At 51.9% G+C, this 140472-nt stretch overlaps 4 protein-coding genes across 8 annotated transcripts; 2 read left to right on the forward strand and 2 right to left on the reverse strand.

The window, feature by feature from the left end:
- Window positions 1–5125: 5125 nt before the first annotated feature.
- Window positions 5126–56573, reverse strand: PRRX2 (paired related homeobox 2). Its single transcript, XM_003407623.4, has 4 exons — window positions 56072–56573; window positions 8011–8198; window positions 7206–7384; window positions 5126–5585 (listed from the first exon to the last, which is right to left on the reverse strand). The coding sequence occupies exons 1-4, from the start codon at window positions 56331–56333 to the stop codon at window positions 5450–5452; spliced, it is 765 nt and encodes a 254-aa protein (XP_003407671.2). The 5' UTR covers window positions 56334–56573; the 3' UTR covers window positions 5126–5449.
- Window positions 56574–76643: 20070 nt separating this feature from the next.
- On the forward strand, window positions 76644–83490 carry ASB6 (ankyrin repeat and SOCS box containing 6). 3 transcript variants are annotated; one of them, XM_003407628.4, is made up of 6 exons: window positions 76660–77024; window positions 79211–79392; window positions 80406–80512; window positions 80622–80730; window positions 81275–81361; window positions 81472–83490. In XM_003407628.4, the coding sequence occupies exons 1-6, from the start codon at window positions 76912–76914 to the stop codon at window positions 82137–82139; spliced, it is 1266 nt and encodes a 421-aa protein (XP_003407676.1). In that variant the 5' UTR covers window positions 76660–76911; the 3' UTR covers window positions 82140–83490. The 3 variants fall into 3 exon arrangements, with proteins under 3 accessions (XP_023400611.1, XP_003407676.1, XP_064147405.1); XM_064291335.1 differs by having other exon boundaries at window positions 76912–77024; window positions 77414–79392; XM_023544843.2 differs by lacking the exon at window positions 80622–80730 and having other exon boundaries at window positions 76644–77024; window positions 81472–81725.
- A 187-nt stretch (window positions 83491–83677) lies between these two features.
- NTMT1 (N-terminal Xaa-Pro-Lys N-methyltransferase 1) lies at window positions 83678–93814 on the reverse strand. Of its 3 annotated transcripts, XM_010587570.3 has the most exons (5): window positions 93662–93814; window positions 92195–92278; window positions 86654–86864; window positions 85565–85817; window positions 83678–84622 (listed from the first exon to the last, which is right to left on the reverse strand). In XM_010587570.3, exons 3-5 carry the CDS (start codon window positions 86813–86815, stop codon window positions 84366–84368), a joined length of 672 nt encoding a protein of 223 aa, XP_010585872.1. In that variant the 5' UTR covers window positions 86816–86864; window positions 92195–92278; window positions 93662–93814; the 3' UTR covers window positions 83678–84365. The 3 variants fall into 3 exon arrangements, with proteins under 3 accessions (XP_010585872.1, XP_003407684.1, XP_010585875.1); XM_003407636.4 differs by lacking the exon at window positions 92195–92278; XM_010587573.3 differs by lacking the exons at window positions 92195–92278; window positions 93662–93814 and having other exon boundaries at window positions 86718–86830.
- Window positions 93815–97427: 3613 nt separating this feature from the next.
- On the forward strand, window positions 97428–104904 carry C9H9orf50 (chromosome 9 C9orf50 homolog). Its single transcript, XM_064290834.1, has 9 exons — window positions 97428–97956; window positions 98281–98368; window positions 98472–98603; window positions 101412–101575; window positions 101718–101769; window positions 102006–102144; window positions 103108–103304; window positions 103392–103782; window positions 103952–104904. The coding sequence occupies exons 1-9, from the start codon at window positions 97428–97430 to the stop codon at window positions 104057–104059; spliced, it is 1800 nt and encodes a 599-aa protein (XP_064146904.1). The 3' UTR covers window positions 104060–104904.
- The last annotated feature ends 35568 nt before the right edge of the window (window positions 104905–140472 follow it).

Raw genomic sequence — 140472 nt, forward strand, 5'->3', positions numbered from 1 at the left:
CCAATGCTCTGTTGAGTTCCCCTTTTAATTTCAAGGTGCCTGGTGTTGACCCCCTCATATCCCAAGCTCAATCCATGTCCCATTTCTCCTAAGGTATGAAGTTCTCCAACACTCTTTCCAGCATTCACAATTTATTATAAAAGGTAACTATTAATGACCACAAAGCTTCAAGACCTGAAAGGCTGATGGCGGAATAATAGGTAGTGGGGTAGAGAGCTTTGGATAAGGATTTGGTAGGCATATATAGGTAGGCTACTGACCAATAGGCATCAAAATACATGTTCAGCCCTGTCCTAGGCACCAAAAACCTGTTGCCGTCGAGTGGATTCCAACTCATAGGGGCCCTGTAGGACAGAGTAGAACCGCCCCATAGGGTTTTCAAGGAGCAGCTGGTGGATTCGAACAGCCGACATTTTGGTTAGCAGCTGAGCTCTTAACCACTGCACCACCACCATTCCCAAAGGGGATGTAAAAGACAGAGAAGAAAATGTACTTTTTGCCTTCAAAGAGCTCATTTTGTGTTTGAGACTATTATACTATCCTGCTTGGATTTTTAAAATATTGTTTTGTTTTTCTGTAGTTATTAACCACATTATAAAAAACACAGAAGCTAGTGTGTTGTGAGCCACCATAAAATTTACGTTATTTACATTTTGGTTTGTGTCTTCCCCGGTTTTTTACATTGCACGTATAAAATATGTGCTAAACATCTTTGCAAGCACTGCTTTTCCCCCCATTTTGGATTATTTTTCAAAGTAGGAAAAGCAAACAAACGTTTTCATGGAACACTTGTGGTGATTTTTAGGCTGTGACCCCTGGGGGTGGTTTGGGCTTTGCTTCTTTCTTTGTTTTTGAAGAGGAGGCTGGGTCGGGAGCCCACAGCCAGCCCGGGTGATGAGCTGGTTGGTGGTTGTGGGAATCCAGCCCTGTGCCTGACACCAACTCCACAGAGCCCTCCAGGGGAGGGCAGCAAAGGTGCGGGAGTCAGGAAGGCCATTTTGAGTTTGGCCCCAATTGGCCTTCACAAGGAGTTAGGCACTGAGGGAGAGGGTGGGGGAAGAATCCCTGAACCACCAGTGCCAGGTTCTCCTGGGCAGGGAAAATGTCATCTCGCCCCCACCAAAAACAAAACAAAACTTGCCATCAAGTCCATTGCCAGGTCTTTCTTCCCGAGGGGCTTCTGGATAGACCTAAACCTCCGACCTTTCTTAGCAGCCAAACGCGTTAACCATTTACAGCACCTGGGGACACCCCAGATGGAGAGTATTTTGGTTTCCTCAAACTCCGCCCCTCAAACTGTGTGTTCCTCCACAATAAACACTAAAGTGTCCATTTATGGAGAGTTTAATCTGTGCCACCAACCCTGTGAGGTGGGCTTTATCATTGCCCTCCATTTTACAGAGGAGGAAACTAGAGCCCAGAGAAGTGCCTTGCCCAAAGCCACAAAGCCAGAACTCTGATCTTTATTTCTCAAGTCTTTTTTTGTTTTTTATTTTTGCAAGAGTCAGTCTACTTTTCTCTTTCTTTCTCAGCTCAAATTTATTTTATTTCAAATAAAAGCAGACACGCACAGTACCCTTTCCCAAGCCCAACTGGCCAAATGGGCAAAAGCAGGCAGAGAGGAGGATTCCAAGTCCCCCGCCCTGAGGCTGGGACGGAAGGGTTATATCCTGGAATGGCTGCCCACTCAGCTGCACTCACAGCCCTGCAATTCGTGCTACAGTCGCGACAGCAACGTTTGGATATTTTTTCTTTTACAGGGAGGGCCGGCGTGCCTCCTCCCTTTCAGCTTCCCAGAGCAGCATGTGTAAACCATTAAGCCAGTTTGTTTTCTCTAGTGTGCTCAGAGGACGTGACATTGACATCCTTGTGGTCCAACGGCAGGGCCAGCGCCTCCGTGGGAATGGGGCCCCGGGCTTTTTCTGAGGCTGGCGTTCTGGGGAACTGCTTCCCAGTGTGACCCCAGCTCGACAGCAGGCAGCCCCAACCTGGCGACTCTTCATGCATTCTCCCTTTGGATTGAAAAACAAAGAGTATGTCGCCTGTACCTTCATCCGAGCTCTGGAGGACTGGCGGGCACCCAGGCAGGCTTAGTCTACTCACTTGCTCCGAGTTTAGGGCTTCTGGAGAGGAAGCAAGTTGCCCTTCTCAGCTGCCCATGTGAACACTGCTCTGGGCCCCCATGGACTGGTCCTTTGCAGGAGCAAATCCCCTGGGGATGGAGGGCGCAAGCTCTATGCCAGGGAGGACCCTACTTAAACCAGGATGGACCCAGTGCTTGCCTGGTACAGGGACAGGCCACCATCTTCCAGAGACTCCCACTGGGCAGGTCCTGCATCCAGGGAGCTTTTCCTCCTGGCCACACCTTCATGCCTAAACCAAAACCCAGCCCTGCGGGCTCTCCCCATTTCCCCCAGCCCATCATCCAGTCAGTCACTAACTCTTACTGCCTCCCAGACATCCTTCAGGTCCACCCACTTCTGTCCCATCTAGTCTAGGTGTTGCACCCTTCCGCCTGGCCATCTGTCCTGGCCTGGCCTCCCCATGGGTCTCTCTGCTTCCTCTCTTAGCCCCACAGTGCCTTCTCCACACAGAGGCCAGGAGTCGCGTGGCTCCACTAAGCACCTCTCTTTCATGGCTCCCCACAGCCCTTGGGATGATGTCCAAACTTCTAGACCTGGCCGACAGCTCTGCTTGAGCCAGGCCCTGCTTCTTTTCACCTTCGTCCTGCACCAAGAGATCCAGCCCGGTAATGCTCCCATCACCCCAATGACACAGGCTCTGTCTTGCCTTCACATATGCTGTTCCCTTAGCTAGAAACACTGTTCTTCCTCCCCTGCCCCTTGTTTGGCTAACTCACCATTTTTCCAGGTGCACACCTCCTCCAGGAAGCCTACCCAGATGCCTTAGACTAAGGCCACTACCCCTGGTGGCCTTAGTCATGTGGTATCTTTAATTACTCATTTAGTTTTGCTTACCTGTAAGATTGTCAGCCATGGACCCTGTGTCTCTTCTCTGCTGTCTCCCCAAGGGCCCAGGCCCATGGCAAGTGTTTCACAATATTTGTTCAATGAACGAGTGGCAAACGGAGGCCCAGAAGGCGTTTACCCAAGGCAGAGGCCAAACACAGCTCTGGCTGCCCATCCAGTCCAGACTGCAAGGCTCTGCCTAGCTCTGGCCTGGTCCGCATCATCAGGTCAGCGTGAGGGAGCCCAAGACATCAGCACACTGTTCTCCCCTCCTGCCTGCTGACTAAGTCTGTGCCTTCTGGTCCTACCACTGTTGCTCCCTGCCCCCCTGCTGACCAGTGTCCCTGTTGCCAGGAGGAAACCTGAGGCTCCAGGCACCTCAGAAAGTCACTCACAACTCATTGGCCACCCTTTCCCAGGTATGTGCACATTTCTGAAGAGGGCAATGCTCGACCCACAAGGAAGTTGCTTTAATGGTGGGATTTCAGGTGGAGTACTAAAAAAAAAAAAAATTTTTTTTTTTTACTCTGGAAGAATATTTAGGGATGTATTGGGGAATGGAAAGAGGTGCTCCTTTCACATAGGTATTGTTACCATCCTTCTCTTTTGGATAAATTGTGTCCCCCAAAATATATGTTGAAGTCCTAACCCTCGCTACTTGTGAATGTGACCTCGTTTGGAAATATGGTCCTTAAAGACGTTATTAGTTAACGTGAGATCACACTGGAATAGAGTGGGCCCTAATCCACTATGACCAGTGCCCTTATAAAAAGAGGGAAGGAGACACAGGGACACACAGGGAAGATAGTCACGTGAAGAGGGAGGCAGAAATTGGAGTTACGATGCCACAAACCAAGGAATGCCTGGGGCTACCAGAAGCTGGGGAAGGCAAGAAAGGACTGTCCCCTAGAGCCTTTGGAGAGACCATGGCCCTGCTGATACCCTTAATTCAGACCTCTAGCCTTCAGAACTGTGACAATAAACTTCCGTTGTTTTAAGGCACCCAGTTTCTGTGTTTTGTTACTGCAGCCACAGGAAACTCATACACCTTCTAAAACAAAAACTGGGAGTATTTCTCACGTAAGAATTTTCATGTGTTGGCTCTGACCTATTTGATGCCACCTAGATGCTGTGGTTGGAAATTCTAGCATTCCTGGGGTTTTTCATGTGGTTTGGGCAGGGCAGAATATGGGAAAACGGGTCCATCCCATTGACTCCATCGAGGTATGACTGTTATGCCACCTGTCCTGCCTCCCCTCAGCACCAGGGCCCAGGTTTTAAACCCTACTCCGAGGGGGCTGATCATCTTTGTGACCTCTGGTTTGGGGGATCGCTGCTAACTTTCCTGGTGGGTGTGCCTATCAGAAGGGGTGGCATGGGGCCAGGTGGAGGGCACTGGCTTCAGACCACTCCCCATCTACCTCCGCCGCCCCTCCCCAGCTTTCTGCAGACCACTGGTAGTGATATCAGTGATGTCATTTGCTGATGGCACCACCCTCTTGCAGCCCATGTGTCCTCTGTCACTCTCAGTGACTGGGTGCAAACGGGTGGGTTGGGGAACTTGGGAGAAGACCTTCCTGGTGGCCTCAGCTATCAGGGACTACTCCTCTTTCCTATGAGCCCAGCTGGGCCCTCCACTCCAAATCTCCATTTTCTGGGCCATTTGCCCAGGCCCCTCCATGGTCAAATGCCCAGAGGAGTCCTACACCTTCTGTGTGCCCAGAAGCAAGGGATTTCATTCCAGCATCTCCCCACACACAGTTTGAGAATCCCTGGCCACCCATCCTGCCTCCTCACGGGGAAGAGAGGACACCCCCTTCCCAGAGAGTCATCCAGCAGGGCAGAAGCAGGGCAGAGCCAGAGTCTAGCTCTCAGGACCGAGGCAGATTGCTCTCCTCCTACCTCACTCCCCATCCCCTGGGGCTCTACAGAGTTTTCATTCAGAACTGCAGGGAGAGAAGTAGGTCTGAGCCAGGCCTAGTGAAGCCCCACTGCGGGCCAGAGAGAGGCTCCTGGAAGGCCATGCACCCCCTCTTCCCCCCTCCCCTTACCGCCCCCAGCTCCCTGGCTCCATCTCAGCAGTGGTCTGGTTTGCAAACCTGCCCCCTCTTGGCCCTTGCCTGCCCTCCCACAACCTTTTAGGATTTAAAAAATCATTTTATTTTTTAAAGACAAAAGCTTTTTGGTTTTAATACACAAAGTAAATGAGGTCCTTGGCGAGCTCCTGCTCCGCCTTCGGCCCAAACCCTCCAACGGTCATGGGGCCGCAGTTGGGGCTGGTCGTGGATAAAGGAGCTGAGCCGGGCTCCAGGCGCCTCAGCAGCCTCTCGGGGTCAGGAGTCCAGGCTGGAGAGAGAGGCCAAGACAGCCCAACCAGCCTGTCCCAGGGACAGGGGACAGGAGAAGGTCACATTCCTGTGTGTCTGCCCTCCCTTCTGTTGTTGGACAAAAGAAGCAGCTGGGTCCCTGCAGGCCGGCTGTCAGTTCACCGTGGGCACCTGGCTGTGATGCAGGCTGAACTCCTTGGCCTTGAGACGGAGGCTGGCGATGCTGTTGGCCATGTTGACCCCTGGGGTTGCGGGGCCAGAGCCTCCAGGGCTGTAGGGTGGCACCGTGCTGGGGGTGACAGGGGACACAAGGATATGTTGGTGTGGCTCATGTGCCAACCAGAGCTGACCCTGGCCTCTGGTCCTCCTGCCTCCCCTCCTCAGTTTGCTCTCCTGGAAAGCCTTGGCCTGGGGGGAGGGAGGGGGCTGGGGCTGCAGGGTTTGGACAGGATCAGAAGCACCCAGGGTAGGTACTGGGACAACACTGCCTTCTCTGTTTATTTGGTGTCATTCCTCACTGGACCATGAACTTCCAGAGAGGGGACTAGGCCCTGCTGGCCCTGTTTACCCTCCACCTGCATTGGGCTTACACACCGTGGGATGGACGTGACCTGATCACACACCTGCATTTCATGTCTCTTGGTCATTCTTCTGCCCCCAGATGAGGACTGGGCAGGGAAGGAAGTCAGGAGAGCTGCAAGGCTAATGTGGGCATTGCCTAGGGTTCAGAATCCATGAGACAACCCACTGATTCCCTGCCTCCCACAAGACCACAGCTCTAGCGGTGCCATTCTTACAAACTAAGGGTGAATGGCGCCCCCTGGAATAATGGGGTGTGGTGGTGGAGACTTGACTTCCCAAGTACTTCCTTCCTTTTCCTGCCCTGCCACTTTGAAGCCTATTTCCAGCCTTGACCTGGTCAGGAACAGCCCCAAAATTTGGCTCTGGGCCCCGCACCCTAGCCAGGCTGACGGGAAGGAGAGGCTATTCCCTCAGACTTTCCAGTCACAGTTTCTCACCTGAAAGGGCTACACAAGTTGCTAGGGCTCCTGTGCCAGCCTGGAAATCTTCCTAAAGGTTTTCAACTTCCTCAGGGTGACACCTGTGCTTCACTTTCCCTCCACAGGGGAAGACAGGTCTTATCTTCTCTCCCCTTCACACATTTATGCACACACTCACACATGCATGCACACTTATGTGAACACGCAGGGGTGCTTTGTCCAATAAGCAAGGTAAGCACGGGCTTACCTGTGTCTACCTACTAATCTGCAGTGAAGAATTTCACATGGGTTTCACCACGCTACATCAGATCGAAACCCATGTGAAACTGTTCATTACAGATTAGTAAGTAAGCACAAATAAGTCCATGCTTACCTTGCTTACTGAGTCATCCGCTTCTGTCCAAAACCCACTGCTGTCGAGTTGATTTCGATTCATAGCAACCCTATAGCCCCTGTCAGGGACTGTAAATTTGAAAAGAGGCTTTGATTCTGTAGGAAGGTGTTGTGGGGTTGGGAGAGAGACAGATGCCAGCCATCTTTGATGTGGTGAAAAAATGTGAAATTGTTCACTACAGATTAGTAAGCACAAGTAACCCGTGCTTACCTTGCTTACTGGCTAATCCGCTCCTGTATACGCATTCACACTCTCACAACACTCACACACACACACTTGCCTGAGCATGCACACACATTTGTGTACATCCATTCACACACATACATGCACACGCAAAACACACACACTCACAGGCACACGCTTGTGCACTTACACACACACCACCCAGTGGATCCCAGGTCCAAGGGGCACATGGATACAGCTCCTCTAGGATTCTCAAAGGGGTCTAGACCCCAAATGCCCCATGGGGTCCCCTGGCTGCCCCCTCCTGACCTGATGGGGCTCCCACTCTCACCTGTAAGGAGATGAGGCTGTCCAGGAGAGATAATCTGGACTCAGGGCGGTGGGCCGGGGAGCCACGGGCTGCTCGATGGCAGCCTCCTGGCTGTAGGACTTGAGGAGTGAGGCGGAGCGGCTGGCCAGCATGGCTCGCTCATTCCGGCGGAATTTGGCACGACGGTTCTGGAACCAGACCTGGGATGGGAGGGTGTGGTGAGCTGGGCAAAGTGGGCTGAGGAGGGGACCACCTCACCAGGGGTCTCAGGGCTCTAAAGTCCTTCTGCACCCGGGTGTGTGGCTGCCCTGCCACCATCTCTAGGTCTCTGAACCTGTTTTCTCATCTGTAAAATGGACATAATATATGGGACTGGCTGCTGGGTAAATATAGGCTAAAGAAGGAACAAATGAGTGAATGAATGAACATTCTGCCCTTGTGAGGCTGTAAGGAGAGTCTGGATGCTGGACACTAGCTCAGGGCTGGCACAGAGAAAGCACTCAGCACTTTAAAACAACGTTTATTTATCAAAAGTCTTTGTGCTAGGCACTATTCTAAGCACTTTACAAAAACGTTAACTCCTTTAATTTTCGTAAGAGCCCTATAAAATAGACCCACATGATCCTTATTTTATGGAGTGGGGTGGGCTAAGGCACAGAGAGGTTAAGTAACTTGCTCAAGATCACACAGCGGCAGGGCCGGGATTTGAACCCAGCCCGTCCTGGCCTCAGAAGCTCTTAAACACTCCATCACAGCAACTCCTTAACTCCCTCGGGTGGCCCACGGATAGGTAGAGCCCACTGTGCGGCACCCAGGCCGCGCTCACCTGGACGCGCGCCTCACTGAGGTTGACTCGCCGGGCCAGCTCCTCCCGCACGAAGGCGTCGGGGTAGTGCGTGCGCTCGAACACGCGCTCCAGCGCCTGCAGCTGGCTGCTGTTGAACGTGGTGCGATTTCGCCGCTGCTTCTTCTTCCGCTTGGCGGCGCCGCCGCGTCCCGGGCTGGGGCACTCACCTGCAGAGGGGCGGGGGGGCGGTTAGCCGGGCGGTGGGCAGGACACCGTGCCTGCAGCGCCCCCAGCGGCCAGGCCGCCCCTGCGTCCTGAATTGCCGACGCAATTCACTTCTATCTCCCTCTGAAGACGGTCTGGGCCCAAGGGCAGGATCATGTCCCTTTAATTCACTCCGTCATTCATCCCTTCGTTCACTCATTCTTCAACACGTATTTACTGATCACCTACTATGTGGTAGGGACAGTGCTAGGCCCGAGGAGGGGGGATACACCCACCTACTGCCCTGGAATCGATTCCGACTCGTAGCAACCCTAAACGACAGATTAGAACTGCCCCTTAGGGTTTCCAAGGCTGTAAGTCTTTACCGAAGCAGACTGCCGCATCTTTCTCACACTGAGCCTCTGGTGGGGTCGAACTGCCAACTTTCTGGTTAGCAGCCAAGCGCTTTAACCACTGTGCTACCAGGGCACTTTTGGGGATACGACGGTGAACAAAAGTAGTTAGACCTCCGCCCTAGGGAGCCCACAGTCTGACCAAAGTAAGACGGTGTCTACACAAGAGCCCAGGGGACAGACATCTGCTGTCACGGGGGACAAGTGCCCAGGGAGGGCCCAGGAGACAACTGAGTGTCCCCAGCACCTGGCCCAGGGCAATGTTGTTGGGTTATAATAATATATAAATAAAGAGCAGTAAGAACCACGGTTCTGAGGGCCCACTGTGCACAGGTTCTTTAATACCCACAGACCACTGGATGGTCACAGGAACCCTAAAGACAGGTGCTATTATCCTCACCACTCCCAATTTACAGAGAGGCCAATGTCTCCGGTCCAAGTTAAAGCACCTAATATGCAATGGGTGGAGGTGGGACTTGAACCCACCAGCCTGGCAGCAGAGGCCTGGTTCTATTCATCATACCAAACTGAGAGCAGCTTTCCAGAGGGCCCCTACCCTGCTAAACAGGCTTCTTTCAGCATTCTGAACATCTACTACGTGCCAGGGGCTGTGCCGGGTGCTGGGGAGGGATGAATCCTACAGCGTTCTCGCCTAGCAGGTACCACAGGCCCCAGAATAAGACGTCACAGTGCCATGGGGTAGGGCTATGTCAGGGCGTGGGCCAGGGCGCATAAGGGGCTCACCTCCCGTAAGCAACAGGGAAATGGTCAGAGGAGGCCCCTTAGGAGAAGCAGAGCTTGAGCCGGGTTTTGAAGGATGTACAAGGGTTCTCCAATCAGACCAGAGGGAGGGAGGGAAGGCATCCAGGTAGGCGGAAGGATGTACGTAAAGCCCAAGAGGGTGAGGTGGGAACTACCGGGGGTGAATCCCACAGTGGAGCTGATCAAGGGTCCATGTCGCCTGTGATGCAGATCCGGCAGCTTGGGTAACAGTGACCCAGTGTGATGCTGGAGAAGGCATGGGAGTCAGTGACTTGTTGGAAACCGTCACCGTCCAGGCCCTGCCCTGTCCCTCGGCGGTACAGGTAAGGGGTGTTCAGCTGCTGTTTCCCACATTTAAATCTTATGCATGACCACTGACCCTTCATCCCCCAGGGCCCAGTTCATTGTCTACTCCTCCAGGAAGCCCCCCTCCGACTGCCTGAGTCCACATGGAACCCCCTTCTCTCCAAGGCACTTAGGACCAACACCCTCCAATTCAGTACTTCCTTGTACCTCTGATTTTTTTTCTTTAAAAAATAGTAACGTAATATCACTGCTGGTCACACTAACTGATTCAAACAACACAAAAGAGTGTAAGCAAAGTGCCTCCCACCCCAGCCCCAGAGGAGACAGGCAGTTCATAGCCTGCAGCGTGGCCCTCTACAGCCTTTACAAGATTACAAACACACATTTAAAAAAATTTACAAGTATGCTATACACACTGGGGCTTCGACTTGCCTATTTTTATTTAATAATATTTTGAACAGCTTTCTATTTCAGTACTGAGAAACTTAACCCTTTTTATTGGCTGTCTAGATGAACAATTAAAAAAAAATCTATCCAATTGACAGATATTTGGATTTTTTTTTCCCATAATATACTTTCCCTCTTGCCCCTCCCTTTGTCTGTAGGACCCAATTTTTAAAATCAATATTTGCTTTATCCTTCCAGTATTTCCTTTTGCAAATATAAAATATAAATAATACTTTTTTCCCCACCTCTGTCAAAAGGTGGGGGAGAAAGTATTCTGCACCTCATTTTTCCCCACTTAACAATACATCCCAGGGATTCCTTCGTAACAGTGCATAGAAATTGTTCACATCCTTTTCACAACTGCATAGTACTTCGTTGTGTGATTGACCCATGGTTTATTCATCCAGAGCCATATTGATGGGCCTGTGGCATTTTTCCAATCTTTTGCAATTAAGAATGCTGCAGTGAATGACCTCCTGCAGACGTGATTTGCTATTTTTGCCATTGCATCTTTGGGACAGATTCCTAGAAGCGAGTGGCCAAATTCCCCCACGGGCTTGTCCCATGTTGTATCCCTACCAGTAGCAGATGGGAGGGCCTGTTTTGCCCACAGTTTGGCCGACAGGGCAGACTGAGCATATTGTCAGACTTTTGTCCATTCCATGTATTTTTATTTCCCCCTTACATGTTTCCTGTATATACCCTACATATTCTTTGCACAGCACTGGGCATTGGTTCAGCTACTTACCGAGCATCTAGAACATTCCAGGCCCAGCGATACGTAACACTCAAACCCTGCTTTTAAGCAGCTCCCAGGTTAATCGGATTTACTGATCCTTAAGCAACCAACTTTAAGGCTATATCGGTCCATGAGACTGAAAATGATTGCATGTGTGTTAAGGGGGAGGGGGTCAGGCAGGAATCAGGAAGGTTCCCCAGAAAAGATGACCTTGAAGCTGGGTTTAGACCAGTGTTTCTCAGTGGAGGGCAGTTTTGCCCCTAGGGGACATTTGGCTGTCTGGAAACATTTTGATGCCGGCATCTAGTGCGTAGAGGCTACGGATGCCGCTCAACATCCCACAATGCCCAGGACAGCCCCCCCCATCTAAGAATTTTTTGTCCAAAATGTTAATAGTGCCAAGGTTGAGAAACCCTAGTTTAAAGGGATGACTAGGAGTTTATGTCCAGTATTTCTCCCTTTTGGGAAATACTTGCAAACGCTTGAGGCATATGCCGGGGAGGGGAGGGCAGTGGGGAAGGGACACGGTGTGGCCCCATGTGAGCTGGTCTTGGTACCTGGACCAGCTTCACTCTTCACTCTTCACCCTGTTCCTCCAAGAAAAGGCGAAGATGGATGAGAATGTCTCTGTGCCTAGGAATGTCTCTCCACCCACCCCCAAGCCCCATGAGTGAGAAGAAACCTTAAACCGAAACAACAAGGGCCCGCGTGCTGAAAGCCGGGTGGTGATCAATATCCCAGAAAGCGGGGACGGAGGCCTCTGGAAGGCCAGCCATCACAGAGCCAACCTCCTCCCTGCAGGCAGCACTGCTTGGGCACACACCCAAGGCAGGAGGCATTTTAGCCAAAAAAGGAGAATTTTTCGGGAATTTTCTGAGCAATTCGAAACTGCGGGGTGTCTAAATGAAAACCATTTTGAAGCCTGCGTGCTGGTGAGCAAGCGTCGGAAGAAACAATTCCACTCTTGCACCAGTTAAGCTGCGTGGTGACTTGGCTCCGAGGTCCTCATGCAAAGGCGTTTACCACGTCACCCCATCAGCGCCAGCCCCCCTACCCCCAACTGACACCAGACAGGCTCCACAGCGGGTCTTGAGTCAGCCCTCTCCTGGGATAACCATGAGGCAGCTAGGAAGGGAAACAGTCCACAAATACTGGTTTGTGCCAGGCATGGTTCCAAGTGCGCCACACATTTCCATTAACTGAATTCCTGTGCCCACCCTATGAGGTGTTACCCCATTTTACACACAGGGAAACTGAGTCTCCAAGAATCCAAACCAAAACCAAACCCGTTGCCTTCGAGTTGATTCTGACTCATAGCGTCCCTATAGGACAGAATAGAACTGTCCCATAGTGTTTCCAGGAGCAGCTGGTGGATTTGAACTGCTGGCCTTTTGGTTAGCAGTCATGCAGTGGGAATCTGAATCCATGTAGGCTGGAAGGCTCAGCCAGCCAAGACGAGGAGACCCTCATCCTCTCTCATCCACCTTGTTCCTAGGGGCAGTGACACTGGGGGTTGGCCACACTCTCAGCACCAGCTCTGAGATGCTACGGGGAGGGAGCGCCAGCCCGAAGTCATTTCACCGGTGCAGAAATGCCACTGAGTCTCCATGCCAGGCTGTTGGAAGTACACCCCTGGCACCTCTTTGTTCTAAAGGAAGACCTCACCGCTGGAAGCTGTGAGTGACAGTGGCTTACCCCAGGTCACAGCTGGTCAGTAAAGGAAAGAGCGGAGAGAAGCCCCAGTCAGTAAAGAGCTGAGAGAAGCCCCGGTCTCCTGCCTCCCAGGCCATCACGGCTCTGGGCAGCAGTGTAGCTGGTCTTGGTCGATGTTTCCTCCTCATTCTTGGATTTGGCTGGCCCACTTTTGCTGCTACTGTTGGGGGTGGGAGGCAAGCATCTGCCCACGCTTTAGCTCCTGGGTGGGGTTTACAATCCTTACAAACAGGCCTTTCCACACCAGGCCACCCAAACTTCGGTCCCTCCTGCCATGTCTCCCACCCACCACAAGTATCTTCCCCCTCTTCTTTCCCCTCCCCCTTCCCCAGTTGACTTCCATTGTAGACTAAAGCTGTATACTGACCAGAGGATTTGGAGTCTTTCAGATTGGGGTCCACACTGGTTTTGCCATTTACTCCCTGTGTAGCTGTAACAAGGGCCTCAACCACCCTGAGAATCAGCTTCCTCATCTGTAAATGAGGTTAACGACAATGCCCACCACATTAGGCTGTTGTGTGGAGCTGAGTTCAGCTCAGTGCCAAGAGCACAGTCACTGCTCTATAAATGTTCACTCTGCTCAGAGTTGATTCAGCTGCAACTAACAACAACAACTAATAATGACAACTCCTTAGAATTATTGCTTTTTTGCAACCAGCCTCGAGCCTGAACACAAGCATCTTTTCCCAGACCTTTGGTCCCCTCCCCTCAGCCCACAGTGGAAAGATAGGTCAGCAGTCCCAGCTGAGGGTAAAAAGGATTCAGGCAACATCTTCAAGCCAGCCCAGCACTTGAACCCACAGCTTTGGACTCAGACGGGGCCCTTGCACTGGTCGCTGCTTCAGAGCGCATTTGCATAATATTTATTACTGGAGTTGCCAGATCACCTCCTGAGAAATGGATTGTGGTGGGTGTGGATTCCTCCACTCTTGGGCTTAAAGCGTTTAGAAAATAAATAAATACTCTCTAAGCTCCAGGCCCTTGATGTTCATTCTCTCCCTTTTCACAGCACCCTTCTCATCAGCTCAGGGAGCGCTGGAGCTTCCTCTGGCCAAGGACGGTATGCCCAAAGTTTTCCTTTTGTACAATAAAAATTCTGCTTTTCTTGAAAGCAGCGACACGAATAGACACATGTACACCAGTGTTCACTGCAGCACTGTTTACAATAGCCGGAAGGTGGAAACAACCGAAATGGCCATCAACAGAACAGATAAACACAACATGGTATATACACACCATGGGATACTTCTCAGCCATAAAGAGAAACCAAGTCCTGATGCATGCCACGACGTGGATGAGCCTTGAAGATATTATGCTGAGTGAAATTAGTCAGCTGCAAAAGGATAGATACTGTGTTATCTCACTTATGTGAAATAAGCAAATACATAGAAACCAAAGATTGTTAGTGTTACCAGGGTAGGAGGGAGGCGGAAAGGGGCAGTTTTTGCTTAGGGGGCGGTGAGTTTATGTTAATGGTGGTAGACTAATTTGGAAAAGGATAGTGAGAATGGTTGTACAACTTGAAGAATATAATCAGTGTCACTGAATTATACACATAGAAATTGTTGAATTGGGGTATGTTTTGTTGTGTATGCTTTCACCACGGTTAAAAAAAATTTTTTTTTTAAACCACAACAAAAACATTCTGCTTTCTTTTAAGATTAAAAACGAAGTATTAAACTGCCTCCATTTGAACTGGCTATTGTGAGGGACTGGATCAGGCCAGAGATAAGCATATTCAGATGGGGGAGGCCTGCCCGCACATCTGTCTGTCTCTCGCTTTCTCTCTCTCAAAACCAAAATCACATCGCCCTCGATTACATTACAATGAAAAAATGACTGGTGCACAGTTTTCTGCCATTAAATTATTTCACACATACCATTGATTTGCCTGACTGCGGGCCAAAGACATTTTAAAACTGCTCTCAGCCAAGTGATCAAGTGTTCCCAGCTCCCCTCCCCTGCGCCCAAGGTTTTTCTTATTCCATGTAATTTAAGGGTCTAAATAGTCTGGAGGGAATTAACTGCAAATTCTTCCTAAGACAAATAAACCCAGCCTCTTCGTTTCTGCCTTTCTCAAGCTGTTGAGAGACACTCTCTGTTTGTTTTTGCTTGAAATAGTCAGTTTGCGCCTGACCCCGGGGCTGCAGCGAGTTCCAACCCAAATAAATAACTTTTATTAATTAGCATTTATTCTGACCAAATAAGCAGGTCCTCCTCCCCAGTGCGATCTCTGCCAACACGTTCACAAAAATAAACAATGGATCCCCAGGACCTTGATGTGGATTTAACAAATTAACACTGGGCCCTCATCAGAGGAGCCTCGACGGCGCTGCAGAAATATTTACAGCCAGGAAAATCTTAGGAAGGAAGTGGAGGTGGGGTGGGGGTGGGGAGGCCAGGAAAGGCTTCAGCTTCCCCCAAAGATTTCTTGGTAGAGATTTGGATTCCTTTGAAGGACCCCTGGGAGAAGGGCTCAGACAGGAATTCTGGAAACCAAATCTTTAGCCTGGATAGCATCTATGAGACATGAGTACCCTATATTTCTCTCCCTGATGTCACTAAAAGCAAAACCAAACCTGTTGCCAGTGAGTAGTACACGGTGACCCTATGTGGTTTTTTGGCTGTCACCAGGCTTTTCTTTAATGGTTCTGCTGGGTGGGTTCAAACCACCAACGTTTTGGTTGGTACCTGAGCGAAAACTGTTTGAACCACATAGGGGATACTTGAGAGAGAATTTCTTACCTCCTCAGGTAAGAAGGGGTGAGAGATAGCAGCTGTTATTCACAACAGCCAAGAGGTGGGTACAACCCAAGTTTCCATCAACAGATGAACAAAACAAACAGATAAAATGTGGTGTATTCATTCATGGAATATTATGCAGCCATAAAAAATGAAGCTCTGATAGACCTTGAAAACACTATGCTGAGTGAAGTAAGCCACACACAAAAGGGCAAATATTGCATGATCTCCTTATATGAAGTATGTAGAACAGGTAACCCTGGTAGCGTAGTGGTTAAGAGCTATAGCTGCTAACCAAAAGGTCGGCAGTTGGAATCTACCAGGCGCTCCTTGGAAACCCTATGGGCAGTTCTAATCTGTCCTATAGGGTCACGATGAGTCAGAATCAACTTGATGGCAATGGGTTTGGTTTTAGAACAGGTAAATTTACAGAGACAGAAAGTAGATTCGAAGTTACAAAGGCTGGGGGAGGGGAGAATGGGGAGTTACTGCTTAATGGGTGCAGAGTTTATGTTTGGGGTGAGGCAAAAGTTCTGGAAATAGTGATGACTTGCACAACATTGTGAATGTAATTAACACCATTGAACTGTACTCTTAAAAATGATAAATTTCATGTTATGTATATTTTACCACACACGCACACAAAAAGGCAGAAGAGGTATGAGGCAGTACAGCCTCACGGTTATGGAAATACAAGGACCCAGATTAGATTTCAGGTAGGCCAGGCTCATCAGCAGGGTGACTGGGGACAAACCTTTTAACTGCTCTCAGCCTCAGGAATCTCACCTGAGATATGGGAGTAGCAGGAAGCTAACTCATTTAACCCTCATAACAACCCTATGCTGGTAGCTCTTAGCCTGATTTCACAGATGAGGGCACTGAGGCACACAGGGTTAAGCAACATACCCAAAGCCACATGGCTAGTAAAAGCTGGAGCTGGGATTTGAACCTGCAGTTCAGCACCAGGGTCTAGGCTCTTGACCACCTCCGCATGATGCTACATGAACCCACTTTGACACAGGGGCTGGGCCCAAGAGTAGCCCTCCAGGTCCTTGCATGGAGGGATTCTGAGAATCTCTCCAAGGGTTATGGGTGTATGGAACAGCCAAGAAGAAGGAATGCTGGAGACTAGAGAAATATTTTAGAGCTGGGATATGTGATGGAGTTCACAGCCACGAAGGCCATGGATGGTGGGGGCCCAGTGGAAGAAGCTGTGAGTACCAGGGCCAGGGTCTGGCCAGGTCAGGCCTGGCACAGTGTTGGGTCAATAACATTTGGAAGAAGAAAGGGAGGAAGGAAAGAAGGGAGGAGAAAGGAGAAGAAACTGGGTTTCCAGGGTGTTATGGATTGAATTGTGTCCCCCCCCCCCGCCCCCCAAAATATGTGCTGTAAATCCTAGCCTCTATGCTTGTGGTTTGGAAAGCCCGGTGGTGTAGTGGTTAAGTGCTATAGCTGTTAACCAAGAGGTTGGCAGTTCGAATCCGCCAGGCGCTCTTTGGAAACTTTACGGGGCAGTTCTACTCTGTCCTAGAGGGTCGCTATAGAGTCTCTATGAGTAGGAATCGACTTGATGGCAGTGGGTTGGGTGGGTATGCCTGTGGTTATAATCCCATCTGGGAATGGGCTGTCTTTGTTATGTTAACGAGGCAGGATTAGTGTAGGGTGTACCTTGAATCAAATTCTTTTGGGATATAAATAAGAGATTAAAGAAGCAAAGCAGAGGAGAGATGGAGAAGACACGTGCCAAGCCACATGAAGATCACCAAAGAGCCAAGGAATAAGGACCCTCCCCCAGAGCCAACAGAGAAAGAAAGCCTCCCCCTAAAGCCAGCACCCTGAATTTGGACTCCTGGCCTCTAAACTGTGAGAAAATAAATTTCTGTTTGTTAAAGCCACCCACTTGCCGTATTTCTGTTAAAGAAGCACCAGATAACTAAGACATGGGGCTTCCCCAGCAGTCTGCCTCTACCTCAGCCAACAATCCAAGCAAGAGTCCCAAGAGCTGGTTTCCATCTCAGGCCAAGCTGGCCTCAGCCTCAGACACTTGAGGACCAGGGACAAGGCACGGGAGGGTCTTGATTCCTCTAATGAGATTTAGAGACAGATTTCTCAGCATCACCTCCCCAGAGCCCTCCAAAAGCCTCAAGAGGGGGAGGGTAGGGCAGCTCTGCCTTACAGAGGAGAAAGAGGAAGCCCAGAGAGGGAATAAGACCTGCTCAAGGTCACACAGCTAGTGAGAACCGCCTCCTCCTCCCACACTCTGCAGACTCTATAGCCCATGCTTTTCCCACCATACCCCTGGTGGCCTCTTGCTGGGAATGCTGGAGGGAGGAGGGAAGGATGGGCCTTTCTGGCTCTGTCTGTGGGATGAGACCACCCAGGCTGCCACAGCCAGTGGAGCCAAGGCTGGTGGTCTCGGATGGTCTTGGGGCTGCTCAGTTGCTTCACAGGTCCTGTGAAGGCATCCTCGGGGTCAGTGCTCACATCCGGACATGCCACATTCTCTCACTTGTGGACCCTGACCGTGCCGTCCCTGGGTTTACAACCTCTTCTCTCCCCTCTTGGGTTCACCTTCAGGTCTCAGCACAAGTGCCACCTCCTCCAGGAAGACATCCTAGGTTCCCCAGATTTAAGCTCCCACAGAACTCTGGGCTTCCCCATTGTATCTCTGCTACATGGTAGGCTAAGTGTGAGGTCATTTGTCTGACTGTCACACTGGACGTGAGGTTCCTGAGGGCAGGGACTAGAACTTCCTGTTTCCCGACTCCCTGGGACACATGGAGCACAGTCCTACTCTGACACACGTGGAGTCACCATGAGTCAGAATCAATCTGACAGTAACCGATTTTTTTTGGCCGGGGGTGGGCGGGGGGGGACCCATCACAGGGTCTGGTACAAAGTAGACTCCCATAAATACTTTCTGAATATTGAATGAATGAATGATTAAACAAATGGACAAGGAGGTGTTGCAATGGCCTAGGAAGACTTCAGAGGCTGCCCACCCTATCCTGGGCTGTCTCCAGGGCTGAGGGGTCTAGATGGCTCCTTATGGAGCCACAGAGGCCTGAATCACTGCCGAGTCATGTGAGGGCTAGTGAAGGGTTAGGGAGTGTAGGGGGTACTGGGCCCAGCTACCACTATCCACTGCCCCGTCACCTTCCAAGGATGTTTCACCTCATTAATTTTGGATAAAAACCCAAGATGCTGACACATTTTTTAGCTACCAGTCTGGAGAGGGAGAAAAACATCTCAAGAAGGAAGGCAAGGAGGGGAGACATGGTGGAGCCGAGGAGCTGGAGAGTTCTCCCGGGGCCCCCATCCATGCCTCAGTGGACTCACAGGCCTCAGCACATCATGTAAGAACCTGTGGGCATGGCCCACCGCAGCCCGGGCCTGCCTTGCCTCCGCCCCTCCCAGCCCCAGCCAGTGAGCATTGTGGCTAGGAGGAGGCCTCAGCAGGCTTTGGCTGCCCAGAGCTTGAAGGAGACTGGGGGAGGCTCCTCTATAATATCTGGAAACCTCGGCAGAGTCCTAGAAGCAGCTGCAATGTATCTGGGTTCTCTCTGGGGTCTGGAACTCTCCCCTAAAATGCACAGAGGGCATGAAGTGCTGTACACACTTCCCTGGAGCCACTGGACCCCTAAGATAACTCAGTGGGGGGGCCAGCACTCCAAGGGGAGCTACCCTTATTAGGGAGCACTAGCTTCTTCCCACCTCAGGGCCTTTGCACATGCTGCTCCCTCTGCCTGGAACACTCTTTCCCTACTCCACTGTGTCCCTTTTGCCTGACTAATGCTTACCTGGCCTTCAGTCTCAGTTCTGAAGAAGCTTCCCCAGCTCCCAGAGGAGGACAGGTCTCCCTGGTGTAAACTCCTAGACCCTCTCTTTCACATCTGTAGTTAAGCCATTTTGGTTATCTGCCTCATGCCTGTCTCTCCCTTTGGACTCTATGCTCCAGAAGGGGAGTGGTAAGAAGTTTGATTTCAAAAATATTTATGAATGAATGCTGTAGACATGAAGGAATGCCTCATTCCAGAAAACGGTGGGAAGTAGGGCACAGAGCTTCTAAAGACAGGACCCTTTATCTGGATTTCTATCCTCAAAATGACTGGGCAATGGCTTCTTAGATGTGACTCCCAAAACACAAGCACCAAACAGAAAAAAGATAAATTACACTTCATCAAAATTGAAGACTCTTGTGAACACCACTAAGAAAGTGAAAAGACAACCCACAGGATAGGGAAAAAATATTTATAGAGCATGTACCTGATAGGGGGCTTGTATCTAGACTATATAAAGAACCCTTACAATTGATCTGAATAGATATTTCTCCAGAGAAATTGTATGAATGACCAACAAGCACATGAAAAGATACTCAATATCATTAGTCATCAGGGAAATGTAGAGCAAAGCCACAGTGAGATACCATTTCTCGCCCATCAGGACGGCCATTATCAAAATGACAGGTATTGTTTTCATACTTGTGTTGGTGAGGATGTAGAGAAATTAGAACCCTCACACATTGTTGGTGTAAATGCGAAATGGGGCAACTGCTTTGAAAAATAGTCTAGAAGTTCCTCAAAATGTCAAATACAGAGTTATGATGTTGTTTTTGTTGGATGCACTCAAGTCGATTCTCAACTCATAGCAACCCCAAGTGACAAAGTAGAACTGTCCGGTAGAGTTTTCTTGGCTGTAATCTTTACGGAAACGGATCACCAGATCTTTCTCCCTTGGAACCACTGGGAGCGGGGGGCGGGGGTTTCAAACCACCAACCTTTCAGTTGGCAGCCAAGTGTTTAAACATTACCCCACCAGGGCACCTTAAAAACCAACCAAACCCTATGCCGTCGAGTCTATTTCGACTCATAGCTACCCTATAGGACAGAGTAGAACTGCCCCATTAGGTTTCCAAAGAGCGGCTGGTGGATTCAAACTGCTGACCTTTTGGTTAGCAGCCAAGCTCTTAACCACTGGGCCACCAGGGCCCAGCAATTCCACTCCTAGGTATATACCCAAGAAAAATTAAAACATGTATCCACACAGAAGCTTGCACGTGAATGTTCATAGAAGCATTATTCACAATAACCAAAAGGTGGAAACAACCCAAACGTCCATCAACTGGTGAATGGATAAGCAAAATGTGGTATATCCGTACAAGGGGGTACTATTTGGCCGTAAAAAGGCATGAAGTACTGATACCTGGATGAACCTTGAAAACATTGTGCTATGTAAAAGAAACCAGTCACAAAAGGTCACATATTGGATGATTCCATTTCTATGAAATGTCCAGAATAGGCAAATCCAGAGACAGAAAGTAGATTAGTGGTTGCCCTGGACTGGGGAGGGGGGCCATATGGGAGGGGTGCAGGGTTCCTTTTTGGGGTGATAAAAGGCTCTAAAATAGATTGTGGCGATGGTTTGCACAGCTCTGAATATACTAAAAACCACCAAACTGTACACTTTAAATGGGTGAATTGAATGGTATGTGAATTACACTGTAATAAAGTTGTTATAAAAAAGAACACAGAAAAAAAGGGAAGAGGGGGAGGTAGCAGAAACAATGGAATTAGCAGAGAATATCAATCAAAGAGAACCTCTGACCCACCAGTGCTTGAGGTGGCACTAGGAGGGGAGTGGCAGGGAGCACTAAGGCCCGGTGCCCCACTTCTGCCTGGGATCTCTGGGAAAACCCTCAGTAAGAGAGCAGCACCAAGGTGTGGTTCTCAGGATAAACGTCTCCATGTGGGTGCTGTCTCAAGGGGCTTACTCAGTGAAGCCAGGGGGAAGGATACCAAAAAAGACCCAAACTAGTTGCTGTCGAGTTGATCATGACTCGTGGTGACTCCATGTGGGTCAGAGTAGAACTGTGCTCCACGGGGTTTTCAAGGCTGTGACCTTTCAGGAGCAGATCACGAGGACTTTCTTCTGAGCTACCTCTGGGTAAGTCTGAACTGCCAATTCTTTGGTTAGTAGCTCAGTGCTTAACCGTTTGTGCCATCCAAGGGGTGAAGATAGTTGAGGCCAAAACTCCATCAAGGCTCAGACAAAGACCCTTGACAAATGGGGTCAGCAGACCCAAGGAGGAACAGAAACGAAGTTACTGGGCAGAGAACATTTGTGGCCTATTCTCAGGCACAGAAAGGGCCAGGAGGTCAAAGGCCAGATGCAGGTGACTGCTTCAAAGCTTCTGGGCTCCCTAGCTGGAAGTAGTGGGACCCTCCCTCTTGCCCCCAGGCCTCTGGGTTCTGGGGCCTGGCCATCCCAGGGCTCAGGCCTCTAGGAGCCAGGCTTCAAAGTTCTGGCCTGTTCTGGTCACAGTTGTGGTCAGCCCACTCCCCTCAGCTCCTGAGACCCCAAAACTAAGCTGTAGAGAGTGGTGGCACTTGGCGGGAGTGGGGGCACCAGGGTGGGTGGGAGATGGAGACTCATTTGGAGGAAGAAAGGGGCAGTCCTCTGCTCAAAATCTGGTCCAAGAAGAGGGCTGGCATCTGTCCTGTCTGGTTTTAATCTAGGGTTGATGGCCATATGCCAAATTTATTGTAAAACCTACATTTTAATAAGTGGCTGGTATCTGGAAGAAAGCTGTCCTTGTTAACCATTTTCAGACCAGGGAGAAGTTTGCTACAAAGGACCCAGTGTGGTTTTTTCTCTCCCATTTAAGAGCTTCTGGGCCTCTCAAACCCTGCAGCCAGCACCTGCTTAGAAGTCAGGGTGAGCACTCGTGGTTGGCAGAGACACTGTTTCAATTTTGTGTGACTTTTTCCCCCCCCATTTTTAGAATTTTTAATTGAGATATAACTTATATAAAGTAAGGTACCAACTGTCTGTTTGTGTGAAAGTAAATATAGAAAATAAAAAACATTTTGAATTCCAGAAAAAAAGAAAAAGGATACACCCAGTGGTGTGTTGGAGATGCTTCATACCAGCTTGAGAGAGTCCATGGTTCAATTTTCATGAATTTTGCAAGTCGTGCAGCTTGGTTTTGAAATAAATCTGCAGACAGCCCTGAGGTCTTAAGCCTATTATTCTTGTCTTCTCCAGGGCTCTCAAGAAGAGACCCAACAGAGGTTTGTCAAAGCCCCTTGCTTTGCAGATGGGGAAACCGAGACTTGGAGAGGGCCAGAGACTTGGCTAAGGGCTCCCGCAAGGCAGTGGGACCCCAGGTTGGACTGAGGTCTGGTGCCTGAGGACGTGCATTTTCCTCCTTCCTGCTCCCATCTCTGTTCCTGAGCTTCCTGGGACGATACAGGACCGTATGCCTGGCCCAGCAATACAGCACGGGGTCGGGCCAACCAGCAGCCTCCCAGAGAGCAAATGGCTGCCTCTCGTGGGCATCTGAGGGTGAGAAAAACTTCCCCTGTGTGTCCTTAGTCAAGAGATTTCACTTCTTGGGTCCTTGGTTTCACTATCTGCAACTGAGAACGAGACAGTATCTTACCCCGTCACAGGATGGCTCAGAAGATGCTTTCCTAAGACGTGCTAAAGATGGTGGTGCTGAATGGATGACCACTCTCCCCACTATTATTTTCCCCGAATAAGATACAGGCCCTTGCTTATTGGTTCTTCCCCTATTTTGATTATGACCTGTTTGAGAAATCTGAACCTAACCCAGAAAAACACTGGTGCACACAAAGGTTTGCATGTGACTTTGGAAGGGGCGTGGGTCATAGGCTGTCTAAATTCCATACTGAAGAATTCTTTCAACAGAAAGTCAGGGTTGGTTTTTTTTTGCCTCAGAAGAAGCTGCCCCCTCCACCCCTCCCCACCTGGGTCCACTGGCCAGCCCTCCACGGACAGCAGCCCAGATAAAGGCAGTGCCCACAGCCCCTCTTCCATGGCTGGCGGGACCTCCCATGACCCCGGCTATGGGGCAACGCTGCTCTCCCAGAGAGGCTGACCTTTAGAGCATCGCTGGAGGTTTTTATGACCCATCTGTGAGTTCTAGGCAGGCTGGAAAATGTGAGTTTGAGGCTCAACTCGGAGAAACTCCAAGTGCTGCCTTGAGTGTTTCTGCCGCTCTCCTTACCACAGCTTGGGCCTGTGGTGGGGAGAGAAGGACTTCTTCTCTCCACCCCCTTTTTTTTTTTTTGGCTCTCACTTAGTAAACTTTTATTATGTCCCTGGCACCAGGTTAAAAGCTCTGCCTTCTAAAAATGTGGAAGGCACTGTTATTAAGGTTTGTTCACAGTTGGGGACAGTGAAGTTCAGAGAGGTAAAGTAACTGGCCCAGGTCACACAGCCAGACAATGATTAAGCGGGAACCTAAGTCCAGTCTGTCTATCCTCAAAGGGGCTGGTATCTGGAGGAAAGCTGTCCTTGTTAACCATTTCCCGACCAGGGTGAAGTTTGTTGTGAAGGGCCCACCCACTGTGGTTTTTTCTCTCCCATTTAAGACCTCTTGGGCCTCTTGAACTCTGTAGTCAGCACCTATTGGTGGCCAGGTGTGAAGACAACTACCCCAACTGCTGCAGCATAGTTGGCCACCCCTCTCTACGTGAACAAATCCGAACACTGCCCATGCCTACCCACCTGTCTCATGGGTCCTGGTGCCCTTAAAGCTGATGACGGACCCTCTGCTACGTGTCAGCAAGTGGGCACCTGCTCTGTGGCCCTGACTTCCCAGGGTACCCATCCTGGCTGCTTGCCCAGGGCGGCTTTACCAAGCCTGGGCTGTAGGCTCAGAGCCTGGGCAATTAGCCTTCTATAGTACCTCTAATATGTTCTCAGTTATATCCTCATGTGACAGCCAACTTTGACTCTAGAACATTCTAGAACAGTGAGCCAAAATCTACCTTCTTGTGCCGCCCCCCCCCCAACCAAATGGTCCTGAGTTTGTGCTTTGAGGGGCAGGCCACAGGGACTCTCTTCCATAGGCCACCTTGCTAACATTTGAACACAGCTTCCCCGATGCCGTCAGCTGTGACTCTGGGAAGCTGCCCCTGCCTCTCTTGCTACCCCGGTGGAGGAGTTGGTACCAGCTCTTCCGGGTTTCTCCAAGGGGCATCCACTAACAATTTGCTTCAAAACTTCCTGGACAGCTTGTTAAAAAGGGATATTTCCTTCTGGTCCCACAGGATATGATCCAGTGCACCGAGACCAGCTGGGAACTTGCAGGATAGTCTTCCTCACTGTAAGTCTGGGAGCCATGGGCTTCAGTCAGCAAACTGGGATTGAGATGGTTCAAAATGAAAGAAACTGGTCCCCTCTCGATCTGCACTGTCCAATACAGCAGTCACTACCTATATGCAGCTATCTAAATTTAAATTTACATTTGATTAAAGTAAAAATACAAAGTCAGTTCCTCAGTCACACTAGCCACATTTCAAGGGCTCAAGAGCCACATGTTGCTAGTGGTTGCCACACTGGACAGTGCAGATATGGAGCACGTCCATCATTGCAGAATGTTCTATTGGACAGAGCTGCTCTAGGCAGTCCCGATTTTATTTCTTCCCCTTCCTCCTCCTTCTTTTTTAAGGAGAGAGAACTACAACAAAGACCAGCATTGAAGGACATTTTGAAATGAGAAAAATCACCCTAAACTCCATCACATCCAGTCATCTGTTAAATTTTATGCATACATTTTAGACCTGTGTCCACATGTACCCAGCTCTCACATGTCTCCACTTATGGTGTGCATGAATATCACTTTCTTTTTCTGGAAGGGGTACTGATGAAGAGTCCAATGATTAAGATCAGATATACCCAGGGGCACCATGTAAGGCTGCACAGGTTGTGCACTGTACAACTCCAGGGTGCTATTCCCATAGGCTACAGCTGACTGGTATCTCCAGTGGTTACACAGTGGACAACTTGCGCAACCATACCAGCTATGCTGGAAATAGCTGCATTCAAGTCCTGGCTTCACCATGTACCAACTATATAAGCTTTATGGACAAGCAGCTTCACCCCTCTGAGCCTCGGTTTCTACATTGTAAATGGGCATGGCAGTATGTACAGTGCTTTGATGACACTTGGCACCCAGTAAGCACTCACTCAAGTAACATTAGCTATTATGTTGGTGATGTTTGTTATTACCTCACCATTTTATGGAGCTGATTCAATGTGACAGTGCAGGTGAAACGCTTCTCACTGCCAGTGACACAGGGCATGGCTGAGCAAACAGTGGCTAATATTTACTTAATCTCTAGCCTAACCTCTTCTCCATGTTTCCCATCTTCTTCGTCATGATTATCATGAGTGGCTGCATCATTTTGCCTAGTGGGATGCCAAAATTGCTCAACCAGTCATTTCCCTTTTGTTGGACTTTCAGGTTCGTTCCAAGTTTTCTCTACTGTAAACACTATGAAAAATGTCTCACTTCTTTGTCCTCCAGCTGGATTTCAAAACCCACCTGCTTCAGCAGGAGATCTGACAACAGCATCCTTCTCTGTGCCAGGACCTTCTGGTTCTTTCTTGCCACCAAGTTAGTCAGGACAGGCTCCCCCACAAAAGCATAAGAGGTGATTCATTCAGCAAAATGGTAAACAGCTGGACTGTGGAGTTAGCCTGCCTGGGTTCAAATCCCAGCTTCATTGCTTATGACCTGTGTGACCCTGCATAAGTCACAACCTCTCTGTGCCTGTTTTCCCATCTAGAAATCACAGTATTTCTCTCATATGGTGGTTGTGAGCATTACATGAATTAATATATGTTAAGTACTTAGGATGGCTCCTGAGACATTGTAAGCTCTAAATCATGCTAGTCATAAGGATATGTAATAGGAGTCAGATGGGTTTGCATTCAAATCCCAGGCTTGCTGTAAAATTGGCTATGTAACCTTTTGGCAGGTTACTTAACCCCTCTAGACCTCAGTGTTTGTATCTGTTGAGTGGAGATTTTGGCTGTGGAGAGGATGCAGGGCAACCGTGCACCTGGAACACTAAAGTTTCACTGGTAAACGAGAGTTGTTAGTGCTTCACAGATGAACGTCAGGTTCTTTACTTCTCAGCACACCTCCTCCCCAGAGCTGGCGCTGACACACAGACAGCAGAGGCTGCACTGAGCAAGCCTGAGAAGCTTCCAGAGAAGCTGAACTGGACCAAGCGGACTCGCTCCGCCTCTATATTCTCAGCACCTGGCACGGTGCCTGGCACATAGTAAGTAGGCACTTGGTAAATACTGAATGAATGAAATTGGGGTCCCAGTGGGGAGGTAATCCCAATTCTCTGCCCTCCCAAGCATGTTAGGACTTTCTGCGCTATAGATTGAGGTAACTGTTACAGGCCTTCCCATTTTCCTGATCCTCCTTCCCTGCAGAAACTAGGCTTTTTTTTTTTAGGGGCAAGAGCATGAGCCAGAGAAAACCCTTCCAAAGAGAAAGCCGTCCTGCCTGTTTTTGTTGGTATCCCAGACATATGGGAGCATCAGCTGTTGCATGGGGATGGGGGGGTGGGAAGGTGCTGAGCTTGTCCTGAAAGGGAAGGGACAGTGGACTGGACTGGAGGGGCAGGCAGCTGGCCAGCCTAATCCATCCCCAACTTGGTCCAGCACCCTCCCTCCACTTAAAATTTAGGAGCAAATCATCTTGTTCCTTGAGTCTGCAAACCCCAAGGGGATCTGATCCCAAGCCCAAAGTTTGGTTTCTGGAGTCCTACAGTCTGGTTAGAATCTCACCTCAGACACTTTCCAGCTCTGTGACCTTGAACACATGACTTCTTTCTGGGCCTCAGTTTCCTTGTGAAGTGAGATAGGTTTGGATAGGATGACAGTGACGTGAGAGGGAGTGTCATGTCCACCACAACACTGAGGAATGGCCAGTGCATTAGCTGCCCAGGCCTCTGTCCTCTCCACCTCCGTCTTGAGCCCCTGGAGAAGGGTTCAGGCTTCCCCATCCCACACTGACCTAAGGGAGGATTGGTCTTTCTCTGTTGGTGTTTATGGGGCTGACACCCCATTCCCAACCCAGCATCCAGCGTCCCAAATGCATATCCAGAACAGGGAAGGCTGGCAGGCTGGGAGGACCTGTTGTTTCCACATCTGTTTTCCCAGATTTTCTATGAAAGACTCTTCTCTCAAGCACCAGAAAGGGCTGCAAACCAAGGGGTCCTCCCTAAGCCCAAAGGCCCAGGCCTGGGTGGGGCCATCTCCTCTGCAGCCAGACTGTCAACCTCCTCTCTGCTTTCAACGTTGCCTCATTTCGAATTAGACCAAGGTGTCCCCTCCCTATCCAACCCCAGGGGCCCAAGCCATCTTCTTAGCCTCGCCTGCTGGGGAAGTTGCTGCCAGGATATGAGAGCCAACAATGGTCAGACCTGGGAGCCCCGGCACTCCCCTGCTCACTTTACAAACTCAGAGAGGCCGCCCAGAGAGGGAAGCAGCTTGTCCTGAAGCACAGTGCACCTGGAGGCTGCACCTGGCCTGGGGGAGAGAGGGCGGTGGAGGACAGTGACCCCAAGGTGCTCACCTGGGGCCAGAGCAGGAGGCGGTCCTGAGGGTGGCACAGACCTGTGTGAAGCAGGGACTGGCCTTCTGTGAAATCCTTGTACTTCCCCCGGTGGGCGGAAAGCCCCTGCCCCAAGCCATGAGTTTAAAAACTGCCAGCCCCCACATTTCCCGCTCCCCTCTCCCCCCATTTTGGTAAGTCTCAGTGTAGCCCAAACTCCTCATCTTCGGGGAAGCTCTGACTCAGAACTTTTAAAAATCTCACAAACTTAAGAAAACAAACTTTGGGGGGTGGGGAAGAGTCCCTAGCTCTTTCGGGACGTGGGTGCGTCGGCAAGGGGTCTGGACTTCCTGAGGGGCACGGGCTGGGGCGGGGGGGGCGGGGCGCGGTGGAGATCAGAGTCCCGGGGGAGAAGGAGATCAGCGTCCAGGGTGTGGGATACGGACTGCTTTGTCATCTGGGCGGGGCGCTGTTGGCACCCGGCTGGCCGGAGTGGGGGCGGTGTCTCTTTTACTTACAGGCCCGTCTGGGGTTCAACCCGAAGTCCAGGGGGTGCCCAGCCCGGGTGCGCCAGCAGCCGCCGGGCCCCGCCCGGCCATATGCGAGCCAGCCCGTGCGTGCGAGCGCGCCGCGCCGGTGGCGGCCAGAGCGGCGCCGCGGCACATCTGGTTCCAGGCGAGCCCCTGGCGCCTGCCTCGCCGCAGACCCGCGGCCCAGACACACAGACGTTAATAGATCGGCGCGCCCAGCCCCGCGCGGCCCGCGCCCGCTGCCGCCAAGCCGCTCATTGTGACTGCGAGGCGGCTGCCCGGGCGGGAGGGCGGGCGCGGGGAGGGGTGGCGGAGCGCAGTGCCCACCCGCCAGGGCCCTCACTTTTCTGGTCTTCCTTACAGCTGAGACACCCCAATCCCCATTTCGGTAGAGCCAGGGTTGCTAAACCCGGCGCAGGTCCAACCCCCAATTAGTAACAGGGTCTGTGCCCACATGCCCAGCGCTTAGTGTGTGCCACAGGCTGAACTGGGAGCTGCCCGGGGGGTTCATGGCACACAAGAACCCTGTGAGGCAGATACTGTTACCACTGCTATCATTCTCACTCTGCAGTTGGGTAAACTGAGGGTGGAGAGGGAAGTCACTTGCCCAAGAGCTGGAATTTGGACTCCAGCTCTCAGGCAGATCCTTGCACAGCTGTGCCCCCTCCTCACCTCCAAATCGCACACACCTAGAACCCAAGGGCATCCAGGGTTGGAAGCAATGCACACCTTCACCTGCTTCCAGGCTTGGGCCACCCCTCCTGTCACTGCCCTGCTTCACCACCCCTCCCCTCTGCTGCAGCCCAGACCCCTGAGCTGAGATCCTCTGGACATCCTTCTGGTCGAGGCACCTGGGGTAAGTTAGACCTCACTCTGATTCTCCAGGAATTTGGGTGACTCGTTTCTCTTGGAAAGGTTCCAAGATAGCTGTTTATTAGGAATTCTACCCCATATCAAACCCCAGAACCGAAAGGTTACCCTCCATGTCCACTCTTGTTCCTGAAAGAAATGGTCTTCTTTAGAAGCTTGTTTTTATTATTCAAGGGTATATGGCTTGTTTTGTTTTGAAAAGGGGCTATGATCTTTAGGAACTGCCCCCTTATACCAGATTAAGTGACAATAAAGCTTAGTCTGCTAAAGAGATCGAGACAACTAAAGTGGGCTGGTGATAAGGGGTAGGATCTCTCTCTCAATTTACATTCGTTAAAATGAGGTAAAAATACAAATTCTGTTTTTCAGTCACACTAGCCACATTTCAAGGACTCAGCTGTCACCTGTGACTAGTGGTTGCCGTATTGGACAGTGCAGATATGGAACTCGTCCATCATTGTAGAATGCTCTATTGGATAGAACTGCTCTAGATAGTCCCAAATTTTCTTCTTCTTCTTTTCCTTCCCCTTTCTCTGTCTTTTAAGGGAGGGAGGGGCAACAAGAAAGACCAGCTCCCCTCAATCCCACTATGCCAGCTTATCTGTTTAATTTTTTGTGTACTTTTTTTTAGCCCATGTCCTTTTCCTCTCTCTCTCTCTCCCTCTTTCGCTTTCTTCTTTTTCCTCTCTCTCTCTCTCTCTCCATCTCTCTTCCTCTTTCTCTCTCTTTACTGTGGCTTTTAGCCCCTATGGGCTAAGCATGTGTGCTTGCAAATTGCAAGTAATTTGGAGGCTCCAGGTTAAATTTTAGCTTTCCCCTCCTTAAAGGAGACTTTATGAGGCAATGGGGGCCCTCTGAGGCCCACATCAAAGTGCTACACTCGCCCTTAAATTGGGAGAAGATAATTTTTTTCTGAGCTGCTTACGTGGTGGCAGAGCTGGAGTTCTGTTTAGAACTTTCACATTAATACCCTCTGAATTCACTTGGGGGGCTTGTTAACTCCGGCTGTCAGAAATTCTGGATTTTAGAACAAAACCACACTTCAAAAAAAAAATTCCCAACCTGAAGGTAATAAGCTCCGTAATGACCGTGGTGAGCATGCCCAAGCATTCCGAAACCGGTGGGGAAAGAGTCATTTTTACTTTCCTGCCGAGTCCCACGTTAAAGGTTCTGGGATAGTGGGGCCCTTGCTCCCTCCCCAAAGATGTGAGGGTCTGGGGGGCAGCGTGGTGCAGGAAGGGGGTGCTCAAGCAAACTAGGGGCTCTTGATCCAGCTCTCAGCCCTGTGTCACCATAAGACTCAGCCCCTTCCCCAGCAGGCCCAGGAAGGGGCAAAGGCCAGGCCTCTGGCCACAACTAAACAAAACTGAGGCTCTGGAGCGTGTAAAAACCAAACCAAACAAGCAAACAGAAAGAACCGTCGCCTGTCCCCCTGACCCACCTAGTCAAGTGGAGCTTGGAGCGAGTGACAGGGGATCTGGAGAAAGCCGCCGGACAGCGTTTGCCACTTCTGTCTCTCGTCTCCTCCCAAAGGCAATTTCTTTGGTACTGGAGAGAGCTGGTGGTGATTTCCGGTCACAGAACTCTGTCCCCTTGCCTTTCCTTCTATCCCATGGCCTCTCTTTTCTTCCTCACTCAGCCTGAAACCTCTGGAGGGGTTGCTGAATGCAGGCATCCTGTCGATACTGGAGGGCTTGGGGTCAGGGTCAGGGTCAGGGTCCCTTCCAGAATGGACCTGGATCATCATGAGGCCTTGGCCTCAGCCAGGCCCAGTCACCTGACTGTTGGATATTGAGCTTCTCCCTGGACTGCTGAGTGACCCCAAAAGATCAACCCTTGGGTGCCATACCTTGCCTATGACCCCTAGACCTTCCTCAGCTGGCCTGTAGCATGACCATTCCTCCTCCATAATAAGTCCCTTTCATCTGGAAGCTTCAGTTCGGCATAAGGTGGGCTGGGGGCCTGGTGAGGGGGAGGCCTGCCAAGCCATGAGGCCTTTGCTTGACTGTCTGGGACATGTGCAGATACCTCAGTGGTTATAATGATTCTGAAAGGGGCTCCCCCAGCTCCCCTCCGTGGGGCCCTTCTATGTTCTAGGCACACTACCCACATGACTTCCCAGAATCTTCACACCTGTAATCCCTGAAAGCAGGTACCATCATGAACCCCAACATATGGACAAAGAAGCAGGATCTGAGAGGTCAAGTAACTTTTCTAAGGTCACAGGGCCAATTAGTAGAAGAACTCTGACACACCTACATTCTGGTCCACTTGACTCCAACACCTACACCCCTAACCACTGAGCTACACGGCCTCCCAGTGTGCCGGGGTGAATGTTTTTGCTGAGCATGGGTATTCTGCGCTCACCTGCTTCCCAGGAAGCAGCCTGTACAGAGAGAGTCAGGAGTGGTTTAGTGAGCACTAAGACCAGGGCTGGCTCACAGCATCATACTCCTGCCACTTCTGATCACCTGGTAGTGGCTGCTTAGGACATTGTATTCAGGAGGATTCTGAGGATCTCTAGTTGATTAGCTTTGTCCTCCATTGGATCCGAACTGCATTCTGATAAAAGAGGCAGATAGGTACCAATGCTGAACCTGGTCTCAACGTCCTTATTCTAAAGACAAGGAAGATGGAGCCCAGAGAGGGGTGTGACTTATCTAAAGGCACAGGGAGAATTCAGGACAGAGCCAGAGTGGGAACATGGCCTTCACTCCCTACTCAGGGCTCTTCTACCTCAAGGGACACAGCAAATAACGTGGCATATGCCACCATCTCATCACCCCTCCATCCCCTGATACGTTGATTTTGGGAAGTTCCACTTAGGTTACAGGAGTATATTTGAAGAGAAGTGTGTTCAGTTCTGCCTCTTAAAGGAAATAAATGAATAGCAATCTAGTGTTGCCAGGAGGCAAATACTTGTTTGAGGCCTAAGTGGTGGCAGGAAAAATTATTCAACCTCCTTGGTGTATTCAAAATACGGACAATATCTATCTCCTCTACATAAAAACAGTTGATTCTTGTTATTCAAGGGAGCAGTAGTTATGCTCTACAAAGTCACCATGAACACTGAATTAGCAGATACTGAATCATGGCTCCAAGGGGAAATACAGGTTAGGTGTCTGCAACCCTCTGGTTACAATACTTGCGTCAACCTATCAATATGCAACTTTGTCTTACGTGTGCTTTTCTGTTTAATGACATCTTATTTAATATATATTGTTAATTCATTATCACTGAACTCATGGCCAACAGCACTATAACTCATGCCTGAAGGAAGCTTATCTAACACGTGTGTTTTCTTCATAAGGCACATCACAGCCTTCATGCAGTACTCTAGCGCTATGCTTAGGCCATTTTAAGTAGCGAAATCACAAAAATACAAGAAAAAAACTGGCACTAAACAGACCAAGAGAAAGACACTTGTTTACAATATGAGACCCTCAGCTGGGAACACGGGTATTGGGCGACTCCAATTTTTTGCTGCTCTGCACATGTCCCTGAATGACCGTGACAGCACAGCGAGTATTGATTTGGGCATTAACAAATACATTTTAACGAGTAGATGAATTTGCACATGGAATCCCCCAATAATGAGGATTAAAAACTGGTTGCCATCGAGCCTGACTCATAGCAATTCTGTAAGTCAGAGTAGAACTGCTCTATAGGGTTTCCAAGGCTGCAATCTTTATGGGAGCCGACTACTACATCTTTCTCCCACAGAGGGCTGGTGGGTTCTAACTGCTGTCCTTTTGGTTAGCAGCACTTAATCACTACACCACCAGGGCTCCTTTAATGAGGCTTAACTGTACATATTACTAGGTAATGTTGGCGAGGCAAATTTAGCCCCGAGAGAACAACTTACTTATTTTCAAGAAGACTATCTACCATGAGAAATTTTTTTTTTTTTTACAAAATTAAATTATAGCCAGTGGCATGCTAGTAAATATTAACAACCAGTTCTTGGAGGGGTGGAAGAAGCCCTAATTTATAGCATTTGCCAATTTCTGGACGTGTAGATGTTTCCACCATGGTCAATTTTAAGCTACAACGTGCCGACGTCAGTGAAGGTAGAGCCGGGGTGTGCAGAGGCACGCTGTTATATAATATTTCTACCATCCAGTCACAGTAGACAAGTAATCTCAAGAGCATAGATATTAGTCAAATCTAAGAGCATAGCTAATTAGTAAAAATTTTTTACTAATAGCAAAAAATTATTAGGGAAAGATGAGTGTTGAGTATATATTGCCTTTGTTTAAATATAATCTAATTATAAATTTATATAATTTTTAATAACACCTGTGTTTCACAACTGGCTTCCAAAATTCCTGAAAATTTAACAATTGGCTCTCATGAGCTAGTACGAGCTAGCTCCAGCATGCCATTACAATTCACAGCCCATCTAAAGGAAGGAGTCTTATTTTTGCCTATTTCCACCCGTCGTTATTCACATACAGGCGTATGTATTTTGTTGGAGCCAGCATCAAGAATCCATTTTGGATTTGAGAGCCGGGTATTGTAGCTATGGTGATCATCAAGTCTGTTGGGGGCGGCTAATAGCCCACTCCACAGAACTGCTGCTCTTGGGAGCCCTGTCAAGCCCCCAGAGGCTGCTGACCTTGATCAGGGTTTGCACCCTGATGCCACGTGTAGGTCTAAATATATCACCTGCTCTGGGCATCTGGGGCCTTTTTTTCCCCAAGGCTGTAATCTCTTTTTTTAATTTTTATTGTGCTTTAAGTGAAAGTTTACAAATCAAGTCAGTCTCTCATACAAAAATTTATATATACCTTGCCATATACTCCTAGTTGCTCTCCCCCTAACGAGACAGCCCACTCCTTCCCTCCACTGTCTATTTTCGTGTCCATTCATCCAGCTTCTCACCCCCTCTGCCCTCTCGTCTCCCCTCCAGGCAGGAGCTGCCCACATAGTCTCATGTGTCTACTTGATCCAAGAAGCTTACTCCTCACCAGTAACATTTTCTATCTTATAGTCCAGTCCAATCCCTGTCTGAAGAGTTGGCTTTGGGAATGGTTCCTGTCTTGGGCTAACAGAAGGTCTGGGGACCATGACCTCTGGGGTCCTTCTAGTCTCAGTCAGACCATTAAGTCTGGCCTTTTAATGAGAATTTGGGATCTGCATCCCACTGCTCTCCTGCTCCCACAGGGGTCCTCTGTTGTGTTCCCCGTCAGGGCAGTCATTGGTTGTAGCCAGGCACCATCTAGTTCTTCTGGTCTCAGGCTAATGTAGTCTCTGGTTTATGTGGCCCTTTCTGTCTCTCGGGCTCATAATTACCTTCTGTCCTTAGTGTTCTTCATTCTCCTTTGTTCCAGGTGGGTTGAGATTCATTGATGCATCTTAGATGGCTGCTTGCTAGCGTTTAAGACCACCTGGAGCCTTTTTAAAGGGAGTTATTACCTTCAAAGCTGTGTCCATTGTAGTTGTTGTGTGCTGTTGAGTCGATTTTTACCTCATAGTGATCCCATGTGACAGAGTAGATCTGCCCCCATAGGGTTTTCTAGGCTGTAAGCTTTACAAGAACAGATTGCCAGGTCTTATCCCACAGAGCTTCTGGGTGGGCTTGAACCACCAACTTTTTGGTTAACAGACCAGCACTTGAACATTGTACCACCAGGACCCTTTTAAAGTCCTGCCAGAGAAAGCGCAACATCAGCAGCTTTTATGTCAATTGTCAAAGAGAGTGATGGACCCCCAAAACAGAGGACCTGGGTAGGCGGATGGGCGAAGCAAGGTGGGAGGGATGGGGGCAGCAGAGCAGAGCTGGGGTCTTCAGCCCTGGCTACACAGTGCAATCGCTGATGGGGGTATAGGGGTAAAGCTTTTAAAATCAGGACACCCAGACTTACTCCCCTGAGAGTCTATTTTACAAGCTGGGGTAAAAACCCTCCAGGTAACACTAATGTGCAGCCAGGGTTGAGGACCACTCACCAACAATGCCAAATGCATGATCTTTGGGCATCAGACCGACCTCTATGGTCAAGTCCCAGCTCTCTGGTCACAGACCATTTATCCAAAATGAGCCTCAGTTTCTTCATCTACAAATTGGAAACTACTACAGGATTGTTATAGGTGACAACTTAAATAACTAAACACAGTGCAGTACAAGGAGGAAGAACAGGAAATGATGCTGAGTTCCAACAACACATGTGGAGTAATTACTGTGTTCAGGCACCCTGCTAAACGCACCATCTCTGAAGTCTCCCACCACCTTGGGAGATGCGCACTATCACTTATTTCCCTTTACAAATGAGAAAGCCAAGGCTTAAAGAGGATAAGGGACTTGCTCAAGGCCATCCACCCAGCTAGCCAGTGGCAGGGTCGGGATGCAAACCCAAACAGGCTGGCTTACTACTGAATCCACAAGAGCTTTGGGAGCTCAGAGAAGAGCTGGGAGTAGAGGAGGCCGGAAAGTTTGATAGAGGAAAGGTTTCGAGAGGGGATTGGTGCCTGCTAAGAGGAACAGGAGTATCTCCCTGTCCCATGGGACTGGCACCACTAAGTCACAGTTCTGTCTTAAAGCAACAGCGTGGAAAGTTCTCTGCATCATGCACACTTCATCTCCTTCCTGTGAGACCCTCATAACTTTCAGAGATTCTCCAAGCAAAGCAGGCACTTTCCATTTCCATTCTACAAAGGAGGAATTTACAGCCACAGAGGGGGGATGCCAGGCCCAAAGCCACACAGCCAGAGGATGGCATGACACAAATTGGTGAAGAAGGCAAAAAACTGGCTCCTACTCATCCTACAAGACCCCACTGGAAAAGACCTTCCCTGGTATCTAGGACTCCTGTGCACATGTCTGCTCCAGCCTCCTCACAATGACTCCTAGGTTTGGTCCCCTGTTCAGGAACCACTAGACTGTGAGTTCCCAGGTTTCAGGTGCCTCTTTAGGCCCTGTACGTTGACAGAGCAACAGAAACACAGAGACAGTAAGCCTTCCTGGCCTTTCTCCTTGTCTTGACATTGATGGTGCTGCTTGGGAAAAACATGAGATTGGCATGATATCGTGTGTGCTGGCAGGGAGGGAGGGTGGCTGAAGGGACTGAGGAAGCAGCTTATGGTCAGTGCCCACACCTGGAGCCAGGGCTCAGGGTGGCTCTTCAAACAAACCCTTCCATGTCGTGGGGCTCTTCCCAGTCGCCAAAGCCCTTTCCCATTCACCCTTAATAAACGTGCAAGGCGGGTACTGACATTAATTGGCTTTACAAGTGAAGAAACTGAGGCTCAGGGAGTTGATGTGGCCTGACCAAGGTCACCCAGCTGGGATTTGAGCCAGAATCTATCTGCCTTTATCCCCTGGGCCATGCTACCTCCCTGTTCCCCAAACCTTAGGTGGCTATAATACGAACACCCCACCCTACCACATTGTTATAATGGGTCAAGCACACTGACCCAAAAGGGCTTCCCAAGGCAGGCTGCTGGCTCTGCCTCTTGCTGGCTCTGTGACCTTGGGCAAGTTGCTTCATCCGCCTGTGCCTTAGTTCCCTCATTTGGATAGAAAGTCCCTCAGCCAATTGCTGTGAGGATTCTGTGAAATGATGCTGGAAAGGTGACCAGAAGACATGACATCACTGTGGCTGACAGGCACACCATCCACACAGCTCACCTGCCTGGAGAGAGTAGACTATATGAGCTAACCTCCCTGCCAGGACTTGGGGTCCACTTTTGCCCCTTTCCTTCCACAGATCCCTGAATGCCAAAGGCAGCCCGCACCACGCAGGCTTTGAAGAGGTCAGCTGAAAAAGCAGCCCTGACCACTCCTATGGTGTCCCCCCACCCCTCTCTGCAAGGGACCTTCACTGTGGGTGGCCATCCCTTAGCAAGTGCCAATCTAATATGGAAAACCACCTGCAACAGGTCAGGCCTGTTTGCTTAATTCACCCGTAACCTGGGCCTGGCACCCACCTGGCCACTCCTGATTTCTTTAGCATTCTGCCAAGCCGCCCCCACCCACTGGACCTACCAAGTCCCCTCACTCAAAAATTAGGATGTTAGAGTCTTTCCAGAGTGGTGGGGAGGGGGCACTAGGAGGAGGGGCAGTTGACTGTGAGGGTAAATTCTGAGGTTCCTAAGGGGCAGGGACATCAGTTCTGAGCAGGCCCTGACCTAGAGTCAGGTGAGTGAGGTGCCTAGGATGCAGAGTTAAGGAGGCACTGATCTCAAGCCCTGACCAGGACAGTGCATGCCTTCTTAAATTTGGCATCCTAGGAAAATCTAGTGCCTCATGCCCCTCACCCTAGTCCAGACCCTGGTTCTGAACAAAATCCAGAGAAGAGCACAACATACTAGACCAGAGTCCAGTTCCCAGCATCAGGACCTACTCCCCTCCAGCCTCATCTCATGCTCCCTGCACCCCACAAGGCTCCCGCCAGCCACACTGGCCTTCCTTTTGCTCCTTAGATACTATGTACTCTCTTATCACTTCCTGTCTTTGCACATGCTGTTCCCTCTGGCTGGAATACTTTTCCTACTCCTTCACTAAGCCCAACCACTTCACTAGGTCTTTACCTCTCACCCTAGACACCACTTCCTATAGGAACCCTCTCCTCAATGTCCCAGAAAGGACTGGGGGCTGTCCACCTCTTCTGGTCACTTCACTATCACTGATTGAACTTGATTGTACTGTACCATCTACTTCCCTCTGTCCCCCTTCAGGGCATGCTTGCCTCAATAGTAGTGACTGGCACATTGTAGGTGCTCAGTAAACATTGGATGGATGGATGGACGGGTGGATGGGTGGGTGGATGGATGGGTGGATGAGTGGATGGGTGGATGGGTGGATGGGAGGATGGGTGGATGGGTGGATGACTCACAGCAAGGGCCATTTAGCCTTTAGATATACAATGCCTAAGGCCCAGGAGCTTTTCATGAAACACAGTTTTTTTTATTGGTTCCAAAATGCAAAGGCTGTAGAAGAGTAAATTTAATAAACAGTTAATGAATTGTTGACCACAAGTGATGGCATGTCAAGTGGACAACCACAGACTGCTCTTAACTGTGGGTAAAGTATATTTGCCACTGAGTGTCTGATGTAATGTGACAGGGATACTACCACTGGAAGGGGCCCTGGGCTCAGTAAAACCCCACATGGCTCAGCTCTCCCAGCCTGGGGAGCTTTTCCTGGGCCTGTGTTCACAGTCAGACGGGGTGATGATGGCCCCCTTCTAAAGCTACCTTTACAGCTTCTGGCTGCCACCCTTCTGGGCATCCCTCATCCTAAGGCAGGGACTGCTCAGATTCCAGAGGAGCTGGACAGACCCACAGGCCCATCCCTGGGCAGACGGGAGTCCTCAACTCAGGAAGAAAGGGGGGGCCTCAGTGACTCAGTTGCTGGACCTGGTGGATGAGGGCCAAGAAGGATGTTCTCAGGCCCAGCTGCCCAGGCCTCCTGGTTGCTTTGAGGGTCACAATTGACACAGAAGGCCCTGGGGTGAGTCCCCACTCCCCACCCACTAGCTGGATGACCTTGGGAAAGTTACTTGACCTCTCTGAGCCTTGGTTACCTCATCTAGAAAGGTCCCCCAAGAGGATTAGGTGAGATAATACACATGAAGTGCTTGAAGCAGGGCCTGGGCTATTTATGGAACTCTTTATAACTGAGCTGTATTATGTCCAGGAGCAATCCTTGGGAGAACAGCTCCCTCCATTCCTGGTCCAAAGGGTCTGAGTGAAGCCCCACCCCCCATGGCCCTCAGCCAATCATCATGTACCTTCCCTTCGGCTACTGTGATTGGTTCAGTGGTGGACAGGGACCAGTCATGGCACAGTGAGACTTTTCCTGGGACTTCTGGGAAAGAGACTCTGGCTTCTTTTCTGCAGGGTGTGTGTAAGGGGGGCAAGGGGATGTGCAAAGCCCCAGGCCACTAAGGGTTGTACAGGAGTGTGAGGGGTGAGCCTTTTGGAAAAGGAGCCTAGGGGAAGGAGGGTCGAGCCAATAGACAAAAGTTAGAGAGAGAGGAAGACAGAGAGAGAACCCAGATGCCATTGTTTTAAGCCCTGGACCAAGTCATACCTGAAGTCCCCCTCTGGATGTTTCAGTTATGCATCAACATATCTTGGTTTTGCTTAAGCTTGTTGGGGCCACTTTTCTATCCTTTGCAGGTGACAATCCTGACTGGTGCACCACTCAGCACCAGCTATACCTGGACCCTGGCCCTTGCCCTGGCAGAAGTAGAGAGATGTGTCTCCCCACTCTGGACTCCCTCCCTCACCCCAGTCTGCCATGAGCACAGTGCAACACAGAACTGTGGGCCCACCTTCGGAATCCTCCCTCCTCTGCTCCCAGCCACACCCCTGCCATGTGGGTGGGTCATAGGTCCCTCTCCCAAGTAATGTTGGATCCTGTTAACCACAGCCTTGCACAATGAGGGGAGTAGGGGTAGGACTGCTGCAGAGTTCAGCCTAGGTCTGAATCCCCCTCAGTCAGGTGCTGGCTGTATACCTGGGCTGGTGACTTCTTCCTCTGAGCCCTGGAGGCCCCTGGGCTTCTCCTTGGTGGCACTTACCAACACTGTAATTAATTACTTGTCTGTGTCATTATCGGTTAATTGCCTGTATCCCTTATTACCTGCAAGCTCCCTAAGGGCTGAGGGGTGGATGTCTGCCCAGTGCCAGCACAGAGTAGGATTTTAAGGAATGTATGTTGAATGAATGGAGGGGCCGCAATTTATCGTCTGTAAAGGCAATTCCAGTACCTTTCTGTGAAGTTGGGAGAAGACCATGTGTAACATGTGGTTAGTCTATAGTGGGGGCCTCCGAAGTGGGAGATTTTTTTACTGTTATGAGGGGAGTCCCTGTGGACAGTCACTCCACCCAAAGATGTCACTTTAATGGGGGGAGGGCAGGCACAAGCACAGCCAGTGGAGGAAAGAGAGATGGGGGCTATGGTCTCAAGTCTCCCTGGCAGAGCTGGAAGCCTTGAAGACAGAGCTCTTCCCTTGGGGCTGTTCCTGCCCCTGCTCTGGGGGCCCAAGCTTTTGTCTGCTCTGCCAAAGGCTGGGAGGGGCAGATGATACCCAGGAGCAGATCCCCAGGGTGGGGCACAGCCACTGCTGAGAGAGGGGTGGAGACACTGCATGCGCCCCCACCCCTCTCTGAGCAGCACCGACAGACAGTGGAAAAGAACGGCTCCTATTCGCGCTGCCCCACCCCGGGGTGGGGCTCGGGGGTGGAGGGACGAGTTTTTGCCTTAATATGGAGCTAGTTTGGGTTGTGACAGTTCCCCACTGCCATTCTGGGGAGAAGAGGGTCCCTGGAGGCCAGTAGCTCTGCCTCTCTCTGGGGACCCATACATGAATTACTAATAATAGCAACGGCAGTAATAATAACAATACTTATCCCAGCAAGAGCTGGTTCAATGTGCTATGGGAAGTGCTACCTGTCTCACGGCATCCTCACAACTCACATCTGTGAAGTAGGTGTTGTCATTATCCCCACTTTACAGATGAATTAATAGGCTCAAAGAGGGGAAGGCCCTTTGCCTGAGCTGACGTGACACCATCAGTCCGGACAGAGCCAGGGCGCCAACAGGGGTCAATCTGACTCCTTGGCCCTAATCTGGAGCCCCCCTCCCAGGAGCCCTTTGGGCACCCCAGGAGATCACTGGCACCAGTTCTTCTTGGCTAACAACTCCCTGGAGCTGCCACCCTCCCGACCAGGACCCTTGCCTTCTCCTCAGGGACCAGTCTGCACCCATGGGAAGGCAGAAAGAGGAAAATTTGTGGCACTGAGGACAGCCCCCTCTCCAATCACTGCTATTGTTCCATATTTCAAAGAAGGCAGCAAACATCTGCCCCCAATCCCCAGAAAGGCCAGGAAGCAGCCAGCAGGGCCTATGGAGCCCTAAGGGTCCTCTGTAGTGGCTCTGAGCTGGCCTCTGGGGGCCAGAGGGGACACATTCCACCTTTGGCCTCTGGATGGGGCTTACCTAGTTCTCCTTCTTTCCTCCCTCCCTTACTGGCGCTCCCGCCCTGTGCCACCTGCTCTGTCTTCAGACCTATTATTCACCTAGACTTCTATCTGGTTCTGGTTTTGGGGGGTAGAAGGAGGGGAGGGTTTAGGGTGGAGCCTTGGGAGCTGGCACCCGATGGAGGTAAACCCGATATATTCACTTCTGTTCTTTAAGCCCCAAGTTCCGTGCATTCGCCTCTGCCATCTGCCTCCACAAACCCCAAGGCTACTTTATCATTGCAGAACCTGCCTCTGATGGCTGCTTGGACACCAGGTCCTAGGCAGAGAAGGGAGCCAGCATCAAGATCAGCATTCCCACGAATGCAAACACCATGTCTAAATCAGCTTTGCCGGAATCCAGGCACTACTCGTTGAGTGTGCACGTGTGTGTGTGTGTGTGTGTGAGTGTGTGTGTGTGTATCCTAGACATGCAGTGAGAACCCATCTATAATCTCTGTGGGAGCATATCTGAGTATCTCGGTCTTCATTCTCAAGCCCTTTTATCTACAGACGTTCTAGAAGTTGCAATTAATCTCTAATTTGAATTTCTTAACCTCAAGTGCCACATTATAAAAATAGTTGTGTTGTGTTTTATAGATGATATTTGTCAAGAGATTATACATGGTTGCAATTTGTGCCATGTAAAATAAAGCAAGACGCTGCAGTCTGAACAGGAGCAGCAAGCAGGCCCAGCTGGCAAGCAGACCAGGGCTGCAGCAAACCAACGCTGTCCTTCCAGAGGGGAGACCCTAGGTCACCGGGCAGGGCTGGGCTGTGTGGTCAGGGCAGAGGGGTTTGGGACCTGTAGGGGGACTTAGGGGGCTGGATAGCCTGTCTCAATTCCGGACAGCATAGTTGGGTACCAGCAACGGCCACTGGGGCAAACTCCTGGGACTCAGAACTCTGTTCCTAATCTCAGCTCCTCTTCCTGTGGGGCCTTAGGAAACAGTTCCCTTGGTTTTTCCATCTGTGAAAGGGGCTCGACAGTCCTGAGCCATGCATCTGCCCTAGGATCCCCTCCGCCTGCGTGGGTCAGGGAGAAGCTTAGGTTTCTGTTCAGCAACCCCTTCTCGAGAGGTGTTGGGTCTCCTTGCCCTCCTCCCAAGTATCAGGGAGAGTGAGAGAAAAAATGAACTGGTGTTTATTGAGCACCTACTAGGGGCCACCCACTTGATCTCATCAACTCCTCTGAACAACCCCAAGCCCCAGGGACTATTATGATGCCCATTTTGCAGATGAGGAATTTGAGGCCCAGAGAGATGAAAGCATTTCCCCAAATCACCCAGAAAGTGACGGGGAGGCCCGGGCAGGTATCCCGAAGGCAGTATATCCTGCCTCTGAGAAGGTGGTGGCCTTCTGACAGTGGGGACCCCCTGGAGCTCTCTGGGGCCGATTCCCCATTTCTGTGCCTGCATCACCAGTGTGGTGTGCTGGGAAAATGAGGGTTGTGCTTGCCCTAAGATCCCCTCAGCCTGTGTGGGTCAGGGAGAAGCTTGGGTTTCTATTCAGCAACCCCTTCTCGAGAGGTGTTGGGTCTCCTTGCCCTTCCCTTCCTGAACGAGCCTGGGTAAAGTCAGAGTGAGACCAGCCTGTGTGCTCAGGGCCAGGACGAGTGGGAGACACAGGCCCAGTACCACCATGTCCTCACTGCGTAACCCATCATTCTGGGCCTCAGCTTCCTCATCTGGAAGTTGGAGCAATAAGGCTGCCCACCCCTTTGGGTGTCTGGGAAGACGTAATGAGATGATCCATGCAGAAGGCTTAGCACACAGTAGGTGCACAATAATTGGTCCTAACTGTTGGGATCCACAGTGATGATGATGATGAAGCTGTGCGTGCTCACAGCCACTCCCACCCATCATCCAGCTAAACTATCCCGACTCTCCCACGCACCCCAAACTCCCTCCAGTCCTCACGGGATGCAGGATTTGTACCCCACCAATCTGGGACAGCCTTCCTCATCTTGTTAATGGATCTGTTAACGAAACTTCCCTCTCAGGGTCTTCATGGAGCTGTGGCACACAGCCCTGGTATTGGGTACGTGACATTGTGAATTCACCACCTTGGTGGCTATTCAGTTGCCTCTCCTCCCATACCTCCCCTGACCCCTGCTCGGCAGCCATCCTGCCGACAGTGGGTTGGTGAGCCCAATGCTGGCTCTGGCTCCGAACAGCTCCTAGACCCTCCCCTGCCCACCTGAGGCCCCGGGCTCCTGAGATGGTCCAGCTCTCAGAGCTGCTAGGCCTGGGTCAGATGGGGCGGGGCAGCCATTCAGGGGCTGTGGCAGTCGGAGCAGCCTAGGGGCTTGGGACAACCAGGACACAAGTGCTGCCCAGAGTCAGCCACTCACTTCCTGGGTGTCGGGGAACATGTGCTCACCGAGAGAGCCACTGGGCAAGGCCTGGGTGCTCTCTGATCCTCCACAACCTCCATGACCCACAGAAAGCATCCCCACCCTCTTAATGCAAAAAGCACAAATCTGGAACAAGACTTTGCTGCTTCCCACACCTCTGCTCCTGGAACAAGCTAAGCTCTTTCCCACCCCTGAGCCTTTGCATCTGGTCTTCCCTCCCTCTGAGCCCCCTCTCCCACCTCTTCTGGTTGACTCCAACTCGTCCTCCAGGTCCTCCCTCCAAAAGTCTTCTCTGACCCTCCAGACCAGGTCGGGCCCCATGACCTGTTGTCATAGCAGCCCAGATGTCTCCTTTGTAGCAGGGACCACACCTGCACAGGGCCTGGCACAAACTATGTGCTCAACAAATGTTTGCGGTAGGAAGGGAGGAAGGGAGGAAGGCATCACAGCATGCCTCCCCACTTCTCCTCCCTAGAGAGAGAAGCCAGCCCCTTAAAAAAGCAGCCCCCCTTTGAGTGCGGCTCCACCCAGCTTTGAATTCCCTGCAACAGCCACAGTTTTCTTTAAACAACGGCCCTGCTTTCAGTTGGCATTAGAACTTTGCCCTTTTTTTTTCCTTCCCGGTGAAACCAGAGTAGTCCGTTTTTACTTCTTGTCTCCAGCAATTTCCCTCTTCTAGCCCTGACACTCTCCTCACCGGGAGGATGTGGTGGCAGGGCGGCTGGCCTTCCAATTAAAACACGATGTCTCTCAGAAATACGAGATGCCCAAAGGTGGGGGCCCCTCCCTGGCTCACACCCCCACCCAGGCCCTTCTATCACAGCACAGTCCAGAACCCCCTTGCCTGGCTGAGACATGGGCCAGGGTCTGCACAGGTGTGTCCTGGGAAAGCAGAGCCACAGGGAGGGCCTTCCTCAGGGCACTGGAGATGGTTCAGGACAGGACAAGAGCCAGGGAGACGGGGAGGGGGAATCCCTCCCTGGCAGGGCCTGGGACTTTATCAGGACACTGACGCTCCATGGCCATCTGGAGACCCAGTATGGGGTGTCGTACTTGGGCTCTGGGGATCACTGCATATTTCCTGGGTAACCTTGGGCAAGTCACTTTGCCTTCCCGAGTCTCCATTTTCTCATCTGTACAATGGGGATAATGCTTAACTTCCCTCATAAAGCTGATGGTAAGAGCTGGATAACAGGGAGCTACTTGCCTTTGCGTTCAGCTCCCTGAGATTAGAAACCAGGTCTGGCCTCCTCTCTGGGGTTCTCGCAGCAGGATATCTCAAGACAACAGACATGTGCATTCGATGAATGAGCCAATCAATGAATGAATGAATTCCATCCAGTTTTTTTGGAACCAAAGAGCAGGGCAGATCTTGGGGGTGCTGTGCATGGAGTTTAACATCCAGGCTCTTAGGGGATGGCAGGAGAGCCTCTTTTCTCCGGCTTCATCATGAGGGGAACAGGGAACAAAATGCCAATCTGTCTTTTCTTTCAACTTTGGGATATTTTTTCTGGATTTTACTCCTTCGTCTGGGATACATACAGCCCTTCCTTCTTTAGGTCTGAGGCCAGATTGCAATACTTGAATGGATGCCCTTTCCCCTCTGAGCCTTGGGGATCATGCTTTAGGTCCTGGAGAAGGATTCAGAGGTCCCAGCCCCCTACCCTGAAAGACATCTGCATTCAAAGGCCCTCTGGCTTCCATACTCACAGGGTTAGCAGTGGGGACTTTGAGGGGCCACCTGGCCCCAGTGAGGGTAGGGTGAGCCTTCTCTCTCTGAGTTGAACCCATCCCATCCTGCCATCAGCTATAGACTGGAAGCCCTCTGAGGGCAGGGGCTGTGTCAGATCCACTTCCGAAAGCCTACCATCCTTAGCACAGGACTTGTGCCTCTGTGCTTCACAGCATTGTGAAAAGGGTGTCAGCCCTGAGGCTCCAAACTGCGCTTCTCCACCTGCTATGTGACCTTGGGCAAGTCTCTTAACCTCTCTGAACCTCTGTTTTCTCAGCTATAGTCGTAATAGTAGATGTCCTTTCTGAGCACTTGTCATGTACTCAGGCTGAGCATTCTGCTTCCATCATCTCACCAAATCTTTAAGACCACCCTGCACGGTGGGTACGATTCTTATCTTCACATGACACATGAGGGGCTTGGAGAGAAGAAGAAACTTGCCAAGGTCACACAGGTGGTCAGGGGCTTGACCAGGGCTCAAATCCTGGCTTCTCGTTTCCCATGCTCTTGTCCATACTGCCCCTAAAGTGAAGGATTGTAATGCTCTATGCCCAGGGCTGGACTATATGAAGAACAGGGCATCAGTGTTGGAGGAAGACTCATTAACAACCTGTATTATGCAGATGACACAACCTTGCTTGCTGAAAGTCAAGAGGACTTGAGGCACTTGCTGATGAAGACTAAAGACCACAGCCTTCAGCATGGATAACACCTCAACACAAAGAAAACAAAAATCCTAACAACTGGACCAATAAGCAACATCATGATAAACGGAAAGAAGACTGAGGTTGTCGAGGATTTCATTTTACTCGGATCTACAATCAACACCCATGGAAGCAGCAGCCAAGAAATCAAAAGATGCACTGCATTGGGCAAATCGACTGCAAGAGATCTCTTTAAAATGTTAAAAATCAGAGATGTTACTTTGAGGACTAAGGTGCGCGTGACCTGAGCCATGGTGTTTTCAATCACCCCATATGCATGGAAAAGCTGGACAATGAATAACTAAGATCAAAGACGAATTGACGCCTTTGAATTGTGGTGCTGGTGAAGAATACTGAATATACCATGGACTGGGAAAGAACGAACAAATCTGTTGTGGAAGAAATACAACCAGAACGCTCCTTAGAAGCAAGGATGACGAGACTACGTCTCACATACTTTGGACATGTTGTTAGGAGGGATCAGCCCCTGGAGAAGGACATTATGCTTGGTAAAGTAGAGGGTCAGCGAAAAAGAGGAAGACCCTCAACGAGATGGATTGACACAGTGGCTGCAATAATGGGCTCGAGCTTAGCAACAGTTGTGAGGATGGTGTAGGACTGGACAGTGTTTCGTTCTGTTGTGCATAGGGTCACTATGAGTCAAAACCGACTCGACAGCACCTAACAACAACGCCCAGGGCACTCACTGTCCCCGTGCAAACAGACCTTCATGTTACTGGTTATCACCAGCAAGAAGAAAGGACTGACTAGCTGAGTTGGAGGAGTGGCAGGGAAGGAGGCTCCCAGGTCCTGCAGGGTGCAGGAAGGGGCCTAGGAGAGCAGGGGTGAGATGCCAGCCACTCCAAAGGGCCCTGTACACCCCTGGGGTGAGGGCAGCCAAAACCTGAACCCACCTCACCCTAGCTGCCTGCTGGCTGGACCGGCCGCCCGTGGCACCATCTTGAGAGCATTAGGGGCTGTTGTTAACAGATGTTTTCTGTTATGTGTTATTTGTTAGTCTAATGAAAGGAGGTGCACTTGCCTCGATTGCAAGATCTCAGCATTCTGCAGGGGTTTTATATGGGAGGCCAGCGTGGAGCTCTGGCACGGCGAGGAGGAGGCCGCGAGGCCCCTGCCAGGCGCGCCTGGCGGCTCCCGCTTTGATTCCGAGGTTTGCAGCCATTCGTGTGGTAATTCCAGCTCTGGTTAAATGTCATTTTTAATAACACCGTCTCTGGTGTGTAAATGTCTGCACCCATGGTAAGAGGAGAGGCCAGGTGGGGGAGGGTGGTGGGTCAGGGAGAACAGGAAGAGAGGATGGGGGAGCGAGTGGCCAAAACTTGGGGCAAGGAGGCTGCCCCCAGGGGCAGTGGATCCCCAACTCCAGATGAGACTGTGAGGGGGGCCCTTGGGGTGAGTCTTATGGGCACTGCAGGGTGAGTCGGTTGGGGTGGGGCATTTTAGTCAGCTCCCCAGGTGACTAATGCAGGGAGCCCTGGGACCACACCTGGACAAACACAGAGGGGTAGCAGAGAGGAACAGGCTGGCAGGATGCTGGGAGAGGGCTTTTCCAGTGACAGGAGTGACAGAGACCCCTGGCTCAGAAGTGAGGCTTCCACCCCTTCCCTCCTGCCCCTGCCAAGCCCCTGCTAGAGGGGGTCGGGATGCGTAATAAGTGAGAGACAGAAATCTTCCCCTATGGCAGTGCCCCCTTCATTCCAACCCCTGGGCTGCCTTGGGGCGGTACACAGTAGGTACTCATTGAATGCTGCTGGATGGTCAATAGTGAGGTTGGGAGGACTCCTGCACACAGGTCTCTGGGGATGTGAGAGCTCAGAGCAGCTCCTTCTCCCTCCTGTACACCGGCCCTCCCCTCTCTATGCCCCAAAGAGGACCATTTAAAGAGAACAAACTGAGGAGGGTGATAGAGTACAGAGTCCGCTCCGGAAGGAGCCTTTGAGAGCATGTACTCTGGTGGCACTCACCCTTTAACGCACATAAAATCACTGGGCAAACCAAAAAACCCGTTGCTGTCAAGTTGATTGCGATTCCTAGCAACCCTACAGGACAAAGTAGAACTGCCCCATAGAGTTTCCAAGGAGTACCTGGTGGATTCGAACTCCTGACCTTTTGGTTAGCAGCCATAGCGCTTAAACATTACGCCACCAGGGTTTCAAAAAAAAAAAAAACACTGGGCAGACACTGTTAAATGCAAATGCCTAGGCCAGGATCCTAGAAAACCTGATTCCATAGTTTGAGGTGGAGTCTAACGCCATGCATTTTTAACCAGCTCCTCGGGTGCCCCTAATGCAGTGATTCCTGGGACCACACTTTGACAACACAGATGGTCCAAGCCCCTTGTTTTACAGTTGGGGATATTGTGGCTCAGACCAGGCTCAGAGAGGGTGTGTCCTGAATTGTTGGGTTGGGTAAGGCAAGGTGGGAACCCTGGTCCTGACTCCCAGTCTAAGGCCTTGTAGGCAGCAGTGCTACTGGAGGTGACATGTCCTCAGATGCCAGACCTCAACCAATTGAGGCACTCGCTCAGCTCTAGGATGGAGGGTCCCACGGTGGAAGTTTCTACTTCTCAAAACCTCTGTGCCTCCTCCTACCCTTTCACTGTCCTACATTCAGAATCTTCTCCAAAGCCTGCAATCTCCCCGGCAGCTCTCTGCCCACCACCCAGCCTCTTGGGTCTCCAGGTCCCAGCTTCTTGGCGTCTCCTTTGAGTCACCCCCGCTCCTTTCTAATCCCTTCCACTGGTCCCCAAAACCGGAAGGTGCCAGCCGCCCATCCCACACACAGAAAAACAGAATCAAACACAAAAAGGGACCAAAAATAATACCTTCCACAGCCTGCTCCATTTTTAGGACACAATAAAAAATACCATTACCCACCCATCAAGAGCTCCATGTGGCCCACGTCCTGTCATCCCAGAGCCCCTCAGAACCAGACTTCCCAGATGTAGAAGGGCCACCAAGCAGGGCGGTGAACTAGGGCACGGGGCAGCGAGAGTCACTGGGGAATCAATGCTTTTTCCGTCTTTTAACAACCTTTTTTCCCAGGACATCCTAAGAGTTTGTGGCTCCTGGGTTCTGGCCAGAGTCTGCCCTGCCTCTGCTGTGCTCGGCAAACCCATGTGTCCATGGAGGCCACGGCCTCTTCCTGGGCAGCTGTGTCTGGCTCGGCCCCTCCCGCACTGCGGAGCGCGCTGCAACCCACTAAAAAAAAAAAAAAAAAAAAAATTTTTTTTTTTTTTTTACTAGCCACTGCCAAATGAGCACCTTCTCCCTCTTCCTCCTCTCAGGGCCTCAAATCCCACCACAGCCTCCCTTCCTCTGCCCAGTCTTCATGGGAGCCAGGCGAGATAACGTCCTTCAACCTCCACCTGTCTGAATAGGAAGCTCCCATGGCTCTCTCCTATTCACCACCTTACAGAAGGCACTTAATCCTTGGCCCACACCCAAACAGATAATGTCCACTCACAAGCTGCCCGCAGCCACCTGCCCACTGGGAGCCTGGGCTTGGAAATTTGGGCTGCGTGTTGTTTCTGACAGGGTGTGAGTGTGTGACATGGGTGTGTATGTCTGTGGTCTGTAAGACTGGGAAGTCCAGACCACCATGTGGTCCCCAAATGCCAGCCCACAACCAAGTTTTCACTGACCTACTGTGAATAAGAAAAATAGGGGTAATTAGTGAGTTTTTTGTCAAGCTACAGTGAGTCAGTTTTGAGGGCTGTCTTTACCCTGAGATGAAGAAAATAAAAGTCTTTCTTGAATGTAAGGATGGGGGCAACGAGATGGTAGTTGTTGTGAGTAACGGCTTTTCTTGGCAAAATTTTAAAACTAGCCACTCTATGCCAGTTCTTTCAAGTTCCTGGAAATGTCACTGTGGCTTGAAATCAGAAAGTCTGGAAACCTCAAAGCTAGATTCTGAGCCTTTGAGACAGGCAGTGGGAGCTCCTGACCTAACACATAGTCGATACTCAGAAAATGATTGTGGTATGAATGAATGAATGAATGAATGAGTACCTACAGGAGGTGAAGGTAGAGTAGGGAAGGGAGCTGTCTACCACTGTTCCTCAGAGACCCTCGATAGCTACCCCCATGTCCCAGGCAGCTAGATACAGCCCCATGGAGGGTGAGTAAGGCCCTTTCAGTTGTTTCTGGGAAGCAGGTGTGGGGACCCACCACTCACTCACACAGCTTCAATGCCCCCACGCAAATCTGGTTAGTTCTGAGCCTGCCAGGCCTGACCTGTGACCCAGGCCAGGCTGCTGAGAGTATTGAGGATGCCCCGCTCCTGGCTGCCCCATAGTCCCCTGAATGCAGCCCAAATCTGCTCAGGGGCAGACATCCCTGATCAGACAGTGCCCAGTATTGTCACTGACTGGCTTTAGACAGTTGTTAAGGGTAGAGGCTTTAGAACAGGATAGGCCTGGGTGAGAATACTGGCTCCTGTGGGAACTTTTCTAAGCCTCAGTTTCTCTTTCCATAAAATGGGGATAATAAAAGGACCCACTTCACACAGTTGGTGGGAAGATTACCCAGGATGATGCATGTGAAGCCCCAGCCAGACACACAGTAAGAACTCGGTTAACCTCCCTGCAAGTGTTCCTGGTCATTCTTGCCACATCCCATGTCCCTTCTATTCCACTCCCACAGCCTCCAGCCCCAGGTCAGCAACCCAGCCAGGTTCTAACACCAGTGCCCCTTTTTTATAGGCTGTTCGGGGGAAGCACTGTTTTCCCCTTAGACTACCCTAGGGTACACTTCTGCCATGGGTCCGCGCTGTCCCTTCTGGGCTGTGACAACACAGAAGTGTCCCCAGTTCTGCCTTGTCCAGTCTGAGTTCACATCCCTGCCAGGGACAAGCCATGGAAAACCCTTCCTTCCTGTCTCTACCCACTTAGAAATCTTAACATGCATACAGTCTCCATCCCAACAGTCCTACTGTGTGCCAGCCCTCAAGGCTCATCTCCCCCTGCCCCCTCAGTCACCTGAGCAAACTTCGGGCTGAGTCTCCCCAACAACCAGGCAGGGTTTCCCCTGCCCGTTCCTTCAGCCCAAACACATATACTGAGCTGTGCAGGAGAGAATTCTGGACTTGGGATCCTGAAACAAATCCCACCCCTGCCTCCCTATTGGTGAGACCCTGGCAAGTCGCTTTCCCTCTCTGGACGATCACTGGCTCTGCCTGATTTACAGGGTTGCTGTGAGCATCACAATGAACTATAATGGAGACTCTTTGTTGAACACCTACCATGTGCAAGGCACAGTGCTTGGCACCTCACATCCACTCAGGACTCACCACACTTCTGCGAGGGCACTACTATCCATCATTCCTATTTCACAGATGACAACACTGAGTCTCAGGGTGCTTTCTAGGCTCAAGGGTAGTGTGTGTGCAGACACTATCATTACTGCTCCAAAGTTACTTTTCCAGGGTCTTCTGAGAAGGGACAATGACAGCTCCAGCCCTGCTGAGCTTCTGCCCATGGAAAGGGTCCTTGTGGGGGCTCTGGCCAGTCTAAGGCCTCTGTGCCAGGCCCTCAAGCTCTACCCAGATATTACATCAGATACAGAAGCAAGGTCACCCTAGAGCCATGAATGACGAGCTACATAGATAGCAAGTACCCTCCCTGCTGACAAAAAGCCAGAGATGGAGACCATCATCACCCACCCTGGGAGACCCAGCGGTTCTCAGACTGAAGCCCCCCAGCCTCCTGGCTGGTTCCTCAGCCTCTCACTCCACCTCCCCTCCCACCATCCCCTCCCCCTGGCATCTGGCCTCTGCCAAGAATCGCCCCCATCTGTCAGAGGGTCCAGGCAGCCAAGATCCAGGCTCAGTCACACCACTTCCCTGGGAGGCAGGGCCCACCACGGGCATTTTCTAATCCCAGGTCAAATCATAAAGCAGAATCAGGAGGGGCTCACAAACTCCTATGCACTGTCTTCCATCATGCAAGCAGGGAACAGTGTGACCTTGAGAGGGGATGTGACATACCCAAGGTCACACATGGAGACAGCAGCAAAAGCCAGGACCTGAACCTGGGTGTCTTGACTCCAAGTCCAGTGTTCCTTCAGTGCAGATGACTCTGTCCCCACCAGGAAAGGGACAAATGAGAAAGAAGGGAGGGAGGGAGAACACGCTCCTCTTGAAAAGGCCTGGACCTGAAGAAATCATTTTGTCTCTTTCCCCACCAGCCCTGCTACTGTTGGCTTCCTCCCACCTGGCCTCCTCCATAGCCCCAGAGGCTGCAGCTTCCCTTTTTCAGAATCAGTGCATTGGAGGCGGGTTAAAAACTGAAAGCAGATCTGACCCTCTCTTAAAAAATCAATGGTCCCTTAGGCCCTCCACTCCAGACCCTTGGGCCCTGTCTGCCCATGCCTAGCTCGGAGGAGGGGCAGGTCCCACTCCCCAAGCCAAACTCACTCTTCCCTTCCCCTCGCCTCCATTTACACAGCAGCTGCCGTGAAGGCCTGAGCCCAAGCTCCCAGCCCTGGGCTCCAGCTGCCACAACGTGGCCTGTGCCTTAGACTCCAAAGACCCACTGTGCCAAATCTCTGGAAGGTGGATCCTCTCCATTCTGCCTGCAGCAACAGGTACCAGCCCTGAACAATGACCGGGGGCGTCACCCTGACTGGCTCTGGGGGCTTTGTTTATTTTCTCAGTGTGTCCACAGTCCCTGTTTCCACCCTGCCCACAGGAGGGAATGCTTTAAAGAAAATCTCCGTTATTAATGTGGTTTCTTTTGTTGTAAGTCATCACAAAGGCAGCAAACGAGGCTTTATTTTCCTAACGTGCTTGGCATAGCTCAGCGCCCCGGCTCAGACCTCAGCATTTGATTTGGGAGGAACCCGAGACCCCAGTTTGTTCTGAGTCACCGATGAAGCCACAGCCTTCCCGGCCCGTTCCAGGGGGAGCCTGGTCTGGGAAAGTCATTGGCAGGAGTAGGCTATGTCTACTGAGTGGCTTTGTGAAAACAAAAGATTTAAAAAAAAATTTTTTTTGTTTGTTTGTTTTCTTAAATTTTCGCCTGCTAACCTTGCTGGTTGAAAATGCACCAATTTTCTAACACGTTTGTTCCCCGTGAACCTTAGAGCTCTAATAAGGTGTATCCCATCTCTCTTTGGTGTCTGTCTCTTTCTTCGGATTCAGAAAACAGCCCCAGAAGCCACAGGATGACCCACTTCCAAGTGTGCCTGAATCGTTGCAAGGAGCCAGACTCCTGCAGGTCCAGGACTGGAGAACTTGCCAGCCCGAGGCCCACGCTGCCTGGAGTCCTGAGCCCTGAGGTTGGTTTGTCCTCTTTGGAAAGGTGATGTGGGCTGGGCTCACCCTTCTCCCCCAGCTTTGGAGACTTCAAGACCTGGAGACCCACAGTTAGCTGCAGAGGGATGGGATGTCTGCCCTGCATCCTCCTCCCTCCGCCCCTGCCTTTCAGGCCGACCCAGAGAGAGGGATTCTCACAGGGCAGGGGTGGGGAGTGGTCAGCCACAGCATCCAGCTCCCTCTCCAGGAAATACCGCTTGGCAGCAGGCTCCCCATTTGGCTTTAGGGGGCTGCTTGATTCTACATATAGCTTTTGGATTTCATGGGCTAGTGATTCTTTTTTTTTTTTTTTTTCCAATTTGAGGAACAGGCATAGGATTACCACTTACTAATTTCGCCAAGTAAGGACATTAAAATAAGATGGTCTCCAGTGAGTATCACTGTTATTTTGTAAAAGAAAGATGTTTAACATTTTAAAAAGTAGGAAAGATACAATGTCAAAGACAGTGAATCCTTTGAACTGGACTTTTTAGCTTCTTGATAAACTCTCTAAATTGTCCACATTTTTCTCGTTTACTGAGGCTTGGAGAAAAATCTCCCTGGGGGCCAAGAGCACTGAGCTGGACCTGTGGTTGTCAGTCCTCCTCTGGGCCAAGGTCTGGGCAGAGTTTCCAAGGTGGGAGCCAGCCTATGAGTGCCTCGGTGACCCCGGCCCCATGCCTCTCACAGATGAGGGGGAGGAGACGCCTGCCCTGGGTACACACTGACTGACTGCTGTCTTCGGGCCCTGTCCCACCTCACCCCACACACAGCAAGTCCCTTGTCCCCAAACGCACCTGTGCTTGGGTATTCCCAATGTGCTGAAGCCCCTCTTCAGGAAAAGGCCCATGGGCCTCATGGGCCCTCATGGAGGGTGGCAGAGCCCAGGCTCACATCCCAGTTCACACTAGCTGTCCTGGGATTCCAGGGGAAAACTGCCATTCAGAGACCTTCTGCACTGTCTCAGGGAGAAGCGAGGTCTTCCACTGGCTGGGGGCCAGGGCAGAAATGGGCATCCCACCCCCTGGCCAGGATGAGGGTACAAAATGCCTCGGTCTACTTTCTTTTTCCTCATCGCTTCTGTGTGCTCTTCTTTCATTTTCCTCCACCCCACCCTTGCTCCCTTTTTTCTCTTTTTTGTCTCCCTTCTTTCCCTTCACCTTCAATTTGTTCCTCCTTCTTTCCCCCGCACCTAAAGGGTCCCCTATGTGTCCAGGAAAAATAAGAGACCTCTGTCTATGCCGGAGGGTGAGGAAAAGGCTGACTCAGAGCTGCTCCTCCCAAAAGACCTGAGCTCCTCAACTGACATGTGGCTAGTTTTTACCCCTGGTCACACCCTTCACCTTCCTATCAGAGATCTAAACCCCAACTCCCTGAGGTGGATCTGCCCACTTCCTGCTCACTCCAGAGGGTGAAGACAGCTGGGAGTCCACAGAGCTGGCAGGCAGTGGATGCCACTTAGCTGGCCACAGTAGTTCCCTGTGAGGGAGCCAGGGCCTTCACCTCCATGGCAGGCAGCCGCGCACAGCCCCACCAAATGCACCACAGGCTGGAGGCCCTCCTGAAGGCACACAGCAAAATGCAGGCATGTGTCAGGCGAGCCCCCAGCAAACGCACATGCTCCCGGACACGGTTTCAGACTAGGCTGCAGTCACCCTGTCTTTCCCTGCACCTCCTCTCATCTGAGAAACCAGAGGCATGCAGCTAGCTGGGCACCCCTGAGCCCTAGAGGCTGGTGCAGGGGGTGGGGGTACCCAGGGGTAGTGGTAAGGCTGCTGGAGTCAGGAGGGTGACTCTTAAAGGTCCTAGAGCCTCCAGCAGCCCAGCCTACACCTCGGAACTGGGGAATAGGGGCTGTAGTCTCTTTAGATGGATTCTTTGGCTGGGGTGGGGTGCCACCCCCTCTTCAGGGTGTAGGTGAACTGCCAGACTCTGTACACCCCTCCCCTAACCCACCTTCTCACACACAGCTGTCCAGGGCTGCCTGGGACCTTTGCTGTGTCTCCATCTTCTCCTGCCTCCCCTCCCCACCACCCCCACTTCTTACCTACAACTCAGGATTCTGTTTGACTTTTTTAAAAAGCCACTTGGGTGGGTTGTTTGTTTTCAAAGCCCCTTCCTAATGACCTTTAACCTCGGAGGGTGAGGAGAGGCCTGGTTGGCTAGGCCAGAGCCTTCTGGGCAGGGTCACCGAGCTTAGGAAGCTGCTCTGTGGGGGCAAGCTTGGGGGAGGGAGGCAGGCGTCCCCAGCCTAGCCAAAGACTGTATCTAAAGAAGACCTAGTAGGATCTAGGGGGTGCACAGACTTTGAACGCCAGAAGTGTGACACGTGTGAAGGAGCTTTGCCACTCTAAAGCCTCAGTTTCCCCATCTGTAACATGTCAATAATCACACCCACTGCCCAGGCTGTTTGGGAGTTAGGTGAGGGCTGGGCACACAGGTAGCTCAGCCCTCAGTGATTGCCAGTTACACATCCAAGGACTCTGTCTGGCCAAAAGAAGGGTCCCTCGCCCAGCTGAGAGTCCTAGTCAACCGCAGCCTATCCTGTCACTGATAGACAGCCATTCTGTGGCTATGGGGCCAACCATTAACTCCAGCGGCAGCGCCCAGAGCCCTTCCATGGCCGGGTCCGCATCCCGGGGAGGTCCCGCCGCTGTGTCTGCTCCGACGCGTCCTCGGGCAGGCAGCCTCCGTGCCACCCACTCCGCCCCTACTCTGGGGTCCGGCAGACTGAGCGCCAGCGTCTCCTGCTTGCTCCACTGGCGCCCCTGCGGCCCCGCGCCTCTCTGGCCCTGGCAGCCCGCGCCTCTTCTGCCCACTCCGCCCCGCACACCTTCGGCCCCGCATTTCCGTTCCCACGACCTCTCTCTCGGGTCCCGTGTCCCGGCCTGGCAGCCTGCGCCCGGGTGCACTTACCGTCCTGCGGCGTCGCCTCGCTGCCGCTGCTGCCCCCGGACGGGTCCCGCGCCGCGCCCTCCCGCGTCTCGGCCCTGGCGGCGGGACGCGCCGCAAGCCGCCCGGCCGCCGCCACCTCCTCCAGGTCCAGGAGGTGGCTCACGGTGAAGTTCTTGCGCGCCTGGGCGCAGTCGCCGGGCCCCAGCGCCGGCGGCGGCGGCGGCGGCCCCGGGCCCAGCGCTGGCTTGTCCAGGGTGAAGGCAGCGGTGGCGGCGCTGTCCATGCCCGCGAGCGGCCCGGGGCAGCAGGCGCGGGTCGCCGGCGCGGTCCGAGGCGGGGGTCGCCGGCGCGGGTCGGAGCGAGCGCGCCCCGGCCGCCCCACGCTTTGCCCCGCTAGCCGCCGCCTCCTCGCTCTGCGGCCGCCCCGGCCCGCCCGGCGCTGACGTCGGGGGGGAAACAAACTTTCTTCCCTCCCCTTCTCAGCCTCCTTCGCTCCCTCTGAAGTTGCTAAAAACACAGCTCCTCTGGCCACACGCCCCTTCTTGAAGCAAACCTCGCCCCCCTTTCTCTCCTCCCCCTCCTCCTCACCCTTGCCTCGCCTGCTCCCATCGCTCCGGCTTCGGCTGCTGGGGGCGCCCTCTGAAGGGGGTTCCCTCGCCCAGTCAGGCTGGAGGCTGGGGGTGGGGAGTGGGGCAGAAGAAGAGGTGTCCTTCCTTCACCCTCCCCACCCCATTTTAAGAAGTGAGAAAGTTCAGTGTGTTTTTTTAATCCCCCAAGAAGTGTCTGGGAAGGTGTTGAAGGAAGGATAGGCAGCCCCCCTTCCATTTACAAATTCCTCCCCACGTCGGGGAGAGCTCTGAGGTTTCCAGCTTCCACCCTCCCTACCCCACTATACGTTCCAAAGCCGCCCCCTGCCCCAGTGAAGAACCAGTTGTCTTTAAGCCTCCTTGCCCACCACACCTGGCCCCAAGGTTCTGTCTCCCGAACTCTTAGGCTTCCAGGAGGTAAGTATGCATCCCTCACCCTGGTGTCCAACACCCCCGCTGCTCCCTCCCCAGAAGGCTCCAGACCCTCCCCAAGGAAAACCAGCCTGGGAGGAAAGAGTTTTCCCTCCAGAATGCCTAGTATACACACAGAAGATAGACAGCCAGACTGACAGATGGGTGACAGGGAACAGCAGAGGCAAGCTCATGTCTCCACTTTTGTTTTTGTTTTTCAAGGAAAGCACAGAAAAGATGTACCTGGTGAGAGGTGAGCCGGGATGAGACTCAAAACCCTCCAGATGCCACAGGTCTTTCCCCAGGACGGCTGCTTGCTGGCCTGTCCCTCTGTCCTCCCTGCCATCAGCAAAGGGTCGGATGTCATATCAGCAAAAACAACCTCACCAGGAGAAGGCCTTTGTAATGTTCTCTCTGGGCTCTCACCCAAAAAAGCAGCCCTGCTCACTCCCAAACACCTGCAGAGCCCTAGCCTAGACTCTTCCAGTGATTTTCTCCCCTGCAGAAAGAAATCATCCCCAAATGAGGCCAGGTGTCCCACCACGTGGTATCAGCCACAGTGGCCCATCAGAGCACACCCGTGGTTAGGTTGAAGATTTGGAGATAATGGAGTTTTCTTCCTTGGAAAACCACCCCAAGGACTGTCCAGTGAGAAAGGGTTGGCAAAGGAGGCAGCAGCTTTCCTTCTCCCAGGGGAACTCAAGAGCACCAGCCTGGGCATCAGGGAGCCCTGGCACTACCCGCATTGCGTGTCGCAGAACAACTTCCTGAAGGACTGAGCAGGATGGGGTTGTTACTTGGTTCTGAATGCTGTCTGGGGTCTTGCCCCTGCCAGAGCACCCAGCAAGCCCACAGAGTGGGTGTCTTGGTCCCAGGAAGAGCATAGCCTAGTGTTCAGAAAAGCTTTATGTCAGAGTTTAGGTTCCTGGTCTTGCTGTGCCGTGTCCTGTTGCATGACCTCAAACATGTCCCCTTCCCTCTCTGAGCCCCAGGTCCTCACCAATAAAATGGGCCTAATCAAATACCTATCCCTTGGGCACTGTAGGGATTCTGTTGCTGGTGAAATCCTGGGTCTGTGGCCTAGAACACAGGGAAGGTTCTGTCAGCATAGGTCTACAGGGCTGGAAAGGGCTGAGAGATCATCCAGGTCCCACCCCCTTGGATGACAGATGAAGAAAATGAGGTAGCAAAGGCAGAGCTAAGAGAACCACTGAGATTGTTAGGTCAGATGGACAAAGTGAGGCCCAAAGCCAAGAAATGTCATGTTAAGGTCTCTCAGTGGGACCGGTGGTCACAATGGCCTCCTTCATTCACTCACATGTTCGTTCATCCTATGCACATTGAGAGATGATGCTCTACAGTGATTAGGAGCCTGGGCTCTGGCACCAGCCTGCTGGATTCAAACCTCAGTCTTTGAACTTCCTAACTGTGAACTAGTTAGCCTATTTCTTTCGGTTGCCTCTTCTGCAAAATGGGTTTTTCGAGTGATTAAATAAATTGGTATATGTGGGGCATCTGGCACCTAGCAAGTGCTCAATAAATGTTAACTATTATTTATTTTTAAAACATCTATTCTGAGAAGCAGTGCAGCTCAGTGGTAGCAAACCTGGAATCTAGAGCTGGGGGAAAGCCCAGCCCTTGGGCAAGAGCTCCAGCCCTGATCCAGCCTGGAAATACACCTGGAAACTCCATTAATCCAGGAAGGAGGGAACAGGATTCAAGGACTTGTTACCTCAAAGGGACATGGCTGAAAAATAGTTTCTGTGGTGGTTTAGATAAATCTGTAATGGTCCCAGACTAGGAAATTAAGAGAAAATAGGATTGCCATTTGTAACCTGTCAGTTCAACAAATAGTTATTGAGACTGGCACTGCTCTAGACAGGGGTAAAAATGGGGAGGCAGAAAGAGAAAGCAGAGAGGGTCTCTACTCTCCAAAGGGAGATTTCTTGGAGAATGAGCTGATCATTAAATGAAGGCTCCAGAGGCTGGGTCCTGAGTCTGACCTTGAGTGAGAATATTTGCCCTAGCCACAGAAAGCTCGCATGTTTAAAATTTTTTACTTTTCTTATTACAGAAGTAATATGCATATTGTTGAGATTTTAGAAAATGTAAGTAAAATTAAGAAAACGAGACTCACCTAAGTCACATCCCCAGGGATTCCTGAAGTGCAGTAGGCATTCAAGATCAAAGATAATCATTCTATTTATTCAATTTTTAATTGAAAACCTAGAAAAAGCAGTAAGACAAGAAAAAGAATTGAGCTGAAAATAATTTTAGAGTATATCTTTCTAGTTTATATATCTACATAGAGATACTCATAGATTTTTAAAGTGGAACTATGTCGTACCAACTGTTTTATAACCTGCTTTCCATGTCATTAAATAGTCCTATCCACCATTATTTTAATGAAAGCTTGGTGATACGTTATTACCTATTGCTGTACATCCATAATTATTTTCTTAAGAATGACTACCTAGAAATAGACTATCTACGTATGGTAGGGGAAACCCTGGTAGTGTAGTGGTTAGGTGCTATGGCTGCTAACCAAAGGGTTGGCAGTTCGAATCCACCAGGTGCTGCTTGGAAACTCTATGGGGCAGTTCTACTCTGTCCTATAGAGTTGCTATGAGTTGGAATCGACTCAACGGCACTGGGTTGTTTTTTTTTTTTTTTGGTTTAGGTATGGTAGGTAGAATAATGGCCTCCCAAAGATATCCATATCATAACCCATGGAAACCTGTGAATATGTCATGTTACATGGCAAAGGGGAATTAAGGTTGCAGATGGAATGAAAGCTGTTAATCAACTGTCCTTAAAAAGGGAGATTATCCTGGATTATTTGGGTGAGCCTCATGTAATCACAGAGTCCCAGGGTGGTGCAAAAAGTTAATATCCTCAGCTAACTGAAAGTTAGAAGTTCAAGTCCACCCAGAGGCACCTCAGGTGAAAGGGCTGGCAATCAACTACCCCAAAAAATCAGCCACTGAAAACCCTGTGGACTGCAGTTCTACTCTGACACACGTGAGGACACCAGGAGTCGAAATCGACTCGATGGTAACTTTCTTTTCTTTAACATAATTACAAGGTCCTTAAATGTGGAAACAGGAGGCCAAAGAGTCAGCGTCAGAGCGATATGACGTGAGAAAGACTCCACTGGCCATTACAAGCTTTGAAGATGGAAGGGCTCAAAGATTCTTCAAAACTGTGAGGCTTTTGATAAGAGTGCCAAATTGCCCCCCAGAAAGGCTGTATCAATTTATACTTCCGGCAGTTTCTCTGTATCCTTGCTCGAATGGGGTATTATAATTATTTTAAATTTCAAAAGGCATTTCATTATTTCCATCTGCATACCTTGAATTACTGGTGAAGGTAAGTATTTTTGTTATTGAATGGCCACTTGCATTTCTTACTTGTAAAATGTCTATTCATATTCACTACTCGTTTTTCTCTCTATTTCTTATTGAGTTAATTCAGCATTGTTCTTTAAACACCACAACCTGTATGAGACACTTGACGGTCAATTGCTCAAGGACCAGACCCATTTCACAGATGGGAAAACAAAGATCAAGATGAGATGGAATTCTATGACTCTTCTGATTCACCTGATCAGCCCCTGTGGCTGCATACCCAAAAACTTGTTCTGAAGAAGACAGTTTAGCAGGGGCAGCACACAGAGGTACACAGGTTAAATCTGTGTTCAGTATTGCATGTCAGGGGAATCGTAAACACTGCAGGCCAATGTGACTCAAATGTGATCAGGCGTGACCATGAGAGATCACAGGGTTCTGTAAATATTGTGTCAGGCTGCAATCACAGCAGGGCTCCCTGCTCATCCCAGACCCTGGTCTGCTCTGTGGGAAGTAGAGCTGAGCCCAAAGGGATAGGACATCTGGTCTCTCCCCCAGCTCGCTGCCCAGACTTTTCCAGGCCTCGGTTTCCTTCCTGAGGATCTCCGGGCCGACGCACCCTGCTGAAGTGTCTGGCTCTCAGCTCAGTGAGGGCTGAAATACTATACCCCTTTGAAAAATGTTTCTGATCCACCTACAAATCCAAACACTTACTCCATAATAGCAGGAGATCACACTGAATGAGCCTTACTGTAAGCCAGACAATTACTGACCCAAATTGCCTCTAGGCATCCTCATGGTTATCGTGCAAGGAGGGGGAGCTGAGGCTCGGGGAGCTTAAGCTCTGTGTTGGACTCCCAAACCCCAGCTCCTAAACAGGTGCCAAGCCGTTCCATAGAATTTAGGGCTGGGAAGTTATCTGTTTCTCTTAAAGATTTATGACCTCTCCTTTGAAAAACAACTAAATAATGAGACTTGGACAACCTATTGTGTTTACCTTTTTGCCTTGGCTACCAGGAAACCCAGAGCTAATTATAACACATGTTACGGCTTGAATTGTGTCCCAAAATGTGTGTCAACATGGCTAGGCCATGATTCCCAGTATTGTGTGGTTGTCCACCATTTTGTGATCTGATGTAATTACCTATGTGTTGTAAATCCTAACATCAATGGGTTTTTTATGACTTTAATGAGGCAGGATTACAGGCAGTTATGTTAACGAGGCAGGACTCAATCTAAAGGATTAGGTTGTATCTTGAGTTAATCTCTTTTGAGATATAAAAGAGAGAATCGATCAGAGAGGAGAGGAACTTCATCAGCACGAAGAATGAAGAGCCAGGAGCAGGGCACATCCTTTGGATTCAGGGTCCCTCCACTAAGAAGCTCCTAGACCAGGGGAAGATTGCTGACAAGGACCTTCCCCCAGAACCGACAGACAGAGGACTTCTCCTGGAGCTGGCGCCCTGAATTCGGACTTCTAGCCTCCTAAACTGTGAGAGAATAAACTTCTGTTTGTCAAAGCCGTCCACTTATGGTATGTCTGTTATAGCAGCACTGGATAACTAAGACAAAACACAGTCACAGTAACTGTATTGGGCTAGGTGGCAGATCAGTGTATTAGCTTCCCTTCTCCTTCCATGTGGCTTTTTTGTTTTCCTTTTTTAAATGTTTTTGCACTGGCCTTGAACCCCAAGTTCCACATTTTCCAGCTTTGTGGCATTAATTGAATCACTTAACCTAAGTTTCAGTTTCTTAATCTGTAAATTAGAGGTAATAACAGCACACGGTTGTTGCAAGAATCAAATGAAGTGATCCATGTAAAAAGTCCATCACAACCCTGGCATGTGGGAAATACTCAGTAAACATCACCTGTCAATATGTAAAAAGGCTTAGATACAGCCTAGGGTAGCAGAGAGAGCCCGGGCCTTAAGTCCAAAGAACTGGCTGGGTTGGAGGCCAGCTCCGCTGTGGACTTGCTGTGGGCCTTTGGGCTACACATTTGCCTCTCTAAGCCTCGGCTTCCTGTCTGTAAACTGCCTGCTGTGCCCTCTCAATACTGCATTTGCCAGGGACTTTGTCTTTTTCACGGTTGTGTCCCAGAGCCTTGCATAGAAGAAGACAGGAGAAGTCAGTATAGGCCTCTGACCTTGACACATAGTAGGGCTCCATACGTGGTTACCCTAGAGTGAATGGTGATCAAAATCCTTGTTGTCCAAACTGGCAGGAAACGCCTGGTCAGTGCAGGGGACTGTGCCTGGGCAGGCACTGGGCCAGCATCAGGGCAGGCCTGAGGTCCTGGTTTGGGGTGATGAGTTGAATACCCACTCTGGGCAGGGCTCTGGATGGCAGAGATTGGTGCCCACCCTGCATTCTAGACCCTCGGGGGCCCGCAGGCTTCATGGGAAGACAGACCAGTGGGAAACGGTCCTGAACGATTCATTCCACAGGGATTTATTGGGCACCTACTGTATACTAAGGCATCCTGGGTGAGTACAAGGCTGTGAACACCGGCAGGACTCAGCAGAGAAGCTGCAGTCCAGCCTGAGCACCATTGTCTGTACTCTGATGGGGCTGGGCCACCCCGTTAAAACAAAGACGTCTCCCAAGCTGCAATTTGGGTTCCTGGAATAGACATGACTCCCGGGACGACCCTTACTTGGGAACCTCCTCCTATTACAGGTAGAGAAATGAAGACTCAGAGAGCAAAGCACCAGTCCAAGGGCACACAGGTGCATAAAACCTGGGTCCACCCTATACCGCAGCTCTCTTTTGGCAGTGTGCCCCACCCCCTTTCTGCCCTTCCTTCCCCAGGAGTTGAGGGAAGGATGGCCCTAGGCAAAGGGCACAGGCTGAGGCCTAGGGGAGCTCAGAGCCTTCACAAAGGCTTCCGGAGCCTTCGGGCCCTGCGCTTGCTCACTCCCTGGGCCCTGCAACATCTTGCTGTGATTACTCTGCGGTGAAGTGGAGGAGCTATGCCAGGCTCTTCATTGTACACAGCGTGGGGGTGGAGGGTTTCATGTGCAATGATGGCGGGTGCAGTGGCAGAGGCTGAGGCGGGGCCCAAGGACTGGGACCAGGCTCTCAGCTCACAGACTTAATTGAGGATATAATCGTTATTATTATTTATAACTAACTCTTGAACCCTCGCCAGGAGGGTGTGTTCACAGCCTGCATGATCCAGGCAGGCGTTAAATAATTAAACCAAGGACCTAATCGGTGGCGAAACTCCCCCTGGGCTTCCACTTCCTTAGTTCGCTGATTGCTGATATTTTGGGGGTGAAATATGACCATTTTTACGATCAAAGAGATCAGAGTTCCAAAGGAAAGGAACGGAAAAAAAGGGGAGGGCGGTGGTAGGCTCTTCCAGCTTTCTTTTCCTTGGACTTAGTGGTCTGCTAAAGTTTCTTTAGACATGCGAAGATTTACACACCTTTCTGCAGGGAGCCCTAAATTACTGCCTGATTTCTCACACGTTTCCCCGGAGCAGCAGCGCAGGAACAGTAAGTCACTGAGAAATGAACAGGCCTCTCCGTAATCGCTCTGGCGGCCTTTGAGAAGGAGAATGTCTAATGACTTTTTTTGAAGTCGAGGTCAAGGTTTTTTAAATAAAACAATCTGTATTAATGCAATTTCCTTTTTAGCTGTAGCGTTGGATTTTTTTTTTTCTTCCTTTTTTTTTTCTTTGGAAACAGGAGGCAGGGTGGGGAAGGGCACCATTTTTCTCCCACCAGACAACGCGTCTCTAATGAGATACATTTATTTAAAAATCTGTATATCATCGACCTGTCAGGGCCTCCTTGCGGACCCCAGGTTTCCCTCTTCATTTGTTTCGGATTAGCAGGATGTGTGGACGGCCCTGCCGTCTGGCTGGCTCTCCCTGCCACTGGTTTTCCCTCTCCCTCCCAGTGACCTTAGTGCAGCCTTTGGCGATTGCATTTTGTGCCCCTGCCATCCCCTGCCCCATCTGGTCACCCCATATGTCGGTCCAACTCCTCCAGCACCAGGCCTCCACCCTCCCATCATGCCTCTGGGATTTCAGCTCTGGCTTCTTACATTCCTGGAAGATTCCTTCCTGGCCCGTGGAGGAAATATGGCTCAGTGATTACACCCATGGGCTCTGTCCCAGAGAGATACGAGTTCAAATCCCAGCTCAGTTACACACTAGCCCTGTGACCATGAGCCAGCTACCCAGCTTCCCCAAACCTTCAGCTCTTCAACTGCCAAATGAGAATAAGTACAGTACCTTTCCTGGGGTGACTGCGAGGCTGTGACAAGGCTGTGTGTTCCTAGGGCTGTGGTGGTCCCTGCCCACGATCACCATCATCGCCGTGATTGCTTCCAGTAGACCTTGAGCAGCCTGAGGGCAGGGCCTGTCCTGTTCCTCCTTCTTCTTCCCCCACGCCTAAGTCCAGTGGTTAACCACTCCATCAACGTGTGTTTATGGAATACCTTCACAGAGCCAGGCAGGGCTGGGACACTGGGGATAGAGCAGTGACCCAGGCAGCCCAGTCCTGCAGAGAAGTCAATAAACCACCAATACTGATAAATAAGTAAATAGTGAAGTGAAGTGCTAGAACAAGAGCAGGGGCCGTGGGGGAGTGGGGAGGAATCCGGGAGGGCTTCCCAGAGGAAGTGGCATTAAGCCCAGCTGGATTTAGCAGGTAAAAATGGACAGGATCTGGAGAAGGGGATCGAGACAGAAGGCCCAGCATGCACAAAGGATCCACAGAGCACCCAGCATTACCTGTTCCCAGGGCTGGCGGGGTCTCAGCATCATCATTTTTGGTCCCACTGTGACTCACTTTCCCCTCTATACCAGAGAGCTTGAATTACATTTTTAAACTGCTCTGTATGCAAAGTTGGCAATTCAGACCCACCCAGAGGTGCCTTGGAAGAAAGCCCTGGTGATCTGCTTCTGAACGTCACAGCCTCGAAAACTGTGAAGCTGTTCTACTCTGTACACGTGGGGCTGCCCTAAGTCGAGGTCCGCTAGATGGCTTTTTTTTTTTTTTAATACACCAAGGTCTTGTGATATCCATTCGACAAGCAAGTAGGAGTTCCTACCTGTGTTGGCCCTATGCTGGGCCTGGGCTGCAATGGGGACCAGGCTGCCCCTGCCCTCAGGATCACAGCCTAGAGAGGAAGAGTGGAGCGGATGTTGTATTTGGGCAGGAAAGGAGAATGCGAGTGCTGAGGTTGATACAGGGCTGGACTTTGGCCATCCTGGGAAAGGTGGGGGTCAGGCAAGGGCATCCGGGCTGCCCAGGGGCTGGGGAGGATGAGGATCCCTCCTGAGTGAGGTCTCTACAGGTGGCAGAGACCAGCTCTGCCAGCTCCAAGACAGGGAGCAGCCGTGGAGGGCAGGCATTGACTTCAGGGAGAGGAAGGAAATTACCCAAGAAGTTCCAGCCCAGGGCAGAAACCACGTTCTTCTGCTGTGGCCCTGGCTGGTAAGAGCTTGGAAGCCCCGTTTGGGCCTGGGCCCTGAGGATGGTGGTAGTGGTAAGCTTGGAGACTAGGAGCAGGGTGGTTAATGTGTAGGAAACTGACTGAAAGGGGGGATTAGGCCAGGATCGGGCCACTCAGCTGTGGGGCTCAAGGCTGGGGAACTACCAATCCATCACCATGCCCGTGAGCACCCAGCCTGGCCCAGCCCAGGGCTAGGGACTGGGGCCTACGGGGTCCCTGCTCCATAGTGGCAGAGAGAGAGACCCCAAATGCCTCTGTCCCCACCACATCTCTTGGCCAGCTCATGCCCAGACTTGGGACTGAGTTCAACCACCACCACCTGAGGAGGCAGTTCCAGCTCCTGCCAGCACTCAGCACACCCCGGCCTACTGGGAGCTGCCCGCCTGCCTTCCACACTGCTGCCTTCCTAGTGGCCAGCCCAGGGCCTGGCAGACAGCAAGCACGAAACAAAGAGTTGCCAATGAACGAAATAATTGCGATCAATGTGACCCAGGCAGTATGTCTAGATGGTAGCCAGACAGGCTTGGGGTCAAATCCTGAGACTGCCACTTACTAGCCCTGTGACCTTCACCTCTCATTTGTAATCAGGGATAACAGTATCTATACCATATGGTGTTGGGAGGATTCACCCCACAATGTGTGTATCAAGCAGGGCAGGGGCTTGATAAATGCTGGCTACCCAAAGGACCTCTAGGCCAGGCATGTTGATTTCTGGAATCTTCTGGAACTTTCTCTTCCCATCTATAAAATGGCTGGGACCTTTACCTCTTGTCACTGCTGATGCCTCAGAAACCAAATCCCAGTGCCCAGCCTGGTCATACCCCTCCCCCTTCTTGCTGTGTCCTGCTTTTCCCCTCCCTTTCATCTCTGTCTCTCTGGGTGTCTCTGCCCCCTCTCAGTCTCTATCTCTGTTCTCCTGCCTCTGACTGCCTGTGTGTCCTTCATGGTTTCACTCTGCCCTGGTTTTCTCTCTGTCTCTGTCTTTCTGGTCTGTCTCCTCATCTACCCACCAGGAATTCTGTCCCAGAGGAACCAGTCCTCCAAGGCCCCACTAGATTCCCTTTTACAGCAGTGAGATGGGAAAAGAGAGAGAGGAGGGAAAAAAAAAATCAAAGCCCACATATTGGTTCCAGATGTGGCCCTCTCTCACAGCCCTCTCCAGCAATTTAATTAAATTCCCCCAGACAGCCAGGAGGGTTTCTTAATGATCAAATTTCCCCGGCTCCCTCCTCGAATGGCCCTCCTTCGGGCCCACTCTGTCTCCCTGACTGATGGCCTATGGGATTCTTCCTGCTGTCTGTCAGCTTCACCAAGCAGGGCCAGTAGGGGGTGGCGCGGGGAGCGGGGGTTCCAGGGAACACAAAGGGCCCTGCCTTCCCCCACCTCTACATCCCTCCTTATCCCTCCTTCCCTCAGAGATCCCAGTCCTCCTGAGCCCTCCCTTGGCAGAGCCTGGCTGGGCCTAGCCATGGCAGTTGGAGGGGGCCCAGCCGTCCCCTCCCCTGAGCTCTGTCCCTGGGACTGACTTGCCAGGGACTGGTGCCAAGTGGGCGTCAGTGTGGGTTGGAGAGGGGAATCTCTGGGGTCAGGACCCTGAGCTCATAGACCAGCCAGATACAGAGCAGCCTCAGATCTCCTGGGCACCCCCTCCCATTTGGCAGCCAGAAAGACTGAGGCTCAGAGAGGGCAAAGCCAGAGCCAAGATCACATAACTCTGTGCTGACAGGGAAGGGAGAGGCAGAGGCAGGATGACCAGCATTTCAGAGGCCAGGATCTGCCAGGGAAAAGCAGGGGCGATATTTCTCAGGACCTTTCCCTGAGTGAGACCAAGGGTCACAGGCAGAATCCTTGCCTGTTAGGATTCTCAGTGGGGTCCCTGACTTCTGGAGCAGGAAGGAATCTAGATGAGCCCAGAGGCCAGCCGTTTCTTGAGAGTTGAGGTGGTAAGGCTCAAAGAGGGCAGGGCCAGAGCCTGGGGCCCAGGCTACCTCTGTTTTAGGGCAAGGGGTCTGAGGAGCTCCAAGCACCTTCTTACCTGTTCTCCTGGGCTTCTGAAGCCTCACCTCACACAGGAAAGTCTGGGGGCCAGGTGAGGCCTTTGATGTAGGCACACAGGGGTGGCAGAGAAAGGGCCCTCAGCATTCCCTCCAAGGCTTTGGGCTGCCCACCTGCAGGGGCTTCACCAAGCCCTGGCCCAGCCCATAACTGGCTTTCATTGTCCCCAGACCCTGAATGGGCATCCGGACCACCGCCATTTCTGGGTGAGGAGCAGGGGGATGCAGCTGGATTGGGGAGGAGGCCTGGCATCCTGAGGCTCCCTTTGGCAGGAGGGGCTCTGGTCAGCAGGGACAGGTTTCCTAGAGTGGCAGGCCTCTGGGAGCACAGAGGCCCCAGAGGGATGTCTTCCCTCAGCATTAGGGTGCTTGCGTTTCTCAGGAGAGCAAATTGAATAAAAGAGGCTGCAGGAAAGTCATCCCCTGGCCCAGCCTGTGTCCTGCCTCCCAGCTCCTGCTCCTGGCCTCCTGGTATCTCAGCACCACCTCCACCCCCCCCAACCCCCACCCCAGGGGCTAGGCCTCTGAGAGCCTGAAAACTGAGGCCCTGTCAGGACCAAGTCTGGGCATCCTGGTCAGTGGCACTCTCAGGTCATGAGGGTCAGGGGTCAGGGTGGGGTCAGATATGGCTGGGGGAGGAGGAAAGGAAAGAAAGGAGGAGCTGGGGCCAGACAGGAGGGAAGCCGGAGGGCAGTGGTTCCATGACCGCACTTCACAAATATGCCCGCCCCTCTGTCTCTTCGCCTCGGTGCCCCTGGGACCTGCCCATGGGCTGAAGCTGGAAGCTCTGCATGAAGAAGAGAAAGCAATATTCCTCTTAGTGGATTGCTAAGTTTTCCAAATATCTCACTTTATGGAAACTCCGCCAAATTAAAAAAAAAAAAAAAGAAAGGGGGCCTCTCCCCTATTCTCCCCTTCAAGAGCCTTATAAGGGACAGACCTGGCTGCCGACAGCCCCTCCTGGGGAGTGTGGGCATGGGGAGGATGAAGATGCTGGGATGGGGCCAGGGACACTGCCCCTCCTGGAGCCGTCCACCCTGGTTGGGTGTGTGTGAGTGTGTGCGTGTGCGTGTGTGTGTGTGTGAGAGAGAGAGAGAAAGAAAGAGAGTGGATATAAGAGCGTATGTGTGTGAGAGAGAGTATGTGTGTAAGAATGTGAGAGTGTGCGTGAGACCATCTGTGAGAGAGTGTGTGTGTGTGAGAGCATGTGAGTGTGAGCGTGTGTGAGTGTGAGAGAGCATGTTTGAGGGTGTGTATGAGAAAATGTGTGTGAGAGAGTGTATGTGAGCGGGAGTGTGAAAGAGAATGTGTTGGAGAGAATGTGTGTTTATGAGAGAGAAAAGAGTGTATTTGAGCGTGTGAGTGTGTATGCAAGAGTGTGTTTGACAGTGTGTGAAACAGTATGTGAGAGTGCTTGTGTGTGAGAGAATGTGTGTGTGTGAGAGAGAGAGAAAATGTGTGTGGGAGTGAGAATGTGTGTGAGCACAGGTGAGAGTGTGTGTATGTGTGTGAGCATGTACGCATGTGTGAGCATGATAGAAAGAGTGTTAAAGAGCAGTACCTGGGGGAGTGATGTGTCTCCTGGACTGGGGCTACAAGAAGAGACTAAAAGCCAGACTGAGTTTGGATCCCAGCTCAGTCCCTTACTAGCTTCCTGACCTTGAGTTGGTTAGTTACCTCTCTGAGCTGCAGTCTTCCCAGCTGTAATATGGGAGTTCTGGGTCTTATGATAAGTCAATGAGATGAAGTCAATGAGCTTCTAACTAAGCTAACTCATAGGATGCAGGATGCACACAACAAATGGCTGCTGTTATGATCAATTTCATCATTCAGGCTGGCCTTGTGGTACTGTCTTAATCACCTAGTGCTGCTATAACAGAAATACCACAAGTGGATGGCTTTAACAAAGAGTTTATTTCCTCACAGTAAAGTAGGCTAAAAGTCCAAATTCAAGGTGTCAACTCCAGGGGAAGGCTTTTTCTCTTTGTCAGCTCTGGAGGAAGGTCCTTGTCCACAATCTTCCCATGGTCAAGGAGCTTCTCAGGCATAGGGACCCTGGGTCCAAAGGACGTGCTCTGCTCCTGGTGCTGCTTTCTTGGTGGTATGGGGTTCCCCTGTCTCTCTGCTTGCTTCTATCTTTTATACCTCAAGAGATTGTTTCAAGACACAATCTAATCCTGTAGGTTAAGTCCTGCCTCACTAACACAACTGCCCCCATTCTCCCTCAGTAACATCAAAGAGGTAGGATTTACAACATATAAGAAAGTGACACAATACGGGGAATCACGGCCCAGCCAAATTGATACACACATTTTTGCAGGGACCTAATTCAATCCATGACAGGTACCCAGAAGAACTCACTGCTGCTGCGGAAGGACGTGAGCAATGCACTAACCTGGACTGTGAGGGCCCAGGGAGGGGGATTAAGGATGGCCTTGGTGGGGTGGAGGGGGTGGGGGTGCAGTGATCTGTGTACTGGGAAGGATGTCACTAGAAGGGGTTGGGAGAGGGAGAAAAGGCCTTGTGGACAGACCTGGGCCCTGCCCTAGGAGTCAGCGTGGGGCCATCCAGGATCATTCCTGTGCATGCATGAGTGCACACACACGTATTTTACTAAAATGGGATCATATACCTACTGTTCTGTAATTTGCTTTTTTGAATTGCTATAGAACAGAGCCCAGCATGCAGTAAGCCCCTATGTGTTTGCTATTATTGTTATTATTGTTAAGTACAACTTCCCATTATCAGGAACCAATCATCCTAGTTTGTTAAAGATTGAAGGGTTTTCTGGGACTCAGGACTTTCAGTGGCAAACCAGAACAGTCTTGGGCAAACCAGGATGGTTGGCCATCCTAGATATGGACCTATATCATTATCTATTTATATCTGTCATGACCCAGAGATGTCCACACCCTGATCCCTGGAACCTGTGAATATGTTACGTTACATGACAAATGGGACTTTGAAGATGGAATTGAGGCTACCTACCTTAAGACAGGGAGATGATTCTGGAAGGTCCCATCTAATCACACAAGCTCTTAAAAGCAGAGGACTTTCTCTGGCTAGAAGTAGGAGAGGTGCAGCAGAAGGAGAAGTCAGAGAAGTTCCAAGCACGCGGAGGACTTGACATGCTGTGGCTGGCTCGGAGGCTGCCTTAGTTTCCTAGTGCTGCCATAACAGAAGTATCACAAGCCAGTGACTTTAAAGAACAGAAATTTATTTTCTCACCATTCTGGAGGCTAAAAGTCTAAATCAGGGTCTCAGCTGTAATTAGTTCTTTCTGTTAGCCTATGATAGTTAAGGTTGTATAACAACTTGGCAGGGCCATGATTCTCAGTGGTTTGGCAGTTATGACATAGTTTGGCAGTCATATGATGATGTGATCACAGCCATGATGAGATTTGATATAATGTGATCACCTCCATGATAGGATCTGCTGTGAGTAGCTAATCAGTTGAAACGGAGTTTCCTTGGGGGTATGGCCAGCATCAAATATAAGTGGACTTTCTGGCAAGACTCATGGCTCTGGATCCTGCAGCTGGCTCCTGTTCATCTGACCTCCGGTTCTTGGGACTTGAGCTAGCAGCTTACCTGCTATCTTGCCTACTGATCTTGGGATTTGTTGGTCTTTGGAGCCTGTAAGCAAGAGCCCTCCTGTCTGATCTGCCAATCTTGGGTTCACCAGCCCCTACATGAATCAGGAGAAACCTACAGCCTGACCCACTGTCCAGCCTCTATAACCATGTGAGCCATTTCCTTGATATAAATCTCTTTACATATATATTTATATGCTTTACTGGTTTTGCTTTTCTAGACAACCCAGCCTAACACAGAGCCTCTCGGTTTCTGGTGTCCACTAGTTATCCTTGATGTTTCTTGGCATCTATCCTCCCTCGTGTGTGTCTCTGTGTCTAGTCTGGTCTTTCTATAACTCAGAAATGATTAGGTTTAGGATTCAACCTACACTGCTGTAACCTCTGTCTTAATCATCTAGTGCTGCTATAACAGAAATACCACAAGTGGATGGCTTATAACAAACAGAAATTTATTCTTCCACAGTCTAGTTAGGTTACAAGTCCAAACTCATGGCTTCAGCTCCAGGGGAAGGCTTTCGCTCCATGTTGGCTCTGGAGGAAGGTCATTGTCATCAGTCTTCTCCTTCTCAGTGCAGGAACCCCAGGTCCAAAGGATGAGCTATTCTCCTGGCTCTTGTTTCTTGGTGATATGAGGTCTCCCTGCTTGCCGCTCTCTTTTTATAGCTCAAAAGAGATTGGTTTAAATTGTAGGTTAATCTTGTAGATTGAATCTACACAACTGCTGCTATTCCCACCTCGTTAACATCATAGAGATAGGATTTACAACACATAGGAAAATCACATCGGATGACAAAATGGTAGAGAATCACACAATACTAGGAATCATGATCTAGCCAAGTTGACAGATATTTTCAGGGGACACAATTCAATCCATGACAACCTCATTAACACAACAAAAGAAAAACTCTATGTCCAGAACAGGATCACATCCACTGAGACAAGGGCCAGGAATTCAAAACATATCTTTGGGGGACATAATTCAATCCATAACAGAGATGCAGGGGCTCACATGAAAGGCAAGACAGAAGGCTCCAGAAGCTGAGACAGGCCCCTAGCTGAAAGCCAGTAAGGAAACAGGAACCACAGCCCTACAGCCCTAGAACTGGGTTCTGCCAACAACATGAATGCGCTTGGACGTGAATTCTTCCCAGAGCCTCCTGATCAGAGCCCAGTTGGCCAACACCTTGATTTCAGCCTTGTGAAGCCTGGGTCAGGGAAACTGGTTGAGCCCACCCAGACTTCTGACCTACAGAACTGTGAGAATAAATGTTTGTTGTTTCAAGCCACTCAATTTTTGGTATTTTGTTATGGCAGCGGTAGAAAACTAATACTGTTGGGCTGTAGTTCCCTGTATGGATGACCCCCAATTTACACCTCCCTTGTGATAGACATTTGGGGCATTTTCAGCTTTTTTTGCCATTGTAAATGTCCATGATTATTCCTTTGGGTCAGTTCCTTGAAGGTAAATTGTTAGGTCAAAGTGGTTTTTTGAGACTTTTGGTACATATTGCCAAATTGCTCTCCAGAAAGGTCTAACCAGGTATGTATAGTGTCCCTTCACCTACACTGAGTCCCGTTATTCTTTTTTAATTTTTATTATTCAGAGAGAGAGAACTTAATACTTCCTTTTGTTTTAGTTTTGCATTTCTTGGACAGCTAGGGAAACTCACCATCTCTCCTTAGGTTTGTTTATGGTTTTTTTTTTTCGTAACTTGACTTTGCCTACTTCTCTAATAATGTTTTTGCCTTCTTCTTATTGGTCTTTAACGGTCGTTTATATATTAAGGTTATTCCCTTCTGCCCATTGGATAGTCAGAGCAACTCCCAAACTCTCCAGAGAGTAAGAGGCAGGAACGAATTCTGCCAGAGACTCAATGGGCACTGGATGCTTGGCCCCAAGGCCCCCATTCTGCAGAGGAACCCTAGTGTTGGGCAGCAGGAAGGGGCTAGGTGAGCTGGGCAATGAGGAACAGTGGCCAGGAGAGAAGAGAGAAGGGCCAGAACTGAAATAAAAGGCTCTTAGTGGCAGAGCCTTAATGGGAGGCAGATGGAGGAAACAAGGTTGCCCTTGCTGACAGAAGGGAGGTCAGGGGGCACAGAGCTCTCTAAAGATAGGAGCCTGGGCGACGGGCAGGCAGCTCCATAGTGTGGTGCTCAAGGACTATGGGAGGGCAGGGGTCAGCGCCTCCCTCCTGCCTGCCCAAGACCCTCTCAGGCTCAGAGCTGATGGAGTGCAAGGACACGCAACTCCCAGAGGCTGGAAGCACGGAAGAGCCCCACAGACCTGGGCTGGAGTCTCAACCTAGCTGTGAAACCTTGGATAAACCCTCAACCCTCTCTGAGCCTCAGTTTCCTAGTTTTTTTAAATGGAGTACTAATGCCGTTGTTGTTGGGTGCCACCGATTCCAACTCCCGACTCATAGTGACACCATGTGACAAGAGCAGAGCTGCCCTATCGAGTTTCCTTGGCTGTAATCGTCATGGAAGCAGATCTCCAGGTCTTTCTCCCACAGAGATGCTGGGTGGGGTCGACCCTCCAACTCTCAGTTAGCATCTGAGTGTTTAACCATTCGCACCACCAGGGCTCCTTGGACTATAGGTATTTCCCGACTTACAACAGGGTTCTGTTCAGATGACTCCGTCATAAGTCGGTTCTGACGTAAGTCAAATCCCTTTTTTTTTTTTTTTTCCACGATTGCCTTTTATTATCAGGATCTTTATAAATCTGATCTTTGTCTTCGGGGTGGGCATGAGAATGATGAAATCAGTAAATTGTGTGCTGCAGTGCTGGATGTAGTACATATTCATATTACTAACGATAAAATGTATTAAAAAAAGGACGATCGTAAAGTGCCGTTCATTGTAACTTGAATACTTTGCGAGTCAGGGACAACCTGTACTAATATCACCTACTTAGTAGGATTTAACAAGGTCAGTATGTCAAGCATCTAGCACATAGGAAACCAAAACCAAGCCTATTGCCATCAAGCCGATTCTGATTCCTGATTTCTCCATGTGTTACAAAGTTGTTCACCAGGCCTTCCTTCTGCAGAGCCGTTGAGTGAGTTCAAACCACCAACCTTTAGGTTAGCAACTGATCAAGAACCATTTGAGCCACCCAGGCATCAGCACATTGGGAAAAAAAAAACCTATTGCTGTCCAGTCAATTTCAACTCATAGCAACTCTATAGCACGGAGTAGAGCTGCCCCATAGGTTTTCCAAGGAGCATCTAGTAGACTGCAACTGTGACCTTTTGGTTAGCAAACTCTTAACCACTATGCCACCAGGGTTTCCAGCATGTAGAAAGGGCTCAGTGAATAAGTTTACTCTTATTATAATCACTGAGCCTCACTCCCTCTCCAACGGCACAGCCCATCACAGCATCAGGGAGCTCTCCATGGGATCCAAGACTGTCAGGGCTGGAAGGGCCTTCAGGGCACGGGTGAGGAAGCTGAGGCCCAGATACGGCAAGGACCATACTTGGGGCCATCCATTGAGCCAGGGCAGAAGCTGGCCTCAGACTCAAGTCATCCCACCCAGCTCTGCCTAGGATGCTGTTCTGATCTGGACACCATTCTAGACAAGCCTCTTCTGGTCACTCACTGTGTGTCCTTGGGCAGTTAGCGCCTCCTGAAGCCTCAGTCTCCTCACCTGTGTGATGGAGCAAGCATCTCTGGATCAAATGAGAGAAGACTTGTGAAGTCCCTGGATTGGTCATGGGCTTCTGCCGCAGGGCCTTGGGATCAATTTGTAGGGGCAAGAGTTTTCAGGGGGTGGAAATGAACCCTTAAATCATGACAGACATTTCCAACCCCCTCTAGGGTAATGCCTCTGTAGACCAAGGCACACAGGGAACAAGCACCTCATTGTTTCCAGGTGGGAATTCAGACCCAGATGCCCAATCTGATTTTACAAGACAAGCTGGAAATTCCCATTTCTATGTGAGCAAAATTCCCCTATTTCACTCAAGGAGATACTTCTCTGCTGTGGCAAGGGCCAAGACAGAAGTGTGCTGGGAGCTGTGGACCCTGCAGTCTGGAGTTCCTTCTGGGAAGCCCAAGCCTAAAGGGGCTTAAACCCAGTTGCCTGCTCCCCACCTCCCATCACTGCTCCTTTAGGTAAGGGAGGGAGAGGCAAGCCATGGCATTTCAATGGCTTTTGATCTGCACAATAAACCTTGGAGACTTATTAATAATGGCCAGCAATTACCCAGCCCCTACTGCGTACTTGACCCTGCTGGGTCCCCATAGGTGGACTTGGATTCGTTTTTCTTGTAAAATCTGTTTTGGTCATGACGGAGGCCTTGTTCTGCCCATTTCTAAGTGCCTAATCATAAGATACATCGGGTTGTCTTTAAATGTGCCTGTAAACATTTTTTTCTTTGGCTAAACAACTCTTGCCGTCTGGCAGATGCAGATGCCAGAGAGACTTCCCACCCTGAACGACAGGTGACCAAGGCTGAAATGTGAACCGCTGGGACCAAAACACCTCTTCATAACCAACTTTCCAGAATTATAAGGCATCAGGGCTAGGCTGTAGGACAGAGAATGTAGTGGCTCCAATACGATACCAAGACCCTACAACATGGTCCTTGGCTTTCGCTCCTTCCTTCCAGACTCGACTTCAACCTGCATTTACAGAGCTCTCTCGTTCCAGGATCTTAGGTGGGTGCAACTATCCCCATTTTACAGATGAAGAAATGAAAGTTCATCAAGGCAGAAAATGGGGATAGTAAATAAGGAATCGTCCCCACTGCCTGTAGGGTGGTTGGGAGTGTGGAGAGTGTGATCTTCATTCCACATTCGGCGTGCCCGCGGGGACAGAGGTGTGGTCATAGCCTCTCCTGGGGGTCGCCGGGAGCAGTGAGCAAGGCCAAGACGGAACTAGACGTGGTCTGATTCAAGCTGCACAGGGCGGGAGTCACCACACCCGCCCCCGGAGAGCTGGGCAGTGCCCGGGTCTCGGCGCGCAACGGGCGAGACTCTGATGGCGCCCAGCGGCTGCGGGCGGGAACGCAGGGCCGGGCCGGAGCAGGAAGAGGCGGGCCTCCCTCGGGCTCGGATTCGGCGGCTAGTTCGCGCGGTTTCTCTCGCCAGGGGCGGTCCCCCCAGGCTGCCCCGGGAATGAGCTCCAGGACACGCCGCGGTCCTCCGATCTGCAAGGGGCGCTGTCGGCACCCATCTCTCTTTCCTGGGCCCGCGCAGCCGGAAGTGCGAGGTCACTTCCGGCTCTGAGTAGCGGGTTGGGCGGTGGATCAGGCGCAGGTTTCGGGGGCTGGACCAGCAGAGACCGGCACAGCAGAGGCCAGGCTAGACCTGCAGCCACCGGAACACGTTCAGTCGGCGTCTCGGCCTCGGCGGAAAGCGAGGCTCCTGCAGTGCTCAGGGGCCGCCGCAATGCCATTCCTGCATGGCTTCCGAAGGATCATCTTCGAGTACCAGCCGCTGGTGGACGCGATTCTGGGCTCCCTGGGGATCCAGGACCCCGAGCCGCAGGAACCCCTGGACGGGTAATGTGCTTCCTTCCTGCAGGCGGGCAGGGGACGCTCTGACCCAGCCCTGCTTTCCTCTTTGTCACTGCAAGGTTGGTGGAGCCGGGAGGCTGGAATTGGGTGGCTTCCAGCGGGAGCTCCTGCGCGCTGACCCATATCCTGCCTCTTGAGGGTGGTGGGTGCTCCCCGCCAGCGCTGGTGAATAAAGGAGGGGGGGAGGACCCGAGGGTAGGGTGTCAGCAGGGTCTCTGCCTCAGGGCCACACCCTTTGCACTCCTGCCCTGTGCCCTGTGCCCTGCACCTGGAGTTGCAGAGGACCAGAATGGAATCCGCGAGGGCCTCATTTTGACCCAAAAGCAGTGTGACGATGAAATTTTTGTAGCTGACTTTGCATTTTATATACCCAGGCCCTTTGCCATCGAGTCGATTCCGACTCCTGGCGACTCTACAGGACGGAGAAGAACTGCCCCACGGGGTTTCCAAGGAGCACCTGGTGGATTCGAACTGCAGACTTTTTAGTTAGCAGCCTGAGCTCTTAATCACTGTGCCACCAGAGTCCCTTATGTACACAAGAGCAAGTCTATCCATGAACTTATGGGAAAGACATTAAAAAGTGAATCTTTTCGTCAGTCAGTATTCACTGCCCACTGTACTATGTGCTTGGAGTACATCAGTGAACTAAAAAACCACAGCCTTTCTGGTCCTTATGTTCCAGAGGAGAAAGACTGACAACAACCCTGCATAAATTGTATAGTGTATTAGGTGTAGTGAAGTCAAGAGAGCAGAGGGAAGGGGGATCAGTTGGCATTTCAACCACCATGGTTATGATGAGTCTCAAGGGGCTTTGGTGGAAATGTAGGCTTTCTTCATCACTGCATCAGCTCTGCCAATGTTGAGGCTTTGCTGTGAAAATGCAGCACAAGGTTCTTCCTTGACTCTGCGGTCCTTTTGGGTGGAGTAGGGCAGCTAAAGGGGCTGCATGGGCTTTTCGGTAGCCCCAGAGATCATGCAGGAACTCTGTTCCAGAATGTTTGCTTTGCATCCCTGGTGGTCTGGGCCTCTCCAGGGTTGGGGTGGGTGCAGGGAGATGAGAGGTAATCCTGTCCAGGTAGTAAGGATCAAACCTTGAACCAGCCAATTGAAGGGATGCAGATGGGTGAGGCTGAGAGGGGGCAAAAGGAGCACTGGTGGCGAAGGAAAGCCTCACCAAGAGGAGGCCCCAGTCTGTGAAGGAGCCTGGGATGTTGTCAGAGCTTAGTGCAAAGCAGGGCTTCCAACCAGTTTGTTCTGGTTTGAACCGCTGCTAAGAATTTGCATTTCCACCCCCAGATATACTGAATCAGAATCTACACTTTAACAAGATCCCCAGGTGATTCTTACCCGTATCAAATTTTAAGAACCACTGCTCTACTAATGGTCTTCAGAATTAGTCCCTAACCAGCAGTATTAGCATTGTCTGGGAACTTGTTAAAATGGCAACCGTTTGGAAGCCCTGGTGCAAAGGCATGGAGCTGTCCACGGGCCTGAGCTTTTGGGGAAAGCCCAGGCAGGTCTTGGTAATGCTGGCCAGGGAGGGGAGAAGAGGGCTTAGGCAAGGCGAGACTGGGGAAGTAGGCGAGTAGTGGCTGGGGTGTGGAGGTCCTTGTGTACACACAACCTTCGGAAGACTGGGAGGCTAAGTGTCTACGTGCGAGAGGGAAAGGCAGGAAGGCTGCTGCTGTCTTGGTCGCAAGAGCTGCCCTGGCTGGTCTGACATCCTCTGCAGCTCAGGGACAGTCTGTGTTTGAGTGAGAAGGGCTTTCTGAGGAAGGAACTTCAGGGTCTGGTTCTGGCTTCTGGCCTCGAGGATTCCCTTCAGTCCTAACAGCTCAAGTATGTGAGCATTTGTACCCAAGCCAGGGACCAGATTCTCTGGGCAAGCTGGGGACCAGGTTGAGAGGAGACTGGAGACAGACCCAGTCCTTTGTCAACAAACCCGAGGACTTGGCTCCAATTTAAAGATCTAGCTTGGCGCTCTCTTGACCATCAACTTCCAGAGAGAGGCTTTCTGCTTCACAGAGCCTGGGCCTCCACCCTCTGTGAGTGATGACAGCATGAGGGTAATGGCCACCAGCTGGGTGGTGGGGCTCTTTGCCACAGGGAGCCTATGCCAGCTGGTCCCACAGCTGTTCCCACCCTCAACTTGTCTGCCTCTCCTGCCCCAGGCCTAGTTATGTCGCCAGTGAAGAGAGCCGAATCCTTGTTCTCACTGAGCTGCTGGAGAGGAAGGCCCACTCCCCTTTTTATCAGGAAGGCGTGAGCAACGCCCTGCTGAAGATGGCTGAGCTGGGGCTGACACGGGCCGCGGATGTTCTCCTACGGAACGGGGCCAACCTCAACTTTGAAGGTCAGCTGACACCTAGAGGGGCTAGGGGTGGGCAGTTGACTTAAGTGTGGCCCTGCCCCAGATGAGCGGCCAGGCCTTAGGGCCTACTTTTACCATTCTCTTGGGAGCTCTTATGTTTTTGATGGTGTGACAACTAAGGAGGCCCACATTGGGTGGCCTCCCACCCGCTGCTGGCTTTCAAATGGCTCTTGCCACCTCTGTTCCAGGAGCAAGTTTATTGCTTCTTCTACCGTGTGATTGATTTAGCCAACTTTCCCCAGCTCCCAGATAAATCCCTCCTTCCATTTACGTGAAAATATGGCTGCTGGCACTGTGCCCAGGGCTAAGGAAAGGTAATTTTCTGCCACTTTCTGAGCCATCTTGAGTTTTTTGTTCCTGCCACAAGGAGAGTAAAAAACAGATAAACAACGTTGGGCATAGATCCTGGTGGGACCGTGTTGGTCTCTGGCCTGTAAATGTGGGAGTGGTGACAGAGCCTCTCTCCGGCTTTCACCCAGGAGGGCAGGGCTGGCCTGGAGACAGCGGGTCTCTGTGCTGATACAGGATGTGCCTGAGCATGCCCTCCCTCCCCATCTGAGGAGAGGCTCAGAGGCTGCTGGGCTTCTGGAGGGTCAAGGAACTGAGGAGGGAGGACTGATTCAAAATCTGACCTTTGATAATTTAGCTATTATTACCAGGCTTAAGGAACAAAGCAGCCACAGTGCTGCCATTCCATGTTCCTCCCAGTGCCCTGTGAGATGCCCCATTTTATGGCCCCATTTTACAGAAGAAGAAGCTAAAGTCCAAACAGGTTAAGTAATGTGCCCACTAGAATGCCCCAGGACCTGAAGTCTGATGCTAGTGTCTGGTGAGGACAGCTGTGTCCTGACCCCTCTTGGTGATAGGAGCTTGGGCCTGCCGCTTCTGGGGATCTAAGGTAGGAGTGCTGGGGCTGGGCTCTGAGGTCAGATCCTGGAACCCTGCAAGATGTCCCAATAGGCAAGACCATCCATGAGCTGTGTCTGTGCCTTCAGACCCCGTCACCTACTACACTGCCCTGCACATCGCTGTCCTGCGAAACCAGCCCAACATGGTGGAGCTACTGGTACGCCACGGGGCCGACATTAATCGGAGGGACCGGGTAAGCAGCCAGGTCCAGCCTACCCTGAGGGGTCACCTGTGGTGGGAACGAACCCCTGAGTAGTGTCACAGGCCCCTAGGCCAACCTGGCTTGTGTTCTCTTGGCTCAGATTCACGAGAGCAGCCCCTTGGACCTGGCCAGCGAGGAGCCAGAGCGCCTGCCCTGCCTGCAGCGCCTCTTGGACCTTGGAGCAGATGTCAACGCGGCTGACAAGCATGGTGGGTTCTCTTGCAGAGAAACAGAACAGCCCTGGGCCTCAGCACTTTGTGAAGAGAGAAAGCCTGGGGTAACCCAGGGTCTGATGGTTAGGTGGGTAGGCTGGATGCTGGCCCCCACTGAACTGCACAGCACGGCTGGGCACACAGGTGGATTTTGCCGACTTCCCTGAGTTCCAGAGTTCAGAAGCTTGAGAGAGGCCGTGCCCTCGTTGTTCCCATCCAGGCCCCTCGAGGGTTGTCTGGGTAGGTGGAAATGTGGCTTCTGAGGGAATGAAGGCTTCCTCTTGGGAGAGACCTAGCACAGGTCTCAGGTTAGCATCTCAGTGTCCAGAAAAACCCTACATCTCCTGGGCTTTCTGCTCCCATCTTGTGCAGGTAGAAAGAATGGCCAGAATCTGTCATGCTCAGCCTAGCTGAGGTCAGGCCTTTTTCAGGTTCAATTTTTGGTCCTCTAGGTGTTTGTGTTTCCACCTCCACCTTTGAGACTGCCCTGACCCCAGCTTCCTGGCCTCCCACTCACTTTATTCTCTCCTTCCCCCACCAGGGAAGACTGCTCTGCTACACGCTTTGGCCAGCAGTGACGGGGTGCAGATCCACAATACTGAGAACATCCGGCTTTTGCTGGAAGGAGGTGAGGCTTGTCCTTTCACATGGCACTCCCACCCCCTTTAAATGTGAAGTGTTGACTTGCAAGGGTTTAAGGCCTTCTCCCACCTTCTGGTCTCCTAATGCCTCCTCTAGGGGCAGACGTCAAGGCTACCACCAAAGACGGGGACACCGTGTTCACCTGCATCATCTTTCTTCTCGGTGAAACAGTGGGAGGGGACAAAGAGGAGGCCCAGCTCATCAACCGCTTCTGTTTCCAAGTGACGCAGCTGCTGCTGGCTCACGGGGCAGACCCCAGTGAGTGCCCAGCCCATGAGTCCCTCACCCATATCTGCCTCAAGAGCTTTAAACTGCATTTTCCTCTTCTGCGCTTCCTGCTGGAGTCTGGAGCTGCCTACAACTGTTCCCTTCATGGGGCGTCCTGCTGGTCTGGCTTTCACATCATCTTTGAGAGGCTCTGTTCCCACCCAGGCTGCGCTGAAGATGAGAGCCACGTGGACCTTCTGCGCAAAGCTGAGACCGTCCTGGATCTCATGGTGACTAACTCCCAGAAACTCCAACTGCCTGAAAACTTTGACATCCACCCTGTGGGGAGCCTGGCAGGAAAGATCCAGGCCCTGCACTTCTCCTTGAGGCAGCTGGAGAACTACCCCCCACCCCTTAAGCACCTGTGTCGCGTTTACATCCGGCTCTACCTTCAGCCATGGCCCGTGGATGTCAAGGTCAAGGCCCTACCTCTGCCTGACAGGCTCAAGTGGTACCTCCTCAGCGAGCACAGTGGCACCCTTCAGGATGACATCTGACAGGTCCCAGACAGCCCTCTAGCTTTCAAGTCCCCAGACTAAAGGAAACAGTGGTCTAGGCAGCTAAATTCAGCTTGTTGATGGATTTAAGTACCTATGACAACCTTAAAGAGCCCTGGTGGTATGGTGGTTAAATTGCTCAGCTGCTAACTGAAGGGTCTGTGGTTTGAACCCACCAGCCACACCACGGGAGAGAGATGTGGCAGTCTGCTCCCATAAAGATCCCGCCTTGGAAACCCTATGGAGCAGCTCTGCTCTGTCCTATAGGGTCACTAAGTCAGAATCAACTCAACGGCAGTGGGTCCACGACAACCTTAGTGGTCTTTGATCCTGGGAATCTCTGGTCCCATCTATCAAGAGACCCTGGTGGCATAGCGGGTAAGTGCTACGGCTGCTAACCAAAAGGTCAGCAGTCCAAATCCACCAGGCACTCCTTGGAAACTCTATGGGGGACAGTTCTACTCTGTCCTATAGGGTCGCTATGAGTCAGAATCAACTTGACGGCAATGGTTTTTTTGTTTTTTTAGGTTTATCAAGTGGTACAAGTTGGAAATGAGATCTGGTCTTTAATGAGTACAAAGCAAGCCAGGTAGAGCCCAGTATCTGTGGTCATTCCAGGGGTAAAAGGTGTGGTTGTCTTCCAGGGAGACTGCCTCCCTTCCAGCAGCACCCCCAAGTCTCAACCCACATTGGAAAAAGGGAACAGGGTTTAGGTTTGGGAAAACCTTATTCCCTCTTAATTGGAGGGGAAACCAGGGCATTTAGAGAAGTAGGGAAGCACTAAGTCTAGGCACTCCTAGAGCTGCAGGAAATGGCTCCTTCCTGCACAGCCATAGCTGAAGCTAGAAAGAAGCTGGGGAAGGCCCTACGGGGTGAAGCCAAGCCAAGGCCCTTGCCCCCTGCCTCTTCACTTCAGATTCTGCCACTCATACAAGTGCTCTTGGTGAGCTGGGGAAGAAGACACAAAGAGACCACGAGAGGTTCTTCTTCCAGGTGGTGTAAGCTGAGCTGACCCCTGCCAGCTTCTGCAGGGCTGGGGCCAGATCACCTGCAGCCTCGTCCACCAAAGCACCAAGGGTGTGCTCTGGTGGCAGCTCTGCTTACGCCAAACCCAGGGTTGGGGGCCGTGCCTTCTGCTAAAAAGTAATTGTGTGCATGACCAGGGACAGCCCTTCCCCAAGCATCTCGTATTGTGAAGGGCTCACCTGATGGAGAAAGCTACCAGACTGAAAGCTGAACCCTCCACAAAATCATTCCAAAGTCACACTGGTCATTATGAATTGTGCAGAACTACATGCCTTTGGGTATAAGTTAAGGCAACTATGTATTTATAAACTGATTTAGAAACTGATTTCTTTTGATCTTAAAGTTACTTGTATAACATTCTTGTGTGCGCCCTCCCCTCTCGATTCAGGATAAAGGATCCATGGCAGCCAGTAAGAAGAGGTGGTAGGCATAAGGAGATACGCACTTGAGGGAGAGCTTCCAAATAAAGCGACACTATTGTCCAAATACAGAAAGCACCACTCCAGCCTGCCTAGGGCTTTAACAGTCCAGGGATTCATCCCTTTTTATTTTCAACTGAAAATGCCTGCCCAGGAGGAGCCACAGGTGTCTCCCCTTGCTGCAGGATGCTGTGACTGTCACATTCATTATAGACACCAGGGCGCCATCACCAAATAGGACTCAGAACCATGGAGATTCCCACAAGCTGCACAACGTGGCTGACTCCAGGGTAGGCCTCCCAGCCAGGAGTGTGCAGGCACCCACAGGCTCCACGGCCTGGCTTATCTCTCTCCAGGAGGCCATGCCTCTCTCCCCCCTAGGTAAAGACCCCAGTTCTTCAAGTCCACAGCAACAGGGATATTTTCTTCCTCTTAAGGCAGCCAGATCTATGGTTGAAAGGCCAGATGGTGTTAGCCAAGACCCAGAGGACTTCAGCGTCTGATGTGATCACTGTCTTCCCATATAGGGAGCACCTAGAGCCACACAGGCTCTGCTCCCTGCCTTTCAAGGCAGCCAGAGCCAGGCTCCTTGCATGACCCACTGGGTCCCCTTTTGCCTCTATAAAAAGAGTCTGTATAGTGAGTAGATGGCAAACAGGTATATTTAGTGGTCTCTCAATACCCCTGAACCGTCAACATGAACCGCTGGTTCTCTCATAGCTGCCAGCTCCCTTCCCACCCCCACACTGGTCCCTCAGTTTCTCTGCCACCCGGCTGGGGCTCATCTGAGGGCAAAGCTGTAGACATGGTAAATCTCGTCAGGGAGGTTCTCCTGCCTCTCCTCTGCCAGAAGGCTGAGGTCTGCACTGCGGATGATCCTGCGCACCACCTCGAGGTCCCGACACACGCTGCTGTCCACGTCGTCCAGGATCACGCCCTCCTGTGCCATGTTGTCTTTGATGACAATGATGCCATTGGGGCGCAGACCCCGCTTGCAGCGCCGCAGGAACTCGGCCAGGTGCTGATCAGTCAGGTGGCCTGGGGAAGGTAGAAGCCCTGGTTACCACGGGAGCAGTGCCAGCACGGACGTGCCACTGGTGCTTTACAGCCACTGCTTACTGAGCACTTCATTTGTGCCCAGCATTTTGTTAGGTGCTTAACACAGGATGCCTCACTGGCTCTCAGCAGTCCTGGGAGGTTCTACTAAATTCCATTTTATTTAAGGAAACTGGCTCAGAAGACACCTACCCAAGGGCAAAAGCAGTGGGTGTGAGGCTGAGATTGAACCCTGATCATCAGACTTCCATGCCCTGGCCTTAATCCACACATAATGCAGCCCACCTGAGTGTACCTGGTCTCAGTTTCAACACTGCAGGGGCTCCCAAACAGACTCCCTTCCCTACATTCAAGTTCCAGCCAAAGGCTTCTTGGGTCCACAAGATACAGGCCCAGAGCGTTCACAGCAGGGCCATGCTGCCCATGGCCGGCCTTGGAGGTGGTGGCTGACTGCCAGCACACTGGCCTGCCACCAAATCAGCAGCCACGGGAGGAGGACCCTAGGTCAGCCCCAAGTGTGCTGCTAAGATAAGCAGGTGCAAGACATCGAAGCTGGGCTTGCTCACTGCGAACAGCAGGAACAGCCGACGCTCAAGCTTTTCATATTGTTATTAAAAAACCCTCATTTATAAAAACTCATTTTCACATTCTTTGAATGCAGTAATTGGCCATTTAACTTTTCAACAAAAACTGCCCCCAAATGGACTGCAGCAGGTACTGAGTTTCAATGAAACACTGAAGGGAGATCCTGAGGAGCCCCGCTTTTACACTGAGTCTCTAGGACGGTCCTGAGACGCGTGGAGGACATGAGGACTCCTCGCTGGCCCGCGTGCTGCAGGAGCACGGGGCACGGCTCCGAAGGCCCTGGGGGAACCTCAGTGGCAGGAGACAGAGGAAGGTGTAGAACAGAAGCTGAATCCTCACCTATCACCCACTGAATCCAGATAACGTCGTAAGAGCTAGGCTCTGGGCTGAAGTCCTGGAGACCACAACAGAAATAGTTCCTCACTCTCTTGCCCTCCTCACCCAGGTAGGTCTTAGCTTTAACCAGAAAGTCCTCCGTCACATCAACCATATCCACCACTTTGAACAATGGCAAGAGCAGCCGCTTAGTGATCCTTCCAATGCCAGCTCCACAGTCCAGGGCATAGGAAGTTCCTGTCTTGTTTGGGCCTTCCTAAAAAGCAGAGAAAGGTATAATCCATAGGGAAGGGTGGGAAACACAGAGGCCCTGTCACTGCAAAGGGGCAGGTCCCTATTACCCCCAGGAAAGATTCCAATCAGGACTCAGTACAAGCTATTAGCTAGTGCTGGTGGGGACCATCAACGGATATATGCATAGGACATTCTCTTTCATCTGGGCCACATGTTTTTAAAACGAAAGCTGACTCCCACTTAAAGGTGGTAGCTTGAGTGTGTGCATTAATCTCCTCTCCCTCCTGAAACCCCATTAAAATGACAGCACAGGGAATAAAGAGTTAAACAGCAAAAAGCATGGAAGCAAGACAATCAGTCAACAAGGGAGTTCGACAAATTCGTGGCTGGTGGAGGACACCGGACAGAGCAGGAGAGCAAGCAGCAGCCTCCAGGGCTTGCCAGGGGAGAGACAAGAAAGGAGCAGGGCCCAGGGAGGCTCCACTACGGAGATCCCAGCCTGTACAGAGGAGGGGAGGGGTAAAAGGCATTGGGCTAAAACCACAGCAAGGAGCTGGTAGGAGTCTGCGTATGGCAGGATAGCCAGATGCCCACAAACATGGCTCATTCCTGGCAAAACTGAACAGACTTCTATATTCCAGCACCCATGTTCCCCAGCAAAACAGCCAGCTTCTGTCTGGTAACCTTAAAGCAAAGGCCAGAGCCCGAGGTCTCACCCCTACACACAGGCCTTGCTATCCAATACAGTTAACTGAGGTCCCTGTGGTACTACATGTAAAAGGTGGCACCCCATGCAGACCAGGCGGTGCCACCAGAGCCACAGCCTCTCCTCCTGGAGAGCACACCAGACCTGCCTACCCTCAAAAACCTCTGCAGGAACTTCCGGGAGCTGTTGATGTCGATGCTGGAGATGTGGCCATACCCCCCGAGCATGCCGTCCACTGTGGGTGGGACTTCTTTCCAGTACATCTTGGCCTTTGAGTAGAATTGTTTCTCGTCTTCTATCACCTCACTTGTCATACTGTCACCAACCACGTGTCTGCTCAAGTGCTCAGCAACAGTGCCTCTCCTATGCAAGAAAAAGAGGAGAAAATCAGCTCAGTCCAGGTACCCAGAAGAAAGGCTCCCTCAGGTAAAGGGCCAATCTCACCCCAGGCCTTGCTAGTCACACAATCCTGCCTGATGTAGAGAAACATTCGACTACGTCAAATCTGCTCCTGCTCTTGCATTCAAATCATTCTGCAAAACTGTCATCGTATCAAAGCAAAAAAATAAAAAATCCTGGCCTCTAGTTCTTTAGTGACACCTGACTTAGTGGCTTCTGACCCCAGCAGACAGATAATCCCAATCTACATTTAGGAGAAAGGACAGCAAAACGAGGAACCATTCTAGCTGATGCCGGGAGGGGCCTGAGGTGTCCCTATGCCCCCCTTTCCCCTCTCACCTATGAGCACAGAAGCAAACTCATCGTGGGGTCCATTCTTTTACTAACAATGAGCGAGGACTCTGTGCCAGGTACTGTGCTGCGAACCAGGGATATAGCCAGACAGTAAAAATTAGGCGTCGATACTTGCAATTACAACAGTAGTGAGGGCTGCAAAGAAGAACTATAAGAGCATACACCAGAGGAACCCAGCTCAGTTGGGGGAGATGAGGGAGGGCATCCACTAGGAAGGGACACAGAAACTGCAGCTGAAGAATGAGGCAGAGTTACTCAAAAAAACAGAGGGCAAGAATACTGCTCCAGGAAGCAAGGAGAGTGCAAAAAACCTTTGCAACTGGAAACTCAAGTCTATGGGTCACATTCAGTAGTCTGGACTTTACCCTAAAGAGTATGAATTTGAACCGTTCTAAGGTTAACCAGCATGAGAAGATCTGTTTCTGGAAGACTGTGTTGGCAGCTATGTGGACTGCAGGGGGCAAGAGTACACGCAGACACAGATTAGGAGACTATGTTGGTGGGGAGGGAATCACAAAACAGCAGACAATGCCCTTGCAGCAGAGCGAAGGGCCACAACCTCCAGGAGAGTGAGGTGACTTGGCAGCTGCGCACTCAGCCAGCAGGGCCACATCATGCCTGGAAGGGGTGAATGGACCACACCTCTACCTGAGGCACTGGCACTAGTCAACATTCACCACACATAAAGCACTGTTCTAGTTTCTGTGAAGCTTAAAAAAAAAAAAACTCATCGCCTTCGAGTCAATTCCGACTCATAGCTACCCTAGAGGACAGAGCAGAACTGCCTGTGATCATTCAGGCTGTGTGTCAACTTGGCTGGGCCATGATTCTCAGCGGTTTGGCAGTTATGATGTAGTCTGTCAGTCATATAGTTTGGCAGTCATATAACGATGTAATCACGTTCATGATGAAATCTGATACAATATGATCACCTCCATGATGGGATCTGCTGTGAGCAGCCAATCAGTTGAAAGGGATTTTCCTTAGGGGCGCGGCCAGCATCCAACATATGTGGATTTTTTGGTAAAGCTCACTGGGTTTTGCTATGCTCTGGATCCTATATTCAGCTTGTCAGCATCTGACCCCCAGTTCTTGGGACTTGGGCCAGCAGCCTGCCACCTAACTTGTGGGATCTTGCGTTCCTTAGCTTCTGCAGCTACGTGAGTCAGAAGAAGCCTCCAGCATGACACACGATGCTTGACCCACACACTCGGGACTTGCCAGCCTGCACAGCTGCATGCGCCATCTCCTTGAGATCGATCTCTCTCTCTATCTGCTTCACGGGTCGTGATTCTCTAGGGAACCCAGCCTAAGACACCGCCTCGTCGGGTTTCCGAGGCTGTCACCTTTACGGAAGCAGACTGCCACATCTTTCTTCTGTGCTAGCGGCTGGTGGGTTCAAACTGCCGGCCTTTCGGTTAGCAGCTGGGCTCTTAACCACTTAAACAAAGCTCCTTGCTACGAGGCTTATCAAAATAAAATACCATCTTCTCAGAGAGCTTACAGCAAGCACGACCTGAAAAACATGGAATCAACTAAATACTAGGCAGAAAAACTGAGGACTCTGAGCCATAAAGTGCTGTGGGAATGCAAAGGATGGAGGAATCCTTTCTGAATGGCAGGTGGGGACAGGAGCCCAGAGAAGACAGCTGCTAAGCTGGGCGTTGAAGGACAAGGAGTGCTCGGGATAAGCCAGAGGCAGCACAGCATGATGGTGCATGAGGACTGGTGACGGGCCGGGCTTGCTGACACGTGCAGAGAGGAGAATACTGTGGGAAAGGAGCCTCGAAAGGCAGACCGGGTACATGCTAGGGGCTGTGGGTCTACTTGTCAATAGGAGAAACCAATCAACTGAGAGTTTCTGAAGGGTCAGGGCTACACTGTGACCTAATCTGAGGCAGAGTAGTACAGCGAACAAGCAGCATCGGAAGTAGTGGCAATAGCAGCAGCAGCCGCTTACCTGTTGCTGGACATATGCTCGGTAGGCACTTTTCATTTACCACTGAATCTTTCCCACAAATTACCTTGTGAGTCGGGTACTACAATCACCCCCACTTTGTAGATAAGGGATCTGATGCACATGGAATTGAGGTAAACTACCAAGGGTCAAGCGGTCCGTGCACAAGCCCTAGGCCTTGATTGCTCTTCCCACATGGTCAGTTTATTCTCATCATCTGGGTCTTGGCTTAGGTGTTACCTCCTCAAAGAGGCCCTCCCTGACCAGCAAATCTAACTGGCTTCCTCCAGCACCCTTATCCATTCACTATGTTTTGCTGCCTTCCATTGTGTATTCCTATCAGAAATAACATTATTCACTTACTGTCTTTTAGCCCCCGCTAGAATGTAAGCTCCAGAAGGCAGGCCCCTGCCAGTTCTTCACTGCATCCCAGCACCTAGCCCCCAGGCATCCCTCACTGCAGTATCTGACAGAAGAATGATCCCCCCAACACTGGCCGAGAAGCTCCCGGAGGGAAGGATTGTGTGCAGGTGCCTAGGGGAGGAGCCCTGGGGGCAGTGAGGAAACCTCTCTACTCTTTCAGGAAAGCTTCTGGCTTCTGTGCTCCAGCTTTGGTACCCCGTGCACCTTTACACTACTCCACTGGTTGTCCTAAGTCCAAGAGGACACCACTGACCCCTGGAACTATAGGATCAACACAGGAAGAGTCAACAGGTAGAACCCAAGTATAATCCTCAATGAAAAAAAAATATAAAATCAAGGAATGCTTCGAGAGACATAATCAGATAAAAAGTAGCCTGAGGACACACACAAGGCCTTCAAGACACAATTTAGAGACAATTAGGAGAGAAAGGGGAACAAAACACAAGAGAAGCTAAAGAATGTCCATTGGTCACATTTGTTAGTAGCACCCAAGGCACAGCTTGTCTGAGCTTGTCCTGAAAGAAAACATGCCCTCCAGAAGCAGCAGGCCCACCCAGCCAAAAAGCTCAAATGCTCTTGACCACACCAAGCCAAGGTGGGATGCAATTCTGTTTCTGTCACTGGTCAGTCAGCTCTTTCTAGAGGACCCAGCCAGTCAGTGGGAGCAACAAGGGCCCACCACGGCTATTGAGAGCAAACGGAAAAGGGCCTGCTCTCCATCCTTGGACTTGGCTCCTTCAGCGGATCCGGGTCCTCTTCATCAACACAGTCATACACTGGGCTCTCAGGGGCCAGACGAGAGCTGATAACATCCATATGCTCCACCAGGGTACAGTCCTCCTTAGATCTGTAACTTGGGCACTGTTTCCACCCGTAATAGAACCCTTTAGCTGTGCCCAGAGAGAATTCTCCTCAAATTTCTCTTCAGATTCCTGAGTCTACTCAGACTGATACCCTCACTTCGCTGTTCAAGTTTTGGGGCCATGATGACAAGCTGCAGTTACTGCACCAATCATGTAGCTTCAGAGGTAACAGGTTAAGGAAGACCTTGGTTCTAAATACTGCACCCCCCTTGACTCATTGCAATGCTCCCCCACCACTGCCCCAGCACTTGAAGCCGCACCTCCCAGAAAGAGAAAGTGGCCCGCTGCTTGGATGAATGAACTCTCGCTTCAATCTTGAGGTACATGGCAAGCAAAAGAATGTAGAGATCTGCCAATACCCACGAATGCTGGCCATGGCAGGGTACACATCAGTGTGGCTCCCTGCGAGTTAACAGGAAAAGGGGCCACCAGCCTGAGTGACACCATGTAGCTGGGTTTGGGGGCTGCTTGTGTGGTTGGAGTCTAAAGGGGGTAAGGACCAGGCCAAGTGGGCTGTCCACCCCCTGCCAACAGGTACCACAGCAATCATGTCACAGCCTCTCCAGAACCTCAGTCACCCAGTGAGGACGGCACTCAAAACAACCCTCACACCAGCAGTGCTCCAATTCAGACTGGAGCTCAGAGATCAGCCCTATCCCCCTCCTACCGCCCACTGTCTTGGTAAACTTCAGGCTTTGTATTCAAATTTATCTTCCCCACTGGATGGGGAGCTCTTAGAGAGCAGTCAGCACCCTGAAATTTATCACTCTATTCTTTGCGCATCCCATACAGCACAAAGGCACTCAACATTCACTTCTGATCAAATGAACAGAATCTATTTGGAGCCAGCGGCTTCCATGCTGCCTGTTTGCTGGCCTCCCCCACCACACTGTAAGCCCCTTTGAGAGCAGGGACATTATCATGTATACCATTAGCACAGCACCTAATACAAGGCGAGTGTTACTAGTGTTGAATGAACAATGAATGAGCTTTTTGCGGCTACGGCCACTTTCCACTTATAAGGAAATCCTACAGACAAAAATCTAACCATTCAAAACTGATAACATTGAGAGCTGTTACTGACAATATAATTTTTTGCTTTACCAAAAGCTTTACGTGATTCCTTTAAATGTCAAGGTCCCCTGAAGAATCTAATTTACAAGAATTCCACTTACACACAGATTCTAGGAATAGGCCAGGGGAGGCACATCTAGGCTGGGAAATGGCACCAGTAAACGTGATTCCTGGGGTCCTGTCTACACTTAGGCACCAGTGTCCAGATTGGAGCAGGGCAGGCAGTCTCTAGGAGTCAGCAAGGACTGCAGGGTTGGGCAGTCAAACCAAAGGAAGTCCTCTACACTCTGCTGCCCCTGGGAGGGGGCCACAGCACCAACTGGCTTTGTGTGCACTCTAGGTTACGTTGGAGGTGAAGGGAAGCCATTTGCTCACTGTTAACTTCTGCTCCTCAGCACACAGAGCGTTATCTGTGCATCCTTCATAGTCAACTGGCCTTCCCCTCCTCCTCCTCCTCCAAGGTGCTTAAGGAGACACCTGGGCAGCCACCCCAGTGTCTAATTCTTTTCCCAGCACCCATGGGAGAAGATGGTGCTGAAGCTGTCACCATAATCAACCTCTTCATTTAACTGCCTTCAAGAAAAATCCTGAAGGCAACAGGAAGCAAAGCCTGCTGAAGTTACCTCCTCCCTCTTGCAGCCTCATGGACAGGGCCCGTACCTCCCTGGATCTGTGTGGACAGCAGTTCAACATATGAGAATGGCAGCCTGCTCCATGAATAAGACAAGAGAAAGAAAAAGATTTAGGAAAAAAAAAAAGATTAAAAACAAAAACAGGCTCTGGTGCAGTCAGGTAAACCAGGTCTGAATCTTGGCTCTGCTTTTCTGGCTGTGTAAGCTCAGATAAGACACTTCCCTGATCCTCAGTTTCTTTCTTTATAAAATGAGAACAGTAATACCAACTTTACAGGAAGCCGGTGAGGGTTAAGTGTGTATATGAAAAGCATAAAGTGCTCCACACAGTGCCTGGCTAATCTATGTCAAATAAGATTCTCATCAACTCTCCCAATTGTGATGATGAAATGTGAAAAATGGGTTGAAATGTATAGCCTATGGAGCGTTAGACACACCTCAGGGACCATTACTGTTATGCTGGGCAGTCAGTCAATCTAGTAGACCCAGCAGCTCTGCAAATCTGCAAGGGAGGGAGGGAGCTTCCCTCCAGCATAAGCACAGAGCCACTGCAGAGGAGATTTTCTGACACTACCCTTCTGGCTCTATGACTTCTGACCTCCAGGAAAGCATTCCACGTGTACCTCCAACCCTCTAGAAGTCCCCAGTTTACAGACAGAAAAAACAATACACTAAAGAAAAGTAATGTGCCTTAAAACAGAGAAAACCTGAAACAGAATTAAGGAGGGAGTCCAGGCTTCTTACCCTAGTCAAGGCCCTGGTCCCTCCCAGGAACCCACCCCATCTCACTAGACAATGGTTCTATACATCACAACCATCTGCTACAGTGCCCCACCCCAACTTCAGGGCCTCTGACATCAGCCGTTTCAAACCGAGAAACCCAGGTCCAGGGAGGAAAAAGATCACACGTTTGGTGGGCAGCAAAGCCTTTTCGATATGGCAGTCTCCCTACAAAAGGGTTGACCTTGGCTCCCAGGACTCTTGGCGGCTAGCTGTCTTATGAGCTGCACATGTGTCCGGCCAGAGCTGGGGCTGAGCCCAAGGTTAAATGTGATACCAGCTCCTATGAAACGGGAACTTAACTGTGCCTGGCTCTGAACTGAACATTTTAAGAAATCCTCACACCTGCTCTCCGAGGTGGGTGCAACCCTTATCTCTGTTTCTCAGCGGGGAAACTGAGGCTGAGTGACACGCGCGGGAGTGCCCGGCCCAGGCTTGGGGTGCCTTGGCTTTCCTTCTGTCCCCCCGCCTTGCGGACTCCCGGAGTTCCTAGCCAGGTCCAGCCCGCGGACCTCTGGGGGTATGCATGAGGGGCCTCGGCTGGCACCAACGCAGCGCCGGGGTCACGAGGCTAGCCGGGTCTTCAGGGCGCTGAGGCGGTTGGGGGTCGGGGCCTCCCCTCTCCCGTCTCCCGTCTCCCAGAGGCCGTTGCCCTCCGCCCCGCCTCACGCTACTCACCCCGGGCGGGGACTCCCGGAACCCGGGAGAAGAGGACGGAGAGGAAAGGAGGGTAGCAGAGACCCCACAGGTCCACAGCCAAACCAAACCACGACGGGCCGCAACTGCTCCCGGCGCACGATGCCTTTGTCCGCTCAGGGCACGTCACTTCCGGGCGCCCGGGGGCGGGGCCACAATTGGCTCCGCCCCGGGGCCTGTTGGCCCTGCCCCGTGATTGCGGACCTAGCTGGCGTTTTCCGTACCCGGAAGGACCTCCCCGGCTTGAGAGACCCGCAGCGCCAGACTCCCGCCTAGCCTCCGGCACGTGCACCCGCTCATCTGGAGGCCGCGAGGCTGGGCTTTTAAAAACTAGTGTTTTCCACTGGGTAAAAAAGCCTTTACTCCTCAATTCCCACCCATCTCCATTAGCATCTTACATTAATATACCGCCCCAAAAATAAAGAAAAAGAAATACCCTTGGCAAGGCTAAGGGATTGCCACCCCAAGTAAGCAGAACAAGCCCATGAAGTTTCTGGTCCAACTAGGTTGCCCTCCCCTAGGTCGTTTCTATACAGCACAGAAATTCTGGAGTGGGCCCCTGAAGGAGCCGTGATGGGAATGTGGGCTTGCAGGTAGGTACGCTCTGACAGCCTCTCCAAGCTCTAGTCACCTTTTCTGCCAGTCAGAGGTAATTGCTCACCACCTGATGCTCTGAGGGTTACATTAGTGGGATATTGCATGTCAGGCCTTCAGCCACACACTTGCAGTGTGGGTTCTCAGGAAATGGAAGCTGTTATAATGACAATATTCGCCATTACAGCAAACATGACCCACTGCCGATGAGTTGATTCTGACACAGAGCAACTCTACAGGACAGAGCAGAACTGCCCCATAGGATTTCCAAGGCTGTAATCTTGATGGGGAGCCCTGGCATCGTTAAGCATTCTGCTGCCAACCAAAAGGTCAGCAGTTTGAATCCACCAGCCACTCCTTGGAGGCAGTTCTGCCCTGTCCTATAGGGTCACTATGAGTCAGAATCCAGGAGGAGGAAGCAAATTAATACATCTTCCTCCACAGAAGCGGCTGGTGGGTTCAACTCACTGAACTTTTTAGCAGCCCAGCATTTAACGACTGCGCCATCAGGGCTCCTTATTCATCATTAGTAAGTTCGTTTTCCCTAGGTTGACATCCTGGCCTTAAATTTACAGTGCCTTCAGTTCGGTGTTGCACAGAGGAGGTGATCGAAGTGTGTTTGCTCTAATGAAGTGCAAGCTCTGGGGGTGGGGGCACTGAAAAGTCCTGGCTGCAGTTGAGCCCCCCATATCTGTTTATGTACAAATTATTTGGTATCTTCTCCAGCCTACTTGGTTGCCCTGAACTGGGCCCCTCTTCCTAGCTTTATTTTCCATGTTTTTAAGAGAAGAGGAAGCCTGGGTAGTGCAGTGATGAAAGCACTCGGCTGCTAATAGAAAGGTCAGAGGTTCAAACTCACCAGCTGCTCTGCAGCCTCCATAAAGATTTACAGCCTTGAAAACCCTGTGGGGTCACTATGAGTGGGACTCAGCGGCAGTGGGTTTGGTCTTGGTGACAGGAAAAAGATAGATCCTGGGAAATTCCTACTTCTGGGAGTGCCTAGAATTCTCTTTTGTGGGAGAACTCTGATCACAGCTCTTCACATGCCTAAAAATCTGTTGTTGTTGTTAGGTGTCACGGAGTCGATTTCAACTCATAGCGACCCTATGTGACAGAGTAGAACTGCCCCGTAGTGTTTTCTTGACTATAATTTTTATGGAAGCAGATCACCAGGTCTTTCTCTTGCAGAGCGGCTAGGTTCTTACATTAGTAGCTGATCACTTAACCATTTTCACCACCAGGGCATCTTCCTAAAAATCTACCCTCACCTTTATTTCCTGCCAATGAAAGAGAAAGCTCCTTCCCCACACCCAGACCTCCAAGGTCTTTCCAGGTCTGCCTAGTTCCCTGACCTCAAAACCTCTTTGAATTCCCAAGCCTAGCACATAATAGCTACTCAATAAATATTTGCAGAGTGCAAGGGCTGGGAGGCTTCTTAGACATTGTCTAATTAGTCTGTAGTTCCTCATCTAAGTTTTAAAAATTCCTACACCCTTTGGATAAATATAAAGATTTCTCACCTCCCCACTCAATATTCTAACTCCCCAAGGAGGTATGCCCCTACATCCCTAGTTAAGGAGCATTTGCAGAAAATGGAAAACATCTTTTGTGATGCCTCCTCCAGGCAGATGCCCTGTAATTTGGATTACAAAGTCATGTTTCCATTTTCAAACTGTAAAACTATGCTATGACAATGAAATTACTTGCTCAGACTACCCTTGACCCCCACCCAAGTGTCACAATATGTGCCTCCTTCCCCTCCCCACTAGCTGAGAGTCCATCAGTTCATTTTACAATGGAGCTCGGAGAAGGGAGGAACATGTCCAGTGTCACACAGACATGCACTTGAAATTGGATCTTAGTTTCCAGGCCCACTGCATTCCTCACTGCCTAGCCTTGCAGCGCACGTTCTGCTTCAAGAGCTACCCAGCCAATCTTCTGCCCAAATATGACCCACCTGGGCCTCCTGCCACCCTCCCTGGCCAGGAATCCCACCTGCTCCCCACCCCTTCAGTCCCCTGGAAATGACAGCCCCACCCTCTGCCCCCAGGCCTCAGTGCCCACTGCTCTTCAGGTGGCCGTGTGTGAGGGGTGGATCACAATGGCCTGAAGAGGTCCTGGAGGCAGCAGGGAGGAGCCCACAGTGGGACCAGCCTGGGAAGATGGGCTCACCCAGGGACCAGCCCACCTGTTAGGGGGCTCTAAGCTCTCGGGACCTTCTCGGGCCCCACTCAGAAGTCCCACCAGGGTGAGTGTGACACCAGGAGCCAGCTCCAAGCTGAAACAATCTTGGGATGGGATGTGGTGAGGAGGAAGCAGGCTTGGACATCCCCAGTGTGAGAGCTGGGGTCAGGGCTGAGGCTCTGGCTCCCAAAGGAGGCAGTTTGTTAAAAATACGTGTCTTGGCCCCACCCCGGATCTTCTGAATCAAAATCTGGAGTGGGAAGTGGGGACAGTCGTCTGTATTTTCAACAATCTCCACCCCCAGGGTCTCTGAGGCACCACCAGGACTGGTGAACTGCTGGTCAAATTACATTCCCCTCCTTTGCCTCCTGGTGCCAGGTTTCCTAGCTCCCAGGAGAGTGAGTGCTAATAACGGTACTAGCCTCCACATTTGAACACTCCAACACGTGTTGAGTACTCCCCACCAGCATGATGCTATTTCACTCTCACAAAGAGGCAGGTAGTTCTATTGTCCCCATTCTACAGATGAGGACACTGAGAGAAAAGGCTGAGAGAAGTCAATTAGCTAGCTTGCCCAAGGTGACACGGCTAATAAGTAGTGGAGCTGAGACTAAATCAGAAATAGTAATTTTAAAATATTGAGAATAGCAGCTAGTCTTTGTTGAGCACTTATAATGTGCCTCGTACTTTTCTGAGCAATTCCCATGTATTCCCTCATTTAAACGTCATAGCAACCCGAAAGGTGGGCGCTCCTACCGTCATCACTTTTCAAATGAGGAAACAGAAGCTTGTGAGCTCTAGCCTGAGGCCACTGTCTGCAGAGCCAGTGATGTTAACCCCCAAACCGCACTGCCCCCATCTAGGCACTATGGCCTGGGGGCTGCTCTATCTATGCCCTCCCCACACCTCACACGGCACTCCGCACCCCTTGCTCGCGTGAGGATGCCCTGAGCAGAGTACAGGGCCAGCCATGCTCCAGCATCACCTCAAGACTGGGGCCCAGGAGGTGGGGCCTAAGGGGTTTCCCAGTGATGGAGATCTCCGAACGAGGAGAGACCCGCTGCTGCCCTGGCTGACCCTGCCCGAGCTCCGAGCAGCCCCTCTGCAGGCTGGCGCGAGGGGCTCAGTGGGCCCAGGGGGCCCCGAGGTCGGCGCCCCGTGGTGGCAGGTCCCTAGGTGTGGGCTCCCGGACATACTGGTGCACCACGCTACAGATCCTGGGGTGAACGTTGGGAGCCCCGCGCCACGCTTGCCCGCCCTGCCCACAGTGGTCCAGCGGGTGGCGCAGAAGCCGGCTGTGCTGGGTTCCCAGCTGCTGCCGCCCCTGCTCTCAGCCAGCGCGCCCCGGGGGCTACCGGTGTCCCGGCGTCCAACGCCTGGAGAGGAGGACCACCGGAGGGGCTTGGCCAGGGAGGCCCCGAACCCCCTGGGGGCCTTACTACGAGAGTTCCTCCCCAACAGGTTCCGTGAGTTCCTGTGCCGTCTCAAATCCAAGAGCGGTAAGCAGCCGCCGAAGCGACAGTGAGGCCAGGCCTGGGCCGGAGGGGGAGGGGCGGGGCGGAGTAAGGGCGGGGCTTAATTATTTCCGGTGGGGCTTGGTCCCACGGTCCCGCAGCTGCCCCACCCCAAGCTGAGAATGATGCTAATGTTAGTTGATAACCTCATAGAGTCCTCACAACTACTTCTTGAGGGGAGGACTACTATTGCCCCCATTTTACGGATAAGGAAACTGAGGCCAACGCTTTGTAACTAGGAAGAGCCTAGTAAGAGCTGTCGGGCAGCTGGACGAATCATAACTATTTCCACCTTCTTCTGGCTCCCAGCATCCTCAGCATCGCAACATCAAGTGGGTGTGTCAAAGCGCTGCCGCGATTCTCAGTGTCCCAAGGTCTCATTCCTCCCAGACCTGCGGTAAGTGTTGGCCACCTCTTTGGTGGGGAGACGGTTCCCACAGTTGCTCCAGAGATAGGGAACCCTGATTACTCATGCCAGATGTGGCCTATTTGTCTTCAAGGGGCCAGCCATCGTTCTTCCAGGAGCTGCCTGTGTCCACAGACAGTCTTAAGATTTTGCGCCATCAGACACCTGACCTGGGGTCCCTGAGGAGTGATTGCTCACAATTCACCACGGTCAGGAAGACCAAACAGTGAGTTATAGGAGATATGGGGGTGGGAAGAAAAGATATTTCTTTCCTTCCATTCTTTCCTCTGTCTTTTACTCATCCATCCATGAATCTATCCATCTACTATCTATTCATCCGTCCATCTGTCCATCCAAGAACCAGGTCTTCTGCCAAAGCATTCATAATCCATCCATGAATCCAACCTTCCATCCACTCATCTATCGTTACGTAGATCTATCTGTGAATCAGGTCTTTTACTTGAATTATCCATCCAACCATTTATTAATCAGGTCTTCTGATAACATATTTATGGTTCATTCATGAATTCATTTATGTATTCATTCTCCCATTCACTCATCCATCCTCGAATGCATCTTATCTGAGAACCAGGTCTTTTACCAACCTATTCACGAACTTATCCATCCACCCACCCACCCACCCACCCATCCATCCATCCATCCATAAAATCTCATGATTCTACATAGCCACCCATGAATCCAGTGATCAACTATCTGCCAATCCTTCCATCCACTTGTAAATCCAGGACACTATTCATCCCTAATCTAGCCATGAAGCCATCCATAATCCATACTTATCTACATAATCATCCATCCACCCATCTGCCATGATTCAATCCTTCTATTCAGATCATTTAATTAATTCATTCATCAGTCCATCCATCCATCCATAACCCACCCAGCCATTTTTCCATTCTTTTACCCATCCCACCATTCATTCATCCATTTCTTCCTCTAACTTTTGTTAGGTGTTTACTATATGTCAAATATCAGGGGAAATGAAATAAGGGCTGGAGGTAGGAGAAGAGCCTGAGTATTACAGCTCACCTGAACCTACCTGTCATAGCCCTGGTGGAGGCAGAAAAGAAAGTAGGAAAAATTCCTCCAGTTTAAACAGGCTTTACGGGTGAAGGGTGAAGAGACTGCTCATGAATTTAAAGACCAGAGAGGGCAAATACCTAGCCCCCATACCACTCTTCCTCATCCTGTACCTATGGCAGACAGTCCTAACTGATCACAGCACATTTCCCCACTGAGTCTCAGAACCCTTCCTGGCACAGTGCTCCAGGCAGATACTATTGATGGATCAGAGTAGGCACAAGAAAGAAATGTATTTGCCAACCTAGGACTTTAAACCAATCAAGCCAAATAAATACACTATATCTGGTGAGATATAATACATGGAAAAATGGAACTTATCTCAAATGTGTGTAAAAGTAGGTGCTAACATATTTATAGATTTCATAGTCAAGAGACAACACTTGAGCTCCTTACCATGTGTGAGATTTCCTGGGAGGCCTGCAGGTGACATTGACATGCATTAGAATAGGCCCCAGCAGCCCTTGCATGGACAGGCTGAGACTTTGGACTTGCTGGTAGACTTGGGGCACCTCTCACACCTTTGTCTGGCACTGAGCCCAGCCCAGAATAGGAGCTCATAAGCAGACAACTGTGGGATAACTAGATCCCAGGCACTGTCCTAGACACCTCTAGGCTGATTCGCTCTTGAGTGGACTGATGGAAATCAGCCCCTCAAGAGCTATCCAGACATACAGATGTGGTCAGTTAAATGGATGCAGATGTATAAATATGCACACATTTAAGGTCGAACACGGCATTTCTGAATACAGAGCCTCGTGAATCGAGCAGGCCCTTCTGTAGCTTTGTCCTTTAGGCCAAAATTAATTAACAAGCAATGTAACAATAACAGGTACCCTTTGTTGAGCACAAGCCTTGAGCCAGGCCCTGTACTAGATGCATCACATAAGTTATTTGATATTCACCAAACTTTTCATGAGAATGATATGATTGTGCTGGGTCGGAATTGACTCGATGGCCATGGGTTTGGGGTTTCGGTATAAGATATACCATTTAAAGGAGAAAAGTACAAACTGGAGACTTGAGGGAGATTGAGTCCCCTGACCTAGGTTACGTGACTAGGAAGTGGCATAACTGAGACCGGTGACAATAATAATTAGTAAATGCAAACAAATAACAATTATTATAGTAAGAACAGCTCCCAGTTAGAGATGTTTACTCTGAGCCCTGCAGACCCTGAGCTGGGCACTTTGCAGGGATTAACCCATTTCATCTCTTCACAGCTCTGTAGAGCCGACACACTAATCATCTCCATTTTACAGATAAGGAAACTGAGGCTCAAAGAGTCAGGATGGAACTCAATGGTACCTCATTCCTGAGTTCATACACTTATTCCCTTTGCTAAAATGCTTGATACCTAAGAGTGCCTGAGAAGGACATCATGCTTGGTAAAGTGGAGGGCCAGTGAAATATAGGAAGACCCTCAACAAGATGGATTGACACAGTGGCTACAGCAATGGCTCAAGCATGACAACGATTGTGAGGATGGTGCAGGACCAGGCAGTGTTTTATTCTGTTGTACATAGGGTCCGCTATGAGTCGAAGCTGACTCGATGGCACCTAACAACAACAACATAAGAGTGCCAGGTCTGAAACCAGGATTCAGATCTTGACTCCACCCCTTAGCTGCTATCTGACCTTGGAAAAATCAAAAAAAAAAAAGAAAAATCTCTGTGTCTCAGTTTCCTCATCTGTAAAATGGGAATGATAATGGTGTTTCACAGGATTGTGTAGGCTTGGGAGGATGAGGCCTGTTCCATCTTGGGCCTAGCAGGTAGGAAGTGCTCAGTAGGTGCCGGCTGCCCTGACTGTGATTAACTCACGGCTTGGTCTTACAGATAGATGCGTTGAGGAGAGTCTCATGTTGGTGGATGTGTCTTGCCAGGGGTGGGGTGAGGGGGGGCTTCGGGTTCAGCTGCTGCATCACCTCTCTTAGCAGGCTCCACAGTGCACAGTCCTCCAAGCTCAAGGCTGTGCTCACTCACAGCTCCTCGGGGGAAAGACTGGGGCCCCGCAAGCGGTGTTGCCCTTTCCGGGTGCGATTCGCTGACGAGACCCTCCGGGACACAGCACTCCGCTACTGGGAGCGCAGTTGTGCATGTAAGTAGACAAGATGAGGGCAGGGGGCGGTACTTTAGGAGAGGTCCAGCTTGGAGCTGGAGGGCAGAGGCTGTGACACTGGACCCTGCAGTGAAGGGCTATTTGCCAGGGCCATAGGCACCTGAACTGGCCTTTTTGGAAGATGTCAGGATGACCTTCATTGAGGGTCTGCGGTCCAGGAGAGAGGTCCCAAGGTAAGTACTGCCAGGGAGCAGCTGCAGTGGTACCTCAGGAGGCAATGGCCACCCAGGCCTGGCCACCACAGCAGGACTTTCACTGCCAAGGGGCCCTCACAGACCGTATCTGCCTGTCTTGGAGCCAGCACCCACAGCCTCCCGACCGTGTAGCCTAAAGCAGCTGGAGAAGGTCCAGAGACCACCCAAAGCATCATCTCCCATCTTCATGAAGACAGACCTCGTCCATCTCCCAGGGAGGTAGCACCACCTGGCTGGGCAAAGAAGCTAAACTCCACCAGCTCTGAGCTGGAGCCGCCAGGTCCAGGCTCCCAGCAGAAGTTTGCCCTCTGCTCTCCAGGAACGGATGTCATAGTGTCCATGACACCGCTTACAGTGAGTGTTTTGAAGGGGTGGCACCAGGCAGGTGTGAAAAGGTAGTGTCCTTGTTCTGCCATGACCTTTACAAACTCTTCTCCACCTACCCACCTTTTTTCTTCTCAGCCCTGAGTGTGGCATGACCAGCAGCCCTCAGGGACTCCAGCAGCCAACATCCTGCATCTGTTCGTTGAGCACCTACTATGTGCAGTTTGAAGAAACAGCAGCCCCAAAGCCTAGCTGTGGGTGCAGCTTTAGAAATCCAGGACCTTCTTAGATTCCCAAGGAGCCCCACCCAGCCTCTTTAGAGCTTCAGCTAGCCCAGCCTCTGGCTGTTGGATGGGGAACTGAAGCCCTTAAAGCAGAATGGGCTTCTGAAGGTCACGCAGCAGCCAGGAACAGAAGCCAGAGTGCCCCAGGGCCACTCTTCGGAATCCGAGGAAAGGAGGGAGGAAGCCCAGGAGACGTGATCTGATGCCAGTGGCAGTGCTGGCATGGGAAACACTTCCTTGTTGCCCCTGGCCAGGAGGAGCTGTGGTCCACACTTCAGGGCACCAGGGTACACAGGAGAAAAGGAGGGCTTGGCCTACTGCTGCCCAGTCATTTCCATCCTGAGGCAGCCCTTGGGGAATTCGGGGTCCTTGACCAGCCAGAAGGGCAGCTGCTGGCAGGAAAGCCTCTCTGCCCCGAGATACCCCCTCCAGCCATCCATTGTCTCTTGGAGTTCCATGGTGGGGGGATGGACCTTCCCACTGTGGGAAAAGGGACCCATTTTGAGCTGGAACAGGATTGTTAGGGGAGGTGGCACAGCCTAGTAATAATGGCAGAAACAGTCACACAAAATAGTTTGAAAACCCAAGTCTGCTCTGGAGATAGCCAGAAGGGACTGGGGAGCCTTGGGTTGCCATGGAGACAGGGCTCTGCCTGGCCTTCCCTGCCAGAGGAGGAAGAGGAAGGCAGGGACACGGTGCACCCAGTTAGGGCCTGACCAGTGCCCTCTCTCCCACAGTCCAGCAGAACCTCCTCGAGAGCGAGACAGCCACTCAGCCCGTGGTGTCAGAGCAGGTGTTCAGGAGTGTCTCAAGATGGCTGGAGAGTTTGCCCAGAGCCCTGTGCCCTGGGGCCAGGCAGGAGAAGGCCACGGCCAGCTCCTCGTGGAGCTGGGACTGCCCCAGCCTGTGAGGCGCCCCTCCTCGCCCCACAGACCTCTGGGCTGGGCCCTGCCAGCCCGAGTACATCAGCTCAAAGCCTCCTGTTTCCCTCAGATCCAGCCAGGAGCCACAGGGCAGTCTCTTTGACAATGCCTCCATGAGCAGCAGCCTGCCCCGCATCAGCAGGGCAACTACTCATAAGCAGCGGGGGCACCTCAGAACCCACCTGGACACTCACAACATCCTGGAGCAAATGGGCAAACTGCCCCGCTCGTGGAGCCAGAAGTTGGTGAGCACCTGCTGGTGGCCAGGCACCCAGAGACCCCTGTCTGGGCAGGGTGGCCGGGGCATGGGTTCAAGCCTCCCTGGGTTCTCAGGTACCACGAACACTTGTAATGACTTGGCCCTGGGTCCCTGCATCCCTCTCAAAGTTCAGCCGTCAACAGGGTGGGCTCTGGAGCTCAGCTGTCTGGGTTCAGATCCCACTTCTTACAGGCTGGGAGGCGTAGAGTAAGTGGCTTCCCCTCTCTGCATCCTGGTATCCTCAGCTGTGAAATGGGGATGACAACAGTGATGTCCATGGGCCTGTGGTGTAAAATGCCCCTGATCCCAGAGAGCCCCATCTCCTGCGTCAAGGCCCCCATGGTGCCCAGCTGGTCCTCTCCTCCCTCTAGGAATCCTTCCTGCCCAACTTGGTGCTGCAGTCAGTCCTGAAGCGAGGCCACCCTAAGGGTTACCAGCTCCTCCTGCCCTTGAAAACACGGCCTCGCACTCAGAGGTGAATGCCCTCTGGAGCCCAAGCCCACGCCCACCATGTCAGAGGATGAGGAGAGGCCTCCCCTGCCCCGCAAATAAACGCACACCCTAGGCGGCTGGAACCCGCTGCCAGGTCTCACGGTAGGAGCCGTTCCAAGTGCCTAATTGCTGGAGTCCAGGGTCCCTGGGCCAGGGGGACTCACAGCTGGGACAAGGCTGAGGGGAGGGGGCAAGTCACTCCTCAAGGCTCAGGGCTTGACCCAAGTGACCCCCTCTTCTGGAAAGTGAGAGACCCTGCCCTGTACCTTGAACCTGGACCCAAATTTCTGTAGGCCTAGGTCTGTCCATATGTGTGGCAGGCACCAGTCGTGACCAGGAGCCTGGGGATGGAGACTCCCAGCCTCCATCTTTGACCCCTGTGGAGTGAGGGCACCCCGACTCCAGATAAGGGCAGAGGCCTGGGTGTGGATTAACGTTTGCCTTCTGTGTTCCCCAACTGGGTTCACACCATCTGGTCCCCGGAGGGCAAGCATCTGGGTGGGCCAGTGCCAGATGTTTCTCTCCTTGTTCTGTGTGGGTGGGAGGGGTAGTGTTCAAAGCCACATCAGGAGGTGGTGGAGGACCAGGTGGCAGGCACTGCTAGAATTTCCTCTGACCCCTGCCCTCACCCAGTATCCCCAGTGCCACCCCCATAACCCTCTGCAAGGTTTGGCCCTCCCACACCAGAGTTCCAACCCCCTGGACATAGTTTGAAGAAACCCTGGTGGTGCAGTGGTTAAGCGTTCGGCTGCTAACAGAAAGATCGGCGGCTTGAACACCAGCCTCCCCAAAAGAGAAAGATGTGGCAGTTTTTGTCCATAAAGATTATACAGCCTTGGAAACCCTGTGTGGCAGTTCTACTGTGTCCTGTAGGGTCACTGAGTCAGAATCCACTTGAAGGCAACGGGCTTGGGTTTGGTTTGGGACATAGCTCCAGCTCCCTCCTCCTCTCACCTCCGAGCAGCCCTTTGACCCAGCACGCCCCCCGCCCCCCCAATAGCCAGGTCTTTATCGCCACCTTCTGGCCAGTGAGGAAACAGCCATGGAGCCCACACCAAGGCACAACCTTAACAGGAAAGGAACGGGTGCTAGTGATGGGGGTTGGCCTGGATGGTGGTGGGTGATCTTGGGACCCCATCGGTAGTGGATGGGAGGAGGCCTTTTTGAAGGGGCTCCGGAAGAAAGACGACAGATTTAGGCACAGTATGGACAAACCCTGTAGGGGGATGAAACCGGGCGGGGAGCGGTGCTACAAGCCCCCTTCTGTGGGGGCTGGAAGGAGATTTCAGTCCCTGGGATGGCAACCCCTCCCCTTCTGGACTCTCACGTCCCCCACCCCACCCCATTATTTCTGTTCCCTGGCGAGCCTGTGGGTCTCTGAGAAGGCCTGAGTCTACCACCTCCTTCCCGTGACTTGCACAGCCTGCCCCGCCCTCTCTGAGCCTCAGTTTTCCACGAAGGGCCGCTGCTTGCCCACGTACCGCCGCCAGCTGCAACGCCGCATCGCGTCCACGCGGGGGCAGTGTTGGCCTGTCTTTTGCACCGCCCGATGCGGCCGAAACTTCTCAGCCTCTTGCTGAAGGTTGGAAACTTTTCCCCCGCGTGCGCAGCTCGCGTCTTCCCGCCACCGACCCCGTGCTCCCGCCGCCGCCTGCCTTCCAGCCCGGCTTCGCGCTGCGCTGAGGGCCGCCAGGCCAGCCCCTCCTGCGGTGCTGCCGACTCTCCACTTGCCCGGAGTTCGCAGTCGGAGCTGGAGGCCCCGCCCCCAGCCCCCCAACTTCTCTGTTTTTCTTTTTTGCTGTTCAACCAAAAACTGCTAAGCTTGCAACAGCGCTGTCAGCAACGAGCACTGGAAATTGAGTCCCGCGTGGAGCACGGGGGGTGAGGCGGGGAGACGTCTGGAAAAATCCTTGGTGGCGTTTCGGGGGGGGCCCCCCAGAGCCAGGCCGGGTGGGAGCGGCCCCCCACGATCTCAGAGCGCTTTCTCAGCGGGGCGGCCTCGGCGGGGGCGGGGGTCGCGGCTGGACCTGCGGGAGGGGAGGGGCAGGAATGTCCACCCCAGCCCCTCCCGCGGAGCCTCTGGCCTGGCGCCCCGGTCCGGGCAGCCCTGGCCGTCCAGCGCCCCAGAGTGCGGCCTGAGCCCGCGGGCGTGCGGAGCCGCCGCCTTGCTCTCCTCGTCCCTGCTTCTTCTGTAGCCCCCTGCCCTCTTCTCCCCTGCGCCCACCGTCCCTGCTCCCTGGCTCCTCCTCGCCCCCTTCCCTTATTTATTTATTCGTCTATTCTTTTCCTTTCCCAGTTATTTTTCCTTCTCTCTTTTCTCTTTCCCTCCTCGACAAACACGGATTCTGTGTCATGAAGACCTTGAGCGTCAGCTTGGATCCTGCCACTGGCTCACAGCACACACACTGACACCCATAGACACTGCCCACAGCCACATACAGCACGAGCACAGGCGGACACCAGAGAAACACAGACCTCACAGACACGCACCACACACACACACACACACACCACAAAGACACTTCAAAGACAGGCACAAGCAGAACCCAGAGAAACACAGACTTCACAGATAAAGACTACACATGGACACACACACACCACATAAACACACACACACATCACAAATGCACCCAGAGACACTACACACACACACAAACTCACCCACATGCGCGCGCATCTCAAAGACAGAGGCATAGAGATACCAGAGAAACACACCACACAGATAGGTAAACAGCACACATGGACACACACACACCACATAAACGTACACACCACAGATGCACCCGGAGACACCACACACACAGACACACACGCACGTATTTGAAAGACAGGCACAGAGATACCAGAGAAACACACCACACAGATAGGTAAACACCACATTTGGACACACAGACACCCCCCCCTCAGCACACACATGTGGAAACACCACACACTCACAGACATCACGCACATACTCACCCACAGTTAGGGTTTCCAGCCCCTGTATTCTGGGGTCCTCCTGCTGACCTGGAGGACACAGAATCCCCCAGCCTGTTTGCCCCCCATTAGTCCAACATGAGTCTCCTCCTGTGGGCAGAGCCTGAACTTGGGGTGACCAAGGAGAGGCCAGGGGTGGGAGGATGTACTGCAGTGAGGGGGTGGAGGCTTTTCCAGCTGTTTCTGGGTCCTCAGTCTCACCCCTCCCTGGCCAGGACCCCAGGTCTCCCACAAGGGTTTCAGAAAGGGCCCTTTTCGCTGGTACATTCCCACTGGGACTGGCAGGCAGCCAAGCTCTTCTGAGCTCCATGGAGCAGCGTGGCTGGAAGGCTGGGAAGGTGGCCACAGCTGGGGGCCCACATCCTGGTTCCTGCTCCCCTCAATCCCAGACCTACCAGAGCCCCTGGAGGGGGCAAGACAGATGTAATTTTCCCTTCTCCTGCCCCTCAATCCCCAGCTCTGGGAGTGTACCCTGAGCACTCACTGCCTACCCCAATCCAACCCCACTTCACCCTCTGCCATGGCCAGACCCTGTGCCAAGCCAGGGGAAGGGGCAGTGGGAGCTGGGCTGAGGATGGCAGAGAGAGAGGAATGAACCCTGCCCCAGGGCAGAAGGCTGAGTTGGGAGAGGCAGAAAAATCACTGTTCCTTTTTTCCTGAGGGTTCCTGACCTCACTGGGGCCTCTCCACCCATTTACAGATAAACTGAGGCCCAGGGAGATTGGGGGTCTTGTTCAGGCCTTGCTGACCAGGTAAAGCTGGAGCTGGGACTGTGCTAGCACCCAGCCATCAGCTGTGCACACAGATGTACTCTCATAAGCCACTCTCAGAACAACTACTGGGAACACTGAGGCCCAGAGAGGTTAAACTCTTTCTCAAGGTCACACAGTTATTAAGTGATGGATTCAGGATTCAAACTCATCAAAGCCAGACATCAAGGTACAATTGTGCCTCTGAGCAGGAGGAGCCCCATCTCCAGGAAAGCAGTGCTGGGTGAGGCTCCCTGGCCCCAGGGTGAGTGGGGTGGTCTGGGGGACCCTTCCTGCCCTAAGGGGTCCATTTTCCCACACATGGGGCACCTCGGAGGCAGGGAGAATCAGGGCAAGATCAGGGAGAAAGAATTTATTTGGAGAAGGGGGAATTTGGGAGGGGGGCAAGTGGAACAGAAGAGGCCAAGGGTCTGGGCAGGAAGCCTCAGGGCTTTCCTGGATGGGGCGGGGTGGGGAAGGCTGGATCTGTGGGGAATGGTAAAGGCAATGCTGACTCCAGACAGCGATGGGAAGCCACAGAAGGATGTGGAGCCCAAGTGAAGCCAGCCCAAGTGGGGCTTGAGGGACATGAACTGCCCCCATGGGCTCATGCATGTTCCTCCTGGGCACACAGCGGACACTAGAATGACTAGCCCTGCCCTCGGGATTATACAGCCCAGAGGGGGCGTGGACTCAAATGGGCAATTCCAGGACATGATAATAGGGGCTGAGGGGAGCCCCAGGACTTTAGGAGCACAGAGAAGGCACCCAACCAGCTGTGCAGGGCTGTGGGGTGGATACCTGGGCCACCTGAGGTCAGTGAAGTGGAGGTGTGGTCAGGACTAGACAGAGAAGGGGAAGTGCAGGAAGGGAGGCAGCTGCCTCAGTCCCTGCAACGAGGTCAGCCTCTCAGGTCTAGCAGTATCTAAGCCTGGGCCAGTGGGAGGCAAGGGACACAGGAGGGCTGTTGACAAGGCAGGGGGAAAGGCCAGGCTGGTGCTCCCTTGACTAAGACACACAGCACACACATACAATATAGGGCTGTCCACTGCCCATTCCGGGGCTCTGCCTTTGTCATGCCATTTATCCAACACCCCCATCTCCAGGTACCCTCCCTCTCCCCCTTGTTTCTGCCTCTCTCGGTCCTTTTGTCATTCCCTCCCAGTCCTAAGTGACAGATGGCCTGCACCTTCCAGGGGCTCCTGTTAGAGGCTGTCAAACCCCTTCATGGAGATATGTGTGCTGCCACCTCCAGGCAGCCCCACAAGTCTCAACACTCCTCTGTAATGAGCTCCAGGAAAAGGGGAGACACAGATGACACTTGGTATATCATTTGGGCCCATGGGAGCCAGCTTTGGGCGCTAGCGGTATGCAAGGTGGAAGGAGGGGTTGGCCCCCATCAGGACCCACCAGGCTGGGCCAGGTATCTCCGGGCCCTGGAACGCTCCTGAATGGTAGGACTCGTACCAGCGGCAGCAATGCCCTCTGTCCGCTCACATCATGGGACCTCAGGGACTCTTAATGATTCGCCCCCCAGGGTTTCCCCAGTTTCCTGTCTACACCTGGCAGCCCTGGTGGCTGTGGTGACGCCCCCAAGTTCCCAGGCCTCCCAGGGAGCCCCCTGCTTGGCTCTGGGCAGACTTCCAGCTCTTGAGGCTGCAGAACCCTGCAAAGCCCAGAAGAATCTTCCTGTGGGGACCTGCTGGGCTAGGCACTGTCCTGCCTTCCCAAGGACCTGGAGTATGTTCTCCGGAGGGTGATGCCTGTTAGGCCAGGCCACAAGCAACGTCTAGCACAGGTGTTCCCATAAGCTATACTAGAGTGACCAGGAATCCGTGTGAGCAGACAGACTTGGGCCCTGCCTTCTCAGAGCTCTGACTCCAGAAGGAAGTCAGAAGGATAATGGCTAAATATTGCTGAGCAAGTACTATGTACAGACACTGGTCTGGGCACTCCCATGCTTACAGCTTGCTTGTCCATGAAGGAGGGCATGACTCTGCAAAGGGGGCACTATCTCTAATCCCATATTATAGATGAGGAAGCCGAGCACAGAGTGCTTGAGTGACTTGCTGATTACTTAACACAGCTAGGCTCTAGGTAAGAAAGGGTGGGAAGGGCTGATATGGGAAAGCGCAGAGCAGCCTCCTGGCCGGGGTAGGGGGGGGGATGAGGTTGCTTCCTCCAGAAGGCCATCCAGATTTCCTCCAGCCCAGGGGCTCCTACAGGGCAAGAGGGCAAGCTCCTGGAGGGCAGGATGTCCAGGCTAGGTTTGCTAGCACATTCTGCCCATTTCTCAGTTCCAGTCCTTCATTCCTTCTTGGAACATGTATTTATTGAGCATCTCCCGTGTATCAGGTTCAGTATTGGGCCCTGTGAACAAGACAGACATGGTTCCTGCTTCAGGAAGCCCATGGTTTTTTAGGGGAAGATACAGATGGGGCCAGCTTTGTGGCCACTGGATTTGTGTAGTTGCACAGGGTCCCACACTCAGCAGGGTCCCATACTTGGTTTAGTGCTCCATTGTCACCGACGTGAAATTCTTAATAATTTTTGAGCAAGGAGTCCCGTATTTGCATCTTGCACTGGGCCCTGCAAATTGTGTAATGGTCCTGGACACAGATTGTCCTGGGGTGGGGGGCCTAGGGGAAGAGTGCTTGGGCAGAGGGAACTTGGGCTTCAAGTTCACTGGCCTGAAGGCTGGACCACAGCTGGCTGCTGGGGGGTCGGGGGGAGCTGGAGAGAGTGAGGGGTGGGGAGAGGGTTAGGGGAGTCCCAGCTGGCCAGGGCAGAGGGCTGGGAGGCAGGGGTGAGGCTGTCAGATGGGCAGATCCCAGGAGGTGACAGCCCTATGGGCCTCGGCAAGCACTGGGCTTTGTCCTGACCCTGAATCTCTGTCCTGGGTCCCCAGGTCCCTCAGGGCAGCTCTCTGGGAGCTTCGGCAGTGGCAGACAGAAGGTCCAGACCAGCAAAGCTCAGAAAGGACTTTAAAAATACCCTTAAATCTATTTATTGACATAGGCACGCAGCACAGAATCCAGAAGCAGAAACAAGAAATCAGGGAAAAGAAAGCCCCTTCCAGCCTCCTCCAGCCCTGGTCCCTCCCACCAGGTCACCCAGTTTCTCGTGCACCTTCCAGAGCAATTCTGTGCACATACAAGCAAGTACTGCACGAACAGTGTTTTTGTATTTTAATATACATTTTATGTAAGCTCTGTAGTGTGTGCACCCTTCTGCACCTGATGTCCTCACTTTGCAGTCTAACATGGAGCTCGTGAAAAGTTCTTTCAAGGTCATTTAACTGTATAGATGGAGAAACGGGGGCCCAGGCCATCACCCAAGTGTGTGCTCCCCAAGACCCCGATGGCCTCTCTCCTGTGGTAATTGCAGCCAAAGCTCTGTGCTGTGAAGGGATACTGTAATGATCCCCATTTCCACATGAGGCTCAGAGAGGTGCAGCCACTGTCCCAGGGTCACACAGCAGAACCAGGATTGGAACCCGTGAAGTCACACTGCCTCCCAGGAGCAGGTTCACATTCCCAGGGGCACTCCACACATACTCAAAAGCTCCCTAATGGCAGATGGGGAAGCCCCTCAACTCCACAGAGTGAGAAGTAGGCAAAGGATCCTGCCAGGGCCTGAGAGAGTCACCAGGATGGAACTGGCAGGAATCCCAGCTATGTCTCGAGGGCGGGGCTGGCCAGGTGGCCTGCTTGGTGAGGGGGCAGGTGTGGGTGCCTGGCCCCCTAGGTCCCAGCTGCGCTGAGGCTCCTGGCACGCCCCCATGGCCTGTGCCTGGTAGCCAGAGAAGTCTGGCATCAGCTGGTTGAAAGTGCCTGGGGCTGCGATTCAGCATTTGGGTTCCAAACGTTATTTTTATTGTGTTTTGTTTATTCAACGTGTACCTTTGAAATCTGTTTTCGCACCTCCCCATCCCAGAGAAGGGAGCTAGTTTGGATACACAGTGTTGTCTCAGCCTTAAAAATAATTCCCCTGAGTCGGGAGCTTGTTTTCCCTCAGTATATGCGCTCTCCCCACCATGTGTGGGCACCTACCTGCCCTGGCCAACCCGCTAACAGGCAGCGCCTCAACAGTTGTGTGAAAATGGCACCTGCAAAGGACTGGGGACGCTGGCAACCCTTGTGCAGGAAGGCTCTACATTTGGGGGTCTTTAGACCTGTGATGAAAGCTAAAGACCTTCTCTGTCCAGAAGAATGTATCCAGACATAACACTTTGCAATCAATTCTAGGAGCTTCTAGGACCTTCTGAGGCCCACCCTTGGACCTCTCCCTTCAATCTGAGCCTGCTCCTAAAGGAATCCCACAGGCAGCCTTGTTGAGTAGTAATCATAGCATATAATACTGATTGAGCACTTACTCTGTGTCAGGAGCTGTACAGTAGAATTTCATGGGTTAATTCATTACTCCTCACAACTGAGTCACAGAGAGGTTGAGTCACTTGCCCAAGGTCACACAGCTGGTAAGTGGATAAATGGAATCCAAGCCCAGCCACTCTGTCTGGGGTCTGTACTCCTAACCACGCAAGCATGCACACAAGGTGCCCAGGCCCCTAAGTAAACCTGCCCTTATGTCCAGGGAGAGCCCTGGAGTTAAGCTCCCAGGCTTGGGGTCTGGCTGAGCTGGTAACTGAGGTCCAATCCTTTCTGAGGATCAGGTGAGATTCACATGGAGTGCCCCTGGCACAGGACAGGTCTACACAGTCAAGGGAATGGATATTACTATAAGAGGAAGTAACAGACCAGAAGGTCCCACAAGTGCAGAGAAGAGCCTCACTGCCATGCAGGACAGACAGACAACCTCCTCCCCCTTCCTTCTGCCTTCCTCCCATCCTACCTCCCCTGTTTCCTTCTTTCCCTCCTTTTCTCCCCTCCCCTCTTCCCTCTTCCTCTTCTCTCCTAATTTTCTTCTCCTTCTTTCTTATCCCCTTCTTCCCTTCTTTCTTACTCCTTTTCCTTACTCCCTTCAACCCTTTAACTCCTTCCCATATCCCTCCTCCTTCCCCAGTTCCTCCTTTCCTTCTCTCCTCCCTCCCTCTCTCCATCTTCCTCCTTCTGCCGTCCTCCTCCTCTCCCCCCTCTCTCTCTCTCTCACCCCCTCAAGCTGCTCCCCAACCTATGGTGTGGAACCAGCACACTTCTGAGAAGCGCCAAACCAGGTTTGAGGAGCCACTGTTTGCCCACAGAAAGTTGGGGAGGGGCCACCCTTCCCCCCCCCCGCCCCCATTCTGGGAAGCCAGGGCAGGGCCTCCACAGACCTTCAAGACTGGAATATCCAGCATTTGTGGAGTTAAGATCCTAACACTATTTTCCAAGAGCTTTTGGTGGTTTAAGAGAACTCAAGGTAAATCTAACTTGCAAATTTTCCCTTTTGATCTTCCTCCTTTTTAGCAGCTTAGCAGAATAGGGTTTAGGACTTGCTCCACTCTCCTGCTCTGAGCCAGGGCTCCCACTACCCAGATGCCCCCTCTGGCCTGGGGCTTCAAGTCCTGGGGTGCCCCTGAGGGCTGCTCATAACCCTGCAGGCTGGACTCCTGGTTGCCAGCTTTGACTCATCCTGCTTGTCCCCTCCCCTAACCCAGCACTGACCCTGGCCTTGGCTGTCTGATCCAAGCCCCAAGGTTCTGCTCCTTCTGCCTGCCCTCTTCTCCCTGGCTTCTCCCTCCATGCCCCCTCACTCCTTGCAGCTCTGCCTCTGGCTTCTCCTTTCCCCTCTTGAACCAAATTCGTTCATGCCCTAGGGCCCCTGCACGTGCTGCTCCTCAGGCCAGCCCACCCCCGTGAAGCGGGTCTTGGTGGCCTCGTAGCACTTGCCAGTAACCAGAATTAAATAATGGCAGCATTACTGGTAGAGGATGCTTCTCTCAGCAGACCCTGAGCCCCACCAGGGCAGAGACTGTTACATCTGGCCCCAGTGCCTCATTCCACATGGGAAGGCCACATAGGAGACCCTTCATAAATGTGGACCAAGGAACAGGACCCTATCTGAGGGCTCTCCCTCAGTTTCCCTGCCCATAAGATGAGGAAGTGGGCCACATACTCTAAAATCCTGCCCGCACTTGCCATGTGATGATTCTCCAATGCTCCCTCTGGATTTCTGGCAAGGATCACACTCATTTCACGGTATTTGACTTCCTTGATTATCTGATTTTCCAGGGAGGAATTTTAAATCTCTGGGCTGGGGTGGCATCTGCCGGATATCCGGGTAACTCTCTTGTCCCTCCAGCCTGGGTATGCCTGTAGTCTTGCGGGAGGTTCGTGAAAACTGCCCCCGCTTGGCAGATTAGGAACCGCACAGAGAGAACCTTCTGGGGCTCTGCAAATTGTGTGTTGTTTGGCCCATCTTGTGGGGAGCAGGGGAGGCAGCCTGGGGTGGGGAGTGATTTCTGCCCTCTGCTACCCAAGCTATGAAGTCTGGAGTTGGGGCTTAGGAGCCAGACAGGCTGGGTTCAAATTCTGACTTGGCTACTTTCCGTGAGACTGGGATCCACCATTCACTTCTTTGCGTCTCAGCCCCCAGGCAGTATAATGGACATAACAGTGCCTCTCACTGGAGTTCATATGTTGGATGATATGGTCCCTGCTGGGCCGGAGACATACTAAGGAGTGCCACCCCCGCCCTACCCCAGGCAGTGGCTAAACCCCAAGGCTCTGGGACCAATAAACCTGGGCCCAGTTCCCAGCTCCACTACTTATCTGGCTGTGTGACCTCCTAGTGCCTCAGTTTCCCAACCTATAAAATTGGGTGTCTTGTACACCTGCCTCTTACTGTGTGTATTAGTTTCCTAGGGCTGCTGTAACAAATTACCACAAACTTGTTAGGTGCCCTCAAGTCAGTTCCAACTCATAGTGACCCTATGTACAACCAAATGAAACACTGCCCAGTCTTATGCCATCTTCACAATTGTTGTTATGCTTGAGCCCATTGTTGCAGCCACTGAGTTAATCCATCTCGTTGAGGGTCTTTCTCTTTTCGATGACTCTCTACTTTACAAGGCGTGTCCAAAGTACATGAGACCAAATCTCATCATCCTCACTTCTCAGGAGCATTCTGGCTGTACTTCATCCAAGACGGATTTGTTTGTTCTTCTGGCAGTCCATGGCATATTCAATATTCTTCACCAAAACCATAATCCGGAGGCATCAATTCTTCTTTGGTCTTCCGTATTCGCTGTCCAGCTTTTGCAAGCATATGAAATAATTGAAAATACCATGGCTGGGGTCAGGTGAACCTTGGTCCTCAAAGTGACATCTGTGCTTTTTAACATTTGAAAGAGGTCTTTTGCATTAGATTTGTCCAACGCAATAAATACATCATTTGATTTCTTCACTGTTGATTCCATGGGCATTGACTGTGGATCCAAGTAAAATGAAATCCTTGACAACTTTGATCTTTTCTCTGTTTATCATGATGTTGCTTCCAGGTCCAGTTGCGAGGATTTTTGTTTCCTTTATGCTGTGGTCTTTGATCTTCAGCAGTAAGAGCTTCAAGTTCTCTTCACTTTCAGGAAGCAAGGTTGTGTCATCTGCATATCACAGGTGGTTAGTGAGTCTTCCTCCAATCCTCATGCTTCATTCTTCATGTAGTCCAGCTTCTCAGATTATTTGTTTAGCATACAGATTGAATAAGTATGGTGAAAGGATACAACCCTGATGCACACCTTTCCTGACTTTAAACCACGCAGTATCCCCTTGTTCTGTCTGAGCAACTGCCTCTTGATATATGTATAGGTTCCTCACGAGCACAATTAAGTGTTCTGGAATTCCCATTCTTCGCAATGTTATTCATAATTGATTACGATCCACACAGTCAAAATTTTTTGCATAGTCAATAAAACACGGTAAACATTCTCTGTTTTCAGCCAGGATCCATCTGACATCAGCAATGATTACCCCTTGTTCCATGTCATCTTCTGAATCCGGCTTGAATTTCTGGCAGTTTCCTGTTGATGTACTGCTGCAAATGCTTTTGAATGATCTTCAGCAAAATTTTACTAGTGTGTGATATTAAGGACGTTATTCGATAATTTCCGCAAACTGTTGGATCACCTTTCTTTGGAGTGGGCACAAATATAGATCTCTTCCTGTCAGTTCGCCAGGTAGCTGTCTTCCAAATTTCATGGCATAAATGAGCGAGCACCTCCAAATATATCCGTTTGTTGAAGCATCTCAACTGGTAATCCATCAAGTCCTGGAGCCACAAACTAGGTGGCTTAACACAGCAGAAATTTATTCTCACACTTCCAGAGGATAGACGTCCCAAATCAAGGTGTTGGCAGGGCCATGTTCCCTCCTAAGGCTCTAGGGAAGGATTCTCCTTGCCTCTCCCTAGCTTCCGGTGGTTGCCGGCAATACTTGGGTGTTCCTTGGCTTGCAGCTGCAGGACTCCAGTCTCTGCCTCAGTCGTCAACATGGCCTGCTCCCCTCTGTCTGTGTCTCCAAATCTCTTCTTAAAATGATACCTGTCATTGGCTTTAGAGCTCACCCTATTCCAGTATGACCTCATCTTAACTTGATAACATCTGCAAAGACTCTTATTTCCAAACAAGGTCACACTGACAGGTGGTGGGAGTCAAGGCTTGAACATTTCTTTTTGGGGGGCACAAATCAACCCACAACAGGGTGGATGCCAGTGCTCAGTGCTTTGTGATCGTTTTCTATCAGTGCAGGCCACAGGCATGAACAACTGAGGGATGACTTCTGGGAACCAAGTGCATTCTCTCCAGGCACATGGGTCAAGTCTGCCCTTACCAGCTGTGTGACCTGGAGCAAGTCATGTCCCCTCTCTGAGCCTCAGGTGCTTCACCTGGACAATGGGGATGCCCTTAATCTACTGCATAGAGTGCTGAGAGTCTTTCGTGGGATGTGCTGGGATGTGCAGGGAGAGAGCCAGGAGAGCCTGGGGTGACTACAGGACACAGCCATTGTCACTAAGATCATTATTGTTCCATCAGAAAGGCAGAGCCGTTTCCCTCCACCCCTCTTTCACCAATGGGGGCATAGACCTGCTAGAAGGATGCGGTCAGTCTCAAAACGGAGACTAGCAATCAATGTCCACTCTCCCCCTGGAACATTCGGGACAAGCCTAGACCCAGACAGGGGAAGGCCTGGACAAATGGTGACACAGCAGGACATGGCAGGAAGCAGTTCCTCTTTGGGGGGATCATCCTAGGGAATGATGGGTAAAGAGAAGGTCATGCAAGGAGAGCCCGGGCTCCTCAGCAGCGGCCCAAATCCCCATCAGATCTGCTCGGATGCCCCTCCCCAAGAAGGCCCCTGAGACAGGGCTTCCAGGGCAGGACAGAGAGCAGCTGGGGAAGTTGAGGCCCAGAGAAGGAGACGGGTTGGCCTGAGGTCACATAGCCCAGCCGGTTCGGAACTCGGGTCACCCGATTCCCAAGCCGGGGCTCTTTCCTGCAGAGTCCTAGTGGCCGCCGCCCTGTGGCTCCCCACCTGCCCCTCCTGGGCCCCCCGGCCCTGCAGAGACTTGCTCAGCAGGGACGTGCAGGGCCTCCCGGAGGTCTGCTCCCCGGGCCGAAGCCGCGGGATGAAAGGGGAATCCGCCTAAACCTGTCTCCCTCCCCTGCTCGCCCGCCCCTTCCGAAACCGAAGCTGACTGGGGCGGCGGGCTTTGATGTCAGCGCAGCCGCCCCCGCCCTTGGACCAGCTGGGGGACCCCGGGAGGCCGACTTGAAAGGGCGAGCCGCGCGGTCGGTCCGGCCTTCCCGGAGCCGGGCGGGCGGAGGGCGGGGAGAGGGGCATTTACGCTCGGCGCCTGCCCCAGGGGCCCAAGGGCAGCCAAACCCCGCGCGGAGCGAGGACGCCGAGTTACCCCGGCATTCAAGGCCCTGCCCATCGAAGTCCTGCCTACGCCACCCGGCCCCTCTCCTTTCCCGCCAGATGGAATTCTTGTGGTTCCCAGATATTGCCCCATCTCAAGCCCTAGCACACGCTGTTCCTTCTGCCAGAAAGGCTTTTCCCACCTTTTCCTCCTGGTCTCAGACTCAGCTCTTCCATTGGGCGGGGGGGGGGTCTACTCTTCTTGTGAATCTTCCCTTAAAACCCTCCTCCAGCCTCTTCCCAAGGGATTAGGGGTCCTCTTTCCTGGCCCCCTGCCTCAGCGACCCCCATCAAAGCACAGGCACCTTTAACAAATTCCCTTTTCCCTAGGCCTCCAGCTGTGCACTGGGCAGGCAGGGCTTGAGTCTCAATCCTCCATGCCTTACCCGCCCTCCCCCTGCCCCCCGTGAGTGCTCCGGGAAACAGAAAAGGATTCTTTCAACAACCACGATCACAGTACTAATAAGCCTTTGGGACAGGCCAGTCTGAGAACTTCAGGATCCCACAGCGCGTTGAGCCAGTGGGCCTTCGGATCAGAAAGCCGAGTAACCCTTCTCACTCCCAGCCCCGGCCCTTGACCTCAATGCTGAGGGCCCCCAGCTGCTGCCTCAGCACTTGGGCTCAACCATTGGCAGCCCCCAGAAAGCCCCAGCCTCCGGAATCTCTCCGCCCCCAGGCCCATGATCCTTTGCGCCTGCCTCCTTGAACTTTTCCCGTCTGCGTGCGGTCAGCTGATTGCCTGGGCTTCTCCCAGGTGCCCTGGAGGGGCAAGCTGGAGAGAGATTTTTCAGTCCCGAGTTGCAGATGAGGACGCTGAGGCCTACGGAGGGGCCCAGGTACCAGAGTTAGTTGGAGGTGGTGGTGCTAGTTCTCAGGGGAGCCAAGACAGAGCCCATCCCCCCGCCCCAGGGATAGATCAAACCTAGGACTCCATTCAACCAGGGCTTCCTCGGAGGGTGAACGGACCCAGGCACTGTCCATTTGGGGGCTTCAGTATATTAAGCAGAGAAACAACCCCCCAAAACTTGGCCACAAGGGTTAAGGTAGGTTTCAGTGTTCCCTCTCAGTAATTGATATTTTTTTAATGTACACACAGCACCATATGACTGGGCCGCACTCGCACACATCCACGGGCTACATCTGCAGCCCTGAAAGGGGTCCTTTCTTGCCTCCCCAGAAAGGGAGGAAGGGGTCAGGGGTCAGGCGAGATGGAGGACATGGTAGTGGCACCAGGATGGACAGGCTGCCTGGAAGGAGCTGAGGCCTGGATGGGCAAAACCAGATGTGAACTTCAGCCTCCCCTCCTGGCCAGCTCTGGCTTTTCTGGAGACCTGGGAGCTCAGCTTCCCAACTGCCCTCCCGAGGTCTTCTGCCTACAGCCACCTTCCACCAAGTCCCCCATCACCACCACCACCACTCCACTACTGGGTTCAGCAGGCAGAGTGGAGAAAGGAGGGGAAGCAAGGGTGCACCAGTTGGACAGCAGGCAGGAGACCTGACCACCCTGGGTCCAGCTTCCCAGCCTCAGTTTTCTCATCTGTCCTAGAGGGCTGGACTAACTCTCCTTCCTTCCTTTCACATATGTTTGTTGAGCACCTACTATGTGCTGGCCTTGTGCTAAGTGCTGTATCTATCTTGTGAACAGCTTAGACTCGATGTTTAGTGAAGGAAGCAGACTTGAATCAAATGGACCTATAAATGTGTGCTATGATGGAAGACCTAAGGCAGCTCAGAGAAAAGGCTCTAACCCAGCCACAGACGTCAGGGAAGGCTTCCTGGAGGATGTGACGCTGATGAACTGAAGCCAAGGCGTGGGCCTGGGGAGAGTGAGTGGTGGGAGGGGAAGTATGCAGGGCAGAGGGAAATTGTGTGAGTGAAGGACTTATTGGTGGAAGAAAGAACAGATTGGTGTGGCTGAGGTGAGGGGGCAGCAAAGGGTCTGGACAGGGCCCTAGTTGAGAAGGGCCTTGTGGGGGATTTGGGAGGGTGCAGGCCTTCCCCTCACGGCCATGGGGAGCCACTGTTCCTAGCAGGGGAGTGTTCTACTACTCAGTAGAGAGAACTCAATGGGTGGGACTCAAAGAAGAGGGATGGCTTGAATTGGGTTAGAAGAAAATTCCAGCCTGGATTTCATACCCTGTCTGGAATGGAGTAACCAGAGACCAGAAATGGAGGAATGTGAGTTCAAGCTCTGAGGAGGAGCAGTGGGTGGGGCTGGCACAGAAGATAGATGGGAAGTTGAGAGGACCTGTGGCCCTGTCTCCTGGAATACCCTTTCCTCCTACTATCTTGGTCAAACTCCTACACCTCCCTCAGAACCCAACCTAAATGCTCCCTCCATCTGAAGACTTTTCAAACTCTCCCAGGCTCTGCCCTCTATAATTTCATGAACATTTCACCTATGTCTTCTAAAATGGCAATCTTTAGCAGGCACTTGCTATACACTTTGCGTCACTTAACAACCCTGTGAGCAAGGACAGACAGAAACCGTAGCTCAGTGAGCAGAGAAGCTTGCCCAGATCACCCAGCTGAAAAGAGGCAGGGCCGCCATGGATAGCCGGACTCCAGCCGGGTTTTTGCCAGTAGCAAACCTGGGCTGCCTCCTTCTGTGCTCCTGGCAGGCCGGGGTCTTTCTTTGTTCCCTTTGCAGGGAAGCTCCTCCCCTGCTCTTCCCCCTTGTCAGATGTCTGCTCAATCGACCCTTCCTCAGAAAAGCCTTCCCCGTGGGCCATCCTCCCTGAGCCATCAGGGCCTCCTCCGCTCCCCATCGCGTTCTCCATCACATCCTTTCATTTCCTTCATAGCCCTTTTTACAACTGTGATTGTTTCCTTGTTTGTTTACATGGTTATTCTCTCCCTCCCCAAATAGGCTGAAGTTCCTGGAGGGCAAGGACTGTGCCTCTTGCTCACAGCTGGGTCCTCTGCCGACCCCCGAAAGTTTCCTGGCTTCGCACTGGGCCCTGCTTTTTGCCCAAGTACCCTAGGTTGCTGTGCCTCTCTCTGCAGCAGCGACCTTTTCTGAGCCACGCACAGACTGGACCACTGTGACAGCTGGTGAAACTTTCACACCCTGTCTTGTTTGGAAATGCATAACAAATACAGGCAATTACTCAGGACACCAATTAATTTGAAATACAGTTATCAAGATTATTTTAAAATCTGCATTTGTGATATAATAATAAATGTGCTTCTTAAGCATTAATGAAGCGTTTAGCGTTTTAGAGATGAATAAAAAACAGTATTTTGAGAAATCCGCATCAACTTTGATGTGATCTGAAGTTTTTTGAAGGTGTCCGTGATTTCTATTGGGAACAAAGTCACAGGTAGGGCTGACTGTTGGGTTAGTTGGGTGTGTTCATAATTGAAAGAAATGCTAAATTGTATTTAGAGGTTAGTGAAAATGGAGGTTTTTTTTTTCTGTCTAAGTTCGCGAATGCCCTGAATTCTGTCCACAGACCCCAGGTTAAGGACCTCTGCTCTACACCAACAATTGGGGTGCAGACATTACACCCACCAGGCAGGGACATCTGGGAGGGCAGGAGAGGGAGATTGGCAGTGGAACTGGGGGAGGGGCCAGGAGCTAAGGGCAAGTCACCAGGGCTCAGTGACCAATGGCATGTGGAATTTGAGGGAGAGGGAGACACCAGGGAGCTTGCTGATATTTCCAGCCTGGGCCACTAGGCAGTAGGGTCCCTGATGGAAGTAGGAGGTCAGAGAGAGGGTAGACAATAAGTATATCTGCTAGAATTGGATCCAGCTGGGAGAGCGAATGTATTAGTCGGCTCTTGCTCAGTTATGCTATGGTAACAACCTCTATATCTCATGTCTTATAACCATAAAGATCTACCTTTTGCTCATGTTAGAAGCCAGCTGAACTTTAGGCAGGTGGCAGCTCTACTTTTTGTCATCTTCCGTCCAGGATCCAGGCTGTGGGAGCCGCTGTCAGGGACATTGCTGTGTTCATGGTGGAGGAAAAAGAACCAAAACCAAACCTGCTGCCACTGAGTCAGTTCCATCACAGTGACCCTATAGGACAGAACAGAACTACCCCACAGGGTTTCCAAGGCTGTAAATCTTTACAAAAGCAGACTGCCGCATCTTTCCCTGAGGAGTGGCTGGTGGGTTTGAACGGCCGACCTTTTGATGCTCAGCACTTTAACCACTGTGCCACCAGGGCTGCTTGGCGGGGGGAGGGGGGATACCAAAAGCAGTAGCTCTTAAATCCTCCACCAGGAAAAGGCACATATTACTTCCATTCAGGCTTCACTAGCCAGACCAGGCCACCTGATGCCAACAGGGCAGGAAATAGAATCCTCAGGCAGTCGTGGGCCCAGCATGGAGGAGCAGGAAACACTTGGAAGATCTCACACAGACAGAAACCTCATGTAACAGGGCTGAACAAAATAGAGGTTTACTTCCTTCCATCTCATTGCTCTGCCAGCCGCAGCATGTGGCTTCCACCTTGGGGTTCAAGATGACTGCTCCTGTTCCTGCCATCATATCTGCATTCCCGCCAGGAGGAAGAGGTGCAGGAGACCACCCCACCCCACCCTACCCTACCCTGGTTTATACTGCCCTTCTCAGAATGCACCATTTTTTTGCTTGTATCCCATTGGCCAGAACTTAGTCACATGGCTGTATCTAGCTCCAAGGATGGCTGGGAAATGTAGTTCCTATTCAGGGAGACCATGTGCTCAGATAATATCAAAGGGTCTATTTCTAAAGAGAGGAGCCCTGGTGGCACAGTGGTTAAAATGCTGGGCTGCTAACTAGAAGGTCAGTGGTTTGAACCCACCAGCTGCTCCAGGGAAGAAAGATATGGCAGTCTGCATAAAGATTTACAGCCAGAGGGTTTGGTTGGGTTTTCTTTCTGAAAAAGAAAGGGTAGAGATATTTGGGGAATAGTTAGAGCTCTCTACCATGGTGAGTTCAAGTGAAATGGAGATATTCACCAGGCAGTTGGACATTAGTTCTGGAAAACCAGAGCAGTTTTAGCATGAATTGTCTTGATTTGGGAGTTGTCTTGCACAATGAGAATCACCACCACCCCCCCCCCCCCCGCCCCGTCCTGGACCAGTCTCTTGCCCACACAATTAATTCTTAGAATCCTGATAAGGAGAAAGAATTTATTCCGTTTAAAGTTGAAAAACAAGCTCAGAGAGCAAGGCATAGTCATTTGTCCAGGACATGGCAGAGCTGGGGCTGGAGCCAGGCCCAGTGCCCCCACAGATGCTGCACACGACAGATCCTGGGGAGCGTCAGCTTCCAATGGCAGAAGAGCTGGAGGAGGCTCCATCAGAGGTGGGAGGAGCTTCCCCAAGAGCAGCACTGCAAACCCCAAGGAGAAAGGAGCACCCTGTTGGGGCCCCTCGTGGTGCTGGCCACTGGTGGCAGGATGAAGAGACTGGTAGTTCTGGCAAGACGAGCCTGAGGGCCTGGGAGTCTGTGCAGCGGGGAGTGAGTGACAGGAGAGGAAGATAGGCACTGTTGCTGGGTGACCGGAAAGACACCAGGGTGCATAGCTGGTGGGGCAGCAGGTGCACAGAGGACTTTTCCAGTCTTGTCTGCAGGCTGTGGGGTGGGGGGCACAAAGAGACGGAGACAAAAGACACCAGGAGCAGCTTTCCTTCTTCTCGAAGACCACTGCCATGGGTACAGTCCTGTCCTGGGGTCAGGGGTTGCTGACCTAGACCTCCTGGAGCTCACAGGCCAGCAGAGTGCAGGGCCCTGAGGAGGAACGGCCACTGTGGCATGGGTTCTGGGGGACTGGTGAAGCAAGTTGTGAGCCAGCATGGGTGACCAGTGATAATGCATCATATGAGGCATCCAGTCTTGGAACTGTGGGGCTTGGGGGCCCTCAAAGAATTTTTAATCTACATTCTCAGTGTACAGAAGTCCAAAGATGGGTGGAGGTACACCCAGAGCCACCTTGCCAACTAGCAGCAGATTGGAACAAGGACCCAGGTCTTCTGTGTCACATCTATACTCACTGTGCTCAGTATGACTGATGATGATGAAGATGATAATGATGAAGATGCTGATAATGAAGAATATAATAATGAAGATGATGAAAATGATGACAGTAATGAGAAATACGATGAAGATGATGATATGGATGATGAAGACGATGGCAAAGATGAAGATGACAGCTTGCCCATGTTCAGCGATTACCATGCTTGGGACTTGTGATCTTGGAACTCTTGAGGTCTCCCCCTGCCAGTTCCTTCCTAGGTCTTCCCCATTTCAGTAAAGGGCATCACCTATAGCTTAGGCCCCAACCTAGGTGTCCTCTTTGACTTCTTCCTTCCTGCATCCTCTACCCAACAGCAAATCTGGTTGGTCTGCCTTAAAAAAGACGTAGAATCCACCCACTTTCCCATTACCACTCGATGTAATGGCTCCTTAACGGATTTCCTGGCTTCCTCCACAGTAGCCAGGGTGGATTTATAACAACACATCGGTTGGATTAAATCACTCCCCGCTATGAGTTGGAACGACTCGACGGCAGTGGGTTTTTGGGTTTTCTGCTAAAATCCTAATGGCTTTTAATGCCTCTTTGAGGCCCCTGAGGGTCTGAGAGGGTGTGAGATCCCATCACGGGTGGCCCGGCAAGTACATGGCAGAGCAAGGATAGTCCCAAACTCTGATGATCACGCTCTCCGGAAATGCTTTTGGTCCTAGGTCCTGGGGTCCCTTCTTATTTGGCACCTAGAATAGCGGCCCAGAGCCTGGCTGGACCTAACTAATGGGCTCTTGCTCTCATTCCCCAATAGCAGAAGGTTCTGATTGAGTCTGGGGGAATTCATACAGGACTTAGAGATCCCCACCACCAGTCTCAAGCCCCTCCTTAGGCCAGCTCTTACCTCTGCCAAGAGAGACACCCTCACATCTGGGCCAAGACAGAGCCTCAGACCCATGGGAGCATCTTGATGCCTTCCTGGGAAGCCCAGACAGGGTCTCCCTGCCTTCTGCAGCAGTGATGAGCCCATCCCTGTCCTGGACCAGGTAGTTGGGGGAGAGAAGATATGAGAGAAGCACTGCCCACCCCCTGAGGGTTCATAGTCAGGCTTGGGAAGGTGGGTCTTTTTAAGAGGGAGGTAGGAGGGGCAGAGTCAGAGAGCTACTGGAAGATGCTAGGCTGCTGGCTTTGAAGACAGAGGATGGGGCCACAAACCAAGGACCGCGGGCAACCTCTAGAAGTTAGAAAAAACAGGAAATAGAGTTAGTCTCTCCTGGAGCTCAGAAAGAACAGGACCCTGCCAACACCTTGATTTTAGGACTTCTGATCTCCAGATCTGTAAGAGAATAAACGTGTATTTTTTAAGCTATTAAGTTTGCAGTAATTTGTTACAGTGACAATAGGAAACTAATACAGAAGGGTTGGTCCAGCTCTTCTCCCAACTCTCAGCCAGCACTGGCTGTCCAGAAAGAGCAGAAATAATGTGTGACCCTGCTTTGTAAACCGTAAAGAGCCCAGCGGTGGGAGTGGAAGCCTCATGAAGCCACCTGGTCACATAAGAATCCTTGTCTGGGACTTTCCATCTGTAGTTTCTCCAGGAAACTAAACCAGCCGGTTTGACAGGCAGGGCCTGCAGGGTGAGTACCCAAAACCAAACCCATTGCTGTGAGTAGATTCTGAGTCGATTCCGACTCATAGCAACCCTATAAGACAGAATAGAACTGCCTCATAGCGTTTCCAAGGAGCACCTGGTGGATTCGAACTGCTGACCTTTTGGTTAGCAGCCATAGCACTTAACCACTACGCCACCAGAGTTTCCACAGGGTGAGTGGGTGGCTCAAAATTCAAAAAGAAAGAAAGAATGTTCTTAAGAAGCAGAGTTACTGGGTTCCTCTGGGTGTGCCCCTGTGTGTGTCTGGGTGTGCAGGCATGACGGCAGGTTCATCTGTGCAGGTACGTGCGTGCGGGTACTCGTGCAAATACATCTGCACAGGTACGTGTGTGCGGGTACTCGTGTGCGGATACATCTGTGCAGGTACGTGTGTGCGGGTACTCGTGTGCGGATACATCTGCGCAGGTACGTGTGTGCATGTACTCGTGTGTGGATACATCTGCACAGGTACGTGTGTGCGGGTACTCGTGTGCGGATACATCTGTGCAGGTACGTGTGTGCGGGTACTCGTGTGTGGATACATCTGCACAGGTACGTGTGTGCGGGTACTCGTGTGCGGATACATCTGTGCAGGTACGTGTGTGCGGGTACTCGTGTGTGGATACATCTGCGCAGGTACGTGTGTGCGGGTACTTAGGTACTAGTACAACCATGCTGACATGCGTGTGCATGTCTATGTGTGCAGGTACATCTGTGCAGGTGTATGTGAGTGCAGGTGTATATGCAGCCTGAATGAGCTTTCTGAAGTTCATATTTGACCTGTCATGCCCCCACTTACAGCCTCCCGATGGCTCCAGAGAGAATTCAAACCTTCACTATGGCCTATAAGGCCCCACCCAGTCTAGCACCTGGCCTGTCTGTAGCATCTCCCCCAACCCTCCAGCTTGCACCTGTGATCCAGCCTGCTGGCCTCCTTTCAATTTCTTAAGTGGTCCAGGTTATCGCTGGAGTTCAGGCCTTTGCCATGCTATTCCCTCTGTCTGGAACACTTTTCCCCTCTCCTCTTCATTGCCCAGCTCCTATACATTCTTTGGGTTCTAGAAAGCTATCACCTCCCCCAGATAGCCTTCCCTGACTGCCACCCTCACTGGGGTTATTACCCCTCCACTTTGTTCCCATTGTACCCACCTCCACTTGCTCCCCTAACTCAGCACTAGCCACACCATAAAATAATCGCTCGTGAAACATCCCATTTCCTCTGAGACAATGTACCTCCTGAGGGCAGGAACCCAATATGCCTCATTCTCTGCTGTCCCCAACACCCAGCACAGGGCCTGTCCTAGAGGGTGTGCTCAGAATACTGAATGAATGAATACATGCACACACATGACTAGATACATGAACAAGGAAGCTACAATCAATGTGTGTGCACATGCATGCTTGTTCAGTGTGTGATGGATATGAGCACACGTGTGCAAGGGTGTATTTCCTACATTTAGTAAGGGGTGACACAAGTGATTTGGCCAAGTCTGTGCCTTGGAGGGGGGTGGAGACAGGGGGTTGGACAGAGTGCCCCCCTCCCCACCCCAGCACTGTGTCCTGGGCAGACAGTGGACCTATCGAAGCCGCTTTGCTGTAGGAGGCAGGGGGTGGCAAGCGAGGTGGGATGGGGCTGTCGGAGGGAAGGCAGCTGCCTGGAGCCCACAGGACTTCCAGTGAGACACACTCTGCTCCTTTCTTCCTTCCTCCCCAACCTCTCTGTGACCTCCATCACCCACTTGGGCCCCTCCAGTGAATGGGGGAGTGGCGGAGATCTCCCAGTGTCACCAGCGGATCCTCAGCCCTGTCCTCCCCAGCACCATCCCCCCAGCTCCTGCCTGGGCCCTTGTTTACTTGGTCTGACCAGGAGGAGATCAGAGCTGAGACTCTGGGGTAGATGGGGGACCTGGCCCCAGGGCCCATGCAGCCTGCCCTGCCCCTCACTCACTCACACCTGGGGTGAAGCAGCTACTGGCTGAGTAGCCTCCAGCAGGTCAGGTCATTCCACCTCTCTGCCTTTAGTCCTGACGTCTATAAAATGGAGCAATAGAACTTCCTTGCAGCCTGTAGGAATTAATGAGATAATGTTTACAGAGGGCATGCACAATGCCTGGCCCTGGAAAGTGCTTAGTAAGTGTATTTTTGTCATCATCATCATTTCCTTCCTCCCGTCCTCTCTCTTTTCTTCCTTCCTTCCAGCATTCAGCACCATACAGGTTTAGCCCCAGGCTACTCCTGTTAGGGAGAGACCAGTCTGTCTTGTTTACTTCTGTACCCCAGCCCTACTCAGCGCCTAGCTTCTAGCAGGTGTTCAATAGATGCTTGTCAGCTGAATGAACCAGCAGTGTCGCTTTGGGTAAAGCACTTCCTCTCTCTGGGCCTCTGTTTCCTTATCTGTAAAATGAGTCTGCAAACTAGGAGTCCTCAAGGTCCCTCCAGCTCTGAAATAAGGACTGGATGTTATCATTGCTTCTGGGCTCCAGTCTTGGGCCTACTTTTTTTTTTTTTTTAATATTTGTGCCCACTAATACATCCCCAAGACTTCTTGCCTGGACACTGTTACCAATCCCTTCACTTTTCTATTTCCAAGCTTTGACCTCCCATTCTCCATATCCACACAGCAGCTGGAGCAGGTATCTTTAAAACACAAATCTGTGCAGCTGAAAGACAAGAGTCTTTAATGTGGCTCCCAGGGCCCTTCATGGCCCAGCCCTTGAGAGTCTTTTAAGTCTTATCTCAAAGCCTCATCACCCCCCAGATCGTTAGGCTACACCCACAGGTCTTCTCTCTGTCCTGTGTATTCCCCATGCCCTTCTTGTACAGGCCCTTTGCACATGCTGATCCCTCAACCTGCAGTGTTGTTCCTCACGTCATCACTGGGTCACTCCCTCTAAGGAACCTTTCCCACCTGCCCCCAGACTGGATCAATTACCCCATTATTTTATATAAATTTTTGTATGAGAGGCTAACTTGATTTGTAAACTTTCACTTAAAGCACACACACACACACACAAATTACCCCATTATCGACTGCCTGAGCCTTGTGTCTTTCCTCCCGGTGTCTGCCGAGGTCAGAAGTTGACATTTGCTTGTGGGGTAATTTGATGTGTTTCCTCCACTAGACTATGAGTGCTTGAGGTCTGAGCTAGGCCTGGTTTGGCTCCTGGTTCTGTTGCTACTATGCAGCAAGGAGCTGGGCAGAGAGTAGGAGCTCAGTATAGGTTAGCTATTGCCAGCATCTCCTCCTCAGGGAGTGGGAGTCTTTGATGGGCCTCTGCAGGACACCCTGAAGCCCCAGGAACCAGGCATGTGGACAGGAATGGGTGTGGAATGGGTGAAGGCTCCTGCTTGTTCCATAGGAATGGAACACTTACATGGTGAGGATTAGGGCGGGGGGGGGTGGTGTGCGGCGGGCGAGGGCAGGGGGAGGATGTCTTCTGGTTGCACATGCTCAGTCACTGCCCTCCGCCTGCATCCCGGCCTGCTCTCAGGGAAGAGTCTGTGTTAGCCATGACATTTTGGAGTTTGGCCCCTCCTGAGAATGTGCCCTGGAGGCCACAATTGTGGAAAAAGCCTGGCCCTAGCACCAAAGAGAATTTGTTTGAATCCCAACCCCACCATTCTCTTGCTGTGCCTCCTTAGGAGGAGGGCTGCCTATCTCTGGGCCTTGGCTCCTCAAGTATAAAATGGGGACAATACTAGTCCCCACTGCCTGGGATGGGAGTCAGGGAGACAATCCATGCACACCTCCTAGCACAGTGCTCGGTGCAGAGCGCTGCACAGGCATGACTGCTCCCCTTGACATCGGGGTTAGATGGAAGGACTGGGGAGTGGTCTTCCGGGGAGCCTCCAAAGCCACTCTGCAGCTTGGTTGCAGCAGGCATTAAGGAAGGCAGTAGAGAGAGCTTCAGATGGCTGTGGAGAAGGGGTGAGCGTATAAATGTGTGTGCATGTTCTACTCTGTCCCATAGGGTCGCTATGAGTCGGAATCGACTCGACGGCACTGGGTTTCTGGGGTATGTGTGCGTGCGTGTGTCTGCGTGTCTGTGTGTCTGTGTCTGTGTGTCTGTGTAGCTGGCAGAAGAGGCATCAGAGGATGGGAGGGCAGGGAATGAGCTGGATAGGCTCAGCACTGCAGCAATAGTGAAGCCAGAGGCACAGACAGGGAAGTGAAGGGAGCTCCCAACAAGGCTGAAAACAATCCCACCAAGTGTAGGAGAACTGGGGCCTGGATGGAGGGAGGGACTTCCAAAACCTGGGAGAGGAGACTGGGAGAATTCCAACCAGAGGGTCTGAAGGCGCGCTTGCCTCCCTCGCACTGCTAGTGTCAAAAGCTTGGGCTCCCATGTCCAAAGACTCGGGTTTGAATCTGGGCTCTGGGGTGAATCCTTTGCCTCTCTAAGCCTGAGGTTCTTGGGCTGTAAAATGGAGATGATGAGAGGACATACCTGTTTTAATCTGCTTAAATAAAGGCTGATGTGTGTGCAGTTTGCGAATGCATTCACAGGGGTAAGAATGAAGGAGGGGAAGGATGGGGGCAGCAAAGCAGGAGAGGAGAGAACCAACAGGAGCATGCATTATTGAGTTCACCATTACGGAAGTCTGGGTGCCCAGCGCCACGGGACTGTCTGAGATGCCTTATGAAAGCATCTCAGGACTCTCGCCCAGGTGAAGAGAGGGGGAAGCATTTATCCTGTGGCTCCGACTGACTTCCTTGCATCAGAGTCCATCTGTAGGGTGTTAACTCCTCTGCGTTTGCAGCTGAGCATGCACATTTGCTGAGTGGGTTCCTGCAGGCCTCCATCGGTCACTGTGGTGGCAGCAAAGCCCCAGGGCAGGAAGTGAGATGCGCACTCACAGGCTAAGGGTGGCACTGTCAGGCTGTACATGCATGCTGCTGGTCAAGGGCCGCAGGGGGTGTTCACTGCAGCTGAACCTGGGTTAGGAGGCAAAGCAAAGAGGTTTGAAGTCACGCATAAGAGATGTTCAGTACAGTCCACCCCTTGCAGCACTCATCTCTGCCCCTGCCCTACACTGTGTGTAATCCATTACAGTCCCATTCAAGGTGCTGGCTATCTGCAATCCCTGCAAAGACTTTATACCACAGAGTTACTGAGACAAGATATAGCCCCTGTAGCTGCAGCCACTCTAAAGGTTGTAGTTTATATTCATCATCTCCCTCCTCCAACACCCTGGTCTAGCACTTGGGTTGGTCTGGGAGTTGCCTGCCTGGTGGGTGACTAGACCTTCATTCTTGGGAAGTCCGAGCATTTATTTGTCTTGCCTTTGTCAGGCTGTGGTTGCTGCACTTGCCTGCTCACCATTACCTTGAACACAGAAGTACCAGGAGATGCCCCAGGGGTGTCCCCATTCCAGACACACTCCTCCCTGCCCCCCAGATGCTCAAGGTGATCAGGGTTGGTAATCGAACCTGAACAGCAACTCTTTTCTTTGCCTGCTGGTCCACTGGCACAGGGATCCCAAAAAGGCCAGATGGTGGTCACAGCTTTAATTCAGTAGGACCTGTACTGTGCCTGGTGGAGCCCTCCCCCACACCTCCTCTCTCCTCCCCCCTACACCTTATCACAGGTTACCAAGACCTTGAATCTGGTAGAACCTAAGTTTGCAGTAATGAGAAGCACAAGTTCTACAATTCATTTCCATTCCTTGTTCCTGGACCGTGTATAACAGCTACTGGGGACACAGCACCACTGATTGGCTATTGGTTCCCTGCATAGAATAGTGCCCCTGTCTCACAGGGTATTGCACCGAGCTAACCTCTTCAATGTCCTATTAGGCTCATTGCTCCACAGTAAGACCGTGGTCATGAACCCACTGTGCTCCTCCCTTGCTATGTGATGTTCCCATGGCCCAGTGGGCAGGGTCCTGTGTTCCCAGATAATGCATTGTGTATGTCCTTGAAAGCGGTGCGATGGAATTCTTTCAGGTTGCACCGGCATGATGTTGGTCAAGCCTGTTGGAATACAAGGCAGGGGCCAGAAGATTAAGGCGTATGTAAAAGGGGTCACCCTGCCTTCTCTTAGGGCTCAGTGGGCGGATACAAAGAGGGCTCAGTACAGTCTCTAGCATGCAACAGGCACTCCCTGAGTCATACTGTGTCGGCTCCCATCTCTCCACCCTCAGAAAACCCTGCCACCCCCGCCCCTTGATCCATCCAAGTTCTCCCCTACCTTGGTGGCTCTGCCTCTGGGCCCCTCCTCCAGGAAGCCCTTGGGGCCCATCCTGCCCTCAGGGAGCCCCTGACCTTCCTGGGAGGCAGGACCCCAGCCAATGAGTGAGGACTCAGTGGATGCTGGCTGAACTAGTAACAGCTCCACATATTGAGCACTTACTATGTGCCTGACATTGTCCTAATGGCTCTCCGATCCTTTTCATTTTCTCAGTGAGTCACTGCCATCCTCTCATCCAATAAGACTGAGAACTGTAGCTAAGTGAAGGTCTTCAGTGGGAGCGGAGGGGCCTACGGCATCTTGGGCATGGCCCTGGGCATCCCCTGGAAAGGAAGTGCCTCCAGTTCATCTAGCAGACTAGTGAAGCAGGAGGGCTTCTATTGAACTGTCATTATGACCATTTTACAGATGAGGAATCTGAGGCTCAGGGAAGGCAAGCAGCTTATGCAAGGGTACAGCACAAGGGTAATAACCAGGACTGTGACCTAGGCCTTACAATAACTGTGCTCTTGACCATGAGGCTGTCCTACCTGCCTCTCACAACTGAAGGCTGAGTACATGTCTCTTTAAGAAAGGAAGGCTTGGTCTCTGCCTGGACTGGTCCAGAGAATGACATGCGAATGGATAAGTCATCGCAGACAAGTTTCCAGGGGTATCAGCTACCCTGGGAGCTCAGCAAAGGGGCAGCTATTAGTCTGACTCACAAGGGCCTTTCTGAGATGATGGCAGCCAAAGCCACCACCTGATGACCAGAATAAGGGGACTATGAGCCCTCACCCAGTCCCCACCCCACAGGCTTGTTTCTGCCCAGGATCCTAACTTCCTTTCTGACAGTTGTGGAAGAAGTGGGTATGGCTCTGGAGTCAGGCAGACCTGAGCTCACCCGACTTCCCACCTGTGGGCTCCATTTCTTTATCTTACTGTGTAGGGGGCTGAGGGACTGAATGAGATCCTGGTGCAGAACCCTCAGCACAGAGTGGCTAATCCAGGGCCAATCTCTCCCAGGCAGGACACTGATTACATTAAGGGTCCTTGAGCAGTCACGGCAAAGAGGGGAAAGGACCTGCCTAAGTCTCCAGCCGGTTCTGAGTCCACTCTTCTAACTCGCAATCCAGTGCTCCTTCTATCATGCCCCAACATAAAATGGAGGCAGAGATGTGGGGCTTATGGGAGAGGGAGGGGCTGGGGGAGGTCGTCTGATACCCACTCCACAGTGCCTCACATGCAGTAGGTGCTTACTAAATATTTGCTGAATGGCCGAATGACTGTCTGGGTGGGAATGGACACACAGGCAAATGGGTGGGTGAGGCCTCCTCTATCCATATTGTTTCAAATCCAGCCCACCCCATCCAGTCCTTCCTCCAGCTCTTCTGCTAACCTGGTTTGCCTGGTAACAGTCTCTTTCTCATTTTCTGCTTAGTCACTGCTCCCATCCTAGCCATGGGTGTCCCTGGAGTTAGGATGGAAGAGAGATTGACAGGACCGCAGAAGTTCATCGCCAGCTCCGTTTTCGAGATGAGGACTTTGAGGCAGGAGGAGAGTCCTGAGGTTTGCTCAGTCCTGTAATGTCCCGCCTACCTAGCAGCCTTGGGCCCCTACCCCTGCCCTGGTTCATCCACCCATCATGGGGGGAGCCTTAGGAGCCTCTGTCAGGTTTTTGGTAAAGGTGGAGCTGGCCAGGAGATGGGTCCCTCTAGGCTCCCTCCCCACAATCAAGCCAAGTTCTCCTGCAGATGTCCCCTCAAAACTGGCCTTGCTGTGGCTCCCAGGAAGCTTCAGCTCACCTCTGAGAGGCCCATCAGAGCACCCCCTGGCCCTCTGACCCAGCCTGTGGGCTGTGCACCCCCATCCCTCCCCTTTCTGCTCCTCTTTCCTCTCTTTTTTCCCTCATCAACCTCTCTCACCCTCCTCCAGGGCCTGGTGACAGGACCCAGGACCCAACTCTGTCCCCCGCATGTACTGTGGCCTTGGGCAGATCCCTGTCCCTCTCTGAGCCTTAGTGCACCCAGCTGGAGCAAATCAGCAACCTGAGTCCCATCTCACTCTGACCTCCAGGACATCCTGGCCATTCTAGCTGTCCTCCTCCCTTCTCCCTCTCTCTGCCTGCACCCCCTTTCTTTCTGGACCTCCTCTGGCCCCGGCCATCGCCTCACTCCGGCCCTCTCATGAACTCTCCTCTCCCCTGTAGGAGAATCTCCTATGGTCTTGGTTCTCCCTCTTGCTCTCCCTCCTCCTGCCCACCCTCCTCACAGAATGCCAAGTCTGCAGGTTTCCTGTGACCTTGGCTGCTGCAGGTTGACAGCCAGAGCTCAGAGCTTTGCAAGGAGGGCCTTGGAAGGGCCTCTCTTGTTGGTCATGGGCCTTCGTCATGGGGGGCTGGCTGCCTCTGAGTCCCCTTTCTGCCCACACCCCATCCCATTTGCCCTGTTTTACTTTTTCTGTGGTGTTTCTCATCTTCTAATTTACTGTTTATTTAATGTTCTATATTTGTCTATCCCTGCCCCCCCCCATTAAAATGCCAGATCCAGGAGGGCAGGGATTTTTGTCTGCTGTGATCCCAGCTCTGTCCCCCATGCCCAGAACAGTGCCTGGCACACAGCGGGTAAGTGAATGCATTTCCACCACGGTCTCTAATGACGGCTGTCTTTTATTGAGAATTTACTGTGTACCACTTCACTGTCTCCCATCAACAGCCCTGAGTGCTCAGAACTGTCAGTCCTCTTTGGGAAGATGGGGAAACTGAGGCTCAGAGAGGAAGAACCCAAGAGAAAGGACAAGCCCAAGGTCACACAGCGGATAGGGGAGTCCGGATTCGAACCCACGTGTTCAGGCCCCGGTGCCTGCGCCCTTTGCCCTTGAACCCACCAGCCAGAGGTGGCGGCACGCACGGCCAAGTCAGGAAAAGCCGGTGGGGGCGGGATCAGTCCAGCCCCCGCCCCGTGTCCCCGAGTCCTTCGGCCACGCCCCCATGTGTGGAATGGAGAGACTGAGGCACCCGGCTTCCTCGGATTCCCTGGAAGTCTCCTTCCCAAATCCGAACCAGCCCTGAAACCGGCCGGGGCCCGCGCCCCCTCCTGGGGCCCTGCCCTTCTCTCTCCCTCCTCGGGCCCACCTCTTCCGCAACCCGGCCCGAGGCGGAGTTTTGCCCGCGCGCACCGGGAGCCGGGGAGGGAGAGAGAAAAATGAGTTTTCCTGCCGCCCGGTGGCGGTGCCAATTGATCGGGCGCGGGCGGGGGCTGCGCGCCGGGCTGGGGGCCTCGCTCGCAGCTGCTGGCGCACAATTATCGGGAAAAAACTGGGGCGGCTGCTGCGGTGAAATTAGTTATCGATCCCTCGGCGGGGCCGCAGGCCGCGCTCGGCGCTGACGGCTGCAGACCCGGGCCAGGACCCGCTGGGCGGGGGTGGGGAGGGGAGGGCGGAGGGCTGGGCCCCCTCCCCTGCTCTCCCCACTCCGCACCCCGCACCTCTCCGCCCCTCGCTCCGCTCTCCCTCTGCCGCTCTGCTTTCCACTCTCCCGTTCGTCCCGCCGCGGTATCGACCCACCGCAGACCCCGGCGCGGACAGGCGCCCCCTCCCACTTCCCCTGCGTGGATGCCCCGCGGGCCTCGCACCGTGCACCCAGCCTCGAGCGGGCCCTGCCCCGGGGGAGCCCGCGAGCTGACTGGGGGAGGAAAGACAAACGCTCTGCAGCTGAGGCGAGGGCAGGGGTGGCTCCCACGGAGACAGGGCAGGGGGTGCCAGGATTGGGAGCCAGCTCTGCCCCCATGAGACCCAGGTTTGGAACCCAGCGCCTTGGGAAAGTTGCGCGAGCTCTCTGAGCCTCAGCTTTCACATCTATAAGCTAGGGTAGTTTTTGCTCCTACGGCGTGCTTGTTGAGAGGATAATATAATGAGAGCTTTCATCAGTGCCGGCACTTGTCCTTTCGGTACCGCGCCCCGGAAGCATATTGGGGGCTTTATTTCGTGTTTATACCACCAATCCTTCCCAGCGACTCTAAACAATGTGTCCTTTCATCTCCATTTTACAGATGAGGAAACTAAGCTCAGAGAGGCAAGAAGACTTGTCCATAGCCACACAGCGAGTGAGTGGCCCCGACTCCAGAACCCTGCTCTTGCTGCAGAGTCAGGGGCAGAAACAGCAGGAGAGGAAGCCCCAGCACCTACAGCTCCCAGCCAGCTGGGGAAAGGGTGGGGGCAGGGAGGGGCTCTAGGGACTGACATAAGGCAAAGCCCGGGCTGGGGGATGGGGAAGGAGGTCAGGTCAGAACCCCCTAGCCCGCCCCTGTGAAGTTGGGCTGTGATTTCTCCCTATAGTCCCCGGAGTGGGCTCTGGGCAGCTCTTCTTGGCAACCTCCGGGGAGGCAGGAGTAGGGGAGGGAGGAGTAGGAGACCAGGAGGGATAGGGAAGGGAGTGAGAGACAAAGGAAGGAAAGAGGGGGCCCAGAGGGGCCTTTACTCAGTGACAGCCTGCCTGCCACCTCTTCCCTTCCCAGTAGGAGCTAGAGGGGAAGTGGGGCTCCAGACTGGAGGTGGGGGGGGAGTCTTCATTCTAATCGAGATCCTTCAGTCACACATCAGTGTGACCTTGGTCAAGTCCCTGTCTCTCCCCAGGCCTTCTACAAAGAGTGAGTCCGATCTAATGTCCCCCGAGACCACTTCCAGCTCACCCACCTTCTCTCTGCTGCCCTTTTCCCTGCCCGTCTTCCAGCCACAGCGTCATTCATCTCTCCAGTGCATACTCGCTGAGCACCTACTATGTGTCAGGAACTCTGCTAGGCACAGGGGATGCAGTTGAGGACAAGACAGCCAGCCCCTGTCCCTGTTCACTTGGGGCAAGACGAGTATTAACGCAAATCATTACACAGCCACGTACCTATACCTGTGGTGAGTTCAGGGTACTGTGAAAGGACATGATGGGGGTAGATGGTCAGCCACTGGGGAGGGCAGGCCTCCCAGAAAGGTGACATTTGAGCTGAAACTGAAGGTAAAATAAACCCATTAGCCATTGCCATTGAGACTATTCTGACTCACAGCGACCCTATAGGACAGAGAACTGCCCCATAGGGTTTCCGAGGCTGTAATCTTTATGGAAGCAGACCATCACATTTTTCCCCCAGAGAGTGGCTGGTGGGTTCGAACAACAGACCTTTGGTTAGCAGCAAGTGCTTAACTACTGTACCATCAGGGCTCCTTGAAGGTAGAGAAGGAGCTGGCAAAGGCAGGGAGAAAGATCAGCACAAGCAGGGGAATGCCATGAACCAAGGCTGGAGTCCAAAAGAAGCTTGGAATGTTAGAGAAACTGATAAAGACCAGTGGGCAGGAGGGCAGAGAATGAGGGCCAGGTAGGCAGGCTGGGCCGCGGTGGCTTTGGGGGTTGTGAAGGAGGCTGGGCTCTGTCCGAGGGCACGGGGAGCAGGCAAGGGGTCAAGTTCAGCCCTGCTGCTAGAAGCCTGCATCCTACCATTCGCCCGTGGGCAGTAGCATTGGTGGGTTGGGGTCACGCAGCGCAGTAACTCATGGTGTCACACCCCCGGCCCCATGGACCTCTTCCGGTACCAGACCATACAGAATCCTTAGGAATGGTTTTTGTACTAAAAAAAAAAAAAAGGCTACTCATAAATCCTAGTTCCCATATATCACTCTTTCTTTTCCTTTAATTACTACTTTATTCTCAAAAAAGTTATTGATATAGGTTCACAAATACTAATTACCACAATATTAGAGCTAAAACCCCAGAAAATCTGACAAAATCAGGGGCTATAAAAACACCGGGGGCAACAAAAACAACAGCAAGCACTTGTAGCGTGGGCAGATGGGACCACAGGATCTGAAGGGTCCTTGTAATTGGATAATAACGACAGCACTGAGCAGAGCGCGTGAGAAGGTTCAAAAAGTAAATTGTCATGGAGTGGAGTGTTAGCCCTGCAGGTATATTGGTACGTGTAAGCTGGGCTTACCAACAATGTTTTTGTTGTTATAACTAACTACAGGGATATTTTTATAGTCATTTTGGTGTACCCGCCGGACAGTGTCATCCAGTGTGACCTGCAGCCCTGCGCCCCCCCAGTGGCACCACAGCCTGTGGGCTTGGTGTGCAGAAATCCTGGGCTGCTTCTTTGAGCCTTGGTTTCCTCATCTGTAAGATGGAGACAATGATCTCCACTACTGGAGGGGTGCGGGCTTTGGAGTGGGACAGCCCTGGGTTGAAATCTTCCCTTATAAACTGTGGGACCTTGGGCGTGTTCAGCAAATGGCTGGATCAAGGGGCAGGCCAGCCCAGGAACTGGAGTCTCTGTGCTCCCCCACCTAGCTTTCCTGACTTCCCAACTGGGGCTTCAGAAATGGTGCTCAAGATTCAGACTAAGGCCTCCTCCCTGGTGTCAGTGGGCGGGGAGGCAGGGAGGTGGCCACTCTACCAGCCATAGGAGCCCTGGCCTGGAGCTGAGGAGAGGCAGGTGGGAGGACCAGAGGCTGAAGCTTGGACTCGCTGCCCTATGTCCTTCCCTTCTGGGATCCAGGGACCTTGGCTGAGTTGGGAGGTTGAGGGTGTGGTGACATGGGGTGAAGGGGACCTGAGCTGATGAGACTAAGCGTCCTCTTGCTGGCTGCAAGGGAAAACAGAAAACTACAGAGGGACAGGCTGGCCTGTGGGGACTGGGGTTGTCTTGTCTTCTGGAAAAGCTGCCCCTCACCCAGCATCTGTGGAGCAGGTTATGTTCTGTTTCTTTATTTGGGTGCTGGTTATACAGTTGGTTCTGTGTGTGAAAATTCATACAACTGAACACATAAGATGCACTTCTCTGTACACGTTACCCTTCAACTAAAAGTTACACTGGCGCTTGTCTCTGAGTATCTAGTGCTCACAGACAACAGCCTGTGCGGTAGGAGCCATCATCCCCATTTGGCAGAAGGCAAGACTGAGGCCCCAGGAGTCTTCATCACATGGCTTACTGGTGGGATTCCTGGGGCCACAGGCAGAGGACAGACTATCTCACTTAAGTGTCACAACCATCTGGTTAGGCTGAGGCTGGGGCCGCCACTGGTCAAGTAAGAAAACAGGCTTTGAGAAAATCAGTGACTTGGCCAGGCTTCATTCCCAGTGCTAAGATAGAGCCAAGATTTGAAACAAGATCTGCTGGGCTACAAAGCCATGTGTTTTCTGGGGCACTCCTCTCCTTCCTGCCCCATGTTTTGCCCCTTTGTCAATGTCCGATATGGCATGTGAGGGTGGGCAGAGGAGCGCAAGTGGGGAGGGACTGGAGGGGAAGAGGATGGAGGAAGACAAACTTCAGGGTTACCCAAGCCTGAATGCTCCTCCCCATCACGACTCTCAAGGACTTGGCCAACCATGCCATCCCATCCCCAGGCCTGTTTCTCTATTCCTCCCTCTCCTGCGCCCTGATCTCCAGCCATATGGGACTCCTGGCTACTCCCCAGGCTCATCTGTTGCCTCTTGCCTCTGAGACTTTGCCCAGGCTTTCCCTTGGTGTTCAGCCCAGCAAACCCCAAAATCCTGTGCCCCAGGCCCCTGTGCTGTTGTGAACTAGGGAGAGCTGTGGTCCCTGCCCTCAGTGAGCTTTCACTGTAGCGTGTAAATATATATCTGGGTGTGTATGTGGAGGAATGTGTGTGAGTGCCGTTAGTCAGACTTGACATATGCAGGCATATGTGAGGACACATGCCTATTTGCATGTCCATCTTTGTATGCACATAAGGACATGCGCATTGTGTAGATGGACATGACTGCATGTGTACGTGCATTGCTATGTCTGCTGATACATGTGTACGTATGAGTATCATATATGCATGAATAATGTGTACATGTTCGTGTGCACGTGTGTTTACATCTAGCGCATCTTTGTGTGTGCATCTTGTATGTATTTGTGTTTGTACATACTTTTCAGTGCCTAATTGTGTGTGTGTGAACATTGTGAACATTTGTGAATGTTTCTAAGCACATGGGTTGCTATGAGTTGGAGCCAACTTGACAGCACCTAACAACAACAACAACATAAGCACAGGGAGTGGGCATCCTGGCTTTGCATGTAGTTGCACAGATGGGTATGGAATGGCCACGTGTGTCTGTATGTCTGATCGATATTTGCGTTTATGGCAGCATAATCTCTGTGCACACTGGCACGCATGCATGCAAGTGCAAATGTTGCACGTACCCCACCTTTGTGGTTTTATCCCCACTGTGTATTTGCACAGGCACATGTGCAATTCATCTGCACACATGCATGCCAGCGTGGGAAGCTACTCCCGTGTGCGTGCACATTTCTGTGGCTCTTGTGTTTGTGCCTGTGACTATGTTTGCCTCCATGAGCATTCTGAATAGACATGTGAGTGCCCTGGGTGTGTGTCATCCCACACTCATGGGGGAGCACAGCACGCTGCCCTTGGGAGGAGGCTGTTTTCCTGGATCAGCCTAGAGCTAGAGGACAGAGAAATGGGCGGGGCTTGGCTGCTTGGTAGAGGATGCTGAAGAGGGAGGCAGAAACCAGCCAGCACTGCCCAGCTGCCCCCTCACCCCTGCCTTCCCTGCACCCAGCTGGGCTTCAGGGAAATGGCCTCTTCCCCGCTCCTCCCAGGCCTCCAGGGCTGGCAGAGGCAGGAGACAGCAGGTGGCCTTGAAGAACAGGCTGAATCCTCCCCTTCCTCCCCCGCCCCCCCCCCCGGGGGGCTCCCGTGCCAAGGGAAGCTCTTGTGAGCCTCTGAGCTTAGGGACTAGATACAGCCAGCCAGTCGGCTGCCCGTGGCTCTCACACCTGCGTCCCGGGCCTCTCCACTCTGAGCCTGGAGCTCCAGTGGCCAGGCGGTGGGGCTGGCTTCTTGCGATGCTCTTAGGGCCTGGGCCAGTGCTCTAGGCCTAGGCAACCGGAGCTGCCTGGGAAGGCAAATGGACAAGTTCATCCTTCCTCAGGCTGCCCACCTGGGTGATAGTAATGGAGCCCAGTGTGCAGACAACCAGCTCTCAATCTCTCTGTCATGATAATTCCTTACCTAAGTTTGTGATTCCC

Source organism: Loxodonta africana, chromosome 9 (assembly GCF_030014295.1).
Source record: "Loxodonta africana isolate mLoxAfr1 chromosome 9, mLoxAfr1.hap2, whole genome shotgun sequence".
NCBI classification, from domain to species: Eukaryota; Metazoa; Chordata; class Mammalia; order Proboscidea; family Elephantidae; genus Loxodonta; species Loxodonta africana.

Excerpts from the sequence above, each read along its gene's own strand:
- ASB6 (XM_003407628.4), top strand. The coding sequence starts at position 76,912 with ATGCCATTCCTGCATGGCTTCCGAAGGATCATCTTCGAGTACCAGCCG. Across the intron at positions 79,393-80,405 it reads GGCCAACCTCAACTTTGAAG|ACCCCGTCACCTACTACACT; the intron begins GTCAGCTGACAC and ends CTGTGCCTTCAG. Across the intron at positions 80,731-81,274 it reads CAACGCGGCTGACAAGCATG|GGAAGACTGCTCTGCTACAC; the intron begins GTGGGTTCTCTT and ends TTCCCCCACCAG.
- C9H9orf50 (XM_064290834.1), top strand. The coding sequence starts at position 97,428 with ATGCTCCAGCATCACCTCAAGACTGGGGCCCAGGAGGTGGGGCCTAAG. Across the intron at positions 101,770-102,005 it reads TCCAGGAGAGAGGTCCCAAG|GGAGGTAGCACCACCTGGCT; the intron begins GTAAGTACTGCC and ends TCCATCTCCCAG. Across the intron at positions 103,783-103,951 it reads CTTCTTACAGGCTGGGAGGC|GAATCCTTCCTGCCCAACTT; the intron begins GTAGAGTAAGTG and ends TCCTCCCTCTAG.
- NTMT1 (XM_003407636.4), bottom strand. The coding sequence starts at position 86,815 with ATGACAAGTGAGGTGATAGAAGACGAGAAACAATTCTACTCAAAGGCC. Across the intron at positions 85,818-86,653 it reads TCCTGCAGAGGTTTTTGAGG|GAAGGCCCAAACAAGACAGG; the intron begins GTAGGCAGGTCT and ends TCTGCTTTTTAG. Across the intron at positions 84,623-85,564 it reads CTGGATTCAGTGGGTGATAG|GCCACCTGACTGATCAGCAC; the intron begins GTGAGGATTCAG and ends TACCTTCCCCAG.
- PRRX2 (XM_003407623.4), bottom strand. The coding sequence starts at position 56,333 with ATGGACAGCGCCGCCACCGCTGCCTTCACCCTGGACAAGCCAGCGCTG. Across the intron at positions 7,385-8,010 it reads TCAGTGAGGCGCGCGTCCAG|GTCTGGTTCCAGAACCGTCG; the intron begins GTGAGCGCGGCC and ends CTCCCATCCCAG. Across the intron at positions 5,586-7,205 it reads ACAGCCTCATCTCCTTACAG|CACGGTGCCACCCTACAGCC; the intron begins GTGAGAGTGGGA and ends TGTCACCCCCAG.